Here is a 144,179-nt window from a genome sequence, read left to right as displayed (position 1 = left end):
GCTCGAGGTCGTGCTCGTTTATTGAACTTTACGCGAGGTTATAATAATAATAGTACCTCTATTTTTTTTCCAACAAAAACAATGTTGAAAAGGTGACACGGAAAGAAAGCTGTAAAAACAGCTTGACGAAACGCGGGTCACCTAAACCAGCAGTCGCGATGCAGGCACCGACTTGTGACTCGGTGGTGAGAGCCCGCTAAGAGCTACTCGAGTCAGCGTTACTCACGCGGCTCGCCCCTCACCAGAGTGGAACAAACAATATGGCGAATTTGGTGGGGCAAAACGCTTTCCCGAACCCACGCAGGGACGATGGATAGAGGGCATGCGCACTAGGTGTTTCAATAAAAAAAGGTGGACTACAGATTTGAGACATTTAACGTGCTAACACTGCACTAATAACTAGGCACAGAAAGAAAGGCGCTGAATCCGGAGACTTTATACACAAATAGTTTACTCCCACATGTGCCCCATGTAGGGAACACCAGGTGGGTTTGGATACAGGCACCGGACGTGTGCAACTACGCACACTGGCATCAATTCACGCTTAGTATATACTCCTTGGCCGGCTTGTCTCTTCTTCTCCAAGTACCTGGGGTCACGCCAAGCGGCCAGATTTGCCAGGCAGGTCCAGTACATTCTGTAATACTTTTTGCGAACCCCAGGATTCTTGGACGACGGTGCCTGGCCCATCCCCACCCTCACGTGGCCTTGGGTCAGTATACACGGAGCGCAAAAGCATTCGGTGCACTCCATCTGGCCGTCCGCTGAACGTTATACACCTACAGGGAGTATAGAGAAACCACGTTAGTTATACAGGCATATAGTTCGATTAAAACAAAACTAATTGAGAAAAACGTTTGCATTGAACGAAGTCATCTGTCTGCCTCCCTACAGCGCTCTGTTGAGCTTGATAAAAAAGGAGGTGCGACTCAATAAACAGTGTACGCAAAGTTGTGGCATGCGGTTTAGAGAGGCTCGTTTTAACGAACGCCGTCTCAGCGACAACAGATTGTCGAATCGCCTCAAAACTCCGCTTAGAGAAAATGGCGACTGCCGGCATGCTGCTCTCATTGTTCCCGATTCATTAGCCCAGCTTGCCGAACCGTTGGCGGCGCCCAATAGAAGCATTCTTTTTCGAATTGCTTGTATAAGAATGGCAAACTTTCACCTATTAAAACAAATTCTGTAATAAATCCATTCCTATAATATGCTTGCGCTGATCTTGTAGCGGTATTCGTACATTTATTTATTTATTTATTTACCCTCAAGGTACAGAGTACAGAGTTACGTGGCAGTGTTAGCCCGAACGCGACATTGGCGCTTTTTACTATTTCTGCCCAGCAACATGTATTGTCTAGCACTAAGCTCTGCCACTTATGTTGAATACTCACATTAACAGTTTTCTAAACATCATTCACTTCTAAGAAAACAAAACGAGAAAAACCAGCGATGGTTTGTCCTTGCTAACTGTGTGGCAGTACACCTAAAATCTGTTTGCAATGAAAAATTACAAACGCGTTTCATGTTAAAAAAAATTGCCTACGTTTAGTTTATTCTTTTATTTTAATGGCTCAAAAATACTTTAAAGCGGCAGCACGTGCTATAGCACCGATTTAGCAACGTTGAACTATAACACGACACGCTTCGATAGCCGCACTCGATAAATAATGCTCACAGAAAGGGTACAGCTTATATATTGATGTAGGATACGGTTATCCAAGAGCTAAAACGATCCACTGAAACTTTTTTTAATATCGACACACACAACTGCTGCCTTCTCACCTCATGCGGTTGTTGGGATGTGTAAATATAAATGTCATCTACATTTGTTGGCCATCATATTGCCGCACGCAGGGTCACCGACTTCTAGAACTTTCTCGTTTATTCTTGCTCCGGACATAACTTCTAATGTTTATCCTTGCTTGTGTTGTTCTAGAAAGTGCGTGTTCATTCTCGCCCCGGCTGCGCCACTCTCGATACTTCTCATCGATGGACCTGAAGAGCGGCTACTGGCAGATCGAAGTCGACGAACGGGACCGAGAGAAGACAGCTTTCGTCACACCGGATGGGCTCTACGAGTTCAAGGTGATGCCCTTCGGACTATGCACGACGCCAGCAACTTTCCAGCGTGTCATGGACACCGTACTGGCAGGACTGAAGTGGCAGAGCTGTCTCGTCTACCTCGATGACGTCGTAGTGTTTGCCAGCGACTTCGACGAGCACTTGCGACGACTCCGTGCTGTTCTTCAAGCCATACGGACAGCCGGACTCACCCTCAAGCCGTCAAGGTGTCGGTTCGCCTATGACGAACTGAAGTTTCTAGGTCACGTGGTTAGTAACGAAGGCGTTCGCCCCGACCCAGAGAAGACTCGCGCCGTCGCGTCATTTCCAGTGCCGACAGACAAGAAGGCCGTGCGAAGATTCCTTGGACTTTGTGCCTACTATCGTCGCTTTGTTCGGGATTTCGCAAGGATTTCCGCACCACTCACAAACCTCACGAAGGACGCCGAGAGGTTCGAATGGGCCGAGGAACAGCAGCAAGCATTCGACGAGCTGAAGCGACGACTCCAGACGCCTCCGGTTCTTGGACATTTCGATCAGGATGCGGACACCGAGATTCACACTGACGCAAGTAACGCAGGACTTGGCGCGGTACTAGTTCAAGTACAAGAAGGCACCGAGCGAGTCATCGCCTACGCAAGTCGGACACTGTCCAAGGCAGAGAGAAATTACTCCACGACTGAGAAAGAATGCCTTGCGGTCGTCTGGGCAATTACGAAGTTTCGTCCGTACTTGTACGGAAGCCCGTTCCGCGTAGTCACGGACCACCACTCGCTCTGCTGGCTTGCGAACCTCAAGGACCCGTCAGGACGCCTCGCTCGATGGAGCCTCCGGCTACAAGAGTTCAACATGACTGTGGTTTACAAGTCGGGACGCAAGTACAGCGACGCTGACTGCCTGTCCAGGGCCCTGTCGAAACACCTCCCGGCAGCAGCGACGACGATGACGACGAGTGCTTCCTAGGGGCAGTGAACACCGATGACATGGCACGACGTCAACGAGACGATCCGGAGCTGCGCGACTTAATGGAGCACCTGGAAGGGCGCGTGAGTACCGTGCCCCGTGTTTTCTCACGAGCCCTGCCAACCTTCGCCATTCGACAAGGTGTACTCTACAAAGAGAACTTCGGGGACAACAACTCGCCGTGGCTGCTGGTAATCCCGACCGACCTTCGAGAGGAGATCTTTCAAGCATGTCACGACGACCCGACGTCCGGACACCTTGGATACAGCAGGACATTGGCCCGTATTCGTGAAAAGTATTACTGTCCCAAGCTCCCCAAAACCGTCCACCACTACACCCGATCCTGCCACGAGTGTCAGCGACGCAAGAAACCGCCGACGAAGCCGGCAGGTCTCCTGCAGCCAATTCCTCCGCCAACTGCACCGTTCCAGCAGATCGGAATGGATCTACTTGGTCCTTTTCCGCCGTCGACCCTGGGAAACCGTTGGATAATCGTCGCCACAGATTATCTCACGCGGTACGCAGAAACGAAAGCCCTTCCTTCGGGGACTGCGGTTGAAGTCGCCAAGTTTTTCCTCGATTCCATTGTCCTCCGGCACGGCGCTCCCGAAGTTCTGATTACAGATCGCGGATCGTCGTTCATGGCACAGCTGACCCAAGAAATTCTCCGGCTCAGTCACACCAGCCACCGTCGTACCACCGCATACCACCCGCAGACCAACGGGCTGACGGAGCGACTCAACAAGACAATCGCCGACATGATCTCCATGTACGTCTACGTGGAGCACAAGACATGGGACGAGGTGTTGCCGTACGTCACCTTTGCCTACAATACGGCCGTGCAAGAGACCACCGGGGTTACACCCTTTCAACTAGTTCATGGTCGCAAAGTGACGACAATGCTGGACGCAATGTTACCCCACGAACCGACTGTCGACGGAAGTGACGACGCCCAGGTGGTTGCCCAACGGGCAGAAGAAGTCCGTCAGCTCGCCAGACTCCGGATTCAAGCCCAACAACGTATCGACACTGGCCGCTACAACCTTCGTCGCTGGGACGTCCACTTCCAGCCCGGAGACAGGGTGTGGGTGTGGACACCGATCCGCCGCCGTGGTCTCAGCGAGAAACTCCTGAAGCGCTACTTTGGACCCTACAAAGTGCTTCGTCGACTCGGGGATCTGAACTACGAGGTGATGCCTGACGGAACAAGGACTTCATCACGCCGCCCTCCACGACCAGAAGTCGTCCACGTCGTGCGCATGAAGCCGTACTACGCTCGATAGGACAGTGGACCTTACGTATTCCCAATGACTCTTTAGTTTACCGTTCTTTTTATTTGCTTTGTTTTGTTTTGGGTTGCATCGGGACGATGCACTTTTTAAAGGGGGGGATAATGCCGCACGCAGGGTCACCGACTTCTAGAACTTTCTCGTTTATTCTTGCTCCGGACATAACTTCTATTGTTTATCCTTGCTTGTGTTGTTCTAGAAAGTGCGTGTTCATTCTCGCCCCGAGCGCGCTACGCCCAAACCTTCTCCGCCGAATCTTCGAGATAGTGACTCACTCTAGATAAGACGCCGCTCGCGACCTTGTCGAGTCAGTCTCGCCCCTGCGCTCGATCCTGCGGTTTCGCCGACATCGACGCCCGCGACGCTCTGCTGTTTTCTTTTGTGCCCCTTTTATTTTTGGCACAAGTTCGCCACATTAAACGTTTATTTATTCCTGTTTATTTCTTGTTTATTGGTCACCACCCGTGACAATATAGTGTGAGTTACGCACACAATAATTTGTGCTCGCTGCTAGAAAAGAAAGATCCGCTACAAGATGCCCGCGCCTGGTACATAGTTCTGTCTTCCAACGATCCCAATTGAGGCAGGCTTGAGCGTAATAAGCCTGTCTCTTGAAGATGGAATGTTTTGTGAATATGTCAGTCAACCTCACATATTGAAGTCACCACATCTCGCGCATGTGTTCAAAGCTCCTTGATCAACCGAGAATATCTATGAAACGTATCTTCAATGGGTGTGGGGATGCACCGCAGCTCCGAAGTATGTTTCCTTTGCCACGGGCTACAGCCAAACAACCTCGACAGCTCAAATTCGGTGTCTGGAAGGGCGCAGCCTTGCAGCTCCGTGAATCGTACGCCCGAGGGGCTATGCTCCGTTCCACCTTCAGTCCGAGCGCAGTGGACGCCACGAGCCATCCCAGCCGATCCAGCGCCGGGAGAAAGTCGCGTGACCTGCCGGTAAGGCGGAGCGACGCAGGGAGCTCAAGGTCGCATGACACTCCCTCAACGCCGCATTGGCTGGGATGGCTCCTAGCGTCCGCTGTGCTCGGACGGAAGGTGAAACAGAGTATAGGCTTGGCGAGCGCCAAAAAATAGGGCAGATTACGCGATAAGAGCTGAAGATACCCGTAAGTCACGAGGTCGCTGCTGCCAAACCCATCGCCCGTCTCTCACAATGGGGATTTTCTCGGCTTATCCTCTCAGAAGAAGCCGGCGCAAAAAGGGACCCTTCGCCCCGCCTCGCCGTGCTACAAGACAGGAGAGAAAGGGAAAAAAAGAGGGCGAGGAGGACTTTCCGCCAGGCGGAAGAATATCTCTGCTGGTCCTCCTTTAAAGGCTGCCGGTTTGCTTGGTTCCGAAGTCGAAAAGGAAGTGGAGATCCGCTTTCCTTTCGGCTTTCGTCACCTTTGTTCGGTCGCTGTGGCTTCTTGGGATTTTTCTTTTCTTTTTCTTTTTTTCGATGATTCTCTTCTTTTTTTTTTCCGTTCACGTTGGACCGAAGGCTGCAGCGGTCGTGGCTTCGAATTGCGCTTGCTCGGAGGAGGCGGAAACGAGCTACGCGCGAAGCAGTGGATTTTGCTCGACAGTAAAATGAGTCGCAAGTAAGATACCAACCCGAAATTTGAGTTCAGTTAATCTCCTGTCTAGCTTCGCTATACACAGACAAAAAAAAACAACAAAAAAAAAACGCATTTTTAAACTTTTTCGAAACTTTTTGAGCTCGGTACCCGAGTCATGGCCCACCCCACAATTTTTTAGAATTTCAGGCGGTGGGGGGGGGGGGGGGGGGGGGGGGGGGGCGGGCGGGCGGGCGGGCGGGCGTTGACTTGGGATATTACGGTTGTTCGCCTGGAAGCTGTGGTACGTGAGGCATTTGTAAACAGGCAGCACTGTGTAGCGTTTTTTTTTTTCGAATTTGAAAGGGCATATGACCAAGCGTGGAGGTACGGGATTCTTCGAAACCTGTATGCCTGTAATATCCGGGGCCGTATGCTGCGAAGCATAAAGGATTATCTGACAGACAGGACTTTCCAAGTTCGTCTCGGCTCAGCCCTATCTGATTCCTTTGTTCAAGAAAATGGAGTCTCTCAAGGGGGTGTTTTAAGTGTGACTGTTTTTGCTAACAATGAATTCACTCGCACGACTGCTGCCACCCTCTATTTCATATTCTGTTTATGCTGATGATATATAGATTTTATCATCGTCCTGTAACCTTTCTAGTTTTGAGCGCCAGTTGCAGTTAGCCATAAACAAACTGTCCAAGTGGGCCGACGAAAATCGGTTCAAGTTCTCTGCTTCACAAACGGTCTGTTCCTTTTTCTTTGCGACGCGGGCTGTCTTTGGATCCATCCCTGGAATTAAATGGAACACGTATTCCAGTTAGAAAGGAGCACCGATTTTTTGGTGTAATATTTGATAAAAGGCTTAACTTTATTTCCCACCTTAAAGCTCTGAAGCAAAAATGCCCTCAGTCCACAGACCTTTTGAAAATTTTATCTCACAAGTTTTGGGGGTCCGATAGAAAATGTATCCTGCAGTTATACAACGCCCTTGTACGATCCCGTCTTGATTACGGTGCAGTAGTGTATGGATCGGCTCGGCCCTCTGCCCTTAAAATGTTGGACCCAGTTCACCATCTCGGCTTGCGACTGGCGACAGGAGCATTCCGGACGTCGCCCGTCCTCAGTTTGTATGCAGAATCCAATGAGCTGTCCCTGAAGAAACGACGTACATATCTTAGTCTAACTTATGTTTACAAGATTCTGGCCGACCCCCACCATCCGACGTACTCTTCAATTACAAGGTCAAGGTTCTTTCGCCTTTTTGAAAATAAACCAAGCATTGTGACACCGTTAAGCTTCCGTATTGAACATCTTCGCACTTCTCTGCACCTTCCTCTGGACCAGGTCGGCCTCGTTAGGAAAGTCAACGGTATTCCACCTTGGAAAGCACAGCGAGTTGAATCCGACTGATCTCTTGCGAAGTTCAACATGCTGTAATTAAGCAAGAGTTTGGTGAACTGCAAACTAAGTATGATGGTTATCTTCATGTTTATACAGATGGTGCCAAGACCTCTTCTTTTGTCGGTTGCGCTGTGTATTCTGAACGCTTCTCCCAGGTTCAACGACTCGATTGTGTCGCCAGCATTTTTACTGCGGAGCTCTATGCGGTATCAATGACGATCGAATGCATTATCAATAGGAAAGTACTGAGGGCGGTTCTGTTTGTTGACTCTCAAAGTGTGATTCTTGCAGTTTGCTCTCTTAACGATACTAAAAATATGCTTGTACAACAGATTCGGTATAAACTTAACATTGCTTTGCATGGAGGTCATAATATAAAATTTTGTTGGGTACCCAGTCACATTGGAAGAATGAAGAAGCCGACAAGCTTGCAGGGTCTGCCGGTAACCTTCTGCAATCTCTGTCCTGTTTACCCTATCAAAATATTAAGCCCTTGGTGAGGTCCTCCATTCTTCATTCTTGGCAATTGGAATGGGACATGGAGTGCGGTAACAAGCTTCATGTTACCAAACCGGCTTTGGGAGTTTGGGAAAGCTCTTCATGCAAGAGCCGACTTCATGAAACGGTGTTGTGCCGTCTGAGAATCGGACACTCTTTTATAACCCATAGGTATCTGCTTTCGTTAGAAGATCCACCAGTCTGCGATCAGTGTGGTGATAGGCTCACAGTTTTGCATATCTTGTGGTTGTGCCCTGGCCTTGAGCCCAAGCGCCGCATTCGTTTCCCTGAATTTTTTCAACATCATATCCCCATTTCATCCTGCTCTCCTCCTCCCCGCAGGGGGCACCTGTGAAAGCAGGTGTTTGGAGAGTGGCGTCTCCACGGACCCCGAGCCGTGCGGGTTCGCCCGCCCACGTATGGCTGTGCGTGGCTTTCCCGTGTCCGGGGAAAAGGGCATCCTGGTGGTTGAGCCGAGCCCGGGGTAGGTTTGGACCCTTCGGGGCCCCCCGGGTGAGGCAATACACCACTTCGGCCCCCGCTTCTCGTAGATGGGAGTCCTGGTAAGGCCCGGCCAGGATGATTCAGTCTAGTCGCCTTTTCTTCTACTATCCCCTCCAATCTTTCACCTTTACCTTTCCTGTTTCTTTTACTTCTCTCTCATTTCTCTTACTCCTTTTTCACCCCTCTTTGGCGGCAAGGGCTAACCTTGGGTGGCAATAGACCTCTGTCTTGACCCACACTTGGGTATAGTTTCCCGGCAGCACTGTTAGCGTAACGTCTCCAGCCAAGCTCATCTTGTTATGGTGCGTTACCTAACCCCTTGTTGGGCTCGGTGGTGGGCGGTGCACCGCGGATTCCGAACATTCTTTGCCCTTCTATGGCGCCCCACCCCTCTAAACCCCGTTCAGGGCACGCCCTTAAAAGGCGTTGCCTTGAACACAAAACCATTGACAAAGATCCCGATGTAGAATCCTTCACAAAGTTTTTTGTTGTTCACTCTCTTGATGAACACAAGACAGTTGCAAAGATGTCACCCTTCATTGTAGCCAAAGTTCTAGAGCACCTTGTAGGGTTTTCCTACAAGGCAAAAAAACTGTACTCTGGAGACCTCCTTGTGGAGGTAAACACAAAAAAGCAAAGCGAAGCACTCCTCAACCTGACCACCATTGTTGACGTAAAGGTGTCGGTGAGTCCTCACCGCACACTCAACACCATTCGTGGAGTCCTCTCTGAAGACGACTTTCTGGACACAAGCGAAGAAGAACTTCTCGAGGGACTCAAAAGTTCCGGCGTTGTCGCCGTTAAACGCATAATGTTTCGGAAAAATGGTGAACAGGTTCCTTCTAAACATGTTATTCTTACTTTTGAGAAGCACACGCTCCCAGAGACCGTCAAGGCAGGATACCTGAACTGCCGCATTCCTTACGTCCCCAACCCCCAGCGGTGCTTCCGTTGCCAACGTTTTGGTCACGGAGCACGCAGCTGCCGAGGGAAGGAGACATGTGCAAAGTGTGGCAGTCGGGGCCATGTTTCTGACATTTGTGAGGAGGCTGTGGCCCACTGTGTTAATTGCGGTGGACCACACCCCGCTTACTATCGTACCTGTCCCTCGTGGAAACAAGAGAAAGACACCCTTGCCATTAAAGTGAAAGAGAACATTTCGTATTCGGAAGCGAAAAAACGATTTTCCTTTGTGTCAAAGGGGAGTTTTGCCGACGTGGTGCGCAGGGGCCCTGCACCACGCTCGGAGTCGAGGGCCACGCAGGTCTCTCCCGAGACCTTGGCGGCCGACCTCAGGGCCCCAGCTCCTCGACAGGGGCAGCAGCAGCTTCCTCCAGCCCCTGGTGGTGGCACGCGTGCTGCCCCTCCATCCAAGGACAGGCCGGCAGCAGCCGCGCCTTCCCCCTCTCCTAGGTCCCCTCCTAGGGAGGAGCGAGCTTCTCGCTCCTGCTCGGTGGAGAGGGTCCCCCTACTGAAGGAGCAGCATGGTACCCATGCAGCTCCTGTGAAAGGAGGTGTCAAGACGAACTTGGGTGACCCCTCGCCCAGTTCGTCCGCCACTCCTCCATCCGGTCGTGGCCGGGGTTTTCCCCCGCGCGTACCAGGCCGGACCAGCTCCGTCATACTCCATCCATCGGACACTTCCCAGGACATGGAGATACCAACTGATGCTGACAGTCAGTCTACTCCTGGGTCTGACCAGGATGGTATGGAATGGGAGACAGCTTCTCGTAAATCTAAAAAGAAGCAACCTGTAGTAGCGCCCAAGTGATGACCCCAATAGCTGCCGTATTGTGGTCACATATTCCACCTAGCTCGAGTTGGCTCTCCATAGCTTTATTTATTTTACCAGGTTTTATCCTCTTATATTTACATATTTACACACTTTTTTAATAGATGACGAAGTTACATTTTATGCAATGGAACTGTCGCGGTATTTTAAGAAATATTGATGATGTCAATCATTTCATGGATGAGCTTCGACCCATCGCTCTTGCCTTGCAAGAAACCCATCTTCACTCTAATTCTTTTAACATTTTAAGGCGCCATCAGGTTTTCAGGAAAGACCGTTCCGCTTCCACTCCTTCAGGTGGCGTTGCAGTAGTTGTGCAGAGTGGAGTCGCTTGCTCTCAAGTCCCACTCCGCACACCTCTGAAGGCAGTTGCAGTGCGTCTCCTCGTGGACCGCCTTGTAACGCTTGTTTCTTTATACTTACCACCAAATGTTCCTTTAAATCTTCAAGAGCTGCAGGGACTTGTTGGACAGCTTCCTCAACCGTTTTTAATTTCAGGTCATTTTAACGCTCATCATCCCATGTGGGGTAGTACCCGTCAGGACTCCCGTGGTGGTGTAATTGAACGTCTTTTATTGTCTTCTGGGCTGTGCCTTCTTAACGGGAGAGAGCCAACTTTTTTTAGTGCGGCACACAACACATTCACATCTATTGATCTTTCTATCGCTTCACCTTCATTACTTCCTTGCTTTTCATGGAAGGTTCTCCATAACCCTTTTGGAAGTGATCATTATCCAGTTGTTTTAGAAAGTACCGTTCCATTGCCTAATCTTTTAAAGCGGGTTCCTAGGTGGAAGTTAGACAAGGCAGACTGGGCACTTTTTAATCTTCACTCCACTTTAGATCCTTCGCTTCTTTCGTCTATGTCCCCTGAGAATGCTACACTTTATGTTACTGAGCAGATACTAAAGGCTGCTCAGCAGTCCATTCCACAAACATCTGGTAATATACCCAAAAAATGTAAACCTTGGTGGAATAAGGAGTGTGCCACAACCCGGGCGGACCAAAATAGGGCGTGGGGCAGATTTCGCAGATACCCCACTTCAAGCAACCTTGTTGAGTTCAAGCGACGAAAAGCCAAGGCTCGTTGGACTAGGAAGCAGGCAAAGCGGAAGTCGTGGATGAAGTATCTCTCTTCTTTAACCAGCTTTGTCCCAGCCAAGGAGGCCTGGGACAGATACAGGAAAGTAAATGGGGATTACAGGTGCTTTGCCATTCCAACGTTTAATGCTCCTTCTTCGTCTCTAAAAGGTATTGGTAACATACTCGGGGAACATTTTTATAATTCATCTAGTTCGGCCAACTACAGTGTTTCCTTCGGACAGTTAAAAGTTCGTGCGGAACGACAAAAGCTTGTCATGTCAGGAGGAAACTCGGCATCGTATAACCAACCATTTACGCGATGCGAGCTTGAGATGGCTCTTAATGTGAGAAAGCTCTCTGCCCCTGGTCCCGATGGAATTCATTATGAAATGCTGCGCCGCCTTTCTCCAGAATCCCTTGAAAACCTTCTCCTGTTTTTTAATCTTTTGTGGGAAAAGGCATGTTTCCCTCAGGCTTGGAAACACGCACATATCATCCCCCTCCTAAAGCCTAACAAAGACTCCTCACAACCATCAAGCTATCGCCCGATTGCACTCACAAGCTGCCTTGGGAAAACATATGAAAGGCTTATAAACAGGCGACTGGTCTACATGTTAGAAAGCCAGAGGGTCTTTGATAACAATCAATGCGGATTTCGCCAAGGTCGATCTACCCTTGACCACTTAGTTCGCCTGGAGACTGTGATACGTGAGGCATTTGTAAACAGGCAGCACTGTGTTGCGGTTTTTTTCGACTTAGAAAGGGCATATGACACAGCGTGGAGGTATGGGATTCTCCGAAACTTGTATGCCTGTAATATCCGGGGCCGTATGCTGCGAAGCATAAAGGAATATCTGACAGACAGGACTTTCCAAGTTCGTCTCGGCTCAGCCCTATCTGACTCCTTTGTTCAAGAAAATGGAGTCCCTCAAGGGGGTGTTTAAGTGTGACTTTGTTTTTGCTGACAATGAATTCTCTCGCACGACTGCTGCCACCATCTATTTCGTATTCTCTTTATGCTGATGATATACAGATTTCATCATCGTCCTGTAACCTTTCTAGTTGTGAGCGCCAGTTGCAGTTAGCCATAAACAAATTGTCCAAGTGGGCCGACGAAAATGGGTTCAAGTTCTCTGCTTCAAAAACGGTCTGTGTTCCTTTTTCTTTGCGACGCGGGCTGTCTTTGGATCCCCCCCTGAAATTAAATGGAACACCTATTCCAGTGAAAAAGGAGCACCGATTTCTTGGTGTAATATTTGATAAAAAGCTTAACTTTATTTCCCACCTTAAAGCTCTGAAGCAAAAATGCCTTCACTCCACAAACCTTTTGAAAGTTTTATCTCACAAGTCTTGGGGGTCTGATAGAAAATGTATCCTGCAGTTATACAACGCCCTTGTACGATCCCGTCTTGACTACGGTGCAGTAGTGTATGGATCGGCTCGGCCTTCTGCCCTTAAAATGTTGGACCCAGTTCACCATCTCGGCTTGCGACTGGCAACAGGAGCCTTCCGGACGTCGCCCGTCCTCAGTTTGTATGCAGAATCCAATGAGCTGTCCCTGAACAAACGACGTACATATCTTAGTCTAACATATGCTTATAAGATTCTGGCCGGCCCCCAGCATCCGACATACTCTTCACTTACAAGGTCAAGGTTCTTTCGCCTTTTTGAAAATAAACCAAGCATTGTGACTCCGTTAAGCTTCCGTATTGAACATCTTCGCACTTCTTTGCACCTTCCTCTGGGCCAGGTCGGCCTCGTTAGGAAAGTCAACGGTATTCCACCTTGGAAAGCACAGCGAGTTGAATCTGACTGGTCTCTTGCGAAGTTCAACAAGCACGGCATTTCTCATGCTGTAATTATGCAAGAGTTTGGTGAACTGCAAACTAAGTATGATGGTTATCTTCATGTTTATACAGATGGTGCCAAGACTTCTTCTTTTGTCGGTTGCGCTGTGTATTCAGAACGCTTTTCCAAGGTTCAACGACTCGATTGTGTCGCCAGCATTTTTACGGCGGAACTCTATGCGGTATCAATGGCGATCGAATGCATTATCAATAGGAAAATACTGAGGGCGGTCCTGTTTGTTGACTCTCAAAGTGTGATTCTTGCAGTTTGCTCTCTTAAAGACACTAAAAATATGCTTGTACAACAGATTCAATATAAACTTAACACTGCTTTGCATGGAGGTCAAAATATAAAATTTTGTTGGGTACCCAGTCACATTGGCATACAAGGCAATGAAGAAGCCGACAAGCTTGCAGGGTCTGCCGGTAACCTTCCACAATCTCTGTCCTGTTTACCCTATCAAGATATTAAGCCCTTGGTAAAGTCCTCGATTCTTCATTCTTGGCAATTGGAATGGGACATGGAGTGCGGTAACAAGCTTCATGTTACCAAACCGGCTTTGGGAGTTTGGAAAAACTCTTCATGCAAGAGCCGACTTCATGAAACGTTGTTGTGCCGTCTGAGAATCGGACACTCTTTTGTAACCCATAGGCATCTGCTTTCGGGAGAAGATCCACCAGTCTGCGATCAGTGTGGTGATAGGCTCACTGTTTTGCATATCTTGTGGTTGTGCCCTGGTCTTGAGCCCAAGCGCCGCATTCATTTCCCTGAATTTTTTCAACATCATATCCCATTTCATCCTGCTCTCCTTCTGGGAGAGAATTCTCTGGTCTCTTTTGAACGAGTAATAGAATTTCTTGGTAGTATTGGCCTTTTATACCGATTATAGCTTTTTGGTTAGCCGTTTTGTAAAACCTGTTTTATAGTACAAACCTTCAATTAGTTTGGCGCAGATGGCCTCGTAGCTATTGCGCCATAAACCCCCAAAATCTCTCTCTCTGCTCTCCTCCTGGGAGAGAATCCTCTGGTCTCTTTAGAACGAGTAATAGAATTTCTTGGTAGTATTGGCCTTTTACACCGATTATAGCTTTTTGGTTATCCATTTTGTAAAACCCGTTTTATACTACAAACCTTCAATTAGTTTGGCGCAGATGGCCTCGTAGCTATTGCACCATAAACCCCCAAAATCTTTGCCAAACAAACTGTTGTTAAGGAGACCCTGGGCAGCCGACACAGACGGGGGGGAGAAAACTGGGGCGAGTATGGCGGTGTCCATCTGCATACTGAACCAGAAGACAGTCTGGAGATGTGTGCATGTCGTTGACATACAAGGTGGAAAGGGTTGGCCCCAGAACCGAGCCCTGGGGGACTCCAAAGGTCACTGCAAACTCTTTAAAGATTTGGACGTGAAACAATACACGGTAGGAACGACCGATAAGAACATGGCCCAACCAGAGTAGCAGGGAACCGCGGACACCTGATTGCGTGATTTTCTGAAGGCGGATGGAGTGGTCAAGGGTGTCGAGCGCACTGCACAAATTGAGTTGGATGATGTCAGTAGGGGTGGGGTCGTCCAGATTGTTGCTGACTTGATGCATTAATGTTGCGAGTGCCGTCTCGCAACTTCGATAGGGTCTGAATATATGCTGGGAATTAAAGGGGGCTGTTGTCATTCAAGAAACGAAGGAGTTGCTGGTTGATAGTTTGCTCAAATGTGTGCCAGAGGGTAGACATGATGGAGATGGACCTGTAGCTGGAAGGATCGTTGAGGCTTTTCTCCTTATTTTTGTGGACAGGTGTCAAGGGCCTTCGTCCAGGGATGAGGCACATAGGAGTTGTGAGCTGGTCGCAATGCGCGGCAGCAGTCGAAAGGGCGCCACATTTTGAAGAGCTTTGTGGGTCCCGAAGCCGCCGCTCGACGGCGGCTATTTGTCTGTATGCACGGGGGCCTTGGCTCATAGAGGGGTGGATGGTGGGAGGCTTTCTTCTGCGGTGTCAGGCCCCGATAATTTCGCGCCAGCGGCAGTGCAGCCAGACAGACCTTGCACGGACGCCGCGACGCCGCGGCCCGTCTCCCCGCGTGGAGGCGGCATGCGGTGGCGGCTTCGGGTGCAGGGATCTGCTGTAGGAAGACGGCGCCTAGAGAGCAGCCTTCGGCCATTGTCGGGCCGGGCCATAAGACAGGCTAATGGCTTCGTTTCAAAACCCAAATGGTTGCTGCGACAAATCCCCGACAGACCGTGCCCAGCGTGCTGCTTTCGGCTTCCGACTCGTGTCGGCTTTCGTCGTCTTCTCTTCTGAGAACCGCCTTGGCAGGTGGCTACGCCGACGCCGCCAGACGCGGATTAGGGGGTTCGTTCGATCCCTTCCTCTGCTACCCTCCGTGTGTTCGGAGACCGGTGATCACCCAAGGGTTCCTGTTCCGGCCCCAGGGGGGTGCGTGACCTCTCGTCTGTATGTTATGAGGGCGTCACCGACTGCACCCAATAGGAGGGGTATTGGACTGTGATTGGGTGGAACAAGTGGCGGCCACGGGTTTTTAAACCCGAGGAGGACTGAGGGAAGGGAGTTGTACGGGCTCCAAGGAGTGACCAGATATACGCTCCCGGAGCGGGTCTTGCCGGAAGACTCATGCCGTGTCCGGCAAGGGTGACAGTTCTGTAAAATTCTGCTCTTGTAATTTTTGTATTCACTCAATTAGTAAACGTATTTGTTCATGTTGACGTCAAATCTCAGTGATGCGTTTTTCGACATCCTCGACAAGAGGCGAGACTTCGAAATTGACATCAAGCAGCTAGCATCAGCATCAAACATCATCATCAGAGAAGAAAAGAACCTCACTGGAGTGGTCAAGGAAAGATTGGAAAAGGGAGAGCATAGAGAAAGACACGTAAGGGTAGAGAGACCTGCTGAAAGTAGGGGCGAGTTGATCCGACCCAGCACAGTGAAAGGGCCGATTCAGTCGTGCAGCTTCATGCACATCATCAAGACGCAGGCAAAGGTTTGGGAGGAAAGTGCCAGGTTGAGACAAGGAAGCTTCAATATGCTGGACAACAAGGTCAGGATCTGGAGCAGGGGAAGTAGGGCTGAAAGCAGAAGAGAACTGAGATGCAAAGAGTTGTGCTATGTCTTTGGGGAACGTGATGGGGTGATTGTCCTTTGAAAAGCAGGGATGCTGACGGCAGGATTGTAGCCCGTTGAAATATTGCCACAACAGCTTAGGGTCTTTCTTGGCCTTAATGGAAATGGCGTGGGTGTAATCATTGTGAGCTCGATAGATGGCAAAGTTGATTCTGCGGTGCAAATCCTTGGCTTTCTGGAGAGTTATGGTGCACTGCATGCTGGTAGAAGTTCCACACTGTTCAGGTGAACTGGCCGTTCCTAGGGATACTTGAGGCGTACTGAACCTCTGGTATAGTGGCCGCTGCCAAAAAGACCGGGATTCATGGCACAAGAAAGGGCACATGTGATGTCAGTGGTAAAGGCAATGTCAAAGAATGATGGGGCACGACCATGGACTTGATATGTGGCGAAACGACATACTTGGTGGAGGCGCACGACAGAAGTAACATCAAGAAGGACGTTATCGGCGTGGGCCTTGGGAGATGGCTCCTGGTGACCCCACCAGTAAGTTGTAAGGGTTGACGTCACCAAGGAGGAGGACATCATTGTAGTTTTTGAATTTCACGCGAGAGAGTGAGACGTTTAAGAGGGTGTAGGACCCCACGTAGCATGAGGACATTCCGATAACATTCCGGGAATGTTCGAAAGAACATAAGCAGCATTCTTGGAATGTTCAGAATTTACGTAAGAACATTGTATCAACTTTGTTGGAATGTGGCGTAGGCACTTATTGCTACATTCAGTGAATGTTTTCTAAGGGACATTCGTAGAATGTTTAGGGAACAACATTTAACATTGCCAGGACTTTTATTCAACATTTAATTATTAAAATAACACTCTAAGGACATTTTAAGAACATTATGTAGCTGTTCAGCAATGTTCTTGGAATGTGTGCACATTTACGTGAGAATGTTGTTTGAACGCTCTTATAATGTGGCATGGGGACTTTTACCACGTATTGGGGATATTCTTCAGGATGCTTTCGTAGAACATTCAGGAAACGTAATAACCACAGCGCTTTTCTAATACTGGCAATAGACGGTCAAGCAACCTTCAAGTAACATTTTCTATTTGAAAGATGACCTTTAGTTGTTCTCGAAACATTGAATGAGGATTTATATACCTCTGAAATTATTGTTTCCTGGATGTTCCACCTATGGCAGCTATACTACAGCAAAACAACTGGCAGCAGTCAACAGGAGAACACTTTTGCCAGTTCACTGTCGCATGTTTCCTTTTCAACACTATGAAGCCCAGCTGAGCCAGTACTTGCCCAATTACGCTAAAATGGAATATAGAACTTAAGCTCAACACTCATCACGCCATAAATAAATAAGCGAACAGCTTGAACAACAATATTGGAATGCATGTTAGTTTATTCTGCAAGTGAATTTTACTTCTGAAAAAAATAAATTAAAAGCATTGACTAGAAAAAAAAACAAAGTAGATAGACAAAACAAAGAGGCCTAGTAAAATGTGTGGAGGCCTTTAAAACCTTGACTAGGATATACAGGGTGTTTCACAAAAAGCGGAAAAATTCAATATTGTGAAAAAAAAATATAATAAAAGCATTGACTAGAAAAAACAAAGTAGATAGACAAAGGAAAGAGGCCTAGTAAAATGTGTGGAGGCCTTTAAAACCTTGACTAGGATATTGAGGGTGTTTCACGAAGTGGACAAATACAATATTGTGAAAACTACGCGTCGCAAGAAAAAAAAAAAAAAAGCTGTGCCGTTTTCGTCCCGGGCCAGGGGCTCATTTAGGAAAATTGTTAAAGCTTGGGATAATTAAGTTGTTTATTATTTTTGAGTAATTAGTTTTTTAATATTGTGTTCAAGGGGATGGTTTCAATTAGAAAATTTCTCAGCATCATTGAAAAACAATAAATCAGCAAATTGCAGAACGATAGAAGGCAGGCGCAGCATTTTGCGGCTTTCTGAACAACCGCACAACTTCGACGGGTTTTTAGGTATCGGTTTGCAGTTGGAGCACTTCTCGGCCCCGACGGCACCGCGCCCCGTTAAGAAATAGTGCAACCAGCCTCTGCTGCGTTGCGCGAGGACAGCGCAGCAGAGGTTGGCTGCACGACGTCTCCTTGGAGTGCAGTACTGTCGATGCCGAGAAGCGCTCAGATTGCAAACCGAAATTAAAAACCCGTCGAAGTTGTGCGGTTTTTCAGAAAGCCGTAAATTGCTGCGCGTGCCTTCTATCGTTCTGCAATTTGTCGATTTAGTGTTTTTTGATGATGCTGAGCAATTTTCTAATTGAAACCATGCGCTTAATCGCAATATTAAAAAAAAGCTAATTATGCAAAAATAATTAACAACTGAGATAATCTTCACATCACAGCTGGCTCTGATACCTGTTAGGCTTGGGCTTGGCTGAAACCCAAGTAAACAGAAAAACAAGACCTAAATAAGAAAATACTAACAATGGACATAGTCAACACTAGCACTTGTGGAATGTGTTAACTAAGCAAAGGCCCTGTAAAATTGGTTTGGCCAGATACTTGAGCTTAAGGACGGTACGGTCTTCACATCTCAGCTGGCTCTGATGCCTGTTGCATGCTGGGCCTGGGCTTGGCTGAAACCCAAGTAAACAGAAAAACAACGCCTAAATAAGAAAATACTAACAGTGGACATAGCCAACACTAGCACTTGTGGAATGCGTAACTAAGCAAAGCAAGGCCGAACATGCCCTTCGTGGCATTAGCTCCAATCCTGAAATTGGGAATAGGATGGGGAGGGCCTCTTTTTTTCACTTTCCATCACCATATCCTCTTCTAATCGCCCACGGCTGTACATAGCGCGCAGATCTATGGTCTTCAAGTAGTGTAAAATAATAACGCTAACAGACTTGTGTCTTTAAAATTGGTCATTTAAGTACTCCTGAGTCCAAGGAGACTTACGTGCTTTACTTCTTTTGCATATCGCAGCCAGTCGCCGATCACGGTAAATAGCACCGGGTCAGTGGTGTTTCTATATTCCTCGCAGGCCCGTGCTGCCTCTGAAAAAGAGAAGCAGGCAGCCTTGTCAATGCACAGAGCCTCTCTAACCAGCAGAAGAGCAACAAAAGTGAAAACACCAGCTCATTTCGTTGTTGTCCTTAAAGGGGCCCTGCAAGGACTTTTTTACTGGGTTTTAATTTGCACCGAACCTGAGCGCACTGAACGCAGTAACTTAACGAAACTTTTCTTTTCTCGAATTTCGCTTTATTTTGAAAGTTATAGGCAAAATTAAAATGACAAAAACGAGGAAAAAATAACCTCCTTCATGACGTCTTTGGCCGCTTGAGTGGCCGTGAACTAGAGAAGGGGTAGTGAGCTTAGCGGGTGTTCACACGGCTGCCGCACTTCATGTGGACGGCTCGAGCGGACGCCACTAAAGCATGTCCTGGCTAGGACATGCTTTAGTGGCGTCTAATCTAGGATCCCCTAACATTTCTCAAATTCACCCGATTGACAGATTGAAAACCTTGGATAGGACAGTACCTTATGACCAATTATTCTTCGCTGAAGACTCATTGCTAACAGCCCAGAAGGATAAAACTTGCACAAGCTTACCAAACACCACCTTGCACACAGCCAGTGAGTTAAAGGCATCTTTTCCAGCCTTGCACCCAGTAAAGCTATAGGCCTTGCCCACTTATCCGTTAGGCAAGATCGTAGGATTCCCCGAACAGTCTTTTTGATTGTGTCATCCTTCCGTAGCTTAAGATGCGCTATCTGAAACACAAAAAGAACTTATTTTTACTAAAATTTGGTAGGGCCTGTAATGCATGTCTATGAAGTTCTTGCGCGTTTTGTGGCCCGAAAATTACAAGACAACATTCACCACTGTGAGTTATCGAAGAAAACGACATGCAAAGTATTGTTATCTCTCATTTCACCAGACTGGGTACCCTTTCGGCAGAACAGCTAGGCTTAACTGAAAGAGATGACAGTTTTTATATTTTCTACCAGAGTATGAATTGGTTTTGTGCATATATTACTAGTTTAGAAGTAGACAGCCCCCTGGCCAGAGTTTCAAACAGTGTGTGTAGTTTGGTGCCCACCTAAATAAACAATTATTTATAAAATAGGATTGATGGGTAATCCAACGTCAAAGTGGGTAAATAAAATTTTTCCCAAGCTCTTTCTACCTCTGAAACCAAGACTGCGATGTGAAACTAGGACTTCATTCCTGGCGAACAAACCTTAGATGTCTCAAGCAACATGTTACGTCAAATAAATTAAGTTTGGTTTGGTACATATGCAATCATTTTTTTTTGTTCACCATGACATGCCACGCATGCTAGATGATTCCTCACGAGCTGCACCTTGGCATCACTATCTTTTGATACGACAATCAAGAGGGATTTTCGTATATACAAACCAGTGCTGCCCGTTGACCGACGTCCTGGAGTATATAGGTTCTCTAGCTCTAGGAGCTCCTCTTGGCTTGTGCAAGAAAGCGGCGGAAGGCTCGACTTCATAGCTGGATGATTCTCAACTGGCCTTATAGGGTTTGCAAACTTCTCTTCAATGGACATCACACGGACATCAATGTCGTGCAGCTTTCGCAGGACGCGGGACTGAAAATCTAAAAGAAATAACAACATATTTTAAGTTACATTCTATCACATACAATTTAAGAAGGTATTCCTCTGTCACTTCAAATGGTAATACTTTTTTCAACATTAAAATTTTTTTGTGTATTTCAAAGAATTCACAAAAGCTTTTCAAACATAGCGCAACCATTGGGCACTATCTACCACCCATTAGAGCCATCAGAAAAGGTGTCTGACCTATCTTCTTCTGGAGGAGGTCCTCAACCCCGTCAACAATTGAACGCCTCGGGTGAGACACTGGTCGGCCTTTGGGAGGTGCTAACGACACAGCTAGGGTAAAAGGAAAAAAAGCGTAAATCAGCCAAGCTAAAATACAATGAACTAGAAATTGCTATCTCCAGAAGGATAGTGGGATTATAAAAGGCCGTAGCAGTTCTCGCAAACTGCCTCACATTTTTCGATTTGATAATGGTAGGGAACATAAATGTGCCAGGCAGAGTAGGCTCAAGTTTTTAAAAAATAATTTCTTCATTAGCTCTTCAGAAGCATAAACATTACTGCATTTAAGAAACAACGTAAAGTTGGCTTTTTTGTGTCCTGGTCGAGTTTATAGTTAGTATGACAAAAGTTCCACAGGTCCGATTTCCAACACCGATTTACTTTCTAAACAGATATGCCAGAATTTTGTTTCAAACCGAAATATCTCAGTAAAATGTGAAATGAACCGAAAACAAAAAGTTGTTTGAAACATTTTGGTTCATACTAGTGATGCTCTATTGTCCCTGGTTAATCATGAAAAAGATAAACACCTACCCAGACTGATGATGGGCTTGCACAGCTTAGTGTGTCCATCTTAAGTCTAAATGGATAGTTTTACCCTTTCTGTTGCACCACTTCGACCAACATGTTATCTTTTATGAAATAATTTGTAGTCTGTATTGACGTTAGTAAGACATTCTTGTCCTGTAACTGTTTATTTACTCTATGAAAAGAGACTAAGAATTAAACCTACTCATTTTGGTCTTTGGGCGTGCTGGTGTTTCACAGTCGTCCCTTGAATCCGCATACCTGGCTGGTTGTTTCCGTTTCCTATCTCCTCCGCCATCAGACAAATCTGAGTGATTTTCTAGTCGTCGGCATATTTGTTCTGCCGCATCAAAGTCATCTAGAAGCAAACCAGATACTATCTGTTACAGACCAAACCAGACCATTAACCAGATGTCATTATGTCTAATCAGGGATGGGCAAAATACATGAAAATATGTATCGAAATACAAATACAAAATACTTCGTCAAAAATGTATTTAATTACAAATCTAATTACATTTCCAAAAAAGCATTTAAATACAAGATACAAATACAACCAAATGTATTTGGTCTCTTTCAAATGCTTTTCCAAATACATTCCTCAAAATTTGCGCCAGCGACTTCAGGGCACCTGCAACGGGTTTCTGGGTATCTCATTCTAATTTTGCATCGCGCACTCGGGAGTTAGTGTGCAAGGCTCTAGTAACGTAATAGAAATATAATCACAAAAAAATGTAATCAGCTTGGACGTAATAGGTGAAAAAAGTACAGAGCTTCAAGCAGCTTTTTTTGTCTATCACATTTTGGTATAGACCAACAAAGAACCGAGACGGATTTTTTATTGTTGCAACTCGCACCAGTTACGAAAATCTGGACGACCCGCGCATTTAGAATGTTCCAGGCAAAAATATGGATGTAAATCAGGCTGGAAAACATCACAAGTTGTCACAGGACCTTATTTAGCCAGTCTGCCTGTGAACGTCGATTTCGTCACTATTCTTGCCCTGGACTAGCACCCTAATCACAAAGTCACTAAACGCTTTTGCTTGATTGAGAGTCACTGCATTCCCTGCAGAACGTAGTTTTCTTCCTGCTCTGGACAGTGGCAATAAATTTGAGGGATGTATTTTCGCCCACAAAATTGTATTTAATTACAATTGTATTTGAAATACCCCCGTTTTAGTATTGAAATACACACGTCAAATACATGGCCCAATTTGTAATTAAATACAAATGCAAAATACACAAAGTATTTGAAATACGTATTTCAAATACTTGTATTTGAAATACTGCCCATCCCTGTGTCTAATGAATAAGATATCTGTGCACATATGCCTTAACGACATTAAAAATTTCAGCGCTGAAGGGCGGCACAGCACTCAAATGTGCGCAATTTATTCATGTCAATTTAGGTCATGGGAACATCACTCTTACAGACATCTCTTCATGCATTTCATCTGTACCAAAGGAGAGAAAGGCGATACATTCTTGATGATTATTTCTATGCCAGTAGCTTTTATTGTAAATAGTGTAAATTGGTTTAGCCTTCCTTGGCATGTAGCTGTAACGTGGAACGTAAAGCCAGGAACTAAGCATTAATTAATTGTAGTTAATTTCCCAATGGTCTACCGGTTATCCGCCTGTGTGATGTCTGCCGAATTCAAGAAAAAATCGAAGAAAATATCTACTTAACTGTGCACGGGTCTCTTTTCTCAAAGTAAAAAGTAAATTGCTTTGCTTTTTTTTTTTTTGAGTGCCCCGATCATGAAATTCATGCAGTAGACAGTAAGATTAAGCTTTGGCGGTAATAAAAACTCATTTTTATCAAGATCAATCGCTTACTTGCTATTTTATAGCTTTTTATTCTGCAACTGTCAATTCTGTTATGTCTGCAGGAAGGAACCATTCCGGTGACGCCATGCATCACTTACGTTGGAGGAGACGTGGAGGCGGCAGAGCTGATGAGCCTCCACGTGGATCAGCTAAGGCTGTTCAATGTAGTTGACGCTGAGGAGTGTTTAGTGTCCGTCATGGCAGCCTACTGGCTATTTGGAATAGAGTATGACAAGAAGATCTATAACACGGCCTGTCTTCTTGAAAGACTCGGCTTCAAGATGGCCTACTCGCCACTGCGAGCAGTGGCTATTAAGCTGCTGAATAAAATAGCGTAAATTAGAACCTGCATAGAAAAATAAAAAGTGGATCAGGCATGTTTCGACTCATTTGCTGTCATTTTTCCGTGCATGCGTCTTTTTTCTTAGTGTCTCTGGCAATGGTACACCCTCTAAAAAGTGTGTACCACCGCAGTCATAACACCCTAATAAATAGGTGTACTGTGGCATCACACCTTTATTTAAGGGTGTTAGTGAAAAACGCCCTATTTTAGGGGTGTTAGGAATAACGCCCTTTTGTTAGGGCGTTTTGCTACACCCAAATGGGTGTTAGTTATAGGGCAAGCCATTTACACCCACAAGGGTGTTACGATGTTTAGTGTGTAGGGTCGGACAGCTGCTCACCACTTTTAAAATCACTACTGAAGTACGAGGGGGCGCTAGTGATCACCAAATCAGGTTCACGCCATTCATAGGTGAAGGATCCTTTTGGGTGCACTGAAGATTTGTGTGGCATTTTCTTTCGTTGATTCATTGGCGCATCTCGCCGTTGATCGCAATCCTGCACCTCGTTAGCTCTAACGGGCAGGATGGACAGCTCGGCAGACTCGTCGGCTGAATCCTTCGTGTGTAGTTTAGCGTTGTCCTTATGCTGCTTCAAGTAGGGATGCATGTGAACAGTGCGCAAAACACATGCCTCTTGCCCACGCTTCTATATTCATTGCTGGTCGCGGCGAAATAGCCAAGTGATGTGCGGCCATGTTTGCCCTAAAACGTTTGTGAGACACTTTGGATAATGTCGTAATATTTCATTGTAAGTCACACAAAAGCTGCAACAATTTTGTTTTGTTAATACGGATTTCCTCTCGGGTTTTGTCATACGCAATTTTTTTATCGTAAGTCTGCTTTTTGAATTCGGCCTCTGATGTCTCGATCCTCCCAATAATTCAAACTTAGTGAGGCGGATCCAGACCTCCGTTTTGGGGTGGGCGGAAAATTTTAAAGAATACTATTCTCCCATTCTTTCTTATGCGAGGGGGATCCACTCACGTCAAATTGCCCTCCGAGAAGGGGGGGGGGGGGTCGACTTTGTTTGGGGAAGGGGGGGGGGGGGGGGGCGGCCGCCCCGCCCCCCCCCCCCCCCCCCCCCTTGGATTTGCCACTGTTCTGAAAGCTGCATTTGACGCTCACCCATCCGGAGCATGGCTTTATGATCCGCATAGAACCCTATTACCATTTCGTTCCTGTCCGTTGTGATTAAAAATACTTCTACAAGATAGTAAACAAACAAAAAAGAAGTAAATACAAATAAACAGGGACAACAAGTGGACATAAAACACTGGCGCCAGTGTTTACCCCCACTTATTGTCCATGTGTTTTTTGCGGGGCTTGTCTACGATCATGGATCAATTCGCCTGAATTGCCATATTAATTCTGCGAGATGCTTGTAAGTCTTCGCTTCTCTATTTTTAAATTCGATAAACTTCATAAGCGACTTATCTTTGGTAGACCTTTTTAAAAGCCGAAATAAAAGAGTGCAATGCGGCGGCAAAAACAGTGAGCGATTGATTCTCACAGACTCGGGGGCAAAATATACTTTTGCATTATCGTGCCCCTGACAATGTTATTAGTGCCACTCATTAAACTATCAAGGTAGTGTGTAAATTAAGTGCCTGGGTGAGCAAAAATATAGGAATTTGGAATATGACTTTCCGCATTTCAGGCTGGTTCACACATACAGTGCAGCGCTAACTTAGCCCTGTTAAGGCAACGAGTCACTGCTACTTCCATGGCTTGTATCTTGTGTTCTGAGAATCCTCCTTTCCTAAAGGACTGATGTCCCGGTTTGTAATACTGATTCAGCGATGAGGTAGTGCTGCGCTGTGAACAGGATACCTTGCGCGGACATTTAAATTTAGATAGGCAGATCAACGTGTAACTGTGCATCTTTTTTCTTTATAGGTTACCAGTACAAGGTCCCCCATGGACATTAAGGCAGTACATGGTTCCCCATGGACACGAAGGCAGTGCACCGTATACTCGAATTTTGCATTTTTAATAAACCAGTTATTACTCCTTCCCACGGTTATATGCAGGCATTTTCCGAACCCTGCATGCGTATATAGGCATACATATAAGTGACACTTGCACTCACTTTTCCCTTCCTTCAAAACAGCGGTTAGATCCGGACCACATGTCATGCAACCTATTGCTGTCTTCCCTCTTAGAGCCGTCTATCTAGAAACCCACGCTAGGAGTATAATTTCTAATACATTTCATTTGAAAGTCTAGATACACTGCTTTGAGTCTCTGTTGAAAATCTAATGTTATTTTCTACTGCGTTGCAATTCAGGTTTTGATGGGCCATCTCATTAGGTATATTCCGACTCGTCGGAATATACCTAACGAGATGGCACGTCAAGACCTCAAGTACAACGTGGTAGAAAAAAAAACATTTGATTTTCAACAGAGACTCAAAGCAGTGTATCTAGACTTTTAAATGAAAACTATTAGAAATTCTTATGAGGTGGCATGGCTGAACCTTAATTGAAACGCGGTGGCCAATTGTTTTCGTAAACTCCTTAGGGACTCGTTGCAAAAAATCAATTGTTTTTCAACACAGACTCGAAACGGTATCAATAGACTTTCAAATTATATTCATATGAAATACATTAGAAACTTTATGCGGTAGCTTTGTCGAAACATCAATTGGAACGCGGTGGCCAATAGTTTTCGTAAACTCCTTACGGATTCGTTACAAAACTCATTTGCATTTCTTTTGAGACTCGAAAAGATACGATGAGTAGACTCCATAAACTTTCAAAAGAAATTCATTAAACATTTTTGTAAGGGATGGCTACACATGGGATATGAAATACGGCGTCGCGTACGTTCTCAGATGGTTTAATTTCGTGAATGTCAAGTGTTTGGCATTATGATTACATAGGTTCGAGTCTTGTCGCTGAGCAATGCAAACGAAGAGAAAGAGGTCGGATGCGCACCGCTACTCGCCAGCGTGCAAGACCGGTTACCCCGGTTTTCACTACATTGTGGAAGTAAGCTTTAAACAATTTATTCATGGACGTTGAAACACCCATAAAGCATACATAGGCTACACTAATGAACCGCGAAGATCAAAAAGAGTTACGCTTGGTGCGAACTTCGCTGGCAGGAGTGCTCCGGAATCGAACCCCAACGCTACCTAGTAGGGTCTACACGAAGCGCCTCACCTGGAGACCGCCTACTTTTCCACTACTATTGTAGTTCACTGTACTCTAATGTCGTGCTTTCAAAGGGGCCTCTCCCGTTTAAGTCCACCTTTGGAGAGCGATAACTAAATAAATACTGAGCCGCTTCAAAATCACTCGCGCCTATACGTCATAGACTTAGATGAGATTCATCATAATGAATTACAGACTGCTGAGTGTCGGCATTGATAGTACAGTTGACGGCGCGTTTGCCCAAATTTCTGGGAAACGCCCCCTTTTTGGCTGATTTTTACTTCTGAGGCTACCTTTGGAGAGCGATAGCTATATAAATACTGGGCCGCTTCAAAAGCACTCGAGACTATGCGTCACAGGCCTAGAGGAGTATCTTTATAATGAATTATAGACTGCTGAGTGTCGCCATTGATAATACAATTGACGGCACGTTTGCCCAAATTTGTGGGAAACGTCCCTTTTTGCCTGATTTTGACTTTTGAGGCATCCTTTGGAGAGCGATAACTATATAAATACTGAGCCGCTTCAAAAGCACTCGGGGACATGTGTCGTAAACCTAGAGGACATTTATTATAATGAATTATAGACTGCTGAGCGTCGCCATTGATAGTAAAATTGACGGCGCGTTTGCCCAAATTTGTGGGAAACGCCCCCCTTTTGCCTGATTGTGACCTATGAGGCTACATTCGGAGAGCGATAACTACATAAATTCTGGGCCGCTTCAAAAGAACTCGGGCATTTGCGTCACAAACCTAGAGGAGATTCATTATAATGAATTATATACTGCTTAGTGTCGCCATTGATGGTACAATTGACGGCGCGTTTGCCCAAATTTGTGGGAAACGCCCCCTTTTTGACTTATGAGGCAATCTTTGGAGAGCGATAACTACATAAATACTGAGCCACTTCAAAAGCACTCGGGCACATTCGTCACAAACCTAGAGGAGATTCATTATAATAAATTAATGACTACTGAGTGCCGCCATTGATTATACAATTGACGGCGCGTATGCCCAAATTTGTGGGAAAACTTCCCTTTTTGGCTGATTTTGACGTCTGAGGCAACCTTTGGAGAGCAATAACTACATAAATACTGAGCCGCTTTTAATGCACTCAGGCAAATGCGTCATATACCTAGAGGAGATTCTTTATAATGAATTATAGATGGCTGAGTTTTGCCATTGATGGTAGAATTGACGGCGCGTTTGCCCAAATTTGTGGGAAACGTCTCCTTTTCGCCTGATTTTGACTTATGAGGCAACCTTTGGAGAGCGATTACATAAATACTGAGCCACTTCAAAAGCACTCGGGCATATGCGTCACATACCTAGAGGATATTCATTATAATATATTATAGACTGCTGAGTGTCGCCATTGATGGTAGACTTGACGGCGCGTTTGCCCAAATTTGTAGGAAACGACCCCTTTTTGCCTGATTTTGACTTATGAGGCCACCTTTGGAGAGCGATAACTACATAAATACTTAGCCACTTCGAAAGCACGCGGGCATATGCGTCACAGACCTAGAGGTGATTCATTATAATGAATTATAGACTGCTGAGTGTCGCCATTGACGGTACAATTTACGGCGCGTATGCCCAAATTTGCGGGAAAACTTCCCTTTTTGGCTGATTTTGACGTCTGAGGCAACCTTTGGAGAGCAATAACTACATAAATACTGAGCCGATTTTAATGCACTCAGGCAAATGCGTCATATACCTAGAGGAGATTCATTATAATGAATTATAGATGGCTGAGTTTCGCCATTGATGGTACAATTGACGGCGCGTTTGCCCAAATTTGTGGGAAACGTCCCCTTTTCGCCTGATTTTGACTTATGAGGCAACCTTTGGAGAGCGATTACATAAATACTGAGCCACTTCAAAAGCACTCGGGCATATGCGTCACATACCTGGAGGATATTCATTATAATATATTATAGACTGCTGAGTGTCGCCATTGATGGTAGACTTGACGGCGCGTTTGCCCAAATTTGTAGGAAACGACCCCTTTTTGCCTGATTTCGACTTATGAGGCCACCTTTGGAGAGCGATAACTACATAAATACTTAGCCACTTCAAAAGCACGCGGGCATATGCGTCACAGACATAGAGGAGATTCATTATAATGAATTATAGACTGCTGAGTGTCGCCATTGATGGTACAATTTACGGCGCGTTTTTTCAAATTTGTGGGAAACGTCCCCTTTTTGCCTGATTTTGACTTATGAGGCAACCTTTGGAGAGCGATAACTAAATAAATACTCAGCCACTTCAAAAGCACTCGGGCATATGCGTCACATACCTAGAGGAGATTCATTATTGTAGTCACACAGACGTTTCGTTCTTCGTTTTCTTAAGAAAACAAGCGGTTTATTTCGACGATACCCGCTCGTCACCGAGACGGGTACCTACCTTCCGAATCTCGTTCATCTCGACTCTACCTCCTCTTCTTCTACGTGTCCACACACAGCCTATCTAGGTGACGTCACACGCCGATGATACCACATCGCGTGGACCGGTTGCGGCCTGCGTTCGCGGTTCTCGCGCACACGTGCCGACGGCTCCTGTCGTTGACAACATTATAATGTATTATAGACTGCTGAGTGTCGCCATTGATGGTAGACTTGACGGCGCGTTTGCCCAAATTTGTAGGAAACGACCCCTTTTTGCCTGATTTTGACTTATGAGGCCACCTTTGGAGAGCGATAACTACATAAATACTTAGCCACTTCAAAAGCACGCGGGCATATGCGTCACACACCTAGAGGAGATTCATTATAATGAATTATAGACTGCTGAGTGTCGCCATTGATGGTACAATTTTCGGCGCGTTTGCCCAAATTTGTGGGAAACGCCCACTTTTTGCCTGATTTTGACTTCTGAGGCAACTTTTGGAGAGAGATAACTACATAAATACCAAGCCGCTTCAATAGCACTCGGGCATTTCCGTCGTAGACCTAGAGGAGATTCATTGTAATGAATTATAGACTGCTGAGTCTCACCATTAATGGTACAATTGAAGGCGCGTTTGCCCAAATTTGTGGGAAACGGCCCCTTTTTGCCTGATTTTGACTTCTGAGGCAACACTTGGAGAACCATAACTACATAAATACTGAGCCACTTCAAAAACACTCGGGCATATGCGTCACAGACCTAGAGGAGATTCACTATAATAAATTATAGACTGCTGAATGCCGCCATTGATGGTACAATTGACGGCGCGTATGCCCAAATTTGTGGGAAACGCCCCCATTTTGGCTGATTTTGACGTCTGAGGCAACTTTTGGAGAGCAATAGTTACATAAATACTGAGCCGCTTTTAAAGAACTCGGGAATATGTGTCATAGACCTAGAGGAGATCCATTATAATGAATTATAGATTGCTGCGTGTCGCCATTGATGGTACGATTGACGGCGCGTTTGCCTAAATTTGTGGGAAACGCCCCCGTTTTGCCTTATTTTGACTTCTGAGGCAACCTTTGGAGAGCGATAACTACATTAATTCTGGGCCGCTTCAAATGCACTCGGGCATATGTGTCACAGATCTAGAGGCGATTCATTATAATAAATTATAGACTGCTGAGTGTCGCCATTGATGGTACAATTGACGACGTGTATGCCCACATTTGTGGGAAACGCCCCCTTTTCGGCTGATTTTGACGTCTGAGGCAACCTTTGGAGAGCGATAACTACACAAATACCGAGCCGCTTCAGATGCACTCGGGCATAAGCGTCATATACGTAGAGGAGATTCATTATAATGAATTATAGACTGCGAAGTGTCGCCACTGATGATAGAATTGATGGTGCGTATGCCCAAATTTGTGGGAAACGCCCCCTTTTTGCCTGATTTTGACGTCCGAGGCCATTTTTTGAAAGCGATAACTTAAGAAATGCCGGGCCGCTTCAGAAGCACTCGGGCATAAGGGTCGCAGAACTAGAAAAGGTGCATTGATGGTACAATTGGCGGCGCATACGCCCAAATTTCTGGGACAGGCACCTTTTTTGCCTGATTTTGACGGCTGAGGTTGTGATGACTTAAGAAATACTGGGACGCTTCAAAATCTCTCGGGCGTACGCGTAGCAAACCTACATAATATTGATTAATTAGCTGTAACAGCGTGCTAAATGTCGCTATAAATGGTACTCTCCATGTCGTGTTTGCCAAAATGTATGGACCACGCCCACTCATTTTGGCATTTTTATTTTTAATACCATCCTTGAAGTGTAATAGCTGGATAAATGAAATGGTGACACTTTGTTAAGGATAGTTCGAATAAAAAACGTTTTGATTCCTTAATTATTCAGCACTTTAAGTATAATGTATTTGAGCTAATTACGGGATGAGAAAAAAACAAAAAAACCTGTATTCAGTCTTCGTGTTTGTAATTTTAAAAAATATTCAGTGTAGTTGCCGTTTTGTTATACATTACATATGTTGCTAAAAGATGTATTTAGGAACGCGACAACGTCACTGCATCCTCGAGTCTCCTCACCATTGGCGGCTTCTTTTTGGTATTTAAATTCCCGGAGAACCACTTTAAAATTAATTTGAAAATAAAATATGTTTCCATGTAGCTAGACACATTGGCTATATATATAGCAAAATGCAACTAAATTGATGGTGTGGCTTTCTTGGGCTTTGTATTGAATTTTGGAAAGACGTATGCTTTTTCTGCGGTTCGGCGTAGGAACCAATGAGTAAACGTTTGGTTGCCTTTTGGCGAGACTTAATATAAATCCACGACCACGAAATTTCTCGTGGAGGTTGAGGGTTTTACTCAGTAAATAGTTACACAAAAGTGCGAAAGGATTGAGTGATTAGTTTTCTTTGTATAAAAAATGATCATTTTCGACCATTGAGTTACGGGCGCCGGCCCAACGGCGGCTGATAGATGGCGTAAGTAGTGGCGGCGCGCGCCTGTCCAGGAATCTTGGGGTTGTATATTTTGGCTTTAATCAGCAATTTCAGTTCCGAAACAGATACGGTGGAAGGGGCTTCAACGGTGCCACCCCCGACTGCCAAGCGGACGCGCCGCGAATCACTGTCGAAGTTGGGATGCGCCTAGGTCGGGACGCGCTACCTGAAATCACCGCTGAGACATGCTTGTACAAATACAATATTAATTGTGCCCCAAACCTTGTAAACTAAAGATTTTAGGAAACTTCACGCACCCCCCGTTTTGTACTAATCTCCAACAAAAGCTACTACAGAACAAGTATTTTCCGTTTGTACGGAAAAACCCAGTTCCAAACGCTGATTGCTCGGCGCGGCCCGTGACAACAGCGGTGGCCGCCGCGATTGACCGGCGCGATTGACCGATTCAGTATCGTTTTAGAAACGGTCAAGAATCCCTAATACCGGCCGGTATAGCCCGTTCAGACCCGAAAAATTATCGGAAAACGGCGCTGGGGGGATACTGTATATCAGCGTGGCGTTGGCCGACCCAAGTTATGTTCCGCCGACATCGGCCACATAACAGTTATACTTGCCCGATCTTTATGATCCAGCACCAATATGGGCAGTATCAGAATGACATTGGCCCGATTTCTCCGATCCGACGCCAATATTGGCGCAATACTGTGTACTGCCTGGGGCTGGGCGACTACTTCCAAGGCGCTTACATTTGTCGCATTTCCGGACGCAGAAAGGAAACGTCGGCGTCGGAGAGACAAAGCGATGAGGACTCAATGTTCTGTAGCGAATGGCGCATGGCGAAGTTTTCGATAATCTCGTGGCCATTCACCTCCACGGCGCGGTCAGGTCCCAGAACTCAGCGAAGATCTCTGTGTCGGGGTTCCTGGACCTCATCGACCTTTACCTACGCTCAACCCTAGCGGTGCATGAGGGAAAGGTCCTTGCCCAGGAGACCGGGGTTTGCATCGGCTCCCGCCTGGCCCCCATCTTGATTGACATCTACCTGTTCTTCGTGGATAGGAGGTTTTCCGAGGCCCTTGAAGCTCTTGCCCAGGGCACATCCGTCTTCCGATATGTAGACGATTACCATATCGTCCACCGAGCCACCTCAGATCCTAAAACTATAGCACAGATATTCTCAGATGATTCGTTTGGCCTACAATTTACCATCGAGGACCACACATAGCACGGACTGCTGTTCCTGAATCTTCGCCTGCATCCTCCAGAGCGTGGTATTTGCTGGTTTTTCAAGCAAAGCTCATGCAGGCCAGTGTTTTCTTTCCACAGTGTTTCCCTTCCCTTCCATTTAAAAAAATTCCAAAAGTGGTATCGTTTACAATCTCCTGACCTCATCCATATCGAAGACATGGTCTCGACGAGCTGCTTCATACAGCTCACCCGCCTCATCAAGGCGGGCTACCCAAAAGGCTTATACGAGACCCAATTAAAACGCATTATGACAGCCCAGGCCACCAGCACACAACCTAAGGGCAGGCCACGCGCATCCCGCTTCGCGTGCATTTCATACGTGCACAACATTTCCCACATAATCAAATCGGTAGCGCTCCGACCTGGCACGCAGGTGTTCTTTTCATGTCGCATCAGGCTGCCCTCGCTTTGGAAGAAGGTTAACAAACCAACTGCCCTAAAGGCGTGCCCCAAAAAACACGCTACCAAGTTCGTTCCTTGTAGACAGGCCAGCTTCTACTCGATTCCGCTCAAGTGCGGTTCGCGATATATTGGTCAGACAGGCCGTTGTCTAAACGACCGCCTGAGGGACCACGCCAACGAGGTAAAACAGGCGGCTTCCAATCCATCCTCCCATAGCCTCCATCTAATATACCCTTCCAAGAAACACTCGACCCCAGGGGCAGCAAACCGTTTCCGAGCCCAGTCACTGGGTTTTAGGCTAGACTCTCACCGGCGTCCCTGCTAACCCTAACCGAGTGGACTGTGATTTCGATAGGTGCAGCCTGTGTAGGCGCAGTTTCAAACACTGCTGGCGGCTAAATTCTCGTCGTTTCCCACTGTATTTTGTGTTTCATGGTGCATGTATTTTCTCGAGGTCACTGAAAAAGCATTGCACCACATAAGAAAAGAAAAAAAGAAAGCAATAAACAAACATATAAACTATTTTTGTGGGGTACACGTGCGACAGAACGAATGCGATTGGAACGTATAGTTCTAGGTTTTTGTGTTTTTTGTTACGATAAGTTTTGATGGCGCCGCACAATTCGCCGCATGTCAAAGGACAAAGTTCCGCATGTCAAACGACAAAGCTGTGAAAAATAAATTACAACAGAAGAGAGTCGAATGGCATGCATTTTTCACGCTCACAAATCATGCGTTTACCGATGGATAGGACACGGACATACAATTTAGAAAGTGTTAACATTCGAACAATATACTGTACGTACCACACGATGCAGCGTTATCCAAAAAGAATTTATATCAGAAAGATCTCAAATAACACACTCAGAGTCGACGGCTGTCATATCTTGACGATCGGACGGAATCCAAGCTGACTTAGTTTTGGGGCACATATTGGGGAGAGCTTCCTTTTTTCACAACAGCACCAAGGCAAAGTAACAAACGCGACTGACCCGTTTCCCTCCCCAACCCAGACAACTATTTTTAGAGAGATGACTCAGGGTTTTACGCGGATTATCTCTGGGAGGGGGGAGTACAATGTTCGCAAAATCGCGTCGAGGGTCGTTTGAAGTAAAATACCTCCATTTCGTCGTTTACCCTGAGACTGGTTTTTTTTTGAAGAGCAGAAGTAACAGAAAAAACAGACAGGTTCTGTTACTTCTGCTCTTCAAAAAAAAAAAAAAAAAAAAAAAAAAAACCCAGTCTTAGGGTAAACGACGAAATGGTTGACTTCCACCAGCTAGCCTGTACTTTGACTCTTTTCTCGTTAAAATACCTCCTTCGTTTTCCGTGCATTTCGAGCAGAAAAGCTTGAATGGCAAGCACTTACCAGCTATATTTCTCACAATGGAAGATAACACAGAAAGGGTACGCAGCACCCATAAAAAAATTAAGTGGAAGCTTTCAAGAGGGCCGAGAAAACGTTGAATGCAAAACCGTAAAAACGTAGGTAAAGAACCGCGTTGAGCGGGTCTTCGCAGTGCAAAAGAATCTCAGAAAATTTCTAGCTGATAGAGGGTGAAAAAGTCGCACCAGCCGCATCAGCGTCAGCAACATGGCGGCGGCCTAGGAGCGTTTTTTGGAAAGGTGTATAGCCCAGCACGGGGGGTCGGCTCGCCCGTCCTGTGAACCAGAGGCCAGATTCTCAAAGCGAACTTACGACGAAAAAAGTGCGTACGACAAATTTAAGAGAAAATCCGTATTCTCGAAACGAAATTGTCTTAACTTTTGCGCAGGTTACGACAGAATCCTACGACAGCTCCGAAGCTGTCTTACGCACTTTTTTATGCAAGATGGCTGCTTACCTCGCTTTGATGCTCAATCGCGACGCCGACAAAAGTTTGAGGCGCGAGCGGGTGTTTCGCAGTCGCATTACAGTGAACGACGTGCCAAAACACATTTTTGAACGTTAGAACTACACATACCTCGAAACGCTAACTTTCTGTTAGCGTTTCGAGGTGTGTGGACTAGCCAGTGCTGGGAATCTCGACGCTGCGAAGCTCGGGGATCTTGTTTGTGTACGAATCAACAAGCTGTAGACACCAGCAAGTATGCATACATCGAGCTGGCGCCTTTACATTACTGCTGTTGATCTGAAAGTTTGTTTGTTTCGTGCATCCATAGACGAAATATAACTTTTTGCAATTACTGTTTTTTCTTAATACGCCTGAGTACGCGAGGTAAAACTCGTAGGCGCCGTTGAAAAGCTCCATTTGAACACACTTGTCATCGTTTATCTGTACTGCCCCGCAGCACTGCACGAATTTGTGAAGTCCCCACCCGCTTGCATTTCACTAATATTCAACATTCCGTATATGCATAAAGTTATCCTGCAATCATATAGGCACATTCGCAAATACAAACAGTTTTAAGAAAGAAAAAGTCGAGCACTTGTATGAAGAATGTTGCACCATTCGGTGGAAGTGCGCCGGACGGGCATGAACCCCGGTGCGCCGAACGAACGAAATTATTGAAAGCGCATTTAACGGTTGCTAATGGCCATAATATTTGTTATGTGTTTGCTTTCATGCCGAGATAATTACAGACACACCGTTCAGGCACATATCTTAGGCGTCGTAAAAGGGCGTCCAAAAGGCTTAGCGAGGAGTAGGGGACGCTTGTTGAAGCCTCCGTCGTAGCTGGCCGATCTCAGCGTTGGCGAAAACTTAATCTTGTATCAGCATAAAATTTGAGTGTGAGATATGTGATGACATGAGGAAGACATCATAGTAACTTTTGTGCAGTAGTGAGGTCGAATTTATTGCGTTTCCTTAAAAGTTAATGCGTCAACGCTGGCTCAACTTTGATACTCCTGTGAGGATGCGGCTTGCTTTTCACCCAATGAAGAAACAAGAAACGAACGTTTGGAAAACAAAATATGTGTAGGGCTCAAGGTGACCAAATTTCAGTTGTAGTTCACTGGTACTAGACGGGATTACTGGCACGAGCTCAAAGATGCACTCGTGGGGTGAGGTGACTAAGCCACGTGTTACTAGGTTTGCATACGCACGCACAATATCCGGTGTTTCGGGAACCAAGAAAAGTTCCCCGGTCTTCGTTTTTGTATCGCTCGAGGATGAGTGAATTGTAGATTCGTGAAAAGTCAGATACTCGAAAACCCAAGCAGCGTGTTCGGTCGCGGCGTGATAGCATAAGATGAAAGCTGCTCAGTCGAAACCGAAACTGAATGGCCAACTAGTTCCCAGAGTGCACTGCGTGGTATTTTGCCGTGATGGGGCGCGTCGGTTTTGGAAGAAGTCTATTAGGCTTTTATTTGGTAGATTCAAATAAAAGCACGATTGTGGTCAAGTACTCTGCCGATGCAACTAGCTGTGCTGTCGTGTCACCGGCACAAAAGATTGCTCCACGAAAAGTGGGGTGCTCGAATTACGCAACACAGTTTGTTGCTTGTTTCTGGATGCCGAAGACTGACGCAATGCAGGAACGTTGTTATCCATGTGTGCTGCTGTGCCCGCAATGTGAAAGGATTGCAAAGCAACAGAGCGAACGTCCAAGTTAAGCGGCTCTTTGGTGAACATGTGTTAATATTGTTGCCGTCTTTCCTCTGCGCCAACAACAGAAAAAAAACAAGGTCTCGCACTTCCCTGCTTTCCCCACAACGTGGTACGCATTAGGTTGTGCCCAGTCACAGTCGGCACAACTGTGTGAAGTGACCTTTATACATAGTCTCGGCGATGGGATAGTTGCTTTGTAGTTTCAGTGTATCGTGAGTCCCGGGTTTTTAAAGGATGAACTGTCAGGAGCTTGTCTCGCTTAAGTGAAGTAACATGTAATGACCATCTAAGCCCGTCTTGGATAATGCAGGGGACGCTGGGTACTCTGTCCAGCCGTGGCTCATGACCCCAATTTGAGCACCCAAGGACCAACCAGAGTTGGACTACAATGAGGCCCTGACGAAGACCAGACAAGTCATCGAGCGGATGTTCGGGCTCCTGAATTCCCGCTTCAAGTGCCTGGACAAGTCTGGAGGCTTCCTACAATACCGACCCAAGATCTGCTGGAAGATTATTCAGGCCTGTGTGGTTCTTGACAATTACTCTATGCGCCACCACGTGTCTCTCAATGAACCACTAGGTAACGTAATAGACCTTTTCCAGAGTGGAAGTGCCCCTAATGGAAAGGCATTACGCAGCGCATTTTGGTTTTCAGTTGCTCAACCTCAGTTCCGTCATCACGTCGTGACCAAATGCACTGCCATATTTTACACATACGGTCGCAATAACTTTGAGGGCTCGTAGATCGAAACCGAAGCCCTGGCACCTCATTCCATGGCCAACTCGCTGCCAGAACGCAGTGTCACATGCAGGGGTTTATTGAAGTAGGCTATTACAAGGTTGCTTTTTGGTGGCCGTTTTTTCACAATCTCTTTATGTATTGGACGGCATCTGTTCACCTGACACTCTTAGCTCTCCGAAAATCTACCTTACATGTGAACAATTGGCGTAAGTCAATGAAATAATTTGTATCACCGGACCTATTTCTTTTTTGTGCAATGAAAACGTTTTTTTGCAGTAAGCAAGCTATCAGAGCTTTCTCGGGAGAATAATTGGAAGACATTTGTTTCTTGCTAACCACCTTTAGCTTACAAGTTCTGTACAAGCTAGCAGGTAGCAGTCACCATATACAATTGGCATTTTCTGCCTTAAATTTTTATGAGTGGGAAAGTGCTGTAATGACTATTCTCTTGTGTATACAGTTGACCTGTCTGATGATGAAGAAAAAGAAGAAGAGGAGGAGGAGGAGGAGACACCCGCACCAGCACCAAGAACTAAAAGGGCATGACCCATGGTGGTGGGTGCGGCTGCAAGAAGTTCAGTTGTTCTCTACGCTTTTACTTAAAACTACTCTTCCACAAGGAGCAAGTAAAGGTGCTGGAGACAAGCATGTCAGAATGCTCCAATAGAGTTTACTGCAATGAAGTGTTGTCACATGCTTTTCTTGGACACTTACTTGGCCAGTACCTTTATTGTTGGTCAACAGATGTTGAAATGGGGCAAAATATATAGGTTTATTCAGGAAAAACAGGAGCGTTAACGAATTGCACTCCATATTTCTCTGTCTTTAGGTCCACTAACTGTTGCTGCGCCGCTAGCATGCCCTGCTACGCCGCTAGTATGCCCTGCTGCGCTGCAACCAGTGCATCGAGCCGCTCCAGGATCGCCACCTGCGTCTGCAGGATCTCATGTCCCACATCTTTGTTGTCGCCTGAATTGGTGGAGTAATGATCTGTTATTTTTTAAATCGGCTATGGGATATGTATACACACATGTGCCAGAGATCCTCAAAATACTAGCTCAAAATGATGAACTTTAATTTTTATTTAAATGTTTTTTTTTTCATGTGACGTGAAAAGTGCCTGTACATAAATATCCCCTCTAGGTTTTTGTTTTGAAGTATTTCTGAAAATAAATTTGTCAGCTTTGAAGCGTGGTCCTGTTCAGGATTGAAAGCATAGAGCACAAATAATCATCCAGTTTTCTTTGCTGCAATCATAGTTTGTACTGCTACATGTTGCGTGGATGTGTGACATAACCATTGTCATTCGCACTTTAGACATTGAATAATACAGGTGTTAGCAACCATGTCAGAGAGCTTTTGAATGTCGTCTGTGTAGTTTAGAGGTCTTCCAGTGATGTCACAGGTTCTAGTGGAAGTGTTGGACGTTCAGAAGCTCCTCAAAAAGTGACGCACAGCAAAAGCGTTAGTCTAAAAACAACAATGCAAGAATGTATAATCATGTTAAATATGTGTTTTAAGTATACTCACTCCGTCAAACTGTTGGGGGTGTGCTGGCAGCTATCTCATCAGCAGCCCTTGCTGCTGCAGCCCTTACTGCTGCAGGCCGTGCAGGTGCAGGCTGTGCTGATGCAGGCCGTGCTGATGCAGGCCGTGGTGTTGCAGGCCCTGGTGTTGCAGGCCGGGCCAACGCAGGCCGCGCTAATGCAGGCCGTGCTACTGAGGGTTGTGAAGTCACGGCTTCTGCAACTGCACCTCCACCTAATGAATAAAATATGTGGCGCTTCATGCTTACAGACTACTCTGTGATGGCTAAAGTGCCCGACACGGCCAACAAAACGACGCAATCATCGTACAATGTGTGTGAATGAAATTAGGTGGCATCAGAAGCAAAACAGATGTTAATGTATGAGGTCAGGCTGGTGTACAATACTGTTGGTTATGCTGGAGATGAGGAATTTGGCCAGCGCAGTATGACTGCTAGCCTAAAGTCTACATGTATCGTGGAGTAGTGATGTCCGACAGCACGCCGATACGATCTTAATCGAGGTTGAAGCTGGCACAAATATGGAATGAAAACAGAATCCCTGGATTTTGAATGCGTGCTTGGAGCTGCGGAACACTAACATACCAGGCCACCGATCCTCCTTACGGAATCCCTGACCCAAGTAAGGGTGTGCACCGTGTGCCCCAGCAATCTAAGGTTTCCTGGCATGTCGTGATGCTTGTCCGAAATTTAATTGGCTGTGTAGTCGCAGTGGTGCGGCTAAACCCAAAATTTTTCGTTGCAAACTCGGGTTTTGGATAACTGGAACAGGGTTCGACAGTTGAGTGACAACTTTGACAAATTGTTTTCATTTTCTGTACATGGGCAAGACGTGAAACATGCTACTAAATATTTCAGATGCCGAATGTAAACACTCGTACAAGAATACCCATAGCGTTGTTCATAATACTCACTCTGGTTGCACAGCATGCCCTCCGAGGTACTAGGACTGGGACAGAAAAATAAAGCACTTGTAATTTAACTGCAGCTGTATATGAAGCACTTTAACTAGTTGATAAAGATAAAAACTGACCTTGAGTGCACCGACCAACTTCGGTGTGGTGCAGTGCTGGATCCAGCGCCCGGACCTGTGACGGAAACTGAAAATACAATGTAATATTTTCACGAATTTATAAGAACATTGAGATATCGTGAACTTACAATCGGGGGAGATCTCTAAATCGCGATCGGCAGCTGCTTGGGTCTGTTCGTGACGCTCTAGAAAATTGAAAAGGAAGAATCGCTCAGTTTTTCAGTGAGCCTTTCATGTTTCTAGTGCTAGCAATACACGTTCGACATCATCCACATAGTGAAACCTCCCAGTGTGTGCTGGGGGGGGGGGGGGGGGCACCTTGCGCATTGCTGAACATTTCGCACTTACCCAACTGCCGTGCTTCGATGTCGAAGGCTCCTTCGATTCCTTCTAGGGAGGCTTCGCTGAGGAGGCCGATCACCCGCTCCTCGGCGTCTGTTAGCTCCGGCTCTCCCGGGCCACCACCTGTCGCATTCTGGCTGCGCCGGACTGCAGCGCCTATACATTGCAACAAGATGGTAAATCACGTGGAGGTCTACACTCAAATTGTTTAACTGAGTAGAGAATCTACCAAGCCTTACCGCGGATTTTATTTGCGCTCTTGTAATCCGTCCACTTCTTTTTACTTCGTTGACTCTCCTCCGGACTCCGGAGACCGCGAACAGCGACACGCTAATAATAGCCCACGCTCGCTGCTTGGCTAACGAGCCGTGCGGGCCACTTGTTTTTGCCTCAATGGCTAGCTTGTGGTCTTCGTAACCGTCGACCAAAGCGGTAATCTCCGCTTCCGAGAAATTTGGCATTCACACTTTTTTACACTCCGTTTCCGACATATTCACGCGCACGTGTATTGTTCTAGGCGTTGTAAACACGCGCACGTGTTTGAAACTACGCTCATTGGTTGTTGGAGTCACCGAAGACGCCGTCGCCATAGCAACAACAAGCTCTCGCGCTATTTGGGAAAAGGCGAGACACCGGAAGTCGTCGTTTTTCCGTAAGCGGTCGTAACCGGTCGTACCTTTCCTCCTCTCACTTAAGAACGCGTTTGTGAATACCGTTCTTGCCTCATCTTACGATGATCGTAACTTTACGAACATCGTAGCTAAGATGTCGTAGGTAAGAGGTTTCTTATGAATCTGGCCTCAGAGATTTCAGCTACAGCCGCTACCACTGTTGGAACACACAGGTCGAGATACGGCTGCGAGATTATCGAAGCCTTCGCCATGCGCCATTCGCCGCAAAACATTGGGCCCCCACCGCTTTATCTCTCCGACACTTCCTTTCTACGTGCGGAAATGCGACAAACGTAGGCGCTTTTGAAGTAAGGGCGCCCACCCTTTATTCCCGCCTCAAGGTAACATCCCTTATTATGCCCTCTTTTTTTTTCTCTTTCACTCCACCTACACCCTCTCTCCACCCCCACCCTCCCTTCCTTTCATATCCTCCTCAACGCTTCCAACTTTGCGCGGCGACTGTCGCGTCTGGTGACGGATGTCAAAACAAATGTACGCTGCGAGTTGGAGAAACGTGTCGTCCGGTTCTCGTCCTCTATGTTATACTCCTCTAACACCAGGCTCTGAAAAAGTGGCATTTCTACTGCAACCGCAGAAAATGTCTCCCACAGCGCTAGCGCGCTTACTTTCATCGACACAGGGCCGCTTCACCCGATCCATGTCTTCACATGTGTACACAGGTTTTCTCACTAGCACATCACAACCTGCGTTACCGCAGCCTTTGCCACGCTAGTACGGCAAAGGGTCCACTTTTTTGTACACCGAGCTCCCTATGTTGATTGCAGCGATTGGCTCTCCTTAGTGCGTTGCTGAAAAGTATAGGCGCTACAGTTTTGTTAGAGTGTAGAATTCCCACGGTATTAGATTTAGTTTATATTAAATAAAGGATTACTGGTATTAGTAATCAACTGCAAACATATCCAGTTTATTCTCATTATACGTGACACGACTGAACAAGAAAACAGTTGTAAAAACGGCTGAACTCTTGCAGTTGGGCCTTCATAACGCCCAGCGTGCCAAGACAGGCTTGAAGTTCCAGAGGTCCGGGTGTCCCACGTGGCAGACGTTGTTGAACCCCGACGTGCTCCAACGGAACGGCGGCTGATCGTCCCAGGTCGGGCCGCTCACTGCGTAGAACTGCTGCCTCCAGAAGAGCGCCGAATTCACCACCTACGGGAAGCGCGAACAAGCGGAACGCGGGGGCTTTATTGCGGTAAATCTGCTCCTTCACTCTCATGGATTCAGCAATTCGACATTGTTAGAGTCGAAGCATCATGCACCCTGGCATACTTAGAACGCCATCTGAAATCAGCACCCTCTGACCTGAGAAAACTGGCCCACATTACGTTTGCCCTTCCAAAACTAGAATATGCATCGTCCTTCTGGCATTCTTCAGAAGCCTGCCTCGCGGATAACCTTGAAGCAATTCAAAAGCGTTCAGCTCGATTTATTACATCAACATATTCCTACGCCGTCAGTGTAACAAAACTTAAACGAACCCTAGATATTCCATTACTATCTGACCGCGGAATAACTTCTCGAATAAGCGTATACATAAATTGTTTTATCACAAAAACAGAAGTCCATATGACACCCTTCTTTTGCCTTCAGATGGGATATCATCTCGCCTCAATCACATTCAGTGCATCAAACATATTACAGGCAAAACATTAGCCTTTAATACCTCAATTTTTCCACAACCTATAACCATCTGGAATTTCCTCCCCGAGGAAATGGTACTTATTTCAGACCCACCCATTTTCCGCCAGCCGGTCACCTTGCACATCTGCTATACCACCACTGTCCTACCAGGTTGTCACTGTAGGGCTTTTTGTTACTATTGCTTCTATCCTACTTTTGTTTTAACTTTGTTTTTTCTGTTTAAAATTTTGTATTTTGTTCTTTATGTTCCCCAAGCCTCCAGAAAGGCCTTATGTAATGCCCCATCGGACCCTTAAGGAGAAATAAATTAAAATAAATATGGGTGTCATCAATAAACAGAAACTTTTGTTGCTACCACTACGCTCCGCCACAGTCTTCAATGTCCACCGTTTTGTCAAGATGCTTTCAGACTAAAATCTAAGCCGCGGGCTCCATGCCTGGTTTGGACGAATGCTGACGGGTGCGCCAAATGAACGTCGCGGCCTGTTTACACTGAAATATTCCGAAATAGGACGTCGCGAATAAATATAAACTGTAGTCATTGACAGCCTAAGAATATCAGGGCGAATTGAGTTCCTAGTATTTATTATCGCTCCGCAGTGAACGAGATTGTGGTATTACCCGATAAGAACACCGAAGAATGAATCGCGAAGCAAGAAACAAGACCATTAGATGTCCCGCACCGCGTTACTCAAGCTGTCTGTGAAAAGAGCTCAATGCGTCACAATGGACACAGAGCACCAATCATTGTGGTCTGGGGGGCTTATAGAACAAAAACTGCAACCCTGACAATGTCTTAGCACGAAGAAAAAACATCTTCACTGGTACATTGATCATGACGTTTATCCCGATCCGAGTCAGCGGCGTCTGAGAGCAGATTGAGCTTTTTACCCAATATTTACAAGGTTCCTTTCGTAAAGACGATTTAAACAGGTGCCAGATTACGACCGTCGTTGCAGGCCCTCTCTTGTCTTACCGAGATACAGAGCCACTAAAACGGGCGACGTTGACGAGCCTCCAGAAAGGCCAGTGCTGGGTAGAACAACACAGTGGAATCTAAATTGGCAATAACCTGGCCTGCAATGATAATGATTTTATTTATTTTAATTTTATTTTATTTATGTGGAGTCACCCATATTCAGCTTGACGCCTCTTTAGTAGTGCACTATGAGAAGGTCTGTGTAAATTTTGGGGGGATTTTTTTTTGTGATTGACGCGCCGGTTTTTTTGAGTAGCTAGGCGATGAGCAGAAAAGAGAAGATCAAGGGGGACCTGAACATGGAGTGCGGATAGTGCAAGCAGTGGTGCTACTTAGAAGAAACTGACGTGAGAGCGTAGCTGAAGCAGAGAAAAGTACCTTTGCTTGCCGACTTTGTGAGAAGATTGAGGAAGGCTTGAGTAGGCTAGAACGAGAGTGGAAGGATAAATTCGAAGAGATAAAGGTGGAACGGAAGGAAGAGCGGGAAATGTGGGTCCTGCTCAAGACACAGGTCACTGAGTTGAAGAGGGGGGAGCTCGAAGTGAAATGGCAGGCTGAGCTTAACGAGGAAAGGGAGAAGCGGGCAGAAATTGAGAAGCAGGTGGAGGAGCTCAGATAGTGGGATGCGTGGAAGGCAGGGCTAGAAGAGAGAACAAAGGAGTGCGAGGATAGAGTGTAGCGCGTCATCGGTGTAATTATAGAAGAGAAGGGGAAGAACGAGGAAGGACAAGCAATGATGGCAGAATTACAGGGCATCCTCAGAGTAGAGGTCGAGAAGAAGGTCGACCTACAAGCACAGTGGGGAGAGATGAAGAGGGAGTCGACAGCAACAATAGTGCCTATGGTTCAAGGGGCCAGAAAGCAGGGAGCGAGCAGTTCTGGCACGAATGAGGCTCCTATAGTGAAACCATCAAAAGAAAAAGAAAACGGCTGGATTGGTAAGGCCGAACCTGCTACCGGTGGTAAATGGAGGTGGTAGCAGCGTAGTGCCAGGAGAAGGAAAGCAGCCGTCGACTGGTAAGAGAGTCCTAGTAGTGGGAGACTCCAACGTGGCAAGGATCGTAGAGGGAATGCAAGGCAAGGTGAAAGAGGACAAGAGGGTGCGAGTAGAGGCCCAGCCAGGAAAACACATGGTAGATGTCATTGCCAAAGCAGAGGAGGTGTTGTGGGACAACATGGAGGGAGAAAACCTAGTGTTGATTTACGCAGAACTCAAGGACGTGTTAAACGGGAGGAGCTAGAACCTGGGAAAACAAATAGAGGCAGGACTGGGTAAATAAGAGCGGTCAGTGAGAGGCTGCATGTGGAAATATGCACTATCTCACCTGTCTGGGACAGTCTCCTGACATCGAGAGGCGGGTCATTGAGGCTAACCGGGTGATTAAGGGAATGAGTCGACGGCTTGAGTACGGCGTAAAAGAGATAAACTGGTAAGTTTCTGCGGCTGGCTCCTGCCCTTTCACACGGGGTGGAACCCCCTACAGTCCAGACTGTGGGCAACCTGGGGATTCTAAGCGTTTGGCACAGGTTGCCTCTCCGACAATCATGGGCGGTTATCTTCACCGCGAGGGCGTCAAGGGCAACTGGCCACGCGAGCGGCGCTCCGCCGCTGATAAAGGGTCGTAGCAGCGTAAGCGCGGGGGCTGTTGGGATTGCGGCGCAGGCGATAGCAGTCATTAAATGTTTACGTGTTGTTGAACCGGTTGGCTGTGTCATTCACCGAGACGGGTAGCAGCAAGGGAAATCCCACAAGACACAGATAGTAGAGTGGGAGAGAGGCGGGGTTCGGCATGTTGCAGCTTTTTTGGAAACCCACAGAGCCCGGAGGGCACCGGTGTAGATGTACCAGTACCCTATGTATCGGTACCAGAGTCGGAGGAAGCTCCTAGGTGCGAGTACCGTAAGAGCAGCAGGGAGAGCAAGAGGAAGCCCCGTAGAAGTAAGAGAAAAAATCTGCTCAAGATAGGGTTCATAAACATACAGGGAGGTAGAAACAGAATAAAGTGGGAGGCGATTGCTGAACAATTAAAGGCTGAAAATTTTATAGTGTATGGGATTGGAGAAACGCACCTTAGAGATGAGGAATCACCGTACATAGCAGGCTACTCCTGGATGGGATGCAACCGGAAGGGAGGTGAACGCAAAGGCGGAGGTCTGGTTATAGGACAAGACCGGAAAAGAGAGAAGGAAAGCTGCAAATAACATTTATGGCTGAAAGTTAGGATAACAGATCTAAACACCCTTCTAGGGTTTTCATACCTAAAAAGAGGAAATGACTCAAGGGAGGAAAATACAGAACACTTTTAATGTATATCGAGGGATATCAGAGAAATTGGTCTTAATCAGGAATTAATTATTATAGGAGACATGAATGCCCACTTAGAAGAGTTTGACGGATTCACAGATACAACTGGAAAGCTGCTAAATGATTTCTGTAAGGCCCTGGACCTAGTGTTAGTTAATGCACAAGTACAGTAAAATGCAACGGCAAAATAACGGGAACGAAACAACTCACACTCAACTATAGACTACTGCCTCATGTCCCACAAATTATATGACAGGTTAGGAAGTATGGAAATAGATGAGGAAGGAACAAACAGCTTAGGGAGTAACCACAAATGCATTAAGATTACATTTGGCGCATTCAAACCAGAACAAGCCCAGAAACGAGCGGGTAAACCTAAACTAAGCAAAGCTCAAATACAAAAGGCATTGAGAACATAGTATCGGAACAACCAGAGAGTGGACGTATGAGGATCTAATAGGAACTTTTAAAAGAAAATTAGAGAAGCATCAGATTAAACAAAGAGGAAAGCAAAAACGAAGACACAAACCAAAAAGCTGGTGGGATATGAAGGTCAAAGCAGCCTTATTGCGGCGCCAAGGTGCATCTAGGAAGCATAGGTGGGAAAAAAAGGGAGCCTTGCCAGCTGAAATAACTTCAAAATGGGAGAACTTCAAAGAGCGGAAAAGGGAAGCATCAGCCTTAATACAGACCAACATTGGAAGTTCAGGAGTGCAGTGGATGGTGGAAGTAAATAAAAAAGATAGGAATGCGGCAAAAGGGTTTTCGGAGCACATTAAAGCGCAGGGGAGAAAGATAGAGGGTATCCAACACTTACTGGCCGCACAGGAGGGGAGAAGAGTAGAGGGGAAGAGGCCCGTGAATATATTAGGCAGATAATTGAAGAGGCTTTCTTCCAGCTTGGGCAGAGGGAGACAGTGAACAGCACGGTCAGCAGCAGTGTTGAGGAGGAACAGAATTGTGTAACGATGGAGACGACTACAAAAGCATGGGACAAGGCAGAAAGTAAGGTTCCAGCAGGTACAGTGACAGGCCCAGACAACATACCCATGGAACTCATAAAGACACTAAGAAAAAAAAGCAAATTGAAGTTAACGGCATGTGATTAACCAATGAATTATGGGAGGTGAGGTACCCAATGATTGGAAACGGAGTAAAATGAGACTAATATATAAAGGCAAAAGAAACAAAGACAGCATTAAGTCATACCTCCCGATAACGGTAACTTCAGTTCTATACAGATTAGCTATGCAGATAGTAAAGCGTAGAATGGAGCAATGGACAGAAGATATGCAAATACTGGGCGAGCTCCAAAATGGATTCCGAAAAGATAAAACACTGGAAGATAACTTATTCGTCACCACTCAATGTATAGAAATAACAATGAAGAACCGAACTCCTTTATGGTTAGCTTATTTGGACATCAAGAGAGCGTACGATAATGTGAACTAGGAAAACTCTGGGGGCACTGAAGGAGTATAATTTAGATACAAATTCGGTTAGGTTTCTTCTGCAAGTGTACACAGACATTAAGGTAGTGATAAGATGGGAAGCAGAAACTACCCAACCCGCAGCAATAAAAAGAGGACTCAGGCAGCGCTGTCCTCTGTCACCTCTGCTCTTCATAATATATCTCAGTAAAATGGAAAAAAAAATTAGAGCAGTGACACTTAGGTTTTGATATTAGATATGAAGGGAGGGAGAAATGTAGTACAGATGATACCAGGACTGACATAGTGCTCATGGCAGATGACCAGGGTACATTGGAGGAACTAGCTGAAATATGTGGAGAGGAAGGAGACACCTAGGGCATGAGTTTTAGTAGTCACAAGTTTGGATCCAATGGTGTTTAACGATGAAAAGTGGGAACCCCTGAGGATTCAAGACATCGTATTAGGGCATCTAGGAAAATACAAATATCTGGGAGTCTGGCTCAATGAGGGAAGGAAATGAACACGAGGAGAATACAATTAGAAAAGGGAAAATAAATTAATCTATTATGAAGCTCAAGGCACTATGGAGCTATAACAGATATGAAGTGGTCAGAGGTATATGGAAAGGGGTGATGGTTAGTAATGCAAAACTATCGATAGTACTATCGATAGTATTGATAGTCGCCAGAAATCTGACTATCGATAGTTTTTTTTACTATCGATAGTACTATCGATAGTCGACTATCGAGAGGCTATCGATAGTACAATCAATATAGTCGACTATCGAAAAACTATCGATATTACTGTCGATAGTCGACTGTCGAAAAGCTGTGGGTAGTACTATCGATAGTCAACTATCGGGAAACTATCGTTAATTGACTATCTGAAAACTATCGATAGTTGACTATCGTAAACCTATCGGTGGTACTGTCAACGATTTACTATCGATAGTTTCGCGACACTAGTAGTTTGCGTCGCTCTCTTCTCTTCTTATCGCTTTGCTTTTATTTATTTTTTTTTTTCAAATGGAAGCGTTGCGAAGCGAGCCGAAGCGTTTTTCAAACGCATCGGCTCGCTTCGCAGCTCCGGTTTCCTGGTTTGGCGTTGTGTGCCGCAAGCTCTTCGAGGAGCTGGACTTCGTTTACCCGGTGTACAAGACGTTGAGTTAGGCCGATATTGACGTGCTTCCGTGCATTTTATAAGTTTGCTTGTCCCTTTTACTTTTAAAATTGTGTTACAAATCCCGAAAGCAATCGGCGGAGGCAATTCCGCCGATGAACCTCCCCGTCCGTCCACACGACACAAGGCAATCTTGCGAGGGGTCGGTGAAGCGGTGGCGCAAGTGTTTCAGACGCTGGAATTCTGTTCCTTGCGTGTTCATGATTTAGGACGATATTACATCCCGCTTTCAAGGCATTTGAAGTTGCATTTATATCATGGACCTTTGGGTGGTCGGCAAATTAGCTCGCGACCCCGACTCTGCGCTGCCACTCTGCATGCGCTGGTTCGCAGATGTTTTAAAGGCACTGTGTCTGATTATCTTCGAAGTGTTCGTGGAACAGGGTTGTTTTACATAAATGTAGTTTCTTCGTGAATTAATTATATAGTTTATACGCGTATGCAGGCATGTTTCTTAGAAGATGCACAATTACTGGAAATTAGTTTGTATGGTAGCAGCAAAAAGGGCCGAATTGCCTCCAGTTGCCTGTATGATATCTATTGAACTGCCCAAAATATGCACAGTAATAGTGCCGTAATTTGGAACGTTCATACATTTTTTCTGACATTCTTTATTCCAGTCTTGGGTATTCGGAAAATACACCGTTTAGTCGGAATGGTCATTTCCAATTAAGAGAGACACTGCTGCAGGTCCCCAAAGGCTTCCTCAACCTCGAAACTCCCTACAGCTGGACTCTGACAACAGAGGAAAACAGGAGTAAAAGCAAGCATTCGAACGTTTATCCAGTGGTAGCTGCAGTATTAGTAGCAGAAAATGTGGAACCTGTGAAGGGCGACAGTCTGCGTGGGGAAAGCTTCTGGTATTTTAGCTTCAGGACCATTCGATTTAAGTAAAATATCAATTTCAGGGCTTGAGAGACTAATAATGAGCTAGACACCTTCGCTTACGTTTGTTATACATTTGTTGAGGGTTGATATAAACAAGCCCGCACATACCACCCGGTCCATTGAAATACTATCCAAATCCAGCAAAAGTTAAATGCGAGCAATGTCTATAAAAAATGTTCCTTGTTTTGTTTTTTTTACTTTGCCCCTGCACTTGAGCTGTCTTATTTGTGATTCTCTCCCCATGGCCCAGACTGTATTTAGCATGTTGCTCGAGCAGCATGCAGCTTTTCTGCTTCGGCGATCTTGTTTAAAAACAGAGATACAAAATATAGTATACATAACCTGCCAATTCATTCAGACCATCAGCAGCATTTAATATGCGAGATGTAAATCTATAGTGATGCTCCTGCAATTGTGGCCTTGCCTCTTTATTTTCACATACCAGCTGTGATTCAACCGTTCCCTGCCCTGTCAATCATGCTTAAAATGTTGCCTGAAGTTTCGCCTGTAGCTACAGGCCATACCTCAATAAAGGCACATTTAAAAATTTACACTTCCTACGAAAAACACGCCAAAAAAAATTAAATAGAAACGAGCGCGCCGACAGCTAGCGTCTTCACAGCCACCCTAGAGCGAGCGGGGCGAGTCGGGGAAAAATTATCTCCTCGCCGTGACGCCACCCCGGTTCGCCGTAAGGGGGCGCCACGCGAACTTCTCGGGGCTAATAGTGGTGCAAAACTATCGATAGCACTATCGATAGTATTGATAGTTGCCAGATTTCTGACTCTCGATAGTAAAAGAACTATCAATAGTTCACTATCGAAATACTATCGATAGTTGATTATCGAAAAACTATCGATAGTCGACTATCGATAGTTTGGGACACTCTCAATAGTTTTGGAAAATTTATCGATAGTATTGATGTCAATTTAGCGATAGTTTTGCATCACTAGTGATAGTACGAGGGCTGTCTTTTGGCAATGCAGTACTGTGCATAAAATCTGAGGTTCAATCAGGTTTAGAAATTCGACAAAGAAGCGTATAGGCAGATTGGTGCTGGGAGCACATTGAAAACACCAACTGAGGGAGTACAGGGGGACATGGGATATGGTCGTCTTTTGAGAGCAGGGAGGCAATTAGTAAGTTTAAACTTGAACTAAAATTGATCAAAATGTATAATACGCGGTGGGTACGGAATGTATTGAAGCATTTATTTACACATGAAAAGTTTAAACACAAAATAGAGAAACCGAACCCGAAAGCTTACATTTAAATACCTACACACTGGTGATAGGGCTGAACAGACTACTTCAGTGAAAAAGGGTGTGAAAAAAAGCAGAGAGGAAGATGTGGGAGGGGAGAATGCAGGAGAAATCAGCTTTAACAGTGTACAGGTCATGAAAGCAGGACATAAGAAAGGAAAAACTGTTTGACAATTAACTGGGAAGTGCTTTGCTGTTCCAGGCAAGAACGGGAGTTTTGAGGACGAGAACATATAGGGCTAAATTTCAGGAGACAGACACATTATGTGCCGCTTGCCATAATGATAGCGAGACACTAGAACACTTGGTTTTGAAGTGCACGATGCTTCGCCCTGCCTTCCCTGAGGGGGTAACAGATTTGGCCGGGGCCCTGGGTTTTACTGACGACGATTGATGGACGGAAGAGAAAAGGATTACAGTGACAAAGAGACGATTAGAAGGTTGGTGGAAATTATCTAGGGAAAATAATACGATGGACAACTAACTAACACAGCTGGGGACAGGCGGGAGAGAGGAAAATTGGGACTCCCTCCGGCGTGGCTCCGGCCCAAAGTCTCAAACCTGTCTCCCATTGGGTTCGGTGCTGGGGTAACGCCGACAAGGTTTGACCAGAGGAAAATCGACGACTCCCTCGCCGGGGAAAGAGGCAGGGGGTGATGTTTTTAGGTTTTTTTCCCAATCCTCCGAAGGTCATCCTGGTTATATCCCACACTGCCTGGTCATAGTTAGGGGGAGAAAATTGGTCTTAAAAGGGTGGAGGAATCACGTTTTTGTCTTTTTAGACTTAGGGTAGGTGGCACAAGCTACCGCCCGTTACAAAGGGTATAGCCATTAACATCCATCCATCCATCCATCCGGGAAAAGATTCGACTGGGGCCCGAGACAAGCAGTCGGCGTCGTTATGCTTGCGGCCAGACTTATTCACAATGGTTACGTCGAATTCTTGCAGTCGAAGACCCCAGCGAGCGAGGCGTCGTGACGGGTCCTTGGGGTTGGCGAGCCAACAGAGAGCGTGGTGGTGCGTGACAACGCGGAACGGGATCCCGTATAAGTACGTGCGGAACTTGGTTAACGCCCAGACGAAAGCGAGGCATTCCTTGTTGGTCGTTGAGTAATTTTTCTCTGCCTTGGACTGCCCGGCTTGCGTAAGCGATTACCCTCTCTGCTCCGTCTTGTCTTTGGACGAGTACGGCGTCGAGTCCGGCGTTGCTGGCGTACTTGTGAACTTCCGTTTCCGCTGATAAATCGAAGTGTCCGACAATGGGAAGCGACGGGAGTCTTTTCTTCAGATCGTTGAACGTTTATTCTTGTTCCTTCCCCCCCCCCCCCCCCTGGAAGTTGACGTCGTCCTTCGTCAGATGCGTAAGCGGTACTGAAATCTTGGCAAAATCGTGAACGAAAAGTCTGTAGTAAGCGCACACCCCAAAGAAGCTTCGTACAAAGTTTCTTGTCTGATGGCTTCGGAAATTCGGCGACAGCGGATGTTTTTGCAGGGTCAAGGCTTACACCCTGAGCAGTCGCGACACGGCCCAGGAATTTGGGATTGCCGTAAGCGAACCGACATATTGACGGCTTTAGTGTCAGCCCAGCATTCTGGATAGCCTGTAGCGCTGCTCGCAAACGTCTCAGGTGCTCGTCAGAGTCGCTTGCGAATACCATCACGCCGTCGAGATAGACGAGACAGCTTTGCCATTTCAAGCCGGAAAGAACGGTGTCCCTTATGCGCTGGAACGTCGCCAGTGCTGTGCACAGTCTGAACGGCATCACTTTAAATTCGTAATTCGTACAGTCCGTCCGCCGTGATGAAAGCAGTCTTCTCACAATCCCGTTCGTCGAACTCGATCTGCCAGTACCAACTCTTCAGGTCCATCGATGAAAAGTATCGGGCGTGTCGCAACCGGTCCAGAGTGTCGTCAATGCGTGGTTGTGGGTAGACTTCCTTTTTGTTACGGCGTTCAATCGAGGATAGTCCACTCAGAACCGAAGAGTCCGTTTTTTTTTCACCGGGACTACCGATGAAGCCCACGGACTGTTTAAGGGCTGGACGATGTCGTCGTCACGCATTTCTTGAACCTGCCTCTGGATGACTTCTCCCTCTGTCACCAAAACTCAGTACGACGACTGATGAATACGGGGCACGTCATCGTCACTAACAATTCGATGCTTCGCAACCGCTGTTTGGCGTAGCCTTGACAATGTGGCGAAGCACTCACTGAACTCAGCGAGAACGTCAGGGGCTGAGAGGGACGGGCTGATATCGAGCTCTGACGGCGTGGTTTTCTTGTGTTGCGTCGGAGAGGCGTTTTTTGAGATCACGGAGATCGCGGCTGAGTCCTAAATTTTCTCGACGTAGCCCACAGCTCTACCCTTTGTAAGGTGCTTCGACTCTCGCCAGAAGTTGGTAACAATAAAAGCTACGGTGCGCCCATCCTGGAGCTCGGTTACGTCTCTTGCAATGCCAATCCCTCGTCCAAGGAGAAGTTTGACGCTTCCTTCCCAGGGTGCTACATCGCAGGTGGCTTTTTCGGTCCTGACGGGCACAAAAACACTTGACAGCGGCGGCAGGTTTACATGGCTGGTAAGGGCTCGGACTGCAGCTAACGTCGCTTTGGGATCTTCCGCCAATGGAACAGGTTTCCGAAGCGTCAGCTTGTTTTCTGCGAGGTCGGTGGTGGCGCCGTATTCACACAGGAAGTCCATTCCGAGAATGACGTCCCTCGAACAGTCTTGCAGAACAACGAACTTTACGGGGTAGGTTTCACCGTGGATCTCAACGCGAGCAGTGCGTCTGCCGACAGGTGTGATGAGATGTCCGTCGGCGGTTCGTATCTGCGGTCCTACGACGTCGTAACTTTCCGAAGGCGACGAGAGAGCCTCCCACTCAAAACGGAGTAGTCCGCTCCGGTGCCGACGAGTGCCATCGCGTCGTGGCCGTCGATGATAACGTTGAGGTTATTCGACATTATTGCAGATACGTCGTTTCGGGGCGTTGCGGCGTTAGAGTGGGAGAGCTCTGATGATCTTGGAGGATCCTGGCATCGTTTGTCTTCAGCAACACCACCTCCTGGCATTGCCGCGCCTAGTTTTCCCGACGGCAAGCGATGGGTGACAGGCTGTCTCGGCGAGGCCGCGGAAGGGCGATGGCGAGCGTCGGGGAGACGGCGAACGGAATCCTTGGCGCACAGACAACTCAGGAGAGGAAGAGCGGCGGAGGTAGTCCTCGATGTCCCGAGGTCGCTCTCCAAAACGTGGTCGAGGGTCGTTGGGCGCAAACCCTCGTCGGCCCAGCTGGCGGCAGGCCTAGCTCACCGACGGTAGACGTGGTCCGCTTCACCGCAGTGGTAGCACAGCGGGCGTCGATTGGCCCCTTCGCCGCACGTCGGTCTTCTTGGGGTCGGTTGTTCTTGCCGGACGTACTGAAGTTGATCGTCTAGACGTCGGGGGTAGGGCTGTGCTGGTGCGTCCTGCCTTCGTAGTGCAGGAGGTTGACGGGCGGCAGGTGGCGGTCGTCGGGCCATGGCGGCGTAGCTCACCGTCGGTTGTTCCGCTGGTGGCAGGTTGACGGGAGCCTCCGGCTGGAGGGCTCGCTGCACCTCCTCTCACAGTACTTCGGTCATGGAAAGCGAGGCAGGGCGATCGGTAGTGGACAGCACCTTCCTGATCTCCTCCCGAACGACGTCGCGGATGATCTGGCGTAGGTTGTCGACACCGAGGGTGCCCAGGTCAAGTGGCGGCGATGCAATCGCCGAAGCAGCATGAAAGCTGACGAGTCGATTGTAGTGGTTCGACCATGCTTGCAAAGCCGCTCCATGTTCGTGGCATCAGCGACGAATTGATCTACTGTCGTCGGGAAATGACGAACAAGGCCGCCGAAGATTTCGCTTTTTACGCCCCTCAGCAGGACGCGCAGCTTCTTTTTCTCGTTGGCCATAGCTAGGGTCAGCGCGGGCACAGGCGTAGGACGCTTCTACGAAGCTCGTGACGCTCTCATTAGGGCGCTGGGTCCTCGATTGTAGCAGACCTTCGGCCGTCTCTCTTCGGTGTTGACTGCGAAGGTACGCGTCAGCTCATTTTTGCAAAGGTCTCACGAGTTGAGGGCGGCTTCGTGGTTTTCAAACCAGCGCCTTGCAGTATCTTCAAGCGAGAAATAGAGGTTATGCAGGCGCTGCTCGTCACTCCACCCGTTGTCGTGGGCCACGCGGTCGTACTGGTGGATTCAGTCTTCGATGTCCTCCTAGATCTTGCCGAGAAAAGGAGCAGGTGTCCGCGGAGCGACTGGCAGGAGGACGACTGGTCATAATCGGGATCTTCTGCTTCCGATTCTCGGACAAGAGACTAAGTTCGGGGGACTGACCTCTAATACGACGGCTTGTTCGGGCTTCGGCGTAGGGTAGCCTTCCGTGGCTGAGCATGTCGCTGGCCGGGGTGCCTTCGCAGGGGTACGCTTTACGGGCATAGAATGCAATGCCCCGCACCTCCGCCAAAATGCCACGAATGACAAATGATGAGGTGGCGAATAACTGAAGAAAGTAAACGTTTAAGGGGGATGAACTCGTGCCCAAAAGAAAAGAGAGAAAGGCTAGCGTCGCAGGCGTCGATGTCGGCGAAACAGCAAGATCGAGCGCTAGTGTGAGGCTGACTGCGGCTCGCCAAGGGGAGCACATTTTTTAGCCGCGTGGGTCTCCGGAGCATTCGGCCTAGAACGTTCGGCGCGTAGAAAATTCGCAACTCGATCAGACAAGAAAGTTTTCGAACTTTCGAGAACGCCAAGCAGAAAGAATAAATGAAAGACCATTTCGCTGCCAGGAATCGAACCCAGATCTTCTGCGCGACAGTCAAGCACGCTAACCTTTCGACCACGCACGCGCTGGCTCGGCGACGCGCGTGGCAATATCCCAACATGCGGTTACAGTTATTATCGAAGAGGGAGGAGTGGCCGAAATATATTTCTTTTTTGTTGGATTTAGATTTTCAGACCGTCTTCACGGGACACAAAGTTTTCAGCCGCCTTAATCTAATACAATAATCTAGGTTGATGTCAGGGTAGTACCGCGGTACAGCGAGACATATGGCTGCACCAGTCGCAGTGATGATTCCAATAAGTCAGGGAAGAAAATACGACTGTCCTACTGCTCTGCATTTTATCTAGTCAACATCTGTAGCAAATATTAAGTAATAAGGTTACCGGCTGATAAGCGAACTGGGGGCTAAAAACTAATAGAAAAAAAAGTAAGTGTTTGGTGCCGAAATTTTAGGGTCTGATATCCACAGAACAAAATTTCTGATTCTCTCATGGAACGAATTAAGGGACGTTTCATAGATCGTGTACAAATGCTTTGCTTTACTAGTGGGAGGACGATGCCGTCACGATCGCATGGTAGTTTGGAGATAGATGTGTCGAATTTGGGGTGTACAGGATATATTCGCGCGTCACGTGCAGTACAGTGTCATTTTCGCAGCCCTGCCAGGAGCAATTATTTTCGAGTGTCTAAAGCATGTTTCACATGCAGCGATTTTGGCCCTAGAGCGGCGCGATATCTGCTGTCGCGGCGCTCGTGCCGCTCAACCGGCTGGCCGGAGCGCCGCGACGGCAGAAATCGCGCCGCTCTAGGGCTGAAACCGCTGCACATGAAACACGCTTAAGCCTGCTGTTTAAACTAGAACCAAGGGTAGTGATGACGCGAACATTAGGAGCGTTCAGTGTGGTGCAGAGTTCAATGGCTTTTTTTTTTCTCTGCTCATAACAAATTTTACTGGTTAATACAAAGCGGGTTGTGTGCGCAACACACAACATAGCAAAGTATGCCCCCGGCAATGCACGACGACGCCAGTCCCCCTGAGCAAGCAGCGAGTCACCACGATCGCCCAGGATTGCTTACCAGCGTATTTTGTCTCCTCAAGCCATATCAGTAATTCATTATGGTTCGACTTCATAGTGGAGTTACCCCTTAACGAGAATACGAACTCCGCACTGCATGCACACATTTCACCTTCGAGATGCTGATTCCGGCTCTGAATTAACACCGCCTTGCGGAACTTCTTGAGGGCTATGCGCGCCAAGAATCTCGGAATTGCTAAGTTTTGCCGTGGAAAATTCTAAACATGGTAATTAATTTTGTAGGGGCGAAGCTGATATCGGCGCTATAGGTGTGCTTTCGTCGCGAAGGCTCGCTGAAAACCCTAACCTTAGCGTCGGTTCCTCCATAAGCTAGATGACTCAGGGCTTTGAACGGGTAGGTGCCGTTGGCTGGGTTCAGATCGCCTCTGGCTGAAATGGCGTTTGCCGCGTTGTGCGGGGGATCGCAGCTGGTGCACCGAGACAATGGGTCGTTCACGAAGTCGTTGTACCTACAAAAAATGCAGTTGACAATGCTGAAACTACGTTCCATTGGAACATATACTTAGTGATATCTGTAAAAAAGACTTAAATGCATGGCACACATGAGAATGGTAAACAAGAGGATTAAGTCTCAGGTTTAGCGTGCAACTTGGCACGAGTTGGCCTCTATCGGCGTGCTTTTTTTAAAACCAGTTTTATTAGCCGATTGCATGGCAGGTGAAGAAACGAAACGAATGGTGCAAGAACAAACATGATCCTGGGATAAATGGTCCCGGAATACACTATCGCAAGTGTAAGGCAGAAAAACAGATATGGCCGATATTTGTCGTACACTGATGTATCCCACGCAAACCTCGTCCCACTATTTCAGATATGAGTGCCCGTGCTTTGAAATACCGATGATAAGACTGAATGCATCTTTCACCACGAAAATACAAAGAACTTGGCGCCAACAGGTTTTGCATGCTTGGAACGGCTGGACGTGCGGAGCCTCGGGTTTATTGTGTTTTTTTTTTTTAAGTTTGAGGAGTGGCTGCCGCGATATATCGTCCTGGCAACCCGTCGTGACAGCGGAGACAGTTGTCTCTGCTTTCTTGCCGAGTCTGGTACCTCGGCGCGCCAGCGGCAGCCCTCCTCATCGGAGCAGTGCGAAAACCTGGGGCTTCCAGACCGCTGGGGAAGAGTTTGGCGCTGTACGCACACGCGCTCTGTCTAATAAAAATGAGGGCAGCAAAATTATTCTTCTAGGAGAGTATTTAATAGGACTGAAACCTGCCCCGTCCCTTTTTCTAGTTAAAACATTATGTTGCGTGTGCCTCATCGCTGAGATAAACGACAATTTTTAGAGTCAAATTTCATAACTTGGTTCAGCGGAAAGAAATTGATTGACGTGAAACAATTTCACAACCCTATTGATGTGTGAATAGGAAAGTGTAAGTTCTTACTCGACTTCTTCTGCAGTGATTTGTGTTCTGGTGCCAATTTTACTACCAAAATACAAGTACTAGCTTTCTAGCGTGGCGTCGCCAGCAATGATAAGCTGTAGTTTGAAACTTATCACGTCAATCTGAATCAAGCCGCCAGTAGAAATATTCACAGTCGAAGAAACGAGGTGAGATTATGGGTATAAATCTTGTGACGTCGAGAACAAAGTCATTGTAATGAATTAATTTTAAAGTCAACATATGCGAGCTTCGTTTGAGGCCAAAAGACCGAGCGGATGTTACACAGTAGTATTTAGTGTTCTAAAGTTTAGTGCTTAACACCTTCAAGTTTATATAAAAAAGTGGTTGTTAAGAACTGGATAAGTGGTAATAAATTTCACCGTACCAAGTCAATTCTTTAATTATTAATAAACTAAATCAAATGTAGTTTTAATAATAAATGCTTGACAAAACGAAGCACATTCAATACAAATTTAAAGTAGAACATCGTAGGAAATTTTTGTTTTAACACTTTGCATGCACTTAAGTTAATTCATTCCGGGGCCACATTTTTCAGGATCCGAATTGTTCTTTTACTTCCAACTCTTAGTCGAATAAGGGACGGGAAAAACACGATACTATGGTGCCTGGAACGCATTAGCCACTGGTGTGTTTAACGCCTTCTAAAATGTAGTCCTTCGATTTCCGCCTGATGACATCATAGAAGTGTCGCCGCTGGCCACGACTCTGAAGGTGTGTACAGCAGCGCTGTTTGATGTGGTGGACGCCGGCTCTGCAGCAGTTCGCTCTCCACCTTGACATTCCACGGGAGATTACTATACGCGATGACAGCGACAATCGCGTTCGCTCAGACTTCTTCTCGGGACTTGTAGCACCAACCACCAGGATCGCGACATCCGTCAACGTGACACGTCGTCTTCTGTGACGTCATTTGTGGACACTTCGGGACCACATTTTTATGTATAGGTGGGATAGGACGCCAAACACACCAGTCGGAGACGCCTACCAGATGAAGTAACAACACTTGCGAGAGTAAGCTAAAAGAAAAAAAAAGGCTAACTCACTCCGTTAGTAAACTGGATAGACTGGGGTGATCCGTCTCCACGTCGATGTTAATAGATTGGATTTTACAAACCTCAAAATTAATAAAGTTTTTTACTAATTGGTGCTGTTCTTCGAAGTGTCCATGTTGGGAGCCTGCTGCGACACAGTGGCGATGACGTATGGGGAGACGTGCTCGAGATCCGCGGCGCGTCGTCTATGCCGAGCGAAAGTTCATCTGCTTCTTCTGCAGGGGCTGTGGTGACGTCAGAACGCCGAGCTCTGATTGGCTCTGATTGAAATTTAGTGGGTAGACCTCAGAGCAAGCTGCCTTAGGGTATACCTATGTCCTTCAATCACAACCAATCAGACCCCGGCGTTTTGACGTCCCCCGAACCCCTGCAAAAGAAGCAGACGAGCTTGCGCTCCGCATAAACAAGCCTGAAATGCGACGCTAACTCTACGGTTACAGTCACCGACTGCTTAAGAAAGTGCGGGGCCTGGCTTCTTTGAGTCTCCGCTTCTCGCCTTGTGATTGGTTCTTCGGCATTCCTATCGGCTAATGCAGGAACCTTATCGGTTACGGATCGATAATGAGATGCTCGAGAGTCTCCACGCACTGCGTTTCTTAAAAAAAAAAATAAAGAAAAAAAAAAACATGCGAAGAAAAGTTTTTTTTTTTAATCAGAGTGGATGAGAAAAGGTAAAGTCACTGGATTTGGGAAAGTAGCACCATTGCCTTCCCACCTGTTAACCGGACATAAGCAAATACCAACATAGAGAAGAGAAAACCTCTCAAGGTGATTGGCTCATCGCTGTCGGTTGCCATGGTGATCGCCAATTTGGACCCTTTCATAGCTTCGAAACTTCAAAAGGGTCGTTAAAACCAGTCGAACCAAGATCGCTATGGAGCATGATCGTAATGAAAGCGTTCCTCGGTCAATATGAGCATTTGTGGCACCGTGCATGCAATAAACATATTACTCATGCTTATTTCCCCTGATCTCTTACAGTTATGTTCCTCTTCTTGCGTGTTTTAAAGCAGTACATTTTTTTTCAGTGCCTCCAAGCATTGGCGTTTTGTATGATGGCGGTACGAAGATGTACGGCATCACAACCGTACATCTTCGAAGCTTTGAAAGGGTTTAAAATGGCGATCCTCATGGGAACCGACAGCGATGGGCCAATCACCTTGATAGGTTTCGTAGCCTGTATGTTGGTATTTATTTATGTCCTGCTGGCACGTGGGAAGGCAATGGCGCTACTTTCCCAGATCCAGTGACTTTAAGAAAAGGGTGTCCTACAATAAATTCAAAACGAAAAAAAAAAAAAAAGAATTACAGCTATATTTACGGCGCGAAACGAATTTGTAGTTGCCGCTCGCGGGAGCCGTCACTGGTCACGTGGTAGAACCGTGAGCAGCCGCTCTGCGGCGCCGCCGCAGCCGCAAGTGGAGCCGTTTAAGGCCGCTGAAGTCCCCCACGCCGCCGGCGCACCACGAGCGTGGTGCGCCGCCGGCTGAACGCGTTTCTTCACGTAGCCGCCAGAAGAGAATAAAAGAGAACACTCCAGCGCGCCGCCGCCATGAATTTCTGACTGGCGCACCGGTTTATCACGTGGTACTTGCGCTCTTTATGGAGCTTCCAATGTGCTCTAAAAGTTACTTGTTAATCTTTAGGTTTTTTTTGTTGCACTTAAAACGAAGATTAATAAGCAACTTTTAAAGCCCATAGGAAGCTCCCGAAAAAGTGCAAGCACCACGTGACTACAGCGGCCAGTCACGTGACTGGAGCGGCCGCTTTTCCGCGGGCTGCCGCGGGCGCAAACTGCAAATTCATTTCGCGCCGTAAACAAAGCTCCCAATTTTTTTTTTTCGTTGTGAATTTATTTTGTGACATCCTTTTTAAACCCAGGCTGTAGTAAATTTGTTTTCTTTTGCATATGTATTTTAAGGTGTTAGTGAGTACAGACTTGCGGTTCATTTCACGACGCCGTGCACCTGCGCACCTTAGGAGCTTCATAACTGAAGAGATGTCTACCGCCTTCTTCTGGTCCCTCTTAAAGATAAGGGCTCGCGGAGTCTTGGCGTAAGAGTACCAGTCCCCGTATTTCTTTACCAAGGCAGGGAAGCCGCTTTTGTCGATGATTTCCTGAAAGTACCTGTGTGGAAAACAAGTATATGTGTATACATTGTTTTGGGCTAAGACGCATAGAAATGTTGCTATGAGGATAGAAGACCTACTCACGGAGAGTTGTAGCTTGCCCAGTACCCCTGCTTCTGTAACACAGATGTAACATCTTTCGACATGGTGTATCCCCTGGTGTTATAAAGAAAAAATACACAACCTTGATCATACTGACAGAGAGTGGGGAGCACAAAATCTGTTGAGTGCAAACTGCCATCTCGCAGAGCCACCTCGCAGAACTTGACGTCACGCGACCCGAGGTCGCACGACGTGGTCACGCCAATTTCCTCGCTAAATTTAGCAGGAAAATTGATATAACGGTTTTTTGTGACGTTATTTTTTTCATAAAATTGGGCTAAAAAAATACATTCCGTATTAAAAAAAAACTTCTTTCCTCAATCTAAAGCTTGTGTTTTAAGAGGATGTGATTAGGTTCACAACGTGATGTGACGTATTGCATATGCATGCTCCAAACGTGTTTCAGACTTGTGGAAGCTTGTATAGAAATTACTTAAACTTATTACATGAAGGGAGTCTTATTGTACGAGGATCGCTCCGAAAGTGATGCATCCTATTTTATTATGTCGGCCCGGCCACAGCGTATGTTGGTAGCCTATGGCAGTATATCTTCAACCATATCGCCAATATTCAGGTAATTTTGCTGACATGTGCGTGTGTAGCAAAGGTACTTAAATGAATTCACACATACGGAACAAATTGAAACCATTGACGTTCACCAACGCTTGCGGAACGATTACGGATTTGTAACCGAAGATATATAAGCCCTGTGAGGTGATGGGCGGTACATTTTAGGGCTGGCCACAGCAAGGAAAGCCAGATTCAGGACGGTCGTGAACAGCTGTGACACCGCAAAATGAAGATCGTCTCGAGTGGCTCTTTTGCACAAATTGGCGGGTCACGAACAGAGAACTTTGTATGCAGCTAGATATCTACTTCAATGCATTGGAAACAATGTTGACAACATTGCAACATCGCAAAGTTTGCGCCAGCAGAGTCCCCTAATTTGCACATATGAACAGAAAGAGCACCGTGTGCGAGTTTGCTGGAATCTACCGAATCTACTATACGATGCTAAAGGTAACACTTTTCTGGATGGCATCATCACCGATGATGAAACGTGGTCTGAACACGACGAGCCCGAGTCAAAACGGCACTGTTTGCTGTGGCGATTGGTGAATTTACCAGCGCAGAAAAAGTCCGAGACGGAGCCCTCAGCAGATGGAGTGGTGTGCACTGTCTTTTGAGACAGGGAAAGTGTGATCCTTCTAAGTTTTTTGAAATCCAGAGAAACCAAGTTTGGACACTACATCGGAACCTTGACTAAGTTAAAGGTGAGAATTGCTATAGTCAGGTAAGAAAAAGAAGGAACCATTTCTCTAGAAAAACGATAACCGGCCCCATACTGATTATAAGACAGTTCAGCACATTTTCAATCTTGGCTGGGCTTTCCTACCTCACTGGCACCTTCTGTCTTCACTCTGCTTAAAGCAATGACAGATGGACTGCGAGGGGAAGATTTTCCTAGCAACTATGCCATCCTGAGCGTTGTGAGCCAGTAGGCCACTTCCGTGGGTCCACATTTTTACCGGCGCGGCTTGGAGGCTCTTGATCATCACTGGTGAAAATGAATAGCCAGTTAAGAAAACTCCAAAATAGGGTGCTGTAGCTGTCAACGTGATGTATGATTAGATGTCGTCGCGCGGCTTTTGTCTGTTGTAGGTTTTAAGAAAATAAATAAGAGTTGCTTTCGAAGCGACCCTCGCAAATGCTGATTTACTGTGATGCCAAGCCAATTTGTCGTTTTTATTGCATTCTCCTATGACCTTCCACCGCATCCTCTTTATAGGAATTTGAAGCATGTAGACCAGAAGCTTAGCTAGGCAAATTACATCTTTCTTCCCATATAAAAATTAAACAAATTTCCTGAACGTACGACAGCAAAGAAACGTTATAATACCCCTAACTGAACTCAGAATAAAATAAGTTGCAGCTTACGGCATCTGCTCAAGAATCCACAGCAAGTTCTTTGGAAGTTTTTTAGACGTGGGATCGAAAAGTTTGTAGTCAAGAACCATCCACTGATTGTTGTAACTAGAAACAATAAAAAAAGATCACGTTTGTACGGGCAAAAATATAATGCGCTCATACACGTACGTACAATTAGGTAGATGTAGAAACGATATAGAATACAATAATTACGGTGTTCGAACCAACTATCTTTTATCTGGCAAAAATTATAGAAGCCTTGTAGAATAAATATTTGTGTGTTTAAGTGCATTTTAAACTAGATTTCATTGAATTTTTGTTTGTTAGAACAGGGAAAGGGAAAATATGACAAAACTTGACGAAGCTTATGCTAACAATGTTTCGGTGTGGGTCAGCCAGAAATCAGTGCACGAAAGAATAAAATAAGAGTGGTGCGTAAAAGCCTATTTAAATACAAAACATGTTTTGTTATCAATGTATCTGTCAGTTGCGGAAGAATCCCAATCCCACTCGAACCTGTGATCGTGGTTATTTCACACAAAATATTGGGATGAAAATGATTCGTAATAGAAGAAACCAACTGAGGAGCAAAGTGTTTTAGAGCGCAGCTCTTAGGGGCCCGTTTCCGGCTTGAGCGGCGTCGCCGTCGCCGTCGGCGTAACCGCGAGGTCACGTGACCCCCCGCGGTCACGTGACCTCCCGACGTCACGTGACCCCCTTAGGTCACGTGACCCCCTAGGCCACGTGACCCCCTTGAGGTCACGTGTCCCCCTCGGGTCACGTGACCCGCCTCAGATCACGTGACCCCCTGAGGCCACGTGACCCCACTGAGGCCAGGTGACCCCCCTGAGGTCACGTGACGCCCTTGCCCCGAGTTCACTGACCCCCTGAAGTCACGCGACCCCCGATGTCACGTGACCCCTCTGACGTCACGCGAGCCCCCTTAGGTCACGTGACCTCAAGGAGTCACCTATCCCTCAGTACGCTTCCATCTTCCTCCTCAAGAGCTGCGCTCTAACCGGCGTTACAGGGAATTGTAAACGGCTTTCATTTTTTTTTTTCTCAATGTTCCGATACGTCCTGCTTTCGCCAATAAGATGTTCCGGTACGCCGTAGAGTTGCCAATGAGTAAAGTATAAGAGATTATAAGAAAGCAAACTTTCTGAAAAGTGATCGCGAGCTGTATCGCTTTTAAACGACAAAATTTTTCGGATCGCTTCTTAAATGAAAATTCGAATTTGTTCATATGCAAAGTAGGCGATCTTATTGACGCTGTTACATTAATAGGAACTATCATATCTAACGGTCAATCACCGTGGTATTACCTTACTTCTTAAACGGTTATCAAACAATGAGAAACGCTTGTTTGGCTCGGCCAAGTTATCCGAAATTCAGCAGCGTTTGAATGCCTATTCCTTCGCAGCTAGCGCTTATAAAATACCGGTTAAAGTGCCCTTGAAAAGAAAAAAAAAAGATTTTGTTTAAACAGTCTTGTTGGGACACGTGTGTCGAGAAATTTTACGCGGAAAATATATTTTTATAGCAATATTGACGGCGTGCAATTTATTTTCAATTCTGCGCACAAAGCTCACGTCGTCACAGAATGGTCATGCACTATTTCCACCTCAACGAGATGGCCAAGCCGATTCAGCTCTCCTCCACGCACCCGAAATGCCGAGAGAAAGCAACTGGAAAGGAGGTGACTACTGAATAAATCGCGTTTCGCGCCGTCAATATTGTTCTAAAAATTTTTTTTCGCGTAATCTTTTTTTTTTTTTTTGACACGCGTATCTTGATTAAGCTGTTAAAAATTTTTTTTTCTTTCCAGGGGCCCTTTAAGGATGTCAGATTAATTTATTAATCCTACTTTACCATCTATGCTGATTAATAATCCAAAATTATTCTGGAACACTGTGAATAGCACTGAACAGATTCCGTTAACACTTGAAGATTTGGGGGTGTAGGAAAAAAAATTTCCTGGAGAAAATGTCCCTAAAAAGATGTCCCCGGATAAAAAGTCCCAGTTCAAAATGCTCCGGAGAAAAGGCCCCAGGTGGAAAGTAGGAAAAACTGTCCCCAAAGAATCCTCTATCTCTGGGTTTCCGTTATCCTCATGGCCTTCGGGTGGTCCGGTCAAATGTCCTCGTGAAAAAAGGCATCGTGTGGCAAGTAGGAGAAAACGGCCCCAACAACTAAGGAAATATACGATTCCCCGAGGTACACATCGCGATATTGTTAGCGCGAACACGACATCGGCGTATTTTCACATTTTACTTAGAAAGATTATTATTGGGAACAATATTTTACCACCTGCATCATATCCCGAAATGAGCACTTTCATTTCCTATAATAACTTCGATGACAAACCTTTCGTTTCTATAAAAAAAAAAAAAAAAAAAAAAAACTAACGATCGCTTGTTTGTGCTATCACTGTCGCGTTTTTTACCTATTCGGAAATGGTACACAGGTACTTCTCAAATTTCCTCAAACACAATCATTTGATTTTGGCTAGAAGTGTTGTAGATGTTTATTTCACAATGAAAAAAAAAAAAAAAAACAGTTAAGATGCGATGTTACAAAATCAGGAATGAAATGACACACTCTAGATTCACGAAGAAAAGGCAAAAACGGATCGTACGGCGACGGCACACTTCAAATCTTCAATTCCGATTGCCTCAGCGGCGTACCTTTCGCAGAGGCTGTGAAGACGGCTTTGCGTTTCGACGAGTGTGGACTTGCACCTCTTCTTGGGAGGAGCACTGACTCGATCCTGGGCAATCTTCATGGTCATGGTCGATTCCTCCGAGCGCAAGGCGTCGATAGCTTTCCATACTGTTGGGTGGCTGTGGCCGAACACGCTTCCAAATCTCCGGTTCCATGCTTCAGAGTAGTTGTTGGTCCTGTGACCTCCATCTGCCGTCGCCGAATGGGCATTCCAAGTGGTGGGATGATAGCTTGGTGCCGTTCTTTGCAGGCTGACGACGCCTTTCGCTCGATTTACTGGCCGATACCTTCCGGTAACATAGGTTATGTCAAAATAGTCTAGAAGTTCTCCTGTGGCTTCTGGCATCATCCCCTTCAAGACATGCATGCCACCCTTGACGTCTTCGGGTGGCAGGAAGGCGAGGGCGTTGAGCATCCCAACGAAGGTACGAAAGCTGTCGTCTTCTCTGTAGAGCAGTGGTTTCAAACTCATTGGAGAGTGGGGGCCAGAGAGGCCACACTAGAAGGGCCGAGGGCCAACACTAGACCGGGGGGGGGGGGGGGGGGGGGGGGCTATAAAGCGAAGAGACTTAGTGCTCTGTGTTTTTTGTAAACTCAGCTTTTTAGTGACATCTTTAGTTTTGATTAATTTATATGACTACTTTGGGCCCTGACCTGATGTGATCGCAATAATAAAAATGACACCGCCCCGCCAGCGTGCTGTTTCTTTTAATAGAACAAGAGAGCAGGTACGCTGTCGTACCCGTTAAATTCACTCAGGAATTAACCAAGCTCAACAGGTATCTAAAATATAATCAGTTAATTTGACAGGGCGTGCATTCGTGACGATTTTTATTAAAACACGCTGAAGAAATACCTGTATTTTAATGGTGATATTTTTTATGGCGAGAATCCCCGACTCGTAGCCTTATTTTTGGCAGTTTGTCCCGCTGATCGAGAGCTCGCACAGCCGAGATGCATCCAAGAAAGAACTCGCACCTGCTGCCTAGTGGCAAAATTGTTGTATATTATATCAAGCTGGGAAGCAAAAAATAAAAAGGAAACAAGTCAAATGAACACAGAAAAGTAAAAACTATGTGAATACTTTAAAATAACATAGCTACTTTTCGAGCCAAACTTAATCGGTGAGATATCACTATGGGGTGATTCCACGTCAGTTCATGCAATTGCTGTCCCGGTCATAATTTTGATAGTTTTGTTAAAAATCTATATGAAATCTATGTTCTTGGGAGGAACATTCAGCTATATATGAACGCCGTACCATTTGTTTTCGCTAGAATATAAAATGGAGAAGCTCGAGGCGTGGAAATTGAGAAGAGTTCACGATGCTACTTTGCACAGTCGTCATTTCCTAATCGAAACTTTCGGGTCACCATAACTTTTTTAATACATTTTACAAAAAAATATACAACACATACACAAAAAGATGAAAAATATGAATAAAATATTTCTATGCCAACAAAAAAATCAAACATGGCACAAAAACGCGTTTTAGAGACATATTCACATTTTTTTTGCAAATAAACCATCTTTCATAATACTTCACAAAACATATCAAAATGCGCGTTTTAAATTTTCTTTACGACTATGTAAAACGTATATGCCCACCACTAATTTTCTTTTTGTCTTAACGCGGAAACGCAGCTGATTTCTCAAATTGTGGTAAGATTGGGCGTTAATATTTAAAAAAAAAAACTTAATCTTTTATATTTTTTAAACTCCGCTTGGCACTTTGCAGTGACTTGAACTAACCTGTGATGGCAAAACATTGAGTAACATATGACCTCCAAACGGGGAAAGCTACGACAAACCTTCACTCGGAGCGAACCGACGTCTTCGTCATAGCGACTTTTCAAACATTTTAAGCGTTAGGTTTGGCATGTATTTTATATTTATTATTTTTTTTTTTTCAAAAGGGGTGAGTATAACTGACGCGAAAAGGGACTTTGAGCTGGAATACCATTAATTAGCTTACAATTCACAAAAACAAAACGGCCGCACTCTGCAAACTTGCTAACTATGCGCACATAAGCTTAAAACTCTCAGTTGCGCAAGTGGCCATCTATACATCCGGCCTCTCGGCATATTGATGAGATACCTAGATTCCTCTCGCAGGTGTTACGGTGGCCCACTCTGCTTGCTTCAATGCACGAAGCTCTCGAACCCGTTCCGCAGACAGGTAGAACATGCAGGCATTTGCTACTTTTTCACGTAGCACTTCCACAAAGTCTTTAGCGGTGAAAATCGTTGAGTTGATCGAAGACCTCAATTGGTGAGCATTGCGTGGTGTTTAAAAACACGACCTATACTCCATCACAAGCGCTTTGTCCGTGTTCAGTGACTGAAAAGATCCATCTGGCCGAAGAGTACGGCTTCCGAGACAGTTCGTGCAATTGGAAGCGATTCTTGAAATGGTCCTCTGTGGCTAGAAGAGCGTAAGCTGTGTCATGTGTCGTGTCATCGCTGACAACGGCAAAGCTTTGCGTGCCTTGCGTGGACCTAACCACATATTTGAAGAGAGGCACTTCAGTTTTTTCCAATGAAAAATCTGCACTTCGGTTGGAAAGATTACTGTCCAATTTTCCGCAAAATCGAAGTGGAACATCACTGCCTTGGGTGGTAAGGCGGATCTTGTGTCACGTATCAGGCTTTGTTGAAGATCACGCATGTAAGAATGCCTCATATACTCATATGGTTTTCGCTCCATGACTCCCATTCCCGCAGGAAGGCGGAAGTGTCCGTAACCTTTTTGACAAGTTCGCCGGCGTCCCATAATGCGAAACAGATCTCTTCGTCTTCGTCGAGATGCAGCCATTGCAGCGAGTTGCTCTGCATTTTGGGGCACTTTTCGCAACGGCGCAGGAAGCAATGGTTCTGTGGAGCGGTGCAGAGGTAGATGCGCTTGAGGTTGTCTTCAGTGAATGTCTTCTTTGAGGCATTTGTTATTGCCTTTAAAAGCAACAGAAAATTGGCGCAATATATGCATGCGCACACCTCGTGCTGGGTACTCTTTCGTACCCATTTTGGTTGTAGGGAATACAACATGGAGATGCCTAGTTCTCGATGGGGATGGTCCTTGCTAAACAGCTGGTAAGCTTTCTTAATAGAGCGGGTCATTAACCTTTTTACAACTTTGGTCTCGTTGTCGTTGATCATGGCTTTCACGCCGTCCTTTTTGTTGGGGCTTTGAACAGCGCATGCGAGGTCGTCGCGTGTGTAATACTCAAGTGCAACCCTCACGTTTTCGGCATTCGCCCTTTTCCCATGTAGGGATCAAGGGTTGCCCATACACCACCTTTACGCTTCAATTTTCTTGTTTGATCAATCATGTTGGCAGTCGCTACCGGTACCAGACGCAATATTTCTTTCTTCTAGATGCGTGTACAATCGCTTGCGTTCCTGGTGGGAACTTCATGCTTTCAGCGCTTCGCGGAACGCGTCAAACCACTCCGTGCAGTGCTCACAACTGTCTTCGCCGGTTTTCAAGCCATAAACGCTTGACAGCTTTTTTCTAATCGAAGAGCTAACTTGAGCTTGTTTTTTCTCAAAATAGGCTTCGCGCCTTTTTTCTTAATAATTTTACATGGTTTCAATTTGGTTACCGACGAACTAGCAGCACACAAGTCTAGACTCATTTTAGCCAAAATTTCATCAGAGTCCAGGAAAGAAGAGTTTGATGCACTCACGCTGTGAGAAGTAATCTCATTCTTGAGGTATTTGTAGCAATGTTGGCATAAAAGGTCAGATTCGTTCACTGTCCGTGGAGCTAGTAGCTTCTCCGACCGCACTTGGTTGAGTGCGGTTGGAAAAGCCGGATGCATACATGGGCACTTGCGCAACTGAGAGTTTTAAGCTTATGTTTGCATAGTGAGCGAATTTGCAGAGTTGGGCCGTTTTGTTTTTGTGAATTGGAAGTAAAATAATGGTATTCAAGCTCAAAGTCTCTTTTCGCGTCAGTTATACTCACCTCTTTTGAAAAAAAAAAAAGAAATAATAAATATAAAATACATGCCAACGCTAACGCTCAAAATGTTTGGTGCTGTGCGCAAAGCCGCTATGACGAAGACGTCGGCTCACTCCGAGTGAAGGTTCGTCGTAGCTTTTCCCGTTCGGAGGTCATATGCTACTGAATGTTTTCCCATCACAGGTTTGTTCAAGTCACTGCAAAGGACCAAGCGTAGTTTAAAAAAAAATAAAGGCAACCAATCGCTGGGCTACGAACTATTTTAAGTAAAGACGAAGTTTTTTTTAAATATCAACGCCCAATCTTGCCACAGTTTGAGAACTTAGCTGCGTTTCCGCGTTAATAACAAAAAGATATTAATGGTGGGCACCTTCAACATATTCATAAAGAATATTTAAAGCCGCGCATTTTGATATGTTTTGCGAAGTATTATGAAAGGTGGTTTATTTGCAAAAACAATTTTGCGAAAATATCTCTAAAACGCGTTTTTATGCCATGTTTGATTTTTTGTTTCATTGCATAAAAGTATTTTATTCATATTTTTCATTTTTTTTGTGTATGTGTTGTATATCTTTTGTAAAATGGATTACAAAAGTTATGGTGACGTGACAGCTTCGATGAGGAAATGACAACTGTGCAAAGTAGCATCGTGAAATCTTCTCATTTTCCACGCCTTGGGTTTTATATTTTATATCTTAGCGAAATAAAATCTTACGGCGTTCATATATAGCTGAATTGTCCTTTAAAGAACATGGCGTTCATATATATTTTTAACAAAAATATCAAAACTATGACCGGAACCATAATTGCATGAACTGACGTGGAATCACCCTATTGCGTATACCATTTCTAGCGCTCGAGACTTGGCGACCGGAACGCGTAACCGATTGCTTGTGGGCGGCGTCCCAGCCAGTCGCGGGCCGCATGCGGCCCGCGGGCGGCGTGTTTGAGACCCCTGCGACCTCTTTAATCTTGATCCTTGATTTGGCCACACTAATTGCAGCATTCCGGGGGGGGGGGGGGGGGGGGGGGTGGCTGTGCCTAGCCAGTCCGAGTTCTTGAAACTTTTGCCAGGTGCTCTGGCACAGATTGATGGAGCAGGCCTTGATGGTGACGTCTTCCCCGAGTACTTCCTTGGCAGCGTTCATGGTCACTTTTTCGAAATCGCACATCACAATGTCGGGAGAGAGCGTCAGTCCTAGCAACTCACATTCTCGAGGGACGTGAAGATCTCTTCATGGGCTTCTTGGGATGTTCTTGTCATAAAGCGTAAGCAATAGAGCAAGCGTTCTTTCCTAGAGGTACTAGGATGAAGTACAACTGCAGGAATCCCTTCGAGGAGAGTCCAAAGTAAACATCCATAAACCATATGGTGCTCTGGGCTAGCAGTTTTAGGCAAGGCTTACTGGCGAACGCGAGCAGTCTGGCTTTAGTGTCAGGTCCATAGTCACAGCAGAGGAAACGCTGTCGTTGAATGCCCGCGGTCGTCGTCCAGTGTGGCTTAACAACCAAGTCCCTGGGGTTGACAGGATTTGCTGGGTACGGCGAACCCCGCTGTTGGCGAGTACAGCGCTTCAGGCTCTGCTCACTTTTCATGAGGCACTTTCCATCTTCACTGAGGTCCCTCCCGGCTTGGGCGACAACGGCGGCTGGCTTTTTTTTTGAAGCAAGGCGACCTCTTTAATCTTGATCCTTGATTTGGCCACACTAATTGCAGCATTCCGGGGGGGGAGGGGGGTGGCTATGACGAAGAGTCTGGTTGTAGGCTCCTGTTGCCCCGTCAACACGTAAGGCTCCATTGTAGTGAATGCTGCGCTCGATATAGCGCCAGCGGACTCCCGATGCCAAGTCTTTCTGTTTCGTGTACTTGTACTCATCCACGCACAACTTTATTCTTCCGTTGTTGGACTTCAAATTCTCTATTCTGGAAATATATATCATACTGCTATAAATATCAGTTATTGAAACTGTATACCATTTATCAATATCAGTCTTTAGGCAGAAATGAAACAAAGATTTAAAAACTGCATGCAAAGCTAAGATTTGCTGGAATTTAGTTACGAATCGTTAACCAATAAACATGAGTAAATTAATTATTTGTCAGAAAGCAAATTGCACTTTCATTTGTTGATGGAATGATAAAAGAACTCACCTCACAGCAGCCAAATCCCCGATGTGAATGAACTCCTCTGACCAAGCACCTGACCAGACGATACGAACGAGACCGGCTATCTAAAATTAATGAACTCTGTCGATAAAGTCATATCCGGTTTCCAAAATATCCCACAATATATTACTTCGGTTGCTTCGTGTGACTTTTAGTCTCCCTTTCTACCTCTAGATAGATCAGGTAATTTGTGACCAAACAATGACAGGATCGCCCGAAGGCCATGAGAATCAGGGAAAACCCAGCGATAGAGTACTTTATGGGGTAATATTTTCCACTTTCTATATGGGGCCTTTTTTTCCGGGGACATTCCTTCCGGAACCTCTTTCATTTTAACGGCGAAGATATTGCCAGTACTGATTAGGCCAGTGTACTCAACGATTTGTTTATTAGAGTGTTTTCTACCATTCAAAGTTCTATTATTCCGGATAATCCTACGTATATTTTTTTCCAGTTATGGCCAGCGCTAAACTGTAGGATCTTAAAATATGCTCCATTTCTGGTATTGATAAAATGAATTCGCAAATTTTGAAGAATTACAATATCTGCCCCTTAGTCCGATCCAAAAACAAGGTTCCAGTTTGAAGCAGTGTCACTGACGAGTGGCTAATGCAGCAGCCCCCTAAGCTGTTGATGCAATGCGCTTCCAAGATTTCGCGAGTCGTCTTGTCTCGATAATGTCCAACTATTGTTGTGCCTTTAAGAATCGGAGTACACGAGCAGGAATTGCGATGGTCATGTTCCCGTTCATTGCAATTCCTGCTAGTGTACCCTGATTTTTAAAGGCACAACAATAACTGGACATTATCGAGACAAAAGACGGCACGCGAAATCTTGGAAGCGCATTGCATCAACAGCTTGGGGGTCTGCTGCATTAGCCACCCGTCAGTGACACTGCTTCAAACCGGAGCCTTGTTTTTAGATCGGACTATGGGGCAAAGACAGTGTAGTTAAATGGTTTTGTGTCGCGTGTGACACGCGCTGCGTGCCCTGCGTGTCCTATCAGGCCGTCTTCTTTTTCCTTTTGTGTATCAATCCAGTTGCGAGTCAGCGCTTGTGTGTTGTGCCTGTTCGTTTTCTCTGTCCTCGCCTTTTTGAGCGCTGTTCTGTTCACCATGGCATAAGTACATCTGCATTTGGTTGTCTTGTGGCCAGCGTGGCGGAAAAACCGGCGGAAAGGCGGACACGTTTGCAGACGGTGTATGAGAGCTTTTGACTACAAGTAGGCTGCAGCTCGTTTTGCAAACGCGACCCACAAACTGCGTGACCCCGATCGAGCAGTTTCCTCCTTCCTTTAGTTTAGGCTAGCAATGTGCCTGGCCAAAAGCGTCGCTGTGGTCAGCTTTCCACGATTGGCCAAACCATGTGCATATGAGCACTGTTATATTGTCAACTTTGACGGTGTTAGTTTCGGATTGCGATGGCTCCTAGCTTCTACTGTGCTTTTTAAACACACCATCGAACTCGTCGTTGCACCCGATGGTAAGTAGCCAGAATAACAACTGCTGACATCACGGCGAGGCAAATCCCAGTCGTGACGTCACGGAGAGAAACCATAAGAGGGCGCCACCGAAACGTCTCGGCCAGAGCTCTGGTCTCGGCTAGGGTGCCTACATGTCTGTCTGTCTCAGGGTGAGGACATCCATTGTTGCCCTGAATCTGCTAGCGCGTGACGCTCTCGCGCACTCGGTGTATGACTTGGGCGGTAAAATGGCGTCTATGCATTAGCCAAAGCTTCGCGCTCGAGCTGAGTGACACCGGTACGCGCGCACTTCGAAATGCAAAAAAAAAAAAAAAAAGGTTGGGCGGAAAAATGGCTGAGATGTCACCACTCAAGCAAAAGCGCGCGTGTGTATGAAGGCACTCTAGTCTCGGCGCTAATACCGACGAAACACAAACTTGAGCACTTGAGCGCGAACTCGGTGCCGAGCGCGCTTCTTTGTTTGCTTCGTGTTCCGTGTCAGCGTCGCTAGTCGGTGTGGTCGCTCTCTGCCCGAAAGCTCAAGCACCGATTCGGCAACTTTTCGCCAGTCAACGACTCAACGATGGCGAGTCCTGGCACCGCCGGCACCTCGACGGGGAATATGAATGGAATCCCTTTGAAACAAAAGCGCGCCGCCATCCTCGACGAAGTGCGCATAAACGTAAAAAATGGAGTCCTCCACCGACGTCCTCCGCGGCGGCCGTCGCAACTGTCGGCACGGTCAGTACGTAGCTCGCAGGATCTTTCGGCCGCAGCTCCTCACAGTTGGCGAGAAGCGGCTCCGATCTACCAGAGAGCGCGTGCACGGCACCCTCCACCGGTTTCTGCATGCACGATAAACATCTGCACGTGACGGCCCGTGTTATCTTTATTTTTTTTTGCGTGTTACTTTTACGGAAACCATAATACACAGGGTGTTTCACGAAAAGTGTACAAATTCGATATTGCAAAAACTACGCGTCGCAAAAAAAAAAAAAAAAAAAAAAAGCTTGTGTCCTTTTGGTCCTGGGCCAGGGGCCTATTTAGGAAAATGATTAATGTCCTGGATAATTAAATTTTAATTATTTTGCGTAAATAATTTTTTTAATATTGGGTTTAAGGGCATGGTTTCAATCAGAAAGTTCCTCAGCATCATCGAAGAACACTAAATCAACAAACTGCAGAACGATAAAAGGCACGCGAAGAATTTTACGGCTTTCTGAAAATCCGCGCAAATTCGACGGGTTTTTAAGTTTCGGTTTGCAATCGTAGCGCATCTCGGCCCCGACGGCACCGCGTCCCGTGGAGAGATAGTGCAACCATCCTCTGCTGCGCTGTCCTCGCGCAACGCAAAAGAGGCTGGTTGCACTAGGTTGCACTATTTCTGCACGGGGCGCGGTGTCGTCGGGGCCGAGATGCGCTACGATTGCAAACCGAAACTTAAAAACCCGTCGAATTTGTGCGGATTTTCAGAAAGCCGCAAAATTCTTCGCGTGCCTTCTATTGTTCTGCAGTTTTTTTATTTAGTGTTTTTCGATGATGCTGAGCAATTTTCTAATTGAAACCATACCCTTAAACACAATATTAAAACAGTTAATTGCGCGAAAAATAATTAGCAATCTAATTATCTCGAACTTTAATGATTTTCTTAAATAGGCCGGCCCCTGGCCCAGGACCAAAACGACAGAAGCCTTTTTTTGTTGCGACGCGTAGTTTTCGCAATATCAAATTTGTCCACCTTTCGTGAAACACCCTGTATAGCGAAGAAGCGGAAGTGATTTCCGATTTTTGTTAACTTCCTTATAATTGGTCTCGCATTACTACTACCTCTGCAGCGCGCGCGACAAAAGGCGTAGTGTCGCGAAAAGTGTGAGTGCAAATTCTTACTCGGCGAATATCCAATGAACTTGGCGCCGACAGCTTTTTCGTAGTTGGAAAGGCTTCGCGCGCGCTGGCTCGGAGTTTCCCCCCTTTAAACTGGGGGAAGTGGTCGCCGTTATCTATCTTTGCGCAAACCCCTCGAGATAGCGAAGACAGTCGTCTCCACTTTCTAGGCGAATCCGGTATGTCGGTTCGTTGGTGGCAGCACTCTATCTCGACGCAACGAGAAAGCCGAAAGTGCGAAGCGCATGCGCTCTCGGACGCGAGGTTCCCCGCCGCTCGGGGAAGATTTGGCGCTGTAGGCGCGCTGTCTAATGCAAATGAGCGGAGCAGAATGCATTCTCCTGTTAAAGTATTCGGTGTGCGTTTCTGTCGGTATATATGTTTGTTTGGGGGGCGGCGAGTAAGCGGTGTGCTAACACTCCCGTCTTTCTAACTCTCTATCCCCTACGGTGTGTAAGAACAGGGTCAGCGAAGTGGGTTAGGAACTGCGTGTTATGCCGCTGTTACACGGGCACACTTAACCGCGGTTAACTCAGCTTTAACTGCGGTTACGTGGCAGCACAGATGCCGCACTATACCCTCGGACAGCTATTTCAAAAGAAGTGAAGAGAGCGCGTGCAGTGCTTTCATGGGTGCTCAAGATGCGCAAGCGCACGTTCGCCCATAGCTCTGACTGCATCGCCGCAGAATGTTGTCGGCAAGTATTGTGCGCTAACTGTGGCTTAGCGTAACCGCAGTTAAGTGTGCCCGTGTAATACCCCTGTTACACGGGCACACTTAACCGCGGTTAACTCAGCTTTAACTGTGGTTACGTGGAAGCACAGATGCCGCACTATACCCTCGGGCAGCTATTTCAGAAGAAGTGAAGAGCGCGCGCGCACTGCTTCGATAGATGCTCAAGATGCTCAAGCGCACGTTCGCCCATTGCTCTGACTGCATCGCCGCAGAATGTTGTCGGCAAGTATTGTGCGCTAATTGTGGTTTAGCGTAACTGCAGTTAGGTGTGCCCGTGTAACAGGGGTATTACAAGGGTATTAGTAGTATAGACGCTTTGCAGCAGCTGTGCATGGGCGCCGCCATAACTGACCTTCAGTTTTTGTTCCCTCTTATTCCGCGTTCGCTTCACTTTATCATTACCACAGCAGGACAGGTTATTGCAATTTTAGATGGTACTGTGTTCTTGTGCCCAGCATTGGCCCTTGTGAAGACCCGTCAACGCCCGCTTCAGTGGCTCGGTATCTTGGTAAGACAAGAGAAGGGCGGCAATGGCGGCTCAATCTGGCGCGTGTGCAAAGCGTCTATAATCTAGTAAGTTTGGAGGTATTTCCCTATCAGATTGTATTCGTGGCGCCATTTCAAGGTGAAATTATGTCATGCCCCCAAAAAAAGAGATGTATGGACAGAAAGGAAGTGAAGTTCTTTATACATTCGAAATTCTCTCGCCAAATATCATACTGCATATCATCATAATAGCAATTTTTTCTCGTTAGATACTCTATCATTTGCTATAATATCTTATTGCATTTGACAGAATATTTATACGAGACTATACTGTTTTCGTGATATAACTCACGTGCCGCTGTTGAACTTCGCAAAAATGTTGGTCCAGTCTTTTCCCGTTATTGCCAGTCTGCTTGCAACCATGTTGCGTATTGAGGTTGGTACGGTGTCGATAGGGGTGACCTTCTTCCAGAGTTCGTCGTTGTTATTATCAATCGTTGTCTCCATTACAGCCTGGGAATGTGCGGCTTGTAATACACATCATGGTTTTTGATCTCGAAATATACGCCCCTAAGCAATCATTCTTATAAGCAATCACCAAGACCAGGTAATACCTTTTTGTGGGAACAGCGATGGTACAGAAACGGCCTCAATATTTTAGATACTTCATGTTTGTGCTGTCTCGGGTATTTTTTGTAATTAAGTTGAATTTACACCAGCTGATTTGCTCATTTATTTTTTTCTAAAGCATAGTTTACAAAACTCTTAGTGCGTCTAAAAGAAAGCACAAGATGTTTGCGTCTTGCCCACGATGCAACAAAAAATGAACATTTTTATAATATTATTCTTACGATATTTATTTGACATGTCCCAGTTTGAAGTAAGCTTATTTTACATTTGTCATGAACATGTCATAATATTTGCCTGCTTAACTTTACACCTTATTTCTACTGCAGTTGACGCAGATATACTCGACTTAGCAATTCACTTTTATGATTTCTTATGGCTATGTAAGTCTATAAACTATTGAAACTGCCGACCACATAAGGTCGGGTTCCTTGTTCTCTTTTGGTTTGCAGGAGCCGATTCTTCACAAACAAAAACTTGATACACTTTCAAGCTTTCCGCATCTGTTTACCAAACTTTTTTAACACTGTCGATTCAGTCACCATGAATCATATGAGCAGCAATACGGTATTCGTCTAATAATACCTACGTAACTGGACAACTTTTTGTATTTAACTTACGGTATTTCTCGATGAAAACCGTCAATAACAGTGATTTGATTTGATTCAGGGTGGTGAGCAAAAATAAAGGTAATTTGAATTGTGTTTTACATGCTGACGTACACCTGTCTTACACAAATAATGTAGGGAATAGTCGTTTATAGTTTGTCTATTATTTGACACAATCCGTCTGCTTTCGCTTTATGTTCGAATAAAATAATCATTAGGCAATATATATTCCTATCAGACTAAACACGAGTGAAAAGCGACGCACTTCAGGGGACTTCAAAACGTTCAACTTATTACCTTCAACTAAGTTCGTCAGTTAAAAAAGATTAAGCCTGCGCGCACACGCACACAGAGTGACAGGGAGGGAAGATAGACAGACAGACAGACATAGCCAGTTATAAGTGATATTGTGGCCAAGTAGGCCGCGCGGCCCTGGCCTAACGGTTATAGTGCTTGCTTCCCACGCGAAGAGCCAGGGTTCGATTCCTGGGCGCGACACGTCTTTTATTTATTCTTGAAATTTACTGTTCTGGTATATTCGAGAACTCTGTTGGGCATGTTCGAGGTAAGAATGTTCTATGCGCGAACGTTCTACGCCGATTGTTCGAGGAGCCCACGCGTGTACAAACGGGGCTCCGCGTGGCGAGCCGCAGTCAGTCGCGCTCGCCCCGGCGCTCTCCCCGTGGCGAAGCCGCAGAATCGCTCGCCCCAGCACTCGATTCTGTCAGTCAGTCGCTCAGTCAGTCGCGCTCGCCCCAGCACTCATCGATTGTCAGAAATGACAATTGATGAGGCGATGATAACTGAAGAAACCAAACGTTTAACGGGGCGAACTTGTGCCCAAAACAAAAAGGGAACAGAAGAAAACAGGAGGGCGTCGCAAGCGTCGCTCTCCTGTTTTCTTCTGTTCCCTTTTTGTTTTGGGCACAAGTTCGCCCCGTTAAACGTTTGGTTTCTTCAGTTATCATCGCCTCATCAATTGCGATTTTTGACAATATCTCGTTATCACGAATTCATAACGAACACCGCGCTATGCAGACAAACATGTCTGGGACCGATCTGCCTTCGTGCATTTCTGCCTGGTTAATATAAAATTCCCCAGTCTGGACTTTGCACAGCTCGTTTGAGAAGGAAAAATGCATGCATTTTGGTTCGTTATTACGAACACGAGCTTTTAAATTACGGTCTAGAAACACAATAAAAGTTCAACGAAGCCTCTGAGTCCGAGCGTCAACCTACAGCTTCACTATGCGGAGCGCAGTGATGCGTCGTCCGCTTGTATTGCAGGGGTTGTGGTGATATCAAAACGCCGAGCTCCGATTGGCTCTGATTGAAGGCTAGTGGTAGACCTCAAAACGAGATGCTTTAAGATCTACCCACTACCCACTAGACCTCAAAGCAAGCTGCTTTGAAGTCTACCCACTATTTTTCAATCACAGCCAACCAGAGCTCGGCGTTCTGGCGTCACCACAACCTCTGCAAAACAAGCGGACGAACTTGCGCTCCGCATAAGTTCGCTGCTGGTTTAGCTTTTTTTTAGGTAGATATAAAGCCTTGGCAGGCGAACAGTGCTTCCTCTTTTGGGGCGTCGCCACCTGGAAGACGAGGCTTGAGTATGGCGTCATTATTGGTAGATCCGCTATACCCGCCCCAAGCGGCAGACATGCCAAGTTCGACGAGAGTCGCCCCAAAGCTGCAGATAACAGGTGGCGCTGCGTGGATTAACGAGTGAGGACGTTTGGGGGAAAGAACTGAAGCTTTGGGCTCCTTCGATTTACCTGCACTTCCTGCACCGGTGCAGAAAACTGTAGGGCAGTGTACTTCCGGTCGTATCTCAATACAGATACCGGAAGTAAACTGCCCTACCCTTTGCTGCATTAGTGCAGGAGGTGCAGGTAAATCGAACGAGCCATTTGCCTTCTAGGTCGGGGGTGGTCAGGCTGATCCGGCCTAAGAGCCGCAAACCAACCAACGAAACTTCAAAGAACCGCAAGGGGGGGGGGGGGCGCAAACTTTTGTTTGCCCCCCCCCCCCTCCCCTTCCCTTTCCCGAAACTCGAACTTCTTTCACTCTAGCCGAGTCAAAAGCAGTCCAACAGTACATAAGGTAGCAATAGCACAAGACAAGACTGCCGAACCGCGACCTGTCTTGCGACCTAAAATTTCAAACGCGTTCCATTTCTCTTTTTGGGGAAGTGTGTGTGTGTGTGTGTGTGGGGGGGGGGGGGGGGGGGGGGAGGGGGGGGGGAAAGGAGCCACGAGCCGCTTTTTAACGCGCGAAGAGCCATAGCTCGGCCACCCATGTTCTATGGCTTTCTGGCCACATTTTTTCTGTTTTGTTGCGGGGGATGCTTGCGCATGATCGTCTGAAGGACATTCGTAGTTCACGTGTACCCCTTGTGCATAAAAGTAAATACAGAGCACTCTTCTCGCCACTCAAAAAAAACAAATGGAAAGGAAATTCTTTTTTTTTAAACCGCCTGTTTGGGAAAAGGAAGTCATAAAACGAATTTAGAATAAAACAAGATTGAAAGCCGTTTACAACTCCCTGTAACACCGAACCGGAGCGCAGCTCTTGAGGAGGAGGAGGGAAGGGTACTGAAGTTAGGGTAGACACTTCCTCCTCCTCGTCGTCCTCCTTCTCCTCCTCCTCCCCTCATTCTTGAATATGCTCCGGGGGGGTTCCCTGACCTCGGGGGGAGGGAGTCACGGGACCTCGAGGGGAGGGGGGGTGTCACGTGACTTCGGGGGGGGGGGGGAGGGGGGTCACGTGACCTCGGGGGGGGGGGGGCAGGTGACTTGGGGAGTCACGTGACCTCTGGGGGTCACGTGACTTTGGGGTGACCTTAGTGGATCACGTGACCTTGTGGGGTCACGTGACCTCGCGGTTACGCCGACGCCGCTGAAGCCGGAAACGGGCGCCTAAGAGCTGCGCTCTAAAAGAAAAATTGTTTAGAGCTATATTTACGGCGCTATACGAATTTCTGGACGGGCACCGCAGAAAAGTGGCCGCTATTTATCACGTGACTGGCCAATATTTGTCACGTGGTGCTTCCGCGCCTTTCGAAGCTTCCTATGGTCTCTAAAATTTACTTATTCATCTCCGTCGCTTTGATGGGAAAGAGACGCAGGCTTTGAGTCCGGCCGAGTTGGTGCTACCGAAACATCAAAGGGCATGTGTCAGTGCTTTTCTGCCTCGGCTACGCGACAGAAAGGAAGGGTACTTTCGAAAGTGTCCCGAAATCAACACGACATCCGTCACAGCGCAGGCGATATGCAACAAATGCCACGGAGAAACTCACCCGTTATTCCGAATTCATCTCTGATAATTTTCTAGCGGTTGTATTTAGCGTCCTTATCTAGGTAGTCTGGCTGCGTCTTGTCGTACAGAAAGGAGAAAAGTCGCGCAGTTTCGAGAGACCTCTGCGTTATGAAAAACATGGGGGAGGGGGGGTGGATATGGATACCAGACCAAACGAAACAACTCTGATCTCCTTTTCAACGTGAAAGACGCACAGAGAAGTGGCTCGCGCGTTGCCATGGCATCGCAACGTCACTATCTACTAGCGAGTTCGTTTCACGGCACTCGTGCCCACGCGTGCCCACTCGCAGCGTGGAACGGGTTCGTTTCGGCCGGCACTCCACGAGTGGTTGCACTCTCCGAGTTCGTTTCAGCGCTGACACCCCACGCGTGCATGCACTCGCTGCACCGAGAAAATCGGGAGTGCGCCAAAATGCAATCCCGTCATGCCTCGCTCCGGCGGGGCCGGCGAGGAGCGGAAGCAGACGACGAGGGTTCGTCTGCTACGATGTGTCGCGGAACCGAACGGGAAAAAAAGTAGATTTTCTGATAAAAATCGGGTCCCGCGGGCCACGAAATCAAACGCGAGCTTGAATTGTGAGCGTCTGCTATTTCCCGAAGAAGGCAATTGACAACCCGTGATTTATTTGCAGATTTTAAATCGCGCTGTTGCCGTACAAACGCTGAAATATACCAGTGTGTAAAGAAATGCTCAAAACAAACGTAACAGCGGCCCCCGAGATGTCTATCACCATCCGTGTGCGGGTGAAAAATTTAACATTTGTCGACACAACTCCCCCAGCAGAAACCTCTGACTACCCAATAAGCATCAGAGAAAGCTAAAGATGGTAACTTTACCCGAGGATTGGGCAACATCATCATGTTTAACATTTACTTACGTCAGATAGCTTGCCCCGTCGTATTTTGTTCGAGAAAGCTCTCGTTCTCGACGCCCTCACCAAGGCTAATATCTGATCCACCTATAATGACGATCCAAATCGAAAGTCCCAGTTTTGCTGGATATTCCAACAGGCTAGTTTTAAGCCGTATTCTTTCAGTGGTTCACGCATAATACCATGCTCAAACGGATCAAGCTTCTGCTCGGACAGCATCATCAGTTTTCTTCAGTGTAAACGGTTATAAGAATAACCAGCTGCTTTGTAGACAGCTGGTTGCGGAAATTTACGCCGTCTGTAACTACCTCTACGGCAGCCGAGCTGCTTGAAGTCATTGCAACTATAAACTACAGGTTGCAGCGACCAACGTTCGTAGATAAACGTTGGTAGCGACTGCATTCGCGCATTCCCACGCATCACTCTGAACAGAAAGGCGCTAGTTTCGGTTTGAAGTCGGTGCCTTTTCTACAACATAGATGGCGGCAGCATCAGTTTTCTGCACTCGGTGCATTTGGCGAGTTCGTTTGAGTCCAGTTTTCCGTGCAACACTCTGTGAGTGCGATGCATTCTGGGAGAGAACTCGAACGGTGCCAGTGCGTGTGAAACGAACTCGCTATACGCCACCTCCCATTAGTTCTTTTGTTTTGCGGCAAGAAACGGCGAGCCTTGAACTGCGCGTGGGCGGCTTGCCTGGACGGTGCCGAGCGGCGAGATGCTGAGGGCGAAAACTGGTTTTCGCTGGCAGCCCCCGGCGGCCAACGGCGGGTGGCAAGCCTCCACGACGCGAGTGTGGTCGGGCCTTTATACGGAGGACTATGCGAGGCATGAAGCGGAAGAGACCAAAGAGAAGGTAACTAATATACTATTACTCTTTCTAGATAAGAAAATTGTCACCCAAAAATCTGTAAACAAGTGTTAAAAAGAAACCGTGCAAGCTGGTGAATTAATTTTATAAACAATAAGCCCGAAAATTAAGAAAAAAAAGGACAGTCACACATACCGTAATACTTTTTTTGTCCCTAAGTAAGCAATGCGTCCCGTTAACGCGTTTTTCTTTTTGTCATCTTGGTTTTGATTTGTTATTATAAACGACAACATTATAAAAGAGTCACCCATGGAATGAAGGTACACATGTGTACAATGACATGAATTTACATTTAAGGTTGGTTTTGTATCCGCCGGTTTATCAGTTTTGCCTTCTGCGAGCTGCCGCCTATTTTGTAGGATTACATGTCCGCGTTGCGCACTTAAAAAATAATTGGTCACAGGCGATTTGCATACTGTGCTGGAGTTCAGAAGCAACAATTTAACGCCATTTAGGATTTAATTAAATTTTTTGTTTCTTTGGGCATTCGATACTACTCATAGACCGCTAATAGTTTTTTGTTTGAAGTCAGTCGCACAGGCACTGGCAACGGTGGCACTTTGTGTACGAAGTTGGCGGAAACAATTCTGCTTTCGGATTTAAGAGGAGAGTGCACAGATATACTGCCTAGTTTATTATAAAAATATAAGTGCAAAAAAACCTATCTGCACTTGAAGTTGAGATTTGCCGTTCTTATTGGAGTCCGGTGTTGTTTAGGGTAAGGTGGTTAGTTGGTAATGATTGAACATGGTTAAAACTGCGCACAAATAGAAATTAGCAGTGAAGAGAGAAGAGAGAAGCGCAAACTCACAACTCGATGTATTGAAAAGAAGGAAAAAGAACAGCCCGCGGTATCAGCTCGAGCCGAGGCCACACTCGCATGGGGGCACCCGAGCACGCGGAGGACACACACCTTCAGCCACACTCAAACGATTGTAGAAAGGCGATTTCCTTGTCGGTTATGCCACAGAAGGATGGCTGACACAACGCTCACCTAGGCGGAGTATACTAAAAGCATCAAAAATTTCCCTAGTCTGTTTTTCGTAGAATCTGCCAATTATCGAGATTTTTTTTTGTTTTTTTTGTAAAGATTGTGTACACTTACACGCTTGACAATGCAGGGTGGCCCCGCGCAATTGAACTTAGAGAGAGATTGTGCTCCCTTAACCGGAAATGAATACACCGTCGTGTCTGTCCTACGTAGGATCTACCACAGGATTGGGGAATGCTACAAATCACTCTGGTTGAACAAGGCACATAAGGGCGGACACGTTTTGTGCTGCACCTGTATTTTGTAATATTTTACACTTTTGCTCGAACTTTAGAACAAATTTGACCATTTCTTTTTTTTTTTTTTGGGGGGGGGGGGGGGGGAGGCTGACATCACTAAGGGGACTCCGTACCTATTGGCTACCTGTTTTAGCAGTGTTGTGTAAAGCACATCTAAAAGGTACTTCAAGTTAAGTACAAAATAAACGAGACGTGATGTACTTCAAGTAAAGTAGTAAGTACACTGGGTTCAGTGTACTTGAAGTAAAGTACTATAAATACAATGTGCTTCCAAAGTAAACTACGAGTATTTTCATACAATCTTCATGATGCCCTTTCATTCCCCTATACAGTGATTTTTTTAACTAGTACGCATTGCCCAGGAATAATTAAGGGTAGATGACCTATTTGCAAAAACAGCGGCGAGTATTTGGTAAACTCAAATGGCCACAGAGTAGTTATTCTCAAGAAAAAAGGCGAATTCAAAAGTCCCGCTTTTGAATTTGGCGCCGCTTTCACCGGTTTGTTGCACCCAAGGGTATAAACGTACTAGAACAGCGTGTAACGTCAGCCCCGTAGCTTCCGCGAGCAGTCCTCTCATAGAGGAGTGTCCTTTGTTTAATAAAAAAAGCTGTGAGTGTGCAAGCGAGCTGGTGATAAGTGATCATAATGTGACACATGAAATTGGGGTGCGCAAAATTACGAAACTCTGATGTCGAAGGAAAAAAAAAAAAAAAAAGAGAATGTCTCGAAACATTCCGACGTTCTCTGTCGTCTTTTTCTTCGACTAGAAAGTTTAATTTTTCCGCACCACAGTCTCAGGCACTTCATTATGATTAATTTTGCTCTCCTAATATTTTAAACCTACTCGCTTGCGCTGACCGACTTAAAAGTAGCGAGAGTTCAAAAACGCTACGGGAAAGCCGCCTGCAGACCAAACGAAGCGATGCGTCGTCTGCTCACGTTTGTGGTGAGAGTGGAATATCCCTCCCAGTATGTCTTCGGAGTTGACAAAGCATCATTTCGTCATACAAATTTAACAAAACCAAATTTGGGGAATGTACGGGGTGTCACAAAAGAAAATTTACATGGTCGTTTTTACCGCAAAAAGAAACTAGGCATTGCCGAACGCTCATTCTCCGCCCACAACCAGATGCCAAAGTTTCAACCCGATCCGATAACTTAATCAAAAGTTATAAATGATTTTCTGAAAATTTCAATGGGAAAATGGCGGCCGACGGAGTTTTCAAACACATGGGGCTCTATGGGACCAGAAACCGAAAACGGGCGAAAATGGGCTCCATTTTCCCATTGAAATTTTCAGAAAATCATTTATAACTTTTGATTAAGTTATCGGATCGGACTGAAACTTAGGCATCTGGTTGTGACCTCTAGCTCTACCTTTGGGCGGAGAATGAGCGTTCGGGGATGCCTAGTTTATTTTTGCGGTAAAAAAGACCGTGTAAATTTTCATTTGTGACACCCTGTACTTTGAAGTCGAGAATTGTACTTTTCTCGGAAAGTACTAGAAAAAACTACTTTAAGTAAAACACAAGTACATACTAAGATAATGTACTTCAAGTAAAGTACAAGTTTTCTAAACCTACTTGAAGTAGTACTTTAAGTACGATGTACTTAAAGTACTTCCCAACACTGTTTTAGGTTGTTAGAAATTTTGTGTATATACGAAATCACCACCACTCTTTTTGTCAACAATACGTGCAGCTGTTTTTATATCCTTTATTTTTTTATCAGAGTTCCTACCACCTCAGTTAAAACTGCCTTTGATGTTGTAGGCATGCCTTCTTTAAATCTGAAGTAAGGCAGGGAAGAGCTATACCTTTTTTTACGACGACATACAGTGTAGTAAACCTTTTTTTAGAACGGGGTGAAAATGACCAGCACAGGTGGTTTGTTTGCCAAGATAGAGAAAGGTCTAGAAATTGCAGCACACCTTCCTCGGGAGTTTCACTGGTAAAAATAAGTCCTGAACCCTACTTATGGAAAATGTTCATGATGCTACTAATTACATTATTTTCCAATGTCTTTCTGTACACTAGCATGAAATTATCTACATACCTAAACACGTAAAGAACTGGCATAGACGCTATGGCCGTCTTAATGGCACGGTCGACCCCCGCAAGAAAAAATATCACTTAGGAAAGGTACAGCACATGAGCCAAAACAGACTCCCGACTTTTGCACAAAAAAGAAAAACGCTTTGTTACTTAATGAATGTCGAATTAAGTTAGAACTGTAGCAGAAGTAGAAAATATTACAAAATACAGGTGCCGCACAAAACCTGTCCGCTTTTACGTGCCCTGTTCAACCAGAGTGATTTATAGCATTCGCATTTCCGGTGGTATTGTATTGTATTGCACTTTTATTGTACAGTGCCGCCCGGTGTGCAGGTATTCAGGGAAAGGCAGTGCTCCCATACACGTTTTGTGCCCCTGACACCGACCGGGCGACGCTATAAATTGTGACTAGGGAAAAAAAGAAAAAAAAAGAAATATTAAAAAAGAGGGGGGGGGGGGGGGGCAACGAATATAAGTATCGGTCAGGAATAGACAAAAAGTCCAGGCACACATAATGTACAGTACCTAAACAACACATATATGCACACACACGCACTATATGGGGGACGCGATTGCTCTGCACAGCTCCCGAATGTGATCACGGTGGTCGGGGAAAGTTTTTGTCATCTTTGGGGGGAGTGAACTCCAGAGAGTGGCAGCACGTATGAGCCACGACTTGCTGTGGCGCAGGGTCCGCGATAAAGGGGGCTGCAGCCTGCCAGTGCGTTTGTTGAGGCGCTGTGGAAAGGGGACTTCAGGCGGACCGGTGCCCATAAAGAGGCAGAGCAACCTGATTGTTGCCAATTCCTACGGTGTTGTAGGCTCTGCCACTTGGCGTGCTGTAGGAGTCTTGCGGTGGGGAGGTACCTCGAGGCCGTGTGGCACGATGATGGGAACACACGTCTGTAGAACGTGAGGGCTGCTCTCTGCCGGATACCTTCAAAGGAACTCTCCAAGACAGCTGAGGGGGGATCCCATATAGCTGAACAAAACTAGAGTTGAGGGAGCAGCAGAGCCGTGTATAGATCTCTAAGTGAAGCCGCCGGCATTCTACGGGTGATGTGAGTAATGAATCCCAATGTGCGCCTCGCACGGGAGGTGGTCTCGTGCACGTGTCTACTGAAATTTATGTGCTGATCGAATGTAACTCTAAGAATTTTGCTGTTGCTGACATTAGGTAGGGGGATGTCACCAAGTGTAAGACTGCAAGTAAGTGATCTGTTATATGAGGACACGCTAATCCTCATGCTTTGGCTTTTTTTGGGGGGTTTATCGGCAGCTTGTGGACCGTAGACTAGCGGAGACAGGCGTCGAGGTCACTTTGTAGGGAGGTAAATACGTCAGGTCCACAGTTCAGGGGCTGTATGAGCGTGAGGTCATCGGCATATAATATGGCTTTGGATTGCATCCCATCAGTGATGTCATTCACATAGATGGAGAACAGCGTTGGTCCCAATACGCTGCCCTGTGGAGCGCCAGCAAGCACAGTGCAGGGCGGCGAGAGGTGGCCATGGAAGGCCACTCGTTGGGTCCGGCCACTGACGAAGTTCATCAGCCAGTTGGCCAGGTTGCCTTCAATGCCAACCTTCTCCATCTTTTGGGGAAGAAGCGCATCGTCAATCCGGTCAAATGCTTTGGAGAAGTCCAACAGGACTAACTTGCAGGGAGTTCGCTGATCAAGGTACGTGCTGAGTGTGTGGACAGCCACGGCCAGGGCGGTCTCGCAGCTTTGCCTTTGTCGGAAGCCATGCTGTGCGGGGCTGAACAGTCCATTGTCCTCCACGTGGTCCAAGATTTTCTTATTGATTATTCTTCAGAGCGTGCGGCACACCATTGAGGTTGATGTGATGGGGCGATAAGAGTCCGTGGTGTCCGTTCCAAGTCCACCTCCCTTGTGAACAGGTGTTATAATGAACCTCTTCAAGGCCGAGGGAACAGTGCCGGAATCCAGGAGGCGCTTTAACATTATGGTCAGGATAGGCTTGATTAAAGGAGAGAGAGAGCTTGAAAAATGCAGGATGCACTTGGTCTGGCCCAGGGTTCTGGGTTGTGCGGATGGAGGACACCGAGTCATGTACATCCTGTTCTGTGATTGATAGGGACGAGAGAATGGGCTGAGAGGATGATGCAGGGCTGTCGATGATTGAGGCTGGTGCTGGTGGTGGTCTTGAGGGGACCGGGGGCCGGGACGGGGTAGGTGGTTTAGGGGGTGACCAAATTGATGAGAAGTGTTTGCTAAATAGGGTAGCTATTGTGGAGGGGTCGTATACCAATCTATGGTTGTGCTTGAAGGATGGGTGATTGGGAGAGGAGGATTTCCGTTGGGAGCGTACATAGGCCCAGAATAACTTGGGCTCTTTGGCTGCTCCGGCTGGGATACTCGCGACAGATCCTACGTAGGAGAAATGTCCTGTGCTTGTCCTCCGTGTTTTATTCTTCCGTGTTTAAAGGAACGGTGAACCGAAATTTGGATTTCAGAAAAAACAATGCAGGAGATGTAGGCGGGACGCTACAATCCCTACAACACTACTAGTAAGGCAATATCTCAAATGGACGGCCGTATCTTTGGAAAAAGAGGTCGAGATTGAACCAGGCCGGCGAGGCGCGTCACGTCAAGATACCTTGTTTCTTCCTCTCTTCGCTTCGGCCCCTCAAGGCGGTGAGGCGGAGAAGACGCGAGGCCGTTCCCTCTCCTCCTCGGAGAAACATGACGTCAACATTTCCGCCAAATGCGCCTCCTTTTTTTTGAAAAATACGGTCATCCGTTCGAGATATCGCTGCATGAGTGATGTTTTGGTGTTTGTAGCATCCCGTTGCACGCTTTTGCCGCGGGTTTTGGGGAATCCAGATTTCGGTTCAGCATCCCTTTAAGTATTCATGTTCAACTCGCTCGCTTTTACCAGTACAAATAGGACGTGTATTAGTGACCGGTTAAGGGAACACAATCTTTCTCTAAATTCCACGGTGGGGGGTCACCTACCCCTGCATCGTCAAGCGTGTAAGTGTACACCTTCTTTACAAAAATCCTCGATAATTGGCAAATTCCACGAAAAACGCACAAGGGAAATTTTTGAAGCTTTTATTATACTCCGCCTAGGCGAGCGTTCTGTCAGCCAGCCCTCTGCGGCATTAACCGACGATGAAATCGCCTTTCTACAATCATTTGAGTGCGGTTCATGGTGTGTGTCCTCCGCGTGCTCGGGTGCACCCGTGCGAGTGTGGCCTCGGCTCGAGCTGATACCGCACGGGCTGTTCTTTTTTCTTCCTCCAATACATCGAGTTGTGAGTTTGCGCTTGTCTCTTCTCTCCCCTGTCTTCACTGTTCGTTTCTATTTATGCGCAATTTTAACCATGTTGTCTAGGGTGTCAGCTGACGAAGCATAAACAAATTGCCCCAGGAAAACTCGGAAGCCCTGTGTGACCAAGGAGATAATCAAAATGACGAGTAAAAAGGGCGTTTTCTACATCAAGTTCATAAAATATAGAAAACCAGATGTGCTGGCGTTATTTAAAAATTAGCGAAATGCATTACGTAAGCCTAAGTGTGAATATTTTTATGCTCCGTTTGAAAACGAGCGTCGAATAGATACTATAAGGAAGAAGCTTAACTCATTTTTCAGACGTGGCCGTTTCGAATCTTCAGCACTCAAGCTTAACATCGAGGGGTAAGCGAAAGGTAATTTGGCGTTAGCTGAAATATTTCATGACTGTTTTGTAAACATTGTAAAGAATGGAAACGCTGCCGATGAATTTCCATTTGTAAAAGGTGTCTCTGACACACTTTTGTTTGCCGTACTGACGCAGACAAAGCGGCAGCGGTTTTCAGGAACCAGTGTAACAGCAAAAGTACTGACATAAATGGGGGTCAAATGAAATCTCTGAAACATGTCATTAAATCAATTGCTCCTCTTTCAACACATATTTTTAATCTTTCACTTCAAAATGGCCGTTTTCCTAAAAAGATGCAAGTCGCTAAGATTAGGATTATTCTCAAGTCTGGGCATAGAAGCAACCTAGGAATTATGGACCCGTTTTTGGGCTCACAGTGTTTTCAAAGGGGCTAGAGAAAATAAAATCGCCAGATTATACGACCTCGGTGAAGAACGCTCTCCTAACATCTTGCCAGTTTGCGCCATGAAAGCGAAAATAACCAATTTTGAACAGCATGGAAAAGAAACTGATGACCTTGGGGTCTTCATTGATTTTTCAAAGGCTTTCGACCGCCTAAACCATAAAAATCTGCTTTTAAGATTTAAGTGCATACGAAGTGCGAAGAGTAGCTTCAACGATGATTGAGAGTTTTTTTTTTTTAATGTATCGACAGCAGGGGGTGTCATGATAGATAGTGATCTAGCTTAAGGAAACTGACGTTAGGGGTGCCACAAGGGAGCATCCTTGGAGCTCTTCTGTTTAACTTGTACATAAATTAAGTAAATATACACAATAGTGCAGATTTTATAGATTACGCAGACGACACCAGTTTATTCTTTTTGTGATAAGTTGTCCACCAGGTTTTATTTGCGGAAAATAGCGTTCTGCTGAAGATTAGTGACTGGACAATCTCAAACTTTTCAGTAATTAGTACAGATAAGAGGAAAGCAATGCTTTTTTTATCCAAAAAATACAGTGTTTTCCACTACTCAAGAGCTCTCTCTCCAAGGACGAAATATTGACTTTGTACAATATGTGAAGGTTCTTGGTGTGATATTTAATGGGTGCATGAGCTGGGACGACCAAGTGCAATATATAGCTGGCAGACTTTCAAACGTTGTGGGCGTTATTTATAAATGCCGACATATATTACCACTTTCGGTCTTAGTTCTTTTTTATGACTTCCTTTTCAGCTCCTGCTATAATTACTGCTTCCTTGTTTGGGGCAGCAAAACGGCTACAAATATACATCACGTGCACGTGCTCCGGAAGATAATCATCAGAAAGATGCGCAATGTGGAATTGAACGCTCACGCATTACAACTTGTCAAAAACCTTCACATAGTCTTAATTACAGAAAATTACAATTATAAATTTCTAACATATCAAACATCTGTAAGGCAAGATCAATTTGTTTTTCTATCAATCACCAATATGAAGCGGAGGTTTCCTGCATATGCGAGCCGTTTCGTTGACGCAAGGTGAACGCCTCGCTCGAGAACAGGCTACGGCCTCCAGATGCTGGAGTTCTTGTTGCCTAATGTTATAAATAGTACACACAGATTTGGCACAGATTTGATGAGTTTAAGCAGAAAGGATATTCGTTCTTTGTTTCTGTAGCTTTATCTGTGCCTATGTTTGATGGGACCTTCGACCTGTAAGAAATGATTGTTATGTATCTCAGAGCTTTTGGTTTAATGTTGTGTGTTTTGCTTCTATGTAAACTTTGTTGTACGCATCACTAGAGTGTTAAATTGTTTCTCTTGTTGGTGGTGGGAAGGAGAAACTCTGTCGAGCGACAACAGCCTGTTTTTTTTTATCTCCCTCCCCCTCTCTTTTGGAGAGAAACAAAAAAGTTGAAAGTTGAAAATTGAAATAAAAAATGGCCGGATGGTGCTTTCACCAACGTTCTAGATGTATCAGTTGAAAAGTTCCACGGAAGAACGGCGTCTGAAAACGGTTCTTCTCTGTTGCCGGCGCTCGAGCATGTAGGAGCGGACAGCGTTTCAAGCGCCACCAGCGTTAACGTCTCCACGGGCAACGGAGAAGGACAATCTTTGAACGATGCTCTTTTTTGCGTCAAGTATTGCGCAAACCTTATGTTTACCTTCAAAACCACAATGAAATCATTTTCCACCCCAGGCAACAAGCATGCAACGTTCCACCTGTTCCGCCGCGTCTGTCCACAGGACGGGCTGATAGTGTAGCAAGCGCGCGGAAAAAGGCGTCAGGCGTTTTCCGAAACTTGTCAAATGACCTAGATCTCAGAATGTCGGCTTCGACGACATTTCCATATACATAAACTCACAAGTGACTTTTTGTATTGATTTTATTAAGTATCGCTGCCAGTTAAGTTTTCTTCGCTAACTAAAAATCAGGCTGCTTTTCGTTGTGTCAAAATTTAGGGCGTTGATTAGATAAAGCATGTAACGGCCTTTATTAAATGGTGCTTTACGATATCCTAACGACGCAAGTTGACCGCCTGCGTCATTCACAACGCCGTTGCCATTCACAACCCCGCATCGCCTGCTTGGGTGATACGGGGCTCAGGCTCTTCGAGCAGTGGTGCTTAAGGTCTCGACCAGTGAAGATCTTAAGTTATTGCTTTTTTTTTCTATTGGGCAATACCTAAGGCAATCCCGAAACAGGGAATTGGCAAAGGGTAAATGCGATATTAATGCGTTTGTATATTCCCATTTCTTCTTTGTTATATGTGTTGGAGGCGGGGAATAATTATGTTTGCACTATAAATTTATCTTCCACTCTTTTCTTTATTTTCTAGTAGAGCAAATCGAAAAATCACTCTATCATGTTTAAACTGACTTGACATCTATAGTCAGTGACAGATTAAAAAAACGCATGGCATGTTCTCTTATCTTCACGCCTCTTGCTTTGTGATTCGTTCTTCGATCGCTATTCTAATCAGCTGGCGCCGCAATATCACTGCCTGCCAAACGATAATAAGATGCCTTTGCACACCCCGCGTTTCTTAAACTGTCAGTGACTATGACAAAATATGTTTTTAGGAACTGAAGCTAATAGTAGAAATCTGATTTAAATAAACCAAGCATGCATTATTTAACTAAAAATAATTATGATTTTTTTTTCATTTTAAACATGTTTACTGTCTTTTTAGTTTCATAGTATACAAATGTTTCATTCGAAATATTGTTTCATAATATTATCTTGCCTACCACTCCGATTAAATAGTTCCTATTGCGACCCCAGCGAGTTGCTCCTTAAAACAGTATTTGAGATCGTACTTACGAGGCCCGTGTTGATAAGACAAAAGTCGTCGTAGGAGAAAATCTTGCCCGGATAGCCAGAAAATACTATCGACCTGCCTGGTATCAATGTCTCTGGGATGAATAGGAGGAAGTCATGAAAGTCGGAAGTAATTTTGACGATCAGGTTAAATATTGATAAAGCGATATGTGTTTGCGCCGTAATAATTACAGCAAAAATAGTTGTGATTTTTTCCCTCCTGCATTCTTTTCACCTCCGTATGTAATAGTTTAATTTCGCGAGCATCATTCAGTGTCGGTTTTTTTCATGTACTTATTTTCCCCCCAATTAAAAGAATGGCAGGAGTTTTGGGGATTGGGGGTGGGGGGCAGATGTGCATAGGCACATAGGTACCAGACGTTACAGAGGGCAAAGTATTATTGCCCAAAGGCAATAATACTTTGCCTACCCCCCCCCCCCCCCCCTTACCCTCCCACCCCCCACCGCCGCTCCCTCTTTTTTTAAATTTGCGCCTGGGAACCCTTTCACTACAATTGCACGTGTGTAATCGGGTCGTATACGCACACATAACACAAAACAAGACTGTTTGCAACACTCACTGGACATGGGGTTTCGGTGGTAATTAAAATGGTACTTTTTGAGAATCCGGTTCATGCCGCTGTAGTCCGACCAAGTGGCGTGCGCAAAATAAACGTCCCTGTTTCCTGGGGCCATCTTAACAATGGCCGAACAGGAACCAGAACCAGTCGGGTGGTTCTCTCGAGCTTTTGCCCGATCAAACTTGGTTTCTAAATCAGACAGGTCACCACCGAAATTCAATAACCTGAAACAGATGCGAGTGAAACAATGAGAGTGATTATACAGCACTTGGCTCACAGGATACACATCGGAATGAAGCTATATAACTCTTGCATTTAACATTGAGAGCTAGATTAATTTCCACCTTGCGATACCGGAGTTTTCAATGCAAAATGTCCGGTATCTGGAGGTGGGGTAAGTTTCGAGGAAACGAAACTTTTCTTCCCATTATATCTTTTTTAAACTTAATAAGACCCCAGCGTGTTTTTTTTATTTTATTGTATTTCTTACATATGCCATATTTAAAATCTTTTTAATCAGTAGTGACGGTGAAACTAATTGAGCTTATATTCTACAGAAAGAGCTTCAGAGGTGTAATTTATTAAGTGAAACGTTTGTGGGAGCATATCCGTACAGTGATGTGTTCTAAATGGTGAGCGATAATTGATGGTCTTCGAAATGTATTATATTGTGTTGTTAAAGGTTCAAGTTTTAAATAAATGGCCTGTCGTTTTTGTTTAGCTTGTTATTATGCGTGCTGAGCACTCTTTTGTGACACTGCTCTTGCTTATCTGCATATGCGTACTACGTCTACAGCTTTGTTCATTTCACGGGTTCGATACATAACGACCGTTCATCCTATACAAATGTGTTTTAAAATTACCGGCATGCAAAGAGTCACGACATAATTTTTTTTTTATGAAATGCAAATGCCGGAATCCGTTGCTGCTAGCCGTCAGAAAATCCTCTGTTACATTTTTTTTTTTTTATGAAGTGCGAACTGCGTCACTCTTTGCGTTGCCATCAATAGACTCTTTACGAAAGTGCGCGCCATCTAATTGTTGTGGTGCCAATTATGCAACTACGCAATTGCCTGGGCATGTACTCTGAGCATGTATGGGACACGAGAGCTGCGTCAGTCTTTGGCGTAAACTCGGCTCAGCTTGCATCCCTCAGCTTGCACCCCAAGCGAGTGCTGAGTCTGCGTTCGACGCCGAGTCGAATTCAATCACAAGCGTCATGCCCAAGAAATGGCTGCCGCCAATTTTGCTTGATGGCGTTTTGAAAGGGGTCTGTTATGCTCATGGAGTAATGCACAAATGGAAATCTAAAGTTTTAAAATTGCTAGGTATATTTGTTTGACAGGTTTCACAGTGGCACTTACAGTTTCTACAGTCCAGCCCATGTCCTCAAACCATGGTTTCGAGTGTACGTACCTCTTACTTATTTGCTCCAGCGGCAAAAAGACAATTGACTAAATGTAAAACATCACAGAAACTTAACAGCAGTGCAGATGAGCATTCTTGAATAAAAATGAACATATGTCTATAATTTATTTAGGCAATCCTAATCATTGTGACGTTTTATAAACAGAAGCTGCACGAAGAATACTTATCGGGAAACAATATTAAAAAAGTTGATTTCATTTGAGTTAGAATTTTGCGAGGAAAAGAAATATTTGTTTTATTTTTGGCACCCAGGTCATGCACACTGAGGCTACCTAACCGAAAGTTTAATTTTCACATTTTTCTTTTCTGCACACCACCCTACCCAAAAGGGTGGGTTGCATAAAGTAAAACTACCCGTGTAAGGAAACTCGTCTCTAAGTAAGGGATGCCCAAAGTGCGGATCACGAGCCTCTGGTAAACCTATGCCCGCCTCCCTCCAACACACACAGACACACGCACACACACACACACACACACACACACACACACACACACACACACACACACACACACACACACACACACACACACACACACACACACACACACACACACACACACACACACACACACACACACACACACACACACACACACACACACACACACACACACGCACGCACGCACGCACGCACGCACGCACAATTTCTCGTTCGCGAGATGAAAAGGAAATTTATATAGAAAAAAGAGTAGCTAGCATTTTGTCAGCTTTGTACCATCATAGGCATATCGGACAAAGTCCTTGTTTTACGAAAGGGGACACATAACAAGGAAACGTACTATAAGCAATCGCTTTATGGGTGGAATTCGCCGTGACCACCAACTGGGGAGAAACATATTTAAAAAAGTAGCACGGGCACCCTTTTGTAGGGCGGCTCTTTACTCTAAATAGGTTCTTTTGTATGGCTTTTGAACATGCCTTTCCGGTCACCCTGCTCTAGATAGACAAAGTAACTCCATTTCTTGTAATAAACAGGAAGATTTATTTTATAAGTCCGGCTATATAGGCCTTACCCAGTTCTGAAGCGTGCATGTAACAGACCAACCATTAATCTCTAATAATTTTCTTTACATTATGAGTGGAGTAGAGACGACGAAACAGTTTGAGTTAGTCAGCACTGTAATTTATAAGTACACAAGGCACACCGACCAATATTTGAAACAAAAAGCAATACGTACTTTATACCCTCCTTGTTGAAACATGTTTTTGCATGAATGTGTCAAACTTTGAAACGATATTTTTTTTAACTTTTTGAGGCTAATGTTTGTTTGTCATTGTATAGAACGGGGACTCGCAAATCTGTTTTAAGCTGTTTTTTTTTTTTGCGGTTTTCCTTTTTTTTTGTTGGATGTAAACTAAAAGTACATGAGTGGGCGCTTGCCCGGTATTTTACGGTATTGCATTGCATTGCATTGCATAAAAGTGAACGCGGCTTAGTTAAATAGACTAAATAGGAGATAGACTTGTGCAAAAAAAATGAAATACAATATTATAGGCATGGTTTCAAAGAACGGACTATAGCTATGATTATCTAGGCAAATATGCGTGTGCTTTACCCACGTCCATTCAGAGACAGCAGGCACCAGGTTGTTTCCCACATAAACAAAGTCGGCGCTATTCGAGAGTGACATCTGCATTCCCGCTATCTGGTTGAGCGACAAGCCAACCTGCGGAAATGTGTAGGACACGCCGAGTGAGGCATCGAAACGTGCCGCGATGGAAAGAAATGGTAAGTAAATAGTCACCAGTGATCTCTACTACCACCGAGGTAGGAAGCTTTTGGAGATGGCGTCATGTCACCTCCAGAAGCCCCTACCTCTATGTCCACTATAGACCTTTCTATTGTTGGTCACACAGGCAAAAATTGCTGAGCCACTATGCAGAGGACGCATGGGCGAAGTCACATATTTTGTCGAAGAGAGCTATAACGCACGATTAGAACGCCTTCCACAGCCCAGCACACAAGGGTGGCAGCGCCCGGGAGATTATTTTTTCGAAAGGTCTATGAAAAACTGGGTGGCGCATACCGCTCTCTGAGCTTGGCGCAAGTGAAGCCAGCGGAAGTTCGATGCTTCCCCCGAACGTCGGACGTCAGCTGGGCTTCCTAGTGCATTCAGTCGATGTTTCTTGTGTCTGTGAGTGTATTGTAATAATCCTGTTTTGAATATAAATCTCGAGAATGAGGCATTTGAACGTAGGGCATATGCACACTTGATCAACCGGGATCGCAAAATTTTCACATCCAATGGCTTCCCAGGAGACTTCTCGGGTCTGCATAAGCAGTTACTGCGCAACAAGCAGGCTCTCCTGAGATGACAAGAAACAATTCAGCGTCCTGGATGCTGTGAAACTGGCACTCGGAAGAGATAAACAATTCTAGACTGGAACTTCCCTTCTGACATTGCAATAAAGTTTCCTGCACAAGGAAGAAAATTCTGTCATTTGACCTCTCTTGTGTGTGCAAAGTGTCAATGTTCCTATATTCAGTCTGTCAACCGTTCACTTCCGGGACAAGCCGTTTACTTCCGGTGGCTTAAGACTTGTTTGCTCAATACGCCATTCAGCCCCTAATTGAGACCAATATTAATGACATCTTGTCAATAAAAGCTTTCATCCTTTCCACTCTGCTGAAGAAGGAGGACCAGCGAAGCTGTGCTATGGTGGGAATGAAGTAATGGCCGTCCGCAAGTCGGCAAGCCAGAGTGGAAAGGCTGGAAAGGTTTCCACGATCTATGAGCGACGGCGGCAACCAGAGTGTTGTGTCGACATTTGTTTGGTACCGGACACGATCCTGTGGAACCTTGCCCTTAACAGCTCCGCTGTAAACAAAACATGCTGGGGGCTATTTAAGGTGACTGGAACACAAGTCAATAACTCGAACGCACAGATCCGGCTTCCTAGCCTTGTGTGATAACACCTGACCGCGGCACTGTAAAAGTTAAGAGAATACGTAAAGGCTGGTTCACACATTGGCGTTTGATTGTGATTGAGTGCCTTGCGTTTATTTGTAACCGCTTGAAATCACTTATGAAGAGTGTTTGCGGCTGCCATTGTTTTTTTCTGTAATATCCGAAGAGGTAATACTAAGCTGGTATACAATTCAGAATGTTGGAAAACAAACAAGAACCGGGGTAATTCTTTTCTAGGGTCGATTCCCCCGACAGCCGGCAGAATTATTTCCCCGAAATTCTACTGGCAGTAGTCACTCATTGGCGGTCAAATCAGTTCATCGAATGACGTGTCATCGACAGATCGTTTCATCGGCACGCGATGTAATCACATGAGGGAGATTTTCTTCAGTTAGAGGTATACACATTAAACATTTTCACACCTTTTTACATTTAAGTGAGGTGTACCATAGCTAACACCCTAATAAGTGTAGAGATAAACCTCGTAAAAAAATGTAAACCTCACACCCTTAAAAACGTGTGATTTTTTAAACACGTTTCTTAAAACGTTTGATAATGCACTGCACCTTTTTATGAAGGTGTAAAACTACAATACTCCTTCTCATAAAGGTGTAATTACCATAGTACACTTCTTTTCTTGGGTGTACTATCGTGAGCAATATGAGAGGGAACAGCGGAGCGCGTGCCAAATAGCCTCGAACCCTACCCGTGGTGATACGCTGCGGCTGATCTTGGAAAGAAGGTGGAGAGAGCGGCGCGCTTTCGTCTGTTGCCGGCACCCCGCCACTGGCAGCTTACTTTTCAAGCGGTATAGTTCATCGCCGACTACTAACGGCGATAACGTCTTCATACCACTTGATACCACCGTGATCAAAAATGCGGTTGCCGACAGTGACAACTATTGACGTTTGGATCATCTATTCTATTTTTCATGTAAAACCAGTAAAAGAGAGAGTGATTGGGGAGCGTTGTAATCATTCGAAGATACGGTTGCTTTGTCTGTTTTCATCTCGTTGTCGTGAGCTTCCTTTTTCAAGTTTGCAAAGCTATCTATGATTCGGCATATAGCAGCGCCTTGCAATGTTCATCGTTATCAGGTGCCGCGCGAGAGGAAAGCCAGTATGGCTCCTCGTCCCGACATCCGGCAGGTGTGGGCGTACCGATGCAAATAAACGATTTATGTCTAATAGCACTGGCACCACTGATCTCTCAGTAGGCTGAATCGCGGATTGAGGCCTGTATTGCTGGGGTCGAGCGGCACCACCAGCAGCCATCACTTGACACGAGCTAATGCATGCTATAGGAGAAACTGTAAAACTCAATTTTATCACGTTATTAGGTTGTTCTCAATCATGAAACTTCTATCGCGTTTTCCGCAAATAACACTTGATATTGTGGGTAAATATATTACACGCGTTAGAATACCATCGTTTTTACATACATGTTGTTTGGTTGAGAGTCGAGGGCGAATTTGTTGGGCGTAAATTGTGATGTGTTTAATGAAACAAGGGTTACCGAGAGTTATTGTGGAGTCATACGTGATCTCGGAGTCATTAGAGCTCAGCAAACAATAAGTTTGAAGGCTTTCACTGGGGACATTCGCATCATTTTAACCGCTTGTACATAGTACTTCTGGTGAAAGCGTTTTCTTTGAAATGCTATGAGGGCTTCCGTGACAAACTGAAACTCGGAGCGTGCCGTTCAGTCGCTGAACGTGTCATTTACTTAGCAACCGAAGCAAGCGACGTCGGTAAAGTCAGTGGTGCTCCGGACGATTTTTGTTTTTTAAAATCAATGTTCGAACGCTAGACGAATGTCTATTTGATCTCCAAGCATCCGATATAATGATCGTAGCACGTCATAAAATACTCGACCTCGAGCGCCGAGTACAAGCTTCCTACTTTTGCGTGTTTCTCCCTTAGACTTGCGTGTGTTGCCTGTTGTCAAGCAATGGCCGCCGGTGATGCCAGCGACGGGCTCCCGATCCGCGATCCAGACTTGCACTGTGAAAGTTCTAATGCATTGCACCAGCGGAGTGCTGCACAGAGAACCGGCCTTGCCAAATGCACCGAGTGCAGAATGATGCTGTCGCCATAGATGTTGTAGAAAAGTACCGACCTCAAACCGAAACTAGCGCCTTTTTGTTCGACGTGATGGGTGGGAATGCGAGAGTGCAGTCGCTACCATCGTTTATCTATAAACGTTGGTTGCTGCAACGTGGAACTTACATTTGCGATGACCTCCAATTAAACAACTCGGTTGTCAGAGATATATACAGAGGGCGTAAGTTTCCGAAACCAGCTGACTACAAAACAGCATACACTTGAGACAATTGATGGCACTGTACGCGCAAGAGCTTGCTTCGTTTTGAGCATGAGTGAACCACTGAAAGGATACGGCTTAAATCTAGTTCGTTGTAATATCTAGAAATATGTTTCGTAAGACTTTTCGTTTCCCTGTTGAGGACGTTTAGAACGAGAGCTTTCTCAAATAAAATACGAGGTGGCAAGATGCCTTTCAGATATGACTTTGCTCAAGCTTCGGGCAAGGGCTCCATGTTTAGCTTTCCCGGACGCTGAGTGAATGCGTCACTGGTTTCTGCTGTGGGAGCTTTGTAGACAAATGTTCCACTTTTCACCCGCACACGGATGATATGAGATCTTGCGGCCTCTGTGCTTGTCCTGAGCGTTTCATTACACACTGGTAGGTTTCAGCATCTGCACGGCAACATAGCGACTCAAATTTTGCAAATAAAACACGGGTCGTCGATTCCTCTCTTCGTGAAATATCCGACGCTTACAATTCAAGCTGGCGTTTGAGTTTGTGGCCCGCGGGACGCGATTTCGAGTAGAAAATCTACTTTTTCTTTCGGTTCCGCTGTGCGAATGCCTCATCGTAGCGGACGAACTCCCGTCGTCTGCTCTCGCTTCTCGTCTGAGCGATGCATGACGGGATTGAGTTTCGGCCCAACGGCGCTTCAGAGCCCAAAGACAGCGCACAGCGAGCGGCGAGCGGCGTGAACGCTCGCTTCCCCGTGCTCTCGTGCTCTCGTGCACCGCCCCGGGACCGCGGGGGATTTTTCGTCAAAAGTTGCGGAGTTGAGCGCGCGCAGGGAGGTGGAAACTTTGCGGCGTTCTTTTGGTCACTCCCCCCGCTACGTAAGAAAGCAAAGCATGTTTTGTTCCACGAGTTTAGCGACCCTGGTGTAGCACACATATCCGTGTTAAAGGGGCCATGAAATGATTTTTTAACTTCTTCTTCCTTAGGTGTAATCCTTAACTCAAAAGCGAACTGTGAAATCACGCGGTCGTGACATGCTGGGGCACCGGTGCGATGACCCCAAGCTTCCACCATGCTTTTTAAGCACACCATAGAACCTGGCATTCGCAAGTGATGATAAGTTCCGCCAGGGAGCTCATTGGCCACGAACGTAAATTCAAACATTCGTTGACGAATTGATTGTTGACGGGCGCATACATCCGAGTGACGCAGTTTTTGTGTCCATTGCGTGAGCTGGGGTTGGCTGACGTCATTTTGACCTTCGGAGGCATGGGAAAGAGGATATTTAGAACCATGATACATAATGATAACATCATAGCACACTGACCTTAATGAGTGCAAAACGGGCCCAGCTACAGAAAATAAATATTAAACTCGTAAGAAATAATTGTGCCTGTAACTTGTTAACTACAAAGACGAACACACCTCTGAGCATCTAAGTTTAATAGTATCTGTTGATGCATTGTTATATAGCAGGACATTTCATGTACGTCATTTAAGCAAACGCCAACTTGACACTTAAAAAAAAAACACTGCGGTTAAATGCAAGCTATTGCAGCGAAAGCACGTTATATCAAAATCTTCAGAACTGCCAATTCGTAAAATCGTCGATTAGTATAAAAGGTTGAAGATTGCAGGCAGTTCCTCACTAAAAGTTGCTGTGATTATTCGGTGACCCAGGGCTGAAACAACTTCCCCTAGGCGCTACACGCGACGTATACCTTTCGCTTCGTCTATCAGAAATTCAAACTTTCAAAGAAAGCTAGGAAAATGCGAAAAATATATCCTGAAGGCTATATTGTAAAATTATTCATTAGTACAAAACGTACATAACGTAAAAATTGCAGGAGCTTCCTCGCTAAAAGTTTCCGTGATTAAGCGTTACCTGGGGCTGAAACAATATCCCCGGGGCCCAACATGCGACGCATACATTTCGGATCGATTCTGAGACACTCTAACGTTGAAACAAAGCTAAGAGTATGCGAAAAGTGCATGCTAATAGTCTTATCGATCCTCGAACACGTCTGGGAATCCAAGCACCGCTACAGCTATCTAGAGGGTGTCACAAAAGAAAATTTACACTGTCTTTTCTACCGCAAAAATAAACTAGGCATCGCCGAACGCTCATTCTCCGCCCAAAAGTTGCGCTAGAGGTCACAATCAGATGCCAAAGTTTCAGCCCGATCCGATAACTTAATCAAAAGTTAGAAGCGATTTTCTGAAAATTTCAATGGGAAAATGGCGGCCGACGGAGGTTTTAAACAGATGGGGCTCTATGGCACCAGAAACTGAAGAGGGGCAAAAATGGGCTCCATTTTCCCATTGAAATTTTCAGAAAATCGCTTATAACTGTTGATTAACTTATCGGATCGGACTGAAACTTTGGCATCTGCTTGTGACCTCTACCTCTACCTTTGGGCGGAAAATGAGCGTTCGGCGATGCCCAGTTTTTTTTTTTTGCGGTAAAAAAGACCGTGTAAATTTTATTTTGTGACACCCTGTACTACTGATGCTGTCGCACAGGTGCTAATATCCAGAGCGATCGTGCACAGAAAGGGTATAAAGTCTCATTCTTTCAAATCTTCGCGTTATACCTGTGGTAAAGAGCACGATGAAGTCCGAAATCGTCGGCAAGCAGTGACACATAACGACTACCGCGCACCGAACAAACTCGCATCCACCAGCTCTGGAAGCTGCCATCTTACCGGTGACATCAAGGCTCTTGCGAGGTCACGTGACGAGTAGTCACTCGGTTGCTATGGGCACGGTTGCAGCTTGGCTGGTTGCTATGGTACCGTGTGTGACCAATCATGGTGGGAGGCGGCACAGGGAAAAGCGTGGCGCTTATACTCTGGCAGCTACGGTGCCATCACAGTGTAGCTGCCATATACAGTGGCTTATAGGGGTAACCATTCCCGCATCTTGGCACGTAGCAGCGCGCGTCCGTCTGCGTTATCTTTGTTTTCATTGCTTAGGGACCAGCCTCGAACCTATGAATAATCGGAATGCCAAGCACTTCGCATTCACGAAACCAAATCGCGAAAACAACAACACAGAAGCCACCCGAGAACGTACGTGACGCCTTCTTCTCCGAATCCTCCGGATTTGGATAGCAGCGCGCAAAGTCCGTGACGTCACGGAACGGTCATACACTCTTTCGTCCTCAACGAGATGGTAGTACACTCTCTCTACCTCAACGTGGTGGCCAAGCTGATCTACCTCTCCTCCATGCGCCCGAAATGCCGAGAGAAAAAACAAGTGGAAAGGAGGTGACTACTGACTAAATCGCCCCTCGCGCCGTCGGTATTGCTCTATATCTTTTTTTTTTTTATTTCCACTTAAATTTAATTTTCTGACACGCGTGTCCCAACCAGACTGTGTAAAAAAACATTCTTTTTTTCTTTTCAGGGGCCCTTTAAGGTTAGCCGATGTGTGGCACGAGCGTGCCGTGTGTTCCTGGTGAGTTCTCCCTTTGTATGCAGTAATACTTCGACGTAAATGCTGGTTCATACGCTTGCGACCGCTTATGATCAAAGATTCTAAAAATCGGTTTAACGTCTTTTCTGCGTGCTTACGACCGAGTGTGCTGCTGCGCTGACGGTTTATTAAAAGGCCTAACGACCGGTTTTTAGCCTCTCCGGTTGTAAGCAATCGCAAGTGTGTAAACCAGCCTCAAGAAAAGGATGCAACACACTCCCCTAAACATTGTGACGTGCTAAAAACTGATATTATTTTGTCTCAATACAAAAAAAAAGAAAGATGCATAGATTTTCAAATATTTTTAACCATTGTACGTTAGTTTCACGACCTAACATTTCTTTCATACTAAAAGAGATACTGAAATGACTGACATACAGCTAAAAACGAAACTTTTAATACTGAGTACATGAAAGAAGGCATCGTTCTAGATTATGCTCGCATGGCATCTCTTATATCGTACAGAACGTCAAGATGGTAAACAGGCAGTCACGTTTGACTAAGGAAGATGGCTAAAAAATTATGGAAGTTTGTGTTTGGCAGAAATAGGGTAACAAAAAAAAAAAAACGATTTCCGAGTATACTGAATTTTTTTATAGGGATATACGGGGTGTTCCAATAACGACTAAGAGTAATCAAAACAGCGCTTGAAGTGAAAAGACCACCGCTTTTAAACATTGTTATCGACGGCGGCGGTCGTCAGGCAGTGTTTGTAAAGTAATGTTAAGCGAAATAATTATCTCCGTTAAAAACCACAACAACAATAACAAAAAAGTAAGTTACACTAGAGCCGTTGGAACCAAAACTAAGGATGTCTTAGTGGAACGTGAGCTTTGGAAGGAAGGCAGCTGCGCTGGGGACCTGTTGTCACGTGATGCTTTCAGAGCGCTGGCTTGTCTGGGATAAAGTCACTGCATCTGGGAAAAAAGCGCCATTGCCCTCTCACCTCCTAGCCGGACACAAACATATACTAACATACGGACGACAAAACCTCTCAAGGTTATTGGCTCATCGCTGTCGGTCGCCATGGTGATTAACATTTTGGACCCTTTCTAAGCTTTGAAGCTTCGAAGGGGTCATCAAAACCAGTCGCACTATGATCGCTATGGAGCACCATCGTACTGAAAGCGTTCCTCAGCCAATATGAGCGTTTTTGGCACTTGCATCTAATGAACTTATCACTCTTGCTTATTTTCTTAGATCTCTTACAATTTTGTTGCTCTTGCGTGTTTCAAGACAGTAGAATTGTTTTTCAATGCCTCCGAGCACTGACGTTGCTTGTGATGGTAGTACGAAGATGTACGGCGTCACACGTAGAGTCGGTGCTTGGGGGCATTGAAAAATAATTTTACTGTCTTGAAACACGCAAGAAGGGCAACACAGTTGTAAGAGATCTGGGAAAATAAGTATGAGCGATAAGTTTATGGAATGCACAGTGCCAAAGATGCTCATATTGGCTGAAGAATGCTTTCAGTAGATTATGATGCTCCATAGCGATCTTGCTGCGACTGGTTTTAACAGCCCTTTCGAAGCTTTGAAAGGGTCTAAAATGGCGATTACCATGGCAACCGCCAGCGATGAGCCAATCACCTTGAGAGATTTTCTCGTCTGCATGCCGCCATTTGTTTGTGTCCAGCAAGCCGGTGGGAAGGCAATGGCGCTACTTTCCCAGATTCAGTTACTTTAGTCTGGGATAGCTCGTAGCATCTACTGCGCTCCATCGCAACCTGGAAAGGAGTATAGACTGAAGGTTTTACAATATTTTCGAGATGAAATAAACGTACAATTTATTACATGGCCGCTTAAACATAATAAGAGGTTTTGTTTCATCCCAGAATGAAACAATGATGCGGAACATTTTGGAAATACACAGACAGGGAGTGTCCCAGGAGTGCGCGGTGGATGTTGTGTGTGTATTTTCTCATCCTGAGCCGTCAGCAGTGGTTGGAATGGAGCCGGTCGCACTTAACGCAAATGTGTGAACCAGCCTTCAGTCTCAGGTGGTCTTGAAAGGCGCGCTTTCTACCTACGCTATTGGTACAAACCTAACACATAAATCGCGAATAATTAAAGTTCGTGTGCACCAGAGACGCCATGGCACAAAATCCAAATTTCTTTCAATAATGACTAATTAACATATTAACGCATAGGTCGATGTGCTTCTCGAAAAGACCATTCACGATAGCAGTTTCTCTCACCTGATGCCAGTAAGGATCTGAACTTGCGTATGCCGCTACGTTTGCAACCATAGAGTCAACGTTTGCGTGAAGGTACTTGAAAAGCTTGAAGCAGAACTTGTGATTTTGGTCGCAGTAATTGTTGAATTCATTTCGAAACTGTTCTTGGATCAGATTCCGTGTGAGTAGTCCTTCCACAAGCCCCGCCGCGAATGCTTGCTGGTCGTCCAGGTAAAGCTCGTTTGTGTGTACCTCAATGGATGACCACCTGGGGTACAAAAGTCATGTGCATCACATGTATATATTAGGGACGCACGATAGGAAAAAAGGGTCGCGGTTATCGTTTCCCATATATAGGTTTCCATCCCTAAGCTTCCTGTTCTTGGTGGAGAGTTACGCAGAACAATAATTAAATAGTTATTGACAATTTTTATTTAAATTACATGCATGTGAAACGTTTGAATGATGGACGAAGCAAAGAGAATAACTGCATTCCTCTTGTAATTGTGCGCTAGGTATCTTCCGCATTAGGTAATCCCTTTCAAGTATTTGCGAATGACTGCATTCATTACCATAAATATACGTCCCTACATGATTCCCGCGCGTTTTCAAGTTACCATAGAGGTAAGAAGCTTCTAGAGGCGACATGCCGCCAAAAGAGTTAAAGCCGGGGTAGACTTCCGGTTTGGAGGGACACACCCCCATCGTTGACCAATACCAAAAGGCGCTATTGTACGCCGGTATGTCGCCTCCACTTATTCCCACTTCCATGCAAGTGATCTTTACTCAATGTATAATGGATAAAACAAATGACAGAAAGTCAACCAATGTTTCTTATTTTTCCCCACAGCCCTTCTTCCGTCTTCCTCTCAATTGAAACCCCCGTAACACACGGACAGGTATTAAAAGCTTTCTTTAGTGCCTCTCTTTCCTTGGAGTAAGAACATTATCCAGTTGCGGTCATTTCCCAACGAGATCTTCCACTTTCTTCGTCATAAATATATTTGCCTTCTCCAACCTTACGTCACTTTCCTAGCTGACTCAATTTTCATTAAATATATTAGCTTGCGCATTGCCCTTAACTGACACCACCAAATGTGTCCAGGAACGTGCTGTGCGTTATATTCAGGCCGATTACTCTCGTTATTATGTTAACGCGAAAGCGTTAAGGAGCTAGTGTGGCAGAAAAGCCGGCCTCGACAGCGTGGCCAAAAAGCAGGCGTCGGTAGCGTGATTCGAAAATCCTGATTTTTCGGCAGGGTAATTTCAAACAACCCACAAGGCTCACGTGAAGTCAAGCGTGAAATGAAAGTGATTAAAAACATGACATGCAATGGAAATTTAAGGTTCCCGCACGGTCTCAAACGATTCCGCTTTATAAAGTAAATCATTTTCCTTAGGCAAACTTGAAGAATATTTGGCGGGATTTGAAGCTACAGTCCTTTAGTTACGAGCCAGGCACGCTCCTTACTAGACCATGTTCGTAGCACATTATGCACTTCCTGCTCACTAGCGGGAAGAGGAGGAAAAGCGAATGAGAAGGTGATGCGGTCTCAGATTTTATACATTGCGCGGTCTGACCCCTTCAAGTTTGAGGATCAGTTCTCATCAGGAGTCAACATAGCCACATATCTCTTCTATAAAGAAGAAAAGTTTGGCCTTAATTTGCTTAAAAATAGTTTTGAATCGAAGTGATAGCTTTAGAGATACCGATAATAGGGGTGACATCTGGTTGGTTCTACAACATAATTCTAAATCTAATCAGTATTTTCAGGCTAGTGAGGTGACGTTTTCTTCAATTTACATACCCCGTTTTCTTTCTGTCATCGGTGAACACTCCCCAAGCAATGTTTCTAGATGTTTGGTTCGTGTAGTGCAGCTGAAATCTCCCGCTGTTGGAGTTCCAGGTGACACTCGCTACTCTCGCTGCTGAAGCAGCTTCAGCTGAAGACATATTAGCCACTGCTAAGGAGAGCCCAAGTAGCAAGTACCGGCGTAGATTCATCGTTTAACTCACGTAAACTTATTATTAACCTTCACTGAATCTGAAAAGGAAAGAAAGACACAGAAAAAAATATCACGTTAGCTGAGCTTATACTTATAATATAGGTATATAATTCACTAACAGATCGAGTGACATCGCAAAAAAATGGTCCTCACGCTCAGAAAACAGAATAGACGAAATAGCGACAATGTGGAATATTGTCACGAATGAACAGGCGAGCAAACATAGAATAACTGGGGAAACTAAACGTTTAATGGGGCGAACTTGTGCCCAAAAATAAAAAGGAAACAGACGATAATGAAAAAACAGTGAGTGCGCAGGCGTGCTGGTGGATGTTGATCATGATGTAGAAAACCCGAGACTGTGGTAAAAACAGGGAAACTTGGTCGAAGAAGAAAGACAGAGTGTTGCCAGATGGTCCCACAAAAAACCGCCAAACGACTGGGAGGTATAGCCCAAATATAGCCAAAGCTATAAAAAAGAATATAGCCCAAAATAGCCACGACTAAAAACAATAATTTTTAGTCCTTATATTGACAATTTCTCACACTCATACATACACGTTACAATCTTTGTTTCAACCCTCAGATGCACCACCTTTTGTGTACATTATGTTACTTTTGAATTTTTCAAAAAAAGCTTCGGAATGATTAAAATCCGTACAAAACTGGCCCTTCCCTCGTAGGTTTTCAAAAGTACAAATCACACAAAGACGGCTTTATTGTGAAGCCCGGGAGATATGGTTATACAGTAAAAGAACGAAATAAGGAGAACAGTCGGAACAATGGATGTTTCAAACCAGAACCCCGATATCTCAAATCCTTACCAATACCCCACCCGTCTCTTTTTCTTTGTGAAGTATATTAGTGTCACCCATTCATGTTCACGCTATTTCTGATTGTGTTGTCCTTTCTTGGGGTGGGCAGCGAATGGAAGGTAGCCAATTGTTTAGCGGTAAAACTGCGCGCCTCTCATTTTTAGAAACCTGGGTGCCTAAGGATTCTCACAATTGGCACCAAAGTAGCATTTGGAGAGTTCAGTCTACGTCCGGGCGTAGCCATATGCGTCCGGTTGAAGGCGCGCTACCGGGCCTGTGGTAAGAGTGCAATCTGTTTCGTTTGCTCCGCTGTGCTGCAGGGAGACCGCTTGAAATCTGCAAGCATTGTTTCACTGCGCATTGTGAAAACACCGACGTATGTAGAAGTTTGAAGCCTTTCTCCTTCCTCTCTTAACTAGCCAAAAGAGAAACTTTTTTTTTTTTCGAAACTGATTAAAAGTTCGAAAATTAACAAGCCGAACCTCAAAGTTCGGCGTCGAACCCGAGGTTCGACAAAAGTTCGCAGCATTCTTAGAAATTGCCCAAAATAGCCACATAGCCAACCACGAAATTCTGACGCCAACTAGAAAAAAATGTAGCCCAATTTGGCTATATATAGCCCAATCTGGTAACACTGGAATGACAGGGAAAAAGAACGTCTCAAACTCAGCTACTGTGTTTATTTCCTCAATGCCTTATATATCCACAACCTAACCACCGACCACCGACGTCACAAGGTCAACCTTTGTCATCTAATCAATCCTACCCACACTGGGCTTCACCTCAACCGTAAACGGTTGAGGTGAAGATCAACAGGTTTCGACGAAATAACATTCGATCAACCGTAGTAAACCCTTGCGTGGGATGGGGTACAAGTTCACCTAAAAATAGTGCAATGTCCATCTCGTTCGTATTTTATTTCAGCCCGTGTTTCGCCCGGGTAGCGAAAAAAAAAAATAAGGTGAGCTTTTGTCCGGGTCTGTGAAGAAACGGGCGAGCTTTTTTCCGGTTAGCTTCTGTCCGGTTACCGCCACGCGGAGCCCCTTTTGTGTACCCGCGTGGGCTTCTGGAACATGCGGCGTAGAAGGTTCGGTGGGTAGAACATTCTAACCTCGAATCAGCAAGACGGTTCTCGAATTACCAGAACATCCCATTACAGCATGATCAAAAATGTGTAGACGCGGCCAGGAATCGAACCCTGGCCTTCTGCGTAGAAGGCAAGCGCTATAACCGTTCGGACACGGGCGCGCTGCCAACTTGGTCAGCTGCGCCTGTGGTATTATTCCCCCCTATAAAAAAGTGCATCGTCCCGATGCAACCACCATACACAACTAAAGGGCAGCAGGATCGCGAGCCACATTTCACAGCTCACAGTTCACTCGTCGACGAGGGTGGAAAGTTCTATCGTTCGTAATACGGCTTCAGCCAAACGAAGTGCACCACCTCGGGTCGCGGCTGACGTCTTGTTGATGGTCGTGTTCCGTCAGGAAGAACTTCGTAGTTCAGATCTCCGAGGCGTTGGATGATCTTGTAAGGCCCAAAGTAGCGCTTCCGCAGTTTTTCGCTGAGACCGCGACGACGAATCGGTGTCCATACCCACACTGTCTCCGCGCTGGAAGTGGACGGCGTGGCGCCGAAGATTGTACCGGCGAGTGTCGACACGCCGTTGATCGTGGATTCGAAGGCGGGCTAGTTGGCGTGCTTCTTCTGCTGTCTGACTGACCGCGTGGGCATCGTCGCATCCGTCATTCACTGGCTCATGGGGCAGTATCGCGTCCAGCATGGCCTTCACTTTTCTGCCATGCGCCAGCTCGAATGGTGTAAACCCGGTTGTTTCTTGAGTTGCGGTGGTGTAGACGAACATGACGTATGGTAATACCTCGTCCCACGTCCTGTGCTCTACGTCGACGTACATGGAGGTTATGCCGGCGATCGTCTTGTTGAGCCGCTCCGTTAGCCCGTTGGTCTGCGGATGGTACGCGGTGGTCCGGCGATGGCTGGTGGGGCTGAGCCGAAGGATCTCTTGCGTGAGCTGAGCCAAGAACGATGACCCTCGGTCGGTTATCAAGACTTCAGGGGCGCCATGTCGAAGGAGAATATATTCCACAAAAAACTTGGCGACTTCCACCGATGTTCTCGACGGAAGGTCTTTCGTCTTGGCGTATCGTGTAAGATAATCGGTGGCGACGATAATCCAACGGTTTCCTTGCGTCGATGTTAAGAATGGCTCAGGTAAATTCATTCCGACCTCCTGGAAGGGCGTGGTCGGGGCAGATATCGGCTGCAGTAGTCCTGCTGGCTTCGTCATAGGCTTCTTACGTCATTGGCACTCATAGCACGACCCTGCATACAAATGGACGATTTTCGGGAGTCTCGGCCAATAGTACTTGTCACGAATCCGGGCGAGCGTCCTGCTGTAGCCTAGGTGTCCAGCCGTCGGGTCGTCGTGGCAAGCTTGAAAAATATCTTCTCGCAGTCTGGCAGGAACAACACACAGCCAGGCAGGGTTTCTGGTTCCGAAGTTCTTCTTGAAGAGCACGCCTCGCCGCAGAACGAAGCTTGACAAGTCTCGGGCCAAGAATCGCGGAACGGAACTTTCTTGACCTTCGAGGTGGTCGATCACGCCGCAAAGTTCGGAGTCGTCTCGTTGAAGTGCTCCCGTATCGGCATCTGTAATTGCTTCGAGAAAACGGGCGTCATTGTCGTCGTCAGTGCTGTCGGGAGAATACTCGACTGGGGCCCTAGACAAACAATCGGCGTCATTATGCTTCCGGCCAGACTTGTGCACAATGGTCACGTCAAATTCTTGCAGTCGAAGGCTCCAACGAGTAAGGCGTCCTGACGCGTCCTTGAGGTTGGCGAGCCAAAAGAGAGCGTGGTGGTCCGTGACAACGCGGAACGGGATCCCGCACAGGTAGGGGCGGAACTTGGTTATCGCCCAGACGAGAGCAAGACATTCTTTGTCGGTCGTTGAATATTTGTTTTCTGCCTTAGACAGCGCCCGGCTGGCGTAAGCGATTACTCGCTCTGCCCCTTCTTGTCGCTGAACGAGTACCGCGCCGAGACCGGTATTGCTGGCGTCCGTGTGGATTTCTGTCTCCGCCGACTGATAAAAATTCCCGAGGGTAGGGGGCGACTGGAGCCTTCGCTTGAGTTCGTCGAACGCTTGTTCTTGCTCCTCTCCCCACTGTAACTGCACGTCGTCCTTCGTCAGATGCGTCAGCGGTGCAGAAATCTCTGCAAAGCCACGAACAAAACTTCTGTAGTAGGCGCACAGCCCAAGGAACCTGCGGACGGCCTTTTTGTCTGATGGTTTGGGGAATTCGGTGACAGCCGATGTCTTTGCAGGATCAGGGCTCTGAGCACTCACGACGTGGCCCAAGAATTTCAGCTCACCATCAGCGAACCGACGCTTGGAAGGCTTGAGGGTCAACCCAGCAGCCTTGAAGGCCCGCAGCGCGGCTCGCAGTCGTCTCAGGTGCTCGTCAAATTCGCTCGCGAATACCACAACGTCGTCAGGGTGGACGAGACAGCTCTGCCATTTCAAGCCGGAAAGGGCGGTGTCCATAACGCGCTGGAAGGTGGCCGGCGCTGTGCACAGCCCGAATGGCTTTACTTTAAATTCATACAGTCCGTCCGGCATGACGAAGGCCGTCTTCTCACGATCTCGTTCGTCGACCTCAATCTTCCAGTACCCGCTCTTCAGCTCCATCGACGAAGAGTATCGGGCGTGGCGCAGGCGGTCCAGAGTGTCGTCGATGCGGGGCAGCGGATAGACGTCCTTTTTCGTTACTGCGTTCAGCCGGCGATAGTCCACGTAGAACCTCAGTGTTCCGTCTTTCTTCTTCACCAGGACTACTGGGGAAGCCCACGGACTGTTTGAGGGCTCGACGATGTCGTCATCAAGCAATTCCTGAACTTGCTTCTGGATGGCTTCCTTTTCTTTCACAGAAACTCGGTACGGTGGCCGATGCACTGGAGGTGCGTCGTCATCAGTAACTATTCGATGCTTTGCAACCGTCGTCTGGCGCACCTTTGATGACGTGGCAAAGCACTCATTGAACTCGGCCAGGAGGTCAATCAGCTGTCTTCGGTGGGGAAGGGGTAGGGTTGGGTCAATGTCGATCTCTGATGGCGTGGTTCTTTTATGCTGCGTCGGAGAGCCGTCTTCTGAGATCACGGTGACAGCGGCTGAGTCCTGAATTTCCTCGACGTAGCCCACAGCTGTACCCTTTGTAAGGTGCTGCGACTCTTGCCGGAAGTTGGTGACAAGAGCTACTGTACGCCCATCCTGGAGCTCGGTTACGCCTCTTGCAATGCCAATCCCTTGTACAAGGAGAAGTTGGACGCTTCCTTCCAGCAGTGCAACACCGCAGTTGGCTCCTTCGGCCCCGACGGGCACAAAGACACTCGACAGCGGCGGCAGGTTGACGTGGCTGGTGAGGACACGCACTGCAGCTAACGTCGATTTGGGATCTTCTGTCGATGGGACAGGTTTACGAAGCGTCAGCTTGTTCTCCGCCAGGTCGATGATGACGCCGTATTCACACAAGGAGCCCATTCCGAGAATGACGTCCCTCGAACAGTCTTGGAGAACGACGAACTTCACAGGGCAGGTTTCACCGTGGATCTCAACGCGAGCAGTGGTGCACTGCTCGCGTTGTTCCCCGACAGGTGTGATCAGATGTCCGCCGGCGGTTTGTATCTGCGGTCCGTCCCACGACGTCCTAACTTTCCGAAGGCGACGAGGGAGTCTCCCACTCAAAACGGAGTAGTCTGCTCCGGTGTCGACGTGTAACGTCGCGTCGTGGCCGTCGATGGTAGCGTTGAGGTTATTCGACACCGTTGCAGAAACGTCGTTTCGGGGCGTTGCGGCGTTAGAGTGGGAGTGCTCCGACGATTTCGGGAGAATCTTGGCATCGTTCGTCTTCGGCAACACCACCTTCCGGCATTGCCGCGCCTAGTTTTCTCGACGGGAAGCGGTGGGGGACAGGCTGTCTCGGCGAGACCGGCGGAAGGCCCGGGCGATGGCGAGCGTCGGGGAGACGGTGAACGGAATCTTTGGCGGGGAGACAACTCAGAAGATGAAGAGCGGCGGAGGTAGTCCTCGATGTCCCGAGGTCGCTCTCCAAGACGTGGTCGAGGGTCGTTAGGCGCAAACCCTCGTAGGCTCAGCTGGCGGTAGGAGCATCGTCAGTAGATGTGGTCGGCTCCCCCGCAGTGAGAGCACAACGGGCGCCGATCGGCCGTCCTCCACACGTCGGTCTCTCGCGGCGCAGCTTGTTCTGGGCGGACGTGCACCCGATCTTCTTGGCGTCGGGAATACTGCGGCGCTGGAGGCTCACGTCGGGGTGGCGCCGTATACTGGTGAGTGGAGGCGGTGGTCGTCGGGTAGAGAGAGATTTTGGGGGTTAATGGCGCAAAAGCTACGAGGCCATCTGCGCCAAACTAGTTGTAAGGATCATTGTACTAAAGGAAAGGTTTTACAAAAGATGGACAAGAAGGCTAGAGTCGGTGTAAAAGGCCAATACTGCTAAGAAATTCCATTACGCGTTCAAAAGAGACAAGAGGATTCTCTCCCACAAGGAGAGCAGGATGAAATGGGATCTGATATTGAAAAAATTCAGGGAAATGAATGCGCCGTTTGGGCTGAAGGCCGGGACACAGCCACAAGATATGCAAAACAGTGAGCCTGTCACCACACTGATCACACACAGGTGGATCTTCTCCCGAAAGCAGATACCTATGAGTCATAAATGAGTGTCCAATTCTCAGGCGGCACAACAACGTTTCATGAAGTCGGCTCTTGCTTGAAGAGCTTTCCCAAACTCCTAATGTAGGTTTGGTAACATGAAGCTTGTTATCGCACTCCATGTCCCATTCCAATTGCCAAGAATGAAGAATTGAGGACTTCACCAAGGGCTTAATATCTTGATAGGGTAGACAGGAGAGCGATTGTGGAAGGTTCCCAGCAGACCCTGCAAGTTTGTCGGCTTCTTCATTGCCATGAATGCCAATGTGACTGGGCACCCAACAAAATTTTATATTTTGACCCCCATGCAAAGCAGAGTTAAGTTTATATCGAATTTGTTGTACAAGCATATTTTTAGTATCTTTAAGAGAGCAAACTGCAAGAATCACACTTTGAGAGTCAACAAACAGGACTGCCCTCAGTATTTTACTATTGATAATATATTCAATCGCCATTGATACCGCATAGAGCTCCGCAGTAAAAATGCTGGCGATACAATCAAGTCGTTGAACCTTGGAGAAGCTTTCAGAATACACAGCACAACCGACAAAAGAGGAGGTGCAATAAAATGCTTAGATGGGCCAGTTGGTACATCGTGGGAAAATAAGCGCCAAAAAAACACGGACAAAGAGTAGATTGAGCGCCCTGTGTCGTTGTCAATCTACTCTTTGTCCGTGTTTTTTCGGCGCTTATTTTCCCACGATGTACCAACTGGCCCATCTAAGCATTTTATTGCAGTTCATTTCTCTTACAACGGGCTCTGTTCAATGTTCCCCTTCCACCCATCAAAAAAAAAAAAAAAAGGCGCCCTGTGTCGTTGTCAATCTACTCTTTGTCCGTGTTTTTTTGGCGCTTATTTTCCCACAAAAGAGGAGGTCTTGGCACCATCAGTATAAACATGAAGATAACCATCATACTTATTTCGCAGTTCTCCAAACTCTTGCTTAGTTACAGCATGGGAAATGCCGTGTTTGTTGAACTTTGCGAGAGACCAGTCGGATTCAACTTGCTGTGTTTTCCAAGGTGGAATACCGTTCACTTTCCGAACGAGGACGACCTGGTCCAGAGAAAGGTCCAGCGAGGAGCGAAGATGTTCAATGCGGAAGCTTAGCGGTCTTACAATGCTTGATTTATTTTCAAAAAGGCGATAGAACCTTGACCTTGTGAGGGAAGGGTAAGTTGGATGCTGAGGGTCGGCCAGAATCTTGTAAGCATATGTTAGACTAAGATATGTACGTCGTTTGTTCAGGGACAGCTCATTGGATTCTGCATACAAACTGAGGACGGGGGATGTCCGGAAAGCTCCTGTTGCCAGTCGCAAGCCGAGATGGTGAACTGAGTCCAACATCTTAAGGGCAGAGGGCCGAGCCGACCCATACACTACTGCACCATAATCAAGGCGGGATCGTACAAGGGCATTGTATAGCTGCAGGATACATTTTCTATCAGACCCCCAAGACTTGTGAGATAATACTTTCAGAAGGTTTGTCGACTGAAGGCATTTTTGCTTCAGCGCTTTAAGGTGGGAAATAAAATTAAGCTTTCTATCAAATATCACACCAAGAAATTTGTGCTCTTTCCTAACAGGTATAGGAGTTCCATTCAATTCCAGGGATGGATCCAAAGAGAGCCCACGTCGCAAAGAAAAGGGAACACACACTGTTTTTGAAGCAGAGAATTTGAACCCATTTTCGTCGGCCCACTTGGACAGTTTCTTTATGGCTAACTGCAACTGGCGCTCACAACTAGAAAGGTTACAAGACGATGATGAAATCTGTATATCATCAGCATAAAGAGAATATGAAATAGAGGGTGGCAGCAGTTGTGCGAGTGAATTCATTGTTAGCAAAAACAAAGTAGCACTTAAAACACCCCCTTGAGGGACTCCATTTTCTTGAACAAAGGAATCAGATAGGGCTGAGCCGAGACGAACTTGGAAAGTCCTGTCTGTTAAATATTCCTTTATGCTTCGCAGCATACGGCCCCGGATATTACAGGCATACAGGTTTCGGAGAATCCCATACCTCCACGCTGTGTCGTATGCCCTTTCTAAGTCGAAAAAAACCGCAACACAGTGCTGCCTGTTTACAAATGCCTCACGTATCACAGTCTCCAGGCGAACTAAGTGGTCAAGGGTAGATCGACCTTGGCGGAATCCACATTGATTTTTATCAAAGACCCTCTGGCTTTCTAACATGTAGACCAGTCGCCTGTTTATAAGCCTTTCATATGTTTTCCCAAGGCAGCTTGTTAGTGCAATGGGGCGGTAGCTTGATGGTTGTGAGGGGTCTTTGTTAGGCTTTAGGAGGGGGATGATATGTGCGTGTTTCCAAGCCCGAGGGAAACATGCCTTTTCCCACAAAAGATTAAAAAACAGGAGAAGGTTTTTAAGTGATTCTGGAGAAAGGCGGCGCAGCATTTCATAATGAATTCCATCGGGACCAGGGGCAGAAAGCTTTGTCACATTAAGAGCCATCTCAAGCTCGCACCGCGTAAATGGCTACTTATAGGATGCTGAATTTCCTCCTGACATGACAAGTTTTTGTCGTTCCGCACAAGCTTTTAACCGTCCGAAAGTAACACTGTAGTTGGCCGAACTAGATGAATTATAAAAATGTTCCCCAAGTATGTTGCCAATATCTTTTAGTGATGAAGAAGGGGCATTAAACGTTGGAATGGCAAAGCACCTGTAATCCCCATTTACTTCCCTGTATCTGTCCCAGGCCTCTTTGGCTGGGACAAAGCTGGTTAAAGAAGAGAGATACTTCATCCACGACTTCCGCTTTGCCTGCTTCCTAGTCCGACGAGCCTTGGCTTTTCGTCGCTTGAACTCAACAAGGTTGCTTGAAGTGGGGTATCTGCGAAATCTGCCCCACGCCCTATTTTGGTCCGCCCGGGTTGTGGCACACTCCTTATTCCACCAAGGTTTACATTTTTTGGGTATATTACCAGATGTCTGTGGAATGGACTGTTGAGCAGCCTTTAGTATCTGCTCAGTAACATAAAGTGTAGCGTTCTTGGGGGACATAGACGAAAGAAGCGAAGGATCTAAAGTGGAGTGAAGATTAAAAAGCGCCCAGTCTGCCTTGTCTTACTTCCACCTAACCCCCCCTTTAAAAGATTAGGCAATGGAACGGTACTCTCTAAAACAACTGGATAATGACCACTTCCAAAAGGGTTATGAAGAACCTTCCAAGAGAAGCAAGGAAGTAATGAAGGTGAAGCAATAGAAAGATCAATGGATGTGAATGAGTTGTGTGCCGCACTAAAAAAGGTTGGCTCTCTCCCGTGAAGAAGGCGCAGCCCCGAAGACAATAAAAGACGTTCAATCACACCACCACGGGAGTCTTGACGGGTACTACCCCACATAGGATGATGGGCGTTAAAATCACCCAAAATTAAAAAAGGTTGCGGGAGCTGTCCTATAAGTCCCTGCAGGTCTTGAAGGTTTAAAGGAATGTTAGGTGGTAAGTATAAAGAAACAATTGTTATAAGGCGGTCCAGAAGGAGACGTACTGCAACAGCTTCCAGCGGCGTGCAGAGCGGAACTTGAGAGCAAGCAACTCCACTCTGCACGACCACTGCAACACCACCAGAAGGGGTGGAAAAGGGGCGATCTTTTCTAAAAACCTGATGATGTCTTAAAATATTAAAGGAATTAGTGTGAAAATGAGTTTCTTGCAAGGCGAGAGCGATGGGCCGAAGCTGATCCATGAAATAGTTCGCATCATCAATATTTCTTAAAATACCGCGACAGTTCCATTGCATAAAATGTAACTTAATCATCTATAAAAGGTATGTAAATAAGCTACCGAAAAAATAAACCTAATAAAATGAGTAAGATTGTAGAGTCAACACAAACTAGGTGGAAGACATTGGGATCATCATTTGGGCGGGACTACAGGCTTCTTATTCTTTTTTTGATTACTGGAGGGCGTTTCCCGCTCCATATTGTCCTGGTCGGACCCAGGAGTGGACAGATTGTCAGCGTCCGTCAACATCTCCACCTCCTGAGAGGTATCCGTTGTTTTATGAGCAGCACTTGTCCGGCCAGGTGTCCGGGGGGGGCAAACCCCGGCCACGACCGGCTGAAGGGGTTGCAGACGAGCTCTGCGACGAGCCGTCTGAGCCCGTCCGGTCCCCTCCTTTCACAGGAGCTGCATGGGCACCATGCTGCCCCTTAGCAAAAAGAGGCCGTACTTCAAACGAAGTTGAAATATATTTAGTACGAATATTAATTTTGTATTTATTCTGTATTATTTTGGCCGCATTCGAAATACGCGCGTAATGTATTCAAAATACATTATAAATATGAATCAGAAAATATTTTAGATATACCAAAAATATTATCCCTTCACACTCAAGATGCCATTTGTGCATTAAAAACCGGTTACACAATTTTTTTTTTATTTTCGATTTTGTCAGCAAATGGTGTCCCTGTGGTATTTGAAGGCACTACTAGATACATCTCACAAAGCTACATTAGAAACGAACACAAACACAAACACCATGACGCACTGAACAGCTCATTCACACTCCCGTTGACTGCTCTAGAGCCTTATATAGCCTACATATTGAAGGTAATCATTTTTTCGGTGACCACCTCTGCGCTTATTAAGGTTCCATGTATTCGATCTTCTCTTCGGGAGTCTGTCAAAGGGGAAACAGTGTTTTGAAGTTCGTGGACGATATCTCTTAGTAAAAGGCATTGGTACAACTAATAACAATTCGGGGCAGTCCTTAAAACAATATCCACACAAACGGCTCATAAAATACATGTTATTGCTTCTCTGCGTAGCACCACTCAGGACGAAGCGAATCAAGGCAGTATCTTCACTTTCAAATACTGTAAACGACTTTATTTTCGTGAGGACCTAATTCTCGCAAAGTTCGCGAATCGCCTACGATTCCGAAAAATAGGTCTCATGATCAATTCCGGCAAAATGCAAAAGTATTAAAATCTATATTGCGATCCCAGCGCGTCGCGAAAATTAGAATTTGCGAATTATTCCAAAATTCCAACTTTGACCTAAATCGCGAAATATTGAGCCCGCGAAAAATAAATATTTTACAGTAGTTGTTTTGCCTTTTCATTTTAGTAGTTGACTATTTAATATGGTAGTTAATATCACTATATTAAAGTCACTATTCGCATCACGTACAATGGTGAGTATATACGTTCAGTGAACTAACATTGTGCTAACAAAACCACTCCAAATGTATCTGTTCACAGCACCTGCTGAAGCTTTCCAGCATCAGCAAATGTTGTAGTTGTAGTCCCCGAACCCCGTTTGTGATTGGTGTGCAAGGAACTGATCAGGTGTGTCCTTGATAGAAAAAAGGAAAGAATAACATAAACTGGGCTGATTTATCAGTGCGATGCTCCGCAATTCAGTTGAAAATTAAACTAATCAAATGTTGTATTTAGGCGCTTCAGTGTACTCCTCATATCTACTTGAAGTGAACTTCTAGAAGGGGAGCTTTTCAATATTTTGGTAGTTTAAGTCGAACTACCAAAGTATTGCAGTCAAACGGTACTTAGAGTATAACACAACAGTATTTACGAATTTCAGGTATTTTAAGAGTATTCTGCACGTATTTTTGATTGCTCCATTTTTTTAGGGTTGGAGTATATTTCGCATGAATTAAATAAATATTTCAAGAAATACACGTGAAAGGTATTTTGTGCCTATTAATTTAGTATTTACATATTTCAAAACGCATGAAGGGAACTTCAAATGTAGTTTAAGTAAAGGTATTTTAAAATGATTTTTAGAAGTATATTTTAGTACTAAGTAAAAAAAAAAGAAGTTTATATTTCCGGTCTATTTTTGTGTACTTAAAATTATGAACTGTATTTCAAATACACTCAAATTAGAATGTGGTATATTTCAAACGTATTAGTTTTCGCTAAGGGGCTCCTTCGGTAAGGGGGCCCTCTCTAGCGAGCAAGAGCGAGAAGTTCGCTCCGTCTCCCCAGCGGGGGACCTAGGAGAGGGGGCAGGCGTGGCTTTTGCCGGCCTGTCCTTGGAAAGAGGAGCAGCACGCGTGCTACCGCCAGGGACTGGAGGAAGCAGCTGCTGCCCCTGTGGGGGGGCTGGGGCCCTGAAGTCGGCCGCCAGGATCTCGGGAGAGACCTGAGTGGCCCTCGACTCCGAGCGTGGTGCAGGGCCCCTCCGCACCACCTCGGCAAAACTCCCCTTTGATAAAAAGGAGAACCGCTTCTTGGCTTCTGGGTACGCTATGTTTTCTTGTGCTTTGATGGTAAGGATGTCCTTTTCTAACTTCCAAGAGGGACATGCCCGATAATAAGCAGGATGTGGTCCACCGCAATTAGCGCAGTGGGCCACAGCCGCCTCGCAAGTATCGAAAACATGACCTTGACTACCGCACCTCGCACACGTCTCCTTCCCACGACAGCTGCGTGTTCCATGACCAAAACGCTGGCAACGGAAGCACCGCTGGGGGTTGGGGACGTACGGGCGGATGCGGCAGTTCAAGTATCCTGCCTTGATTGTCTCAGGGAGAGTGTGCCTTTCAAAAGTCAGAATGACATGTCTCGAAGGAATTTGTTCGCCATCTTTCCTAAACATGATGCGTTTTACGGCGACGACACCAGCACCTTGGAGTCCCTCGAGGAGTTCTTCCTCACTGGTGTGCAAGAAGTCGTCCTCAGAGAGGACTCCACGGACAGTATTTAGTGTGCGATGAGGGCTCACCGACACTTTCACATCAACGATGGTAGTCAGTTTGAGGAGTGTGTCACTTTGTTTTTTTGTGTTCACTTCCACAAGAAGGTCTCCAGTGTGCTGTTTTTTAGCCTTGTAGGAAGACCCTACAAGGTTTTCTAGCACCTTTGCTACAATAAAAGGTGAGATCTTTGTAACAGGTTTTTGTTCATCCAGCGAATGAACTATGAAAAACTTAGCAAAAGTTTCTACTTCACATTCTTTGTCGATGCTTTTTGTTCAGGGCAGCGCCTTTTAAGAGCGTGTCGTGAACGGGGTTTGGAGGGGTGGGGCGCCATAAGAGGGCAAAGAGTCTTCAGAATCCGCGGTGCACCGCCCACCACCGAGCCCAACAAGGGGTTAAGTAACGCACCATAACAAGATGGGCTTGGCTGGAGACGTTACGCTAACAATGCTGCCGGGAAACTATACCCAAGTGTGGGTCAAGACAGAGGTCTATTGCCACCCAAGGTTAGCCCTTGCCGCCAAAGAGGGGTGAAAAAAGAGCAAAAGAAATGAGAAGGAAGTAAAAGAAACAGGAAACGTAAAAGCGAAAGATCGGAGGGGATAGTAGAAGAAAAGGCGACTAGACTGAATCATCCTGGCCGGGCCTTACCAGGGCTCCCGTCTACGAGAAGCGGGGGCCGAAGTGGTGTTTTGCCTCACCCGGGGGGCCCCGAAGGGTCCAAACCTACCCCGGGCTCGGCTCAACCACCAGGATGCCCTTTTCCCCGGACACGGGAAAGCCACGCACAGCCAGACGTGGGCGGGCGAACCCGCATGGCTCGGGGTCCGTGGAGGCGCCACTCTCCAAACACCTGCTTTCACAGGTGCCCCCTGCGGGGGGTCGTCGGGTAGCTGCGGCGTAACTCAGCGTGGGCGGTTCGGGAGTGGCGCCGACGAAAACTTCTGGCTGCAGCGCCTGATGAAGTTCTTCCCGGACAATCTCGGCGACTGAGGGCGTAGCTTGGCTTGTGGCAGCAGGTACCAGCTTCCTGATTTCCTCCCACACGACGTCCCGGATAATCTCGCGGAGGTCCGGGCTGTTGCAGCTGGAAGTCGCGGGGGCAGGGACGCCGGGATGTCGCAGGTAATGGGAGTCCCGTGCTTGAAGGGCACGTTCAATGTTTGTTGCTTCGGTGATGAATCCTTCGACTGTGATAGGCGGGGCTCGCACAAGGCCGCCCAAGATGTTTTCCTTGACGTCTCGCATCAGGATTCTCAGCTTCTTTGCCTCGGAGGTTTGAGGATCGGCGCGGTTGCTGAGTCGCAGGACCTCCTCCACGAAGCTAACGACGCTGTCGTTAGGGCCTTAGACCCTCGTTTGATGAAGCTCTTCCGCGTGTTCTCTTCGTTGCTGGTTCGTGAATGTTCTTCGCAACTGAGCCTTGAGTTTCTCCCAGGAGGTGATCGAGGCTTCGTGGTTCTCGAACCAGTTCCGGGCGGTTGCTTCAAAGGCGAAGTAAGCATTCTGATGACACTGTTCCGGTTTCCACCTGTTATGTACGATGTTACGTACGATGGTGTGAAGTGCCCGTGTTGTATATTCAATAACGTGGCTCTTGATTCTAGCAGATGATGACGATACCGTGTCTCCAAAGAATACTACTACATGTACACGGGGCGAGACAAACAGTGGGAGGATTTCTGGAGCACAAACGAGCACGTACCACGTGACACTAGGCGTCGTACCGCGTTCCACGCGGCGGCGTGTGTTTCCAGAACACCTCCGATTGGATACATTTCGTTTCTTGTGCATTAATAAGACAGGTAGGAAACGCCAGGAAGCCAAGGTGGAGTGGTGTAGTGGTTAGCACACCCGACCGGACATTGGGAGGCCCAGAGTTCAAATCCTGGCTCCGCCGTTTTTTGGCTTTCGGCGGGTTCCTGGAAACTTGGATTCTTTAATTCATTGGATTAAGTACGGTTCATTCATCTGCACAATTTCGTTTATATATATATATATATATATATATATATATATATATATATATATATATATATATATATATATATATATATATATATATATATATATATATATATATATATATATATATATATATATATATATATATATATATAACGGGCATGGTGGCGGGAGGCCGAAGGCGTGGGTATAAACCTGAGAAGAAAAAAATCCTTAGTGAAAAACAGCAACAACGGACGATTTAATCTTCGACGTTTCGGCCGGAGTCCGGCCTTCGTCAGGAAGACGAAGACGAGATATATATATATATATATAATTTAAAAGAAATTTATACGCCAGTCAATTACTTTTTTTATTCTTTTAATGCAATGTTTGTAGAAGTGTATCGCTATTAAACTATGTCATAAAATCATAATTTCAGTAAATATATATATATTTTTATAAAGCTTAATAACTCTTCGTAATTTTCCGCAGCGTAAGGTGATAAAAATGAGAACTATAGACTTCACACAAAAATACCCCGAGGCGACGATTTTCATTATTAACAATCGAAAATGAAGAGTCAACGTCAAATAATATGTATTCTGGCTAAAGCTCTACTCGAACGATTTTAGTCATTCTGAAATGCTAACCTTTTTACACTTGGAAATCTGTGTGGCTGCGTTCGACTACTAAAACACCCCGCTGTCGGCATGTCAAAAGAAATAATAAAAATATCTGTAAATTTACGTAGGGCTAACACTCACCTCCCTAACATTTTAGCATGCTAGACTCAGTTACTGAAGATAATTACAGAGACAGGTGAGGCACGTAAACAATTTTGCTAAATATAAAAAAACACAAAGTGGTGAGTGAGCAACAGATTAGCACAAACACACGATGCCTGGCGTTTGGCGTTCTTATCTCCCAATCGAAAAGCTTCCATGAAAACTACTTCAGCATAAAGTCGTGCTCATTAAAGAGCGCAAATCAAGGCTGTAATATGTACTGGTCGTTCGATACTAAACTATACAAGTAAGATGTGAAAAAAGCCAGCTGTCACGATTGCGCTACCACGTCATTCAGTGTGAATTGGAGCAGAAGCAAAAACAAAGGAACTCATTGATCGCAGTCTTGGCGAACAAAATGCCGAAAGCAGTGGCTACGACGACATGTTCACGGTATAAAAACTTTGCCTCGTGTCCGTTTCTTTTAACGAGTAAAAATTTTTGGGCACGTAATTTAATTATACAGGAGTCTCTCCCTTCATCAGATGGGTGCTCGCGGCGTAACCTAACATATGCTTCATCTCAGAAGCAGCGATTTTAGTGTCAGAAGCACAGACGCAAGACCGTCAATACTATAAAGATACTTTTGCTTGCGCAGCGTTTTATCTATATCCATGAGCACTGCGCTCGCAGAAACGCAAACAGAATGTTCTTCAACAAAATGCAGCATTATCAAATTACCGTGTTCGTACTGCAAGAACGTGCTCCGTTACTAAATTGCTAAAGCTACCGTCGTGATGAATGTTCGTAGAACATTTATCAAGATCGTGGCTTCAGATGTCTAAATGCCTTCTAAAGCCTAAAATGAAATTTTGGCATAGAACAAAGTTCACGAGGGGGCGGTATACCAACCTTTGTGAAGCCTTCTGGAGAAAATATTTACCACCGCAGCTCAGCGCACGATAGAGACAAACGCTACAAACTCAAAATAATTGTTAATTTACTATTATACTAACGGCTGTAAGATAGGCGTTGTACCGGCGTGCTTTCGTGAAACTACTGTTGTGTCGCAATATCCGAGAGCCGAGGTTAAAATTTCCAGAAACCTCGAAATATGGCGCCCTAAGTAGCCCTCCTGCCACAATAACGCGCGGTGCCATAATTTATGGCTGAGTAACGACTCGCTTTCAGCTCTCTGAACCGGGTTGAACTGAACCTTTAAAATGCCGGCGCTACTAGAATCGATTCACACCGGAACACATTTCCGTTCCGTCAACCAAATCCAAACAAGCGCATTGAGCGTGCCTTTTATAGAAGTTTTAGTTTGTTGTTGTTGTTGTTACACTTTAATATAACGGTGATGGACCAACGGCTTGAAGGCGAAAAGTTAGAAAAATATGTTCTTCGGATGATATACCAGTAGGTCAGGCGAATTTCCGAATGGATAGTAGCGTGTGTTTCACACGGGCACCACACTTCGAGTTTATCCAGCGTGCACACCAGGGCCTAAAAACGGTTCGGTTCGGCTTGGAGCCCCGCACACTACCACAGTAGATGTATTATAAGAGGTACGCTTTCGGATCATGTAGAGAAAGTCACTGCCGGATGGAGAAGCTTAGTCCACTGCATTGTTTCGGAGTTGGAACATGTGTGAGGAGGGCATACCGCCTGGGTCTTCTGTTTCAGGTGGGCGCCTTCTCTGTGTGGTGTAGATTCTCTACGGAGCCAGGACATCTTAAGTGAGGGCTGCACCGATGCGTGCTTTATGAACGGGGGCTTGAGTATCTCATGAGAGATACTTCGGTAAGAGTGAAGGATTTAATGAGGTTTTATTACTTAGGTGGAGGCAATCTGCCTCCTTCTCTCAGGGGTCGGGGTCGATCAGTGAAGGAGGACCGAGATCCCCAAGGGAGAGCGCATAAAGTACTGCGGGCTCATACACGCATTGGTGGCTTTGTAGCCTGGGCCGCCGGCGAGTAGCACCACCCAATCCTCTCGTACCACCAGATTGTAGAAGGAAAACAGTTCAGCGCATAGACCCTTAATGCGCTGACACAGGATGCCTCGGCGAGGAATGAGTATGAGACTTGTCAAAATTTATGATTTGGGGTGGTTAGGCAAAGAAAAAGTTACGCCTGTCTGTTTTGGTGCAGGCTTAAAGCCAGTTCAAAACAAATGAATAAGTGGACCGAGACGAATAATATTTTCTTTCAAAATGTCAATTAGAAAAGAGGAAAAAAATATAGCCAGTGAGATACCATCCACTAAACGGGCCTGGTCAGCAGTGGTCATTAAAATGTTTTTCTCAGGCTGTCTTGAGGTTGCCTTTGTACAGACTCTCTGCTTTCTGTGTATTTCACAAACCACGTGGGTTGTGGGGAGATGGCTAAAGGTATATGGGCTTTTAGATGGAATAGTGCCTGGTGGATGGTGTTTTGGTCAAGGCGATAGGTGCTGGAGCTTTACACGTACTGGTGAATTTCGGCATACGAGTCTAGGCCGGAAACCCCGGCGAATACAGCCCGCTTGGTGCCTTTCTGCCAGGCAGTGTGTCGAACCAAAATTTTTATCGGTTCGGTTCCGGTTCGAGTTCACGGCTTTCGGTTCGGTTCCGATTCGGTTCCGGTTCAGTTCCGGGGAGCAAAAGATAACGGTTCAAACCGGTTCGAACCGGTTTGAACCGCTAAATTGAGAATATATTTTTCGCGTTGTTCTGGCAATATACACTATTTACGCCGCGAAACGATTAACTATATCGTTTCTTCGATCGTCTGTGCAACTTACTTTTGTTTTTAGGTACTAAATATTAAATACAGCTATTTGATTTCGACGCGAGCAGGAAAAAATCTACATTAACATACATAACGTCCTGTTCATACGACTCCACATCCTTTTGTTTACCAGTAACATATATTTTACCTGAATCAAAATGTTTATGTACAAGAGCAAAGAGTTCAGCTGGTTGGCACATACCTGTAAATAGATCAGCTTCAAATTTAGAACTATACTGTATTTTATTGTGCTTTCTTCGTGTTTAAGTAAAATTCCAATGTACAAGCTGATCTATTTACACGGTATAAAATGTTGTCGCAAAGTGTGGTAGGTCGCCTAAAATACCCGTGATTGGTACAACTTTTTGTCGCAGTATTAAAAGCTAGAATTTTGATTGTATTTTTGAACTAAAGAATTAATTACATCACATAAAATTATGAAATGAGCACCCCGGTGCTCATGCTAATTATGAAATAAGGTTAACGAAATGCACTTCACAATATATATGTATATGATGACGACCCAGCTGAGCTAAGAGCAATGAAATTTTCCGAATGTAACCAAAGTTTTTGGATAATTTTTTTCAGTCTATTTTTTATAGAAACACCGAGCAGCAATCGAAATGCTTGTTGTTCTAACCAAACATTGTTTACACTCAGCACTGCATGCATGCCACTAATCATGGAGCAAGAAGTAATCGCAATTTTTCACTCTAATCTATACGCACCTTCGCACTCGGATCGAATCTGGCCCAAAATAGCGCTTGCCCAAGTGAACATTTTCTTATGCAGAATAAGCTGGCATTGCCTGGCTGTTCAGGTTTGTTCTCGACAAGATGCCGGTCAATTTAATTTGCAAATGAGCATCACCTTTGCTAACTGATGATTTTAACTCGATAGCGTTAAGGAGCTCATGTCGCAGAAAAGCCGATGTCGGTGGCGTGACTGGAAAATACTGATTAGTCGATGGGTTCATGACGTCAGAGCTACATACCCTCGCGCAAGAATTTCAAGCAACCCACAATGCTCACGTGAAACGTGACATCACGCGGGGACTTTTTAAACTAATTATTTTGCCTTAAAGAAAACAATTAATAATTTTAGGCGGGATTCGAACCCACGACCCTTTAGTTGCGAGTCGTCAGACGCTTTTCGCTAGGAACGGCGCGAGCGTCTGGCACGACAAAAACGTGCTTTTTGGTAAGAGCGTTTTTCAAGCAAAGTAGTTTCCGGAGCCACGCTTTTTGGTCTGCGCCAAAGATGCAGGGAAGAGGAACCTTTACAACACAGTATGTTTTCAAAACGTATTATTAATAAGTCGCATTTAGTAATTTCAGTACTTCTATTCTTAGGCACATCTTTCGAATGCAGTTCACTAAAAACGAAAAAAAAATATTTGGGTGCCTCAATAATGTAAAATGGGTCTTGCAACTTTTTTACTTGTACTTTCAAGAAATAGTGTTAAGAAATAACCCCTAACGTTGATAGCTTGCGGAAATATCCATTAGTTTTCCCTTAATAGCAGATGCAGAAAAAAAAAGGAAAGAGACAGCTGTCGATATCTCCTCAACTCGCAATTTAAACAAGCGGCCACGTGATCTGATACCGCCAGTGCTCATCACAGTCATGCTCTAGGCGGCTAGGGTTTGAAAAGCAAAAGCTTTGGCTGAGCTTCAGATATTGTTACCGTTGGGCTATTATCATATTTGATTTAACATGAGCCGTTACCCGAATGTTTGGCGGTGCTGATTGTCATAAACTTGAGCACTCGACTAGGGGTTATGAAAATCGCTTACGCCACGGTGTCACGTGACTCTCGGTGCGAAATCGTGACGTGATGTTACGTCATGCTGTCAACAATATTAATACATCTAGTGACTTCCTCAAATCGAGTTGACGCAGTGAGTCACATGACGTCACGAGGTCACGTGACAACATATATTGACACCATGACGTCACGTGATTACGTGACACATGGTTAATCATAGTGCCATGAAAACCCACAACTTACCATACTTTTCAAATCTGTATATGACGATTTGATCCATAAATAGAAATACAGCCGCCAATTTTTTATTCCCATATGTTCATTTTGTGATACTAACAAAAAAGAAGAAAAAAAAAAAAGAAATATTGTCTTGAGCCGTTTTGAACCGGTTACCGTTATATTTTTTTTCGGTTCGGTTCCGGTTCAGTTCCAAGATGGCGGCGAAGATTTCGGTTCAGTTCCGTTTCGGCTAAAAATAACGGTTCTGTTCCGGTTTTCGGTTCGGTTCGGTTCCGGTTCGACACCCTGGTGCCAGGCAATGTCCGTAAAAGTGGCGTTCGGCATACTATCTTTGCGGGCATCTTATGAGGCTCTCTCCTCTCTATGCTCTTCCAGTTGGCTTAGGAGGGAATGAGGTTCACGTAGACGCACCAGGATGTCTTTCTGTGGGGGAATAGCTTTGAGGATAGGGTCTTGATGTCTCTATAAAGAAAATGAAAGTCGCTTACAACCCCCTGTAACGCTGAATTCGAGCGCAGCTCTTGAGGAGCAGGAGGGAAAGGTATTAAGGGAAGCGTATACCCCTCCTCCTGACCTCCTCATTATGCATGCTACTCCGAGCGGCGTCGTCGTCGGCGTAATTCTGAGATCACGTGACTTCCGTCAGGTCATGTGACCCCTGTGAGGGCACATGACGTCATCGCGATGTAGTTTTAAGAACGCGACGACTACAAGCTTTCATGGTACACTATCAAACTTTTCTCCCGTCGATTCGAACTCGCACCATAAAATGGTGCGAGTTCGAATTGACGCAAAGCTCTCCTCCGGCCCGTTTTAATCTGGATGAGTATCGTAGCGGTCTGCGGTCGTGTATCACTACTGCGGGATGCTTGTTAAAGATCACCGGCTAGCGGTGGTACTGCATTGGCTAAATTGCTCATCTGCAGCGTAAACCAGTGTCGCCTGACCTCAAGAGCAGACAGACCTTATGAGTGCTTGACATGGAGCGATTCTTTTCCGAGAGCGTTCGATTTTCGCCGCCGCGGCGCTCTGTCGACCCAAAGCGGCAGAGCGTAGTGATTCCAGAAGGCCGCGTTCACACTTGCGGGAACCTCTTCTGTCGCCAACCGAATTTATTGGGCGAAAAAAGACGGCGCCGTTCACATTTTTTTGCCACCCGTCGCGTAAGCGCGGCTCCGGTCTCTCGCGGATATCAGAGCAGACTGCCCCCGGCTCGAGTGATGTTCGAAAAAATGATCTTGCAGACTTCCTCTTGCAGTTGATGCTAACTTGCAGTGCCGAGAAAATGCTCAACATTCTCTCGGCAATACAAGAAGGTAACAATAAAATAACGAGGAAGCGGAGACAACGTGCGTATGAAACCACACACGCCAATTTTATTCCGCAGATCTTTTTTTGTGGCAGGCACTGTCTTCGTTGCTCAGATGCCTCTTTCCAAACAGGGTTTAATAATTGAGTCTCGATCAGCATTTCGGCAGATGCAACGATACTAGCGGGACGGCGCCTTTTGCACAACTCGGGAACTCCGACAACTCCGCGGCGGCAACCATAACAACTCGGGCGACTCGGCCAGGATGTGAAGCCGACAAGCGCCATTTCCTCCGTTCGTTCCGATTGGCTGCGACGCCGTGAAAACCTTTCCCGCGCTGGAAAAATCGATCTCGGTCCGATTGCTCCCGTGATCGAATATCCCGTCCCCGGCGAGGGGATTTCCCCTCCCGGCGTCAATTTCCCAGCGGATTCGCCTGCGTATCCGCAAGTGTGAACGAGCCAGAAGCTTGGAAATTTTTCGCGACTGCAGAGCTGCAGCATTCGCGCTGGCCACAGCGCGGCGGAGAGCCACGTGACAGAAGGAGAAGCGTGGCGGGAGAGCTTACGCACATAATGGCGTTTTCACGTTTTTCAAAACGACGACATGCAGGGAAAGTACACAACCGGTGGTGTGCGCTTTTTTAAAAATTTTTATTGGTGGGTTTAGCGTTTTTGCTTCAACGGTCACATCAGAACTGTTCGGGAGATTGGGGAGGGTGTTTGTTCTCCCCTTCCTCCGAATATTTTGCAAGGAATGTCTGAAATGTTCGGGAATATGCTTTTGGGGCCAGATCCCCCACCCCCTCCCTCCTTTTCCCCCTGCCCCCACTGTACCGACACCGCTGGCCTTGGAACTGTCCTTGCAAAGTTGAAGTCCCCATTTCTTTTTCCCTCTTGTGTCAGAACCTCTCCGTGTTTGTGTGGTGTCTGGTGGCCCTTGTATGAAACGACCACACACATGCGCGGCTGACACGAGACTGATCAATTTAATATTTAGGAAATAAGAGGAAGTAGAAAAGGAAAAGGACAAAAGAAGACGAAGTGACCATTTTTGATGGTTATTTTGTTTTAATAAAGTAAAATTAAGGAAGAAATCAAACGTAAGGCATCCAGATTGTTATTTGAGACCGCTAAAACTCGCAGCGCGCTTCCGCTTTCTCCAAGCACAGTTGAGCGTCGCAGGGGCAAAAAAAACGCCTACGAACGACACATGTGAAGTGAATCCTTGTGATTTGTGCCGCGGCGCCGCTGCCGGCAGAGAGTTTGGCCGCGCCACCGCTGCGTGCGAAACGCCGCATTACTCTGTATTTGCGTCGAGATTAAAGCCCCTCGATGTGTTTTCGTTTGTCTTTGCAAGTAGCGCCAAATGCGCGAGCGCACGTGGCCCAGGTCTCGAACCGCTCTTGGAAGCAAATGGCGGCGCAGCACTGAAATGAGCGGCCCTTGGAAGCGAATGGCGGCGGAGCACCCGCTCGTGGCACGTGTCTTGCGTATTTCCACAACAATGGTTGGCGGTACTTGTGAAAACACCTTTATCAAGGGGCTTTAGTCGAGATGTTCAGGTAGCGCCCTCTCATGATTTTTATCTGTGACGTCATGACCAAGGTTATTAATAACGAGTGACAATCTCGATGGCGCGTAAGAAGCGCGATGGAAACCGAGTTTTCACGTTCCTAAACCAACACCGTCAGGGTTGAGAATCTGACTTTGCTCTAATTTAAGTCGACTACAGCAAAAACAATTGGCGGGGTTTGGTTGCTGGGTAGGGTAACTCGTCTCAGTTGGGAGCGTGAAGCGAAAGCTTGCGCTGCCGAACATCCTGGCTTCGAACCCCACCGCTTGCCCTTTTCGATCTGGATGAGTTTGGTACCGACACGCGTCAATCACTACTGCGTGGTGCACGTTAAACACCCCAGGTTAGTGGTTGCACTGCACTGGCTAAAATTGCGGATCTACAGCTGAGAGGCAGGTCACCCGTTGAGGTGTACCAACTTCAAGGCTGTCTAAAGACTCAAGGAAGACAATTACAGAAATAATACCACCCAAGACGTCATAATGATCGTTTGGCCAGCGCGAGGAAGGCCGATCCCAGCGACGCTTTTGGTTCGCGCACGTCGTCAATGCACACAAAAGTCAATTTTGGGTTTCATTTTTATGCCGCAATCTTGTCTGTGGAACGATAGGACACTCGTCACTTTTTTTTTGTTTCTCGAGCTGTATGTGACTGCAGGTGTAAAATGGATGAGGGGTTTATAAATTCGTTGCTCTGGAATATGTCACTTGTAAGCTATTTATAACCTGACTAAACCGAATATTTTTTGGCCCTAAATAACAACGCTGGTCGTTTCTCTTAGGTTTTTCCATTGGTGCGTTTAACATCGTGTAAGTGCAACAGCGAGTAACAACGAAGACTAAAAGAAGCAACACACAACACAGAACGAGTGCTGCTACACTTAGTCTCCGTACTTACACGCTGTTACACCTACACCATGTAAAACTGCTCTCTATTTTATTACGGTTGGTACGCTTCTGAATAAAGAAATTAAAATAAAAAAACACTAACTATACTGAAAAATGACTGTTCGTGAAAGAAGTAGGATGAAATTATGGCTAAATGTATTTTAATAAATCACGTTATGGACATTTTAGAGTCCCTTCAGATGTCAGTATTTGAAATAACGAATTTATGTTGAATTATAAAAAAAGTTTTCTAAAGCAGTTTTATACCAACGTGCCTCAAGTACATAATAAAATGTGTATAAAAAGTAAGAAAAAGACACAACAAAAATGTATACACATTAAACAGGCGCACGAGCAGGTGTCCGTTGTTGTGCCGAGTCGGCGTGTAGAGCAATAACTGAAAGCGACGGACTATAATTTTGTTTCTTGCTATAAACTTCCGGTTTGTGCATCTGCGACAAGGCGTCCCAATGAGTGCGTCCCGCCTTTCATAATTGTGACATCAGGGGGAAGGGCGACGTGGAGAATGATGCCGGTACGTGGGTGCGCAGTCACTTGCATGGGCAGCTTTCTGAAACACGCTGTTTTAGTTCCCGACTCTCACGACACCTGGCGTATCAACCTTGAGCAACCTAAAGCCCCTTCATGTTTCAAAAGTATCGCAAGGTGCATCGATGCACGAGGCACGTGCAACGTGCAGCCCTTGGGAAAATCATGGCGGTACAGCTCAGCACTGAGCTTGATTTCAGGCGCCATGTTCTTCCCAGAAGTGGCGCGCGGCAAGTGTCTAGTTTTTTATTTTTATTTATCGTTTTTTATTATTATTATATCTTATACGATGTTTCTCAAAATCTCCATACCAACACCCATTATGTGTCGTACGATGTTTCTCAAAATTTTCATGCCAACACCCATTTCTGCGGGTATCGCCCAAAAGACCATAGATGCGGCCGTAACTTAATTCTTGAGTAACTTAATTGCATGAGTGGTGACATGTCAGCCATTTTTACGCCCAATCGTTTTTTACGCATTTTGAAGCGCGCGCGATCTGGTGTCACTCAGCTCGAGCGTGTAGCTTTGGCTAATGCATAAGCGCCATTTTACCGCCGAAGTCACACACCGAGTGTGCCACGCGCTGGCACATTTGGGGCAACAATGGATGTCTTCACCCTCAGACATGTAGGCACTCTACAGCAAGATAAACGGTGAATTCGAAGCGCGCGACCGGCTGTCTGAACCTCCTTTCTTGTGCATCTCTCCGGCCTCCCACTCTTTTCACCGTTTCCTGCCAAATACTTTAATAGGGGGAATATATTTCAGTCCGCTCATTTGCATTAGACAGAACGCCCACAGTGCTGAATCCTGCCCTCACGGAGGGGAGGTCCGTGCCGAGTCTTTTTCTTTTTTTTTTCCGGCAAATAAGCTATCATCACCATCAGTCGCAGACATTTTATGACTACGCGGTATGCTACCCGGGCGGTCGGTGCGCCAGTGCAAGCCAGTGTCTCGAGGTGTGAAACAACGTAAAATGTGTTGCGTGGTGTTTTCGTTTAGTAGTTTTTCGAAACGATGCACACGTTATACCCCGAGTTCCAGCAAACATTAGTTTAGTTTAGGTTTCTAAATTTGGTTTTTAGAAACAAAAGATCTTCCCAATTATGTGTATTTTGCCGTTTTCCGTTCAAGAAGCAATCTGTTATTTTCTGTATTGCGTATGTTATTTCAGTGATGGGCGCCACTAGTATAGCGTTGTTTTGGAATTTGTATCCTCTAAACGAGGAAACACTATTGTTCTTTCTTTTAAGGCACTACCGGTTGTTGGTCAGCAAAGCATTTCGTCTTTGGTCCTTAGTTTTTAGTCTTTATTTATTTGGCTCTAGAGAGCCGCGGCTCCGCGGAAAGACAGCAGCCCGTACCATGGAGGCCAGCGGTGCCGCGTTTAGTGAACATGATAATTTGATGAGTATATACATGCATGGACTACGACGACATGGATTGTTGGTATTGGGGAGGATGGCAGTCCGATTCGCAGAAGTCCAGATTTCGTGGAGGTGGGTTCGGCGGGTCAGCAGCGAGGCCATGGGGATCTGGCTCGCCGTTCATGTTGTGCATGAAGGAGCCCCAGTAACATGATGGCGCTGTTGCTCACTGGGGTCCACTGGGGTCGAACCATCAGGCAGTGTTGCCAGACGGAGAAAAAAAAAGTCAGCAGATTGATCCCCAAAAAGTCAGTAGATTTCAACGAGGTAGAGGGGCTTTGAGTGATAAACCGGAAGTTCCGAAGTGGCACCCCCATGTTTTACGCAAATGTGACCACTCGTCACGTGACCTCACAAGAGCCGTGACGTCGCAGGTAAGATGGCAGCGCCCAGAGCTGGCGGATGCGAGTTTGTTCGGTGCGCGGCAGCCGTGATGTGCAGCGACTTTCCGACAATTTCAAGCTTTTTCGTGCTCGCTGACGCAGGTATATTGTGAAAATATGAAGGAATGAGACTTTATACCCTTTTTGCGAAAGATCGCTCTGGATCATATGGATATTAACACCTGTGAGACAGCATCAGCCGTATCGCGTACCGGTGCTCGGATTCCGGGATGTGTTCGAGGATCGATAGAACTTTGAGTGCTTTTAGCATGAAATTTTCGTGTTCTCTTAGCTTTGTTTGAACATTGAAATGGCTATGAATCGACGCGAAAGGTATACGTCGCGTTAGGTCCTAGGAGAAGTTGTTTCAGGCCTGCGTCACCGAATAACCATAGCAACTTTTAGCGAGGAAGCTCCTGCGCCCTTTGTGCTAATCGGCGATTCTACATTCGATTGCCTTTCTTCCTTTTTTGGTGAGTGCGAAGTGCACACTTATTTTCAGCTACGAGGATGACGTTTTATTGAGTGTGGGGATGAATAAATCGCTGCAGGCACCTGCTTCAAAGCTATTCGACTTGCAATAACAACAACTGTTTTGGTGTATGCATAGATTAACTGCACCTTTTTCTCTTTCGTAGGATTTATTGCAGCAATACTATTTTTCATCAAAACTGCATTGTATTAGTCAGTCAATTATTTACTTGGTCTAATTACCTGGATAAGATGATTCATATTTGTTCATCCCTTGCCTGAAGAGCAGTCTTGTTGAAAAATGTTGACCATTCCTTTCGGTCTCTTCAATAGCCTTTTTTTGAAAAGTGTGGGTTGTCTATACTTCGTATCATTGTAACCTGGAAAAGGACAACCGCCACAGCCCCCTCGAGCCAATCAGAGAGACAGAGCGAAGGTGTGTGACAAATCTGTGCAGACGAGCACTCTGAATGACATGTTGTCATGTGCCTCTCTCCAACGTGCATATTGGCTCACCGAGACTGTAGCCTTTGCTGTTTGCCAAATTGTGATGAAACAAATTACAGTAGCTACTACTCTAATTACCCCAGGCTTTCATACTTTGGTCATTTGTTCGACAAGAATGTTACGTCCGCCATCACTGTGAACTCGGCTCAGCGCCCATTGGACTCGAATGCTGCATTAGCATTTGACGTGAACTGGGACCCATTTGTGTGCTTTACGCCGAAAAAAAAAATGGCAACAGTTGTGTTGCTTGATGGGTTTCTGCAAAGGGTCTATGTATAGGAAGTGTCCTGCTATATAACAATGCATCAACACATACGATTAAAGTATATGCTCAGAGGTGTGTTCAGGAAAAGTGGAATGAGTGCAGCCCAATGCAACAAGTCTGCCAGTCTGGTATGTCTCTTCAATTAATATTGAAGGGTCAGAGATGCGAGTGTCCTCAAAAGGACCTGCGCGTGTGGTGAACACAATTCTTGGTGTATAAACCCTCAAGGCATAAAGGCAAGCGGAAATAGGTTTATCTGGTTAGTGTATCAGCTGTTTATTTCCACTGCATTACATAATTATTGATTCTTAGTTAATGGTTCTAGAACGAGCTCTTTCTGCGACAGTCTCCTGTCAGGCGTTCAATCGTAATACCTGTGGACCTTGTTGCGGGACGACGCTCCTGGCACGTCGCTGTTCAGTTTGGTCGAGTAGCAACTTTAACCGACTGATGCCGTCTTGTAATCATACGTCATGTGTGCCTACTGACATCTGATGCACTGAAGCTGCAGGGCTGGCTTCTAATCCGTAAAATTTTCCTGGTAGTTTTCTGCATCAATGCAGCAAGCTCGGGCATGTATTGGTTATATGGCTGTGCCTTTTGCTGTACCGTTGACTTGATAGCCGGCAACCATGTTTCCTATCCAAGCCATTTCACTTCCATTTCGTAATGGAGATTTATTGTGCATCCCACGACCACTGCAACTTGTGCAAGTCTTGTGTGGCAAAGTGAAGTCTCGTGATGCTTGCAGTCCACTTTTGAGAGAAACCAACCATTCTATTTCTTAAGGTCACTGAGCGGCATTCTCCCTCAAAGTTGGAAATTGTGTGCTTCATGGCGTGGACACAGATAATTAATGTCAGCAAATTATTAGGTATTGTCCTTGGGAGACAACCGACACCAGATCAACTCTCCTTGCATTGCCGCTCACCTGCTTTGTCGTGCTTACCTCCCGTCCAGATGAAGTATATCACGAGCTTCGGGGTAATGTCGGCACCAGGAACAAAGACCGCCGAAGATAATCCTCAATCTTCCCCGGACGCTTGTCAAGACGTGGTCGAGGGTCGTTCGGCACGAACCCTTGCAAGCAGTGGTAGCAGAGTGGTTTTCGGTTGGCCATTGGCAGTACCTATCCGTCTTCCTCGGTGTACTTTGTTCAGCGCGGACCTACACTGGTTCTTCTCGATATCGGAAATGCTTCGGCATTGGGGTATTTCGTTGAATTGGCATTGAATAGTAACAGGTAGCCGGTGGTGGTCGTTGTGACTTTGTGGCATAAGTCGCCCTCGTTTTGTCAGATGCCGCTTCGCTCGAAGAAGTTTCCAGTTGAAATGCCTGTCAAACTTCTGAAAAAATCTCGGCGATCAAAATTAAAGCCGGGCAACTGATGGCAGGAACTAGCTTCCTTATCTCCTCCCGGACACCGTTGTGAATGATGTCACGGATGCCTGGGGGGCTGGCGTCGAAGTTGCAGCTGGACGACCTGAGTGTCGCGACGTTGGGGAGTTTTTAATAGTGACGTGCTCGGGCCTGCAGTATGCATTCAATGTTGGAAGCTGCATTGATATGAACCCCTCGACTGTTGTCGTGGGGTTGCGGACAAGGCTGCTGAAGGTGTCCCTCACATGAGGAACATGGGATTATTAGCTTCTTGTCTTCTGTAGCATCAGGGTTGGCGTGGGTGCTCGATCAGAAGCAAAACATCCTCCACGAAGGTGGTGACGCTCTCGTTGGGGCCGTGTCCTAGACAGAATCGGGAATTCGGCTCTCTCTTGTCAATGTTGGCTGATGAACATGCACTTTAGCTCGGTCTTGCAAACTTCCCACCACGTTAAGGATGATTCGTGGTTCTCAAACCAGTGCCTCACAGTATCTTCCACGAGAAGTATAGGTTTTGCAGGACCTGGTTGCCCATCTACCCACTGTGGCGGGCGACACGGTCATATTGTTCAATCCAGCCCTCAACGTTTTGTGCACCTTGCGTGAAAGGGCATCGGAGTGCGAGGTGCGACGGGCATGCAAACGATGGTGGGAGTGAACGTGGTTTGCTGCGACAGGGTTGTCATTGTTAACTTAGTCAGCTTCGGTTTTTCTGGCAAAAGACCTAATTCCGTTGGTTCTTGCTGGTAGCAGCGCCTGGCTTGGATTTCAAGTTCTTCGTGGTGTATTTCCGAGTTTCGCCCTTGTGGTACTCGCTCGTCTTGCAATTTTGCTGCCGGGCTCGGGATAGGACTTGGTTCACGATTCGCCGGGGGTTTAAGACTCGGGATAATGTGCCAGCCGTGTCTTGTTATCGGGCAACTCGGCTGAGGAGCGGCCAGGGTAGACACGGAGTGAAGGGCTATGGGTAAAGTGCGCAGCACCTCCATCAGAAAATACAATGACAGCTGAGCATGGCCTGGAACTTTCCAGAATAGTAAATATTGATAGAAAATAGGACGGGAACAAGCATCCGAGACAATATAACAAAACAAACAGAAAATAGTCTATCCTGACCACTAAGGAAGCTGCACTGCTTTAGTGGCATTCTGTCCGAACAAATCCTCTCCTTCGGGGTCTGGCGACTGCCGTGGACGAGCTGAACTGAAATCGATGTGAGACCACTTTTCTGGTAATGAGCTGCTGCAGACTGCCGTCGCAAAGTGGCGTGAATGGGTGGACTGGGTAGGTAACGCGCGCGATGACATGTCCACACAGCTTGCAATTCGCGTAACGAGTGTTGAAACTTTGGTGTCGACGAAACGTGCGACAGACCAGCGGAATCAATACCAACTGCAACACCTGTGCTCAGTGAAGGTGCACGTCTACGCCAGAACAATTTAGGAGACAGCACAGCATCACTTAAAGCACGGCACAGGAACTACCAGCTTGAAGGCAGCTCTTCGGAACGCCGCACACCTGTGCTCCGTAAAAGAGCACGTCTACGCCGAAACAATTTGGGAAGCAGCACAGTATCACTTAGCACCGCACGGGAACTACAAGCGGCAAGGCAGCTCTGCGGTGCACCGCACAACCAAAGTGAGCCTTCGGGAATTTGAACGAAGCGACACCACGATTGCACACTGCCAGGCACGACTCACACAATTTCCGTCGCTAAACTGTAGTGTATCCATACATTGCACACGCTTTACTGCAGATCTCGAAGGTTCCGACGGTCAACGAGAGCACAGAAACGTCGCCTTAAATTTTATCCTAGCGGTATCCGAATCAATCCGAGGTGCGAGCAACGTAGGGCAGATTGTCTCTTCCGTGGCGATATCGCCGTCAGTCACCAGCGAAATGCACACCGTTCCTCCGTATTTTCACCTTGTACCTACGTCAGGCACCACGCTGAACTCTGAAGTCGCTGTCGACCGGCCTCATATGACGGCTTCTGCGCCTGAAATCAACTCGCCGAGACGAACGACAACCAACAATGCATCCGACAAGCTCCGGCCCAGCTGGGGCCAGCCGCTGCATGGGCGCTGCCATCTTTCCTGTGACGTCACGCATTTGGTTCGGTCATGTGACGAGTGGTCAAATTTGCGTACAATGGCAGCCGCCTTATGGGGGTCACTTTCGAGTGCAGACCGGAACCCCGGTTTATCGCTCTAAGCCCCTCTACCTCGTTGGTAGATTTGCACAAAAATCAGTAGATTCTACAAAATGTGTGTTTTGCCATGTTTTGCTATTTCCAATAAACCACACTTCGGAGAAATAGTATAGAGTAAAAAATAACATGGTAATAAACACAAATAAAAATGAAAAGAAAATAATAAACAAGACCGACCAGTTCTCGAGTAATTCGTCTTTCGCTATTATTGAAACGAAACCAAAACAAGACGTTACGACAAGCAAGCGCGTACAATAGAAGTCCTCTACACGCTGCCACCTTTCCTTACCTGGCTGTAAAAGGTTTTCAGAGCGTGCACAGTAGCCCTCCTACGCAAAATACTGTACGCCGCGCACGCGTCCACAGCCTCTTGACACGGCATTTTTTACCATGCGTTGGAAAGGTCTATACTTTGTTCCCACCATGAACCAAGTCAAAGCTGTAGACGCACGTACCCAACTGTCTGTGCGTTCCTGCTTTGTTCGATCGCACGTGCAGGGTAAGGAAGTCACCATCAAATGGCCGGTGTGGGGTGGAGGTAGTTATAGAAAGAAGCGTAAAAATTAAGAAATCGGAAAGTGCGTGGACTACCCCCCAAAAAATTAGCAAACCCAGTCCGCAAAATTTCTGTAATAAATGTAACATATGACGTACACATACGTATTTACAAGTAATAATAATTTTTATCATTGAACGAAATGCACGAAACTAGATAAGTTAATGATAAGTCTGAGGAAAGTCTGTACTTCACATAAACGTACAGCTGTGCACATTTCAGTCTTCATCTGTGTCATCGTAGATAGAGCTGTTCATTCTCTTTAAGAGTGTACGGCTGACAGAAAACGAGAAGCATGCCGACTGGGCGGTCATGCGCCTGGTGTGGAGGATACCAGCGAGCGTAACTGCGCTGAGCTTGTTCCTCTGCTTCGTTTTCAAAACAGAGACGCTTGAAAATACCCACTTTACTGCTGCGCTCGAGTGCTGCAGACATAGCAGGGAAAACACAAATCTTGACAAGATGGGGAATGCCGGTGTGCCGTCCCCATGCCTGGTCAGGAGGACAGTCCTCCAGAAGTTTTTCAGGTTCAAACCAGCAGACGTTGGCCCCAGTTCGATATTTCGGAACGAGCGCCATTCCGTGTCGAGAGCTTGCAGATTTTTTGGGTCCACAATGTTTGGGAGGCATGAAGCAAGAGGAGCGAGAGACGGCGTTTTCTTTTCCAATACCTTGCAAGGATCAAGCATCCCTAGAAGTTTGGTAGTCGCATCTTTGAATGCGAACCTTGAGTGGATCTGTTGTGCACTTTCGATAAAAAAATCTAGACATCTAAGACGGAAACCTTCCACGTGAGCTGATGGGAGGCTGGTTTCCTTGACAAGTGAGCACGTTACCTTGGCTCCGAGATACGTGTCTTCAATTTTGAGGAAATGGGCCGGGTTCTTGAACTCGACTGCTTCGATTGGCGTTGACATTAAGTAGGAACTCTTCATGTAACAGTCCAAGATGGTTGTCAAGGCATCAGAGATCGTTTTTCTCAGCGTGTGGATTTGAGGAGCCTCAGACTGCATCTACTTGTTTAGGTTCGTAAAAATAGGGAGGACGAACTCCAGGAACTTCAGGTACATCCGAACAAGCGGGTCTTCCAGCCTTTGTAGAATTGTCTGTGGCGCCAACAGGCGTGATGTTCCTACTTCTTCGGCGAAGAAGTACTACAGAGGCTCGTACTGCTCCAGGACTGTCGTGACAACGGAATGAAGAGATAGCCATCGAGTCTGGCTTGCGTGCAGGAGCTTGTGAGGTTCACTCTCAAGAAATGCTTGGAAAGCTTTCAGTCTTCCCTGTCTTTTCGGGCTGGAGTGGAAGTAGTTGTGGATGTCCCGGACTTGGTCTTCAACTACTCGTGGCAGCTTCTCACAGGCATAGGATGCGCAGAGATGGAAAGAATGACAGACACATTTCATGGTAAACAGCTTAGGGATGTCCTGTCGCAGAAGCGTCACGACTGAGTTCCTCGTTCCCATCATGACATTCGCCCCATCAGCCGCGAATCCAATCATGTTTCCTTTGTAGGGAATGCGTCAGTCCGTAAAAGCCTTGACAATGTGCTCATACAAGGTTCGTGCGGTTGCGTCTTGGATCTGAAGCAAGTCAAAGAAAGCGTCCACGACGCGCTGTACATTGAACACACGTGTAACCAAGCAGAGAAGCTTGCAGCAGCTGCTGTCTGTTGACTCGTCGACCATCAACGAAAACTTGTTGTTCCTTAAAAGCTCACAAAGCTCCTCTTTACTTTGATGACCCGTGACATTTTTCACTATATCTGTAGCTTTCGTTCGGCTACATGCTATTTTTTTTGCAACATTGGAGTCCGGACACACTGCAGCCAACAGTTTCGGCACATGCTCCATGACACTGAACGGCAAATTATGCTCAGCTAGGAATGCAGCGAGTCTGATTTCACCCTCACTGACCTGGTTGTCTTCGTGTGTCGCTTGACTTGTAGAGGGCATGCTGAGTAGGGTTTGCTGGCCAATCATCTTCTTTGCGTTTGACCCGTGTTTTCTTGTTGCCGCGTGTTTCTCCAAGTCACACTTCCCAGCGGTCAAATGCACACAGCATGCCTTGCAAAAAGCATAATTATTACCCTTGGTACTCTTGCTGATCCATCCTCGAAACTGTATGTCCTTCTCCCACTCCGTTTTATACTTCTGTATATACCTCTTCCTCTTGTTTGGGGCCGAGGAGGTGCCGTTGTCACTATGAGAAAAGTCGCCGCTCATGTTCGCGCCGAAACGAAACCACGTGTATTGCACAATCTGTTGGCGTAGCCGTTCTGGAGAGAGAGCGAGCTTGCGCTGGGCTGCAGTGCCCGGATCAGAGTTTGGCCAGTGAGTGCGGGGACGAAGACGCCGCAGAGGAGAAAAGTGAAGGAGAGGCAGGAGAGCGCCGAAGGAGGAAGAGGGAAAGAAGGGAGCAAAGAGGAGACGACGCAACGATGTCGGCGCGGAGCACTGTTGAGGCTACGCGTCGTCTGCTACGGGCTCATTTCTTTTTCGCCTGGCTCAAAGTTTGCGTTCAAACGTGGAAAAACCTAATTCGTTACCGAGGGATAACTATATAATTTTCTTGCCAGAACCTGCCAAATAAAAGTAAAGAACCGAAATTGGGATGTCGTCGATCCCATGTATTCCGCCGCTCAGCTGGGAGCAGCCGAGAGTTCACGCGCATGCGCGCACGCCTCTCGCTCTGAGCCGCGGGCTGATTGGTTCACTCCGGAGGAGGGTGTTACGGTGGCGAGATCATAGACTGGCCAAACTCTCCCCATACATGGCTCTATCCTGGATGGCCCGGATATCACCGTCGAACCTGCTCTGGGGGCAACCTCGTTGTCTGGGGGACAGATAGTTCACACGAATAGGACGGGCTTGTGGGCCATCTAGCCAATGCTTCATTTTGTGGGCCATCTAGCCAATGCTTCATTTTTTTTTGGGGGGGGGGGGGGGAGAATATGAGTTATTTTTGATGGGCGACCCTGGGAACTGAAGAGGCCAAATAATAAATTTTAATATGTAAAAAAAAAAAGTCAGTAGATTTTCTTTTTTTTTAGGGAATCAGTAGACCTGGAACAGAATCAGTAGATCTATTGATAAATCAGTAGATCTGGCAACACTGCCATCAGGCTCCAAGGAGGTAGCCCAGCCAAAGTAGAAGCTGCCGCTTTCGAGGAACCAGGGCTCAGATTGAGGCACCGCCGTCGCCCGGTTGTGTCATCCTCTCACCCTCGTCGTCGTTGTGTTTTTTTTTTTATTTATACGGGTATATCTGTGTAAATGAAATAAGAGTTATAAAAAGATACACAATCGAACGGCCAGCGGCGCGCGGTTCTAGTTATATTTCTAGTTATCTCTAATTACTTCTGGTTATACACGCCTGAAAGACTTTTGCTCAGTTTGTGCCTGTAACCCATCTAAAACTTTACGTACACAGGCAAATTCAAAGCAAAATATATACAATGCGAGTCTTTCTGACCCTACATAAAAATTGCTTATATTTGAAATCCAGGGCACAAATTTTGATTGTAAACATCTAATTATCATATAGTCATATTATAACCGCCACATTATTAGTCAATATGCTGTCACAAACGCATCAAACAAATCTTTTTTTTCGATAAGCCTATGTAAAGGTAGCTTGGCCGCAATA

At 46.1% G+C, this 144,179-nt stretch overlaps 1 protein-coding gene across 1 annotated transcript; it reads right to left on the bottom strand.

Moving 5' to 3' along the window:
• Nucleotides 1-42,229: 42,229 nt before the first annotated feature.
• Nucleotides 42,230-94,305, bottom strand: LOC8043075 (putative phospholipase B-like 2). The gene is made up of 9 exons (XM_040504047.1): nt 94,295-94,305; nt 94,018-94,241; nt 93,440-93,531; nt 77,231-77,391; nt 63,466-63,561; nt 61,510-61,581; nt 61,271-61,423; nt 57,124-57,286; nt 42,230-42,400 (listed from the first exon to the last, which is right to left on the bottom strand). The coding sequence occupies exons 1-9, from the start codon at nt 94,303-94,305 to the stop codon at nt 42,230-42,232; spliced, it is 1,143 nt and encodes a 380-aa protein (XP_040359981.1).
• Between the last annotated feature and the right edge of the window lie 49,874 nt (nt 94,306-144,179).

This window comes from Ixodes scapularis, unplaced genomic scaffold (assembly GCF_016920785.2).
Source record: "Ixodes scapularis isolate PalLabHiFi unplaced genomic scaffold, ASM1692078v2 PGA_scaffold1__304_contigs__length_218370807, whole genome shotgun sequence".
Lineage (NCBI taxonomy): Eukaryota > Metazoa > Arthropoda > Arachnida > Ixodida > Ixodidae > Ixodes > Ixodes scapularis.
This window is presented reverse-complemented; position numbering and strand designations above follow the sequence as displayed.

Excerpts from the sequence above, each read along its gene's own strand:
- LOC8043075 (XM_040504047.1), bottom strand. Across the intron at positions 61,424-61,509 it reads TGGGCAAGCTACAACTCTCC|GTACTTTCAGGAAATCATCG; the intron begins GTGAGTAGGTCT and ends TTTTCCACACAG. Across the intron at positions 57,287-61,270 it reads TCAGTTATGAAGCTCCTAAG|GTACAACGACTTCGTGAACG; the intron begins GTGCGCAGGTGC and ends CATTTTTTGTAG.